At 38.6% G+C, this 134,202-nt stretch overlaps 4 protein-coding genes and 1 pseudogene across 12 annotated transcripts; 2 read left to right on the plus strand and 3 right to left on the minus strand.

The window, feature by feature from the left end:
- Positions 1-206: 206 nt before the first annotated feature.
- Positions 207-20,142, minus strand: FAM221A (family with sequence similarity 221 member A). 3 transcript variants are annotated; one of them, XM_054564607.1, is made up of 7 exons: positions 20,078-20,142; positions 17,521-17,694; positions 13,607-13,797; positions 11,032-11,238; positions 6,186-6,293; positions 3,873-3,955; positions 207-337 (listed from the first exon to the last, which is right to left on the minus strand). In XM_054564607.1, the coding sequence occupies exons 1-7, from the start codon at positions 20,140-20,142 to the stop codon at positions 269-271; spliced, it is 897 nt and encodes a 298-aa protein (XP_054420582.1). In that variant the 3' UTR covers positions 207-268. The 3 variants fall into 3 exon arrangements, with proteins under 3 accessions (XP_054420582.1, XP_054420584.1, XP_054420583.1); XM_054564609.1 differs by lacking the exon at positions 17,521-17,694; XM_054564608.1 differs by lacking the exon at positions 6,186-6,293.
- LOC129063495 (60S ribosomal protein L35a-like) lies at positions 15,171-15,599 on the plus strand. Its single transcript, XM_054564610.1, has one exon. It carries the CDS (start codon positions 15,201-15,203, stop codon positions 15,531-15,533), a length of 333 nt encoding a protein of 110 aa, XP_054420585.1. The 5' UTR covers positions 15,171-15,200; the 3' UTR covers positions 15,534-15,599.
- Positions 20,143-21,340: 1,198 nt separating the features above from the next.
- On the minus strand, positions 21,341-22,766 carry LOC129062890 (ATP synthase subunit alpha, mitochondrial-like; annotated as a pseudogene).
- A 10,033-nt stretch (positions 22,767-32,799) lies between these two features.
- Positions 32,800-59,924, minus strand: CCDC126 (coiled-coil domain containing 126). The gene is made up of 3 exons (XM_054564591.1): positions 59,731-59,924; positions 45,245-45,641; positions 32,800-34,553 (listed from the first exon to the last, which is right to left on the minus strand). The coding sequence occupies exons 2-3, from the start codon at positions 45,480-45,482 to the stop codon at positions 34,369-34,371; spliced, it is 423 nt and encodes a 140-aa protein (XP_054420566.1). The 5' UTR covers positions 45,483-45,641; positions 59,731-59,924; the 3' UTR covers positions 32,800-34,368.
- Positions 59,925-86,069: 26,145 nt separating this feature from the next.
- On the plus strand, positions 86,070-106,646 carry TRA2A (transformer 2 alpha homolog). Of its 7 annotated transcripts, XM_054564370.1 has the most exons (10): positions 86,176-86,279; positions 86,797-86,886; positions 95,252-95,563; positions 95,844-95,977; positions 98,756-98,855; positions 100,519-100,707; positions 103,304-103,419; positions 104,778-104,903; positions 105,546-105,613; positions 105,768-106,646. In XM_054564370.1, exons 5-10 carry the CDS (start codon positions 98,823-98,825, stop codon positions 105,776-105,778), a joined length of 543 nt encoding a protein of 180 aa, XP_054420345.1. In that variant the 5' UTR covers positions 86,176-86,279; positions 86,797-86,886; positions 95,252-95,563; positions 95,844-95,977; positions 98,756-98,822; the 3' UTR covers positions 105,779-106,646. The 7 variants fall into 7 exon arrangements, with proteins under 7 accessions (XP_054420342.1, XP_054420344.1, XP_054420339.1 ...); XM_054564367.1 differs by lacking the exon at positions 86,797-86,886 and having other exon boundaries at positions 86,070-86,279; XM_054564369.1 differs by lacking the exon at positions 86,797-86,886 and having other exon boundaries at positions 86,070-86,279; positions 95,252-95,552.
- Positions 106,647-134,202: the final 27,556 nt, after the last annotated feature.

The following is a 134,202-nucleotide window of genomic DNA, read 5'->3' on the forward strand; positions in this document are numbered from 1 at the left end:
ATTATGATAGACCAAAGATATTTACTATACTTTTGACTAATATGGAAATAACCTCATTTGTTAGGAGAGATAAAAAAGTACATACAAAATAGTACATCATGAATTTTGATAAAATATAAGGTATATCACACTTAAAGAAACACCCAAAGAGACATTTTTGTACACTAAAAGAAGTAAATAATTTGAGAGAAAATAAATGTCAGTATTATATTTAAATAAACACAAAAAAGATATATTTGGATGATGGTTTTTGTTTCCCCAATAGTCTTCATGAAGGTTTTGTGTTTGATGGCAACGGTGCTTTTCCTTTATGCTTAGCAGCCTTTTCCATTTTTATCTGTAAATTTAAAATATATGTTGATATAACAATCTGTAAAATGGTCTAAAGAAAAAAGGTTGCGCATACCTCATCTGAATTCATGTTTTATTTACCACAGCCACTTCACAGTTGTTTAGCAGTTGTTAAGCTGGTAAATAGTAAAGCCAAAATCTGATAGTTGAAGGGACCAAATTGCATTTTTAAAATATGGTTTGAATTCAACTTTACAGAAGCATTTTAATAAAAATAACATATGATGAACATTTCTTTGGAGAAAGTGAATAAAAGTAATTTTAACTCCCACTAAAAACAGTTTTTTTAAGCTGAAACGCCTAACCTTACATCAGCCTAAGCACTAACACTTGCAGGGTAACAGAACACACCTAAACCAGCTGGATTACCCCTGGAATGTAACTACAGTAAGGGCAGTTCCTATAATTCTGGTTTCCATAGTTACCTCCCTGAAGTCTGTCCTCCACTGTAACTGCAGCAAAGAAAGTTGCAGACCCTAAGCAGCAGCCTTCTGATCTTTTAGAAACACATAGCCCTTTCCATGGAGGGGGCTGGCAGGGTGGAGAGACATACAAACGGAAAGCCCACCCGCCTCGTCCTCACTGCTGCCCACACTCACACACCAGTCCCCAAGGCAGCACTACTGCCTTACCCCGCAAGAGAAGGGCACAGAAACTGTGGGGCATGGAAGGCGGGGCAGGGCCTCCTCCCCTCTAAGGTGACAGGAATCAATATCAAGAAACCAGCAGGGACCTGGCAAAAACACTCTACCCAATCTCATCAAATTATAAACGACTTTCTAATAATAAAATTGGATGACTCTCATCTCTGTCTCATTCCCATCTTTTCTTCTCTCTCCTCTTTGAATTGATTGAGAACCTCATTTAGAAAGTATACACTTGCCCTGGCTGGTGTGCCTCAGTGGACTGAGTGCTGGCCTGCGAACCAAAGGTTCACTGGTTCAATTCCTGGGCAGAGCACATGCCTGGGTTGCGGGCCAGGTCCCCGGGAGGGCGCGTGCGAGAGGCAATCACACATTGATGTTTCTCTCCCTCTCTTTCTCCCTCCCTTCCCCCTTATCTAAAAATAAATAAATAAAATATTTAAAGAGAAAAGAAATCATACACTCATATCACTCTTGCATATTGTATCAGTCAACAGGTCATCTGAGGGACCCCAAAGTACACCCTATTCAAAGGCAAGGGTTATAGGCGTTGGAGTCAGAGAGAAGAGTATTTGAGCCCTACCTCTATCATTTTCTACCTATTTGAGGCAAGTTACTTAACCAACAGTTTTACCATTTGTATTAAAAAAAAAGCCATAATAACAGGCACATCTCAAAGTTGTTCTGAAGGTGTAAAAAAGATCATGTATATAAAGATTAACATACTCAATAAGCACTAAACAAAATGTTACTCTCCTTTCCCCTCTCACTTAGGACCAAGTGTTAAATTTATAGCAACACAAAAAAGGGCAAAGATGCTAAACAAACAAAAGTAAAGGAAGTGTTTGCACATTTGAAATACAGGCACACCTTGTTTTATTGCACTTCACAGATGTTGTGTTTTTTACAAAATGAGGGCAAGACCTCTGCCAGCAAAGAGATTACTTCTCACTTTATTGCAATACTCACTTTATTGTGGTGGTCTGGAAAACCAAACCCGCAATTATCTCTCTCCCGGGTGTGTATGAACAAGCCTAACGTTACTTTGTAAAGGCTCTGAGCCCATCCGATTGCATTTCCTGACCAACCCTCTCCCCTCCGGGGTGCATGTCTTGGTTTTGGGAAGTAACAGAAAGAGCACTAACAATGTGTACTAACATGTCAGCTCAGAAGTTGTTTAGGTTTGAGCTTCTTATTTTTTATACTCTCTTAATCACACAGACTAGAGAGTTTATAAGCTGTACCACATAAATCCATAAATCATACAAGGCAGAGCATTATAAATGACATCTCATAAATCCACAAATTCTCGGCCTAGTTATAACAAGCAGTCTGGGTGGGCCAGGAGTATCCTATACACCAGTCACAATAAGAACTCCTTCCATTATCTTCCCACAAGCAAATTCCACTGGCATGCTTTCAACGCAGCCAACACTACCTGCGCTTCTAGAGGAGGGAAGGCAGTTCTAGAACCCTGTCCCTCATAAGCTCATAAGGAAAAACTAAAATTGAGCTGCGACCGTGTGTGCTCCAAGAACAGATTATTGATTTGATTACAAGTTTATCCTTAACGATGCTGCAAGAGCAGCCCTTTCTGTTCTCACTCTGACCATTTCACCTTCCTCCCGGAGATCCCACTACCATCTCTTTGCCTTAGACCAGAGCTTTCCAAAACAACATTCTACACTGCCCAGTAAGGCAGCCACTACCCACATGGGCCTACTGAGCCCCCGAAACGTGGCAAGCATGACTGAGGAAATAAATTTTAATTTCTTTAACTTAGACTTACAGAGTCATGGCTACAACCTATCACTGCAGAAAGCTGTTTTCTGGCTCTGCCTTAAATCATATGAGGACTCTCCCCTCCACTTTAAAATTCTTCATCACAAAAACCAAGCTAATCTCTGTCCCCTACTCACTTCCTTTGCTCTCAGATGGTGAATTAATTTAATGGTCTCCTTTTTCCACACCTTCAGTGACTGAGCAAGCTCTTGTCTAAGAGTTGTAGAGGATATGACAAAAAGTGACAGGAGTCTTTTCTTTCAAGGAACTTACGACCTAGTTGGAGAGATAACAAATGCCCATGACTATAAAATAATCCTAAAGAGAGCACTCTGGGGAATGTGCCATATGGCTGGAAAACATCCCCCACACCTCATTAAGCCAACATCCTTTCATCCAGCTATAAACAAAAACAAAACTCTGAAACAAGAGCACTGCCTGAGACATATCAAATGTGTAAGTAAATTAACATGCATGAAAGGAATCTCAATTTTATCTATTTTTTCCATAAATATTTATTGAAAACCTATTATGTACAAGGCACTATACTTAGTTCTGGTGAAAATACAAAGAAGAATAAAATACTACACTTATCCCTAAGGAGTCACAGTGTGGTGGAAAACTGATAAACATTATCATTACTGAAATCTGGGAACACTTCAGTACTGTAGTTGTTGAGACCTAGAAAATGTTAAAATACGTTTATGATTAGTGTTCCATTACCCGAAGTCTACTGAGTAATTTTAACTTTGATATGAATATACCTAGAAGTTTCTAAGAAAAACTACTATGAATATATTATGAATTCAAGATATGCATAATTTACAAATCTGCTGATGGTTATCACTGACCATTTTATTTGTATATTTAGTCAATCTTAATGACCTCCATAAATTAACCAGTGTACCATCATATTATTCATTAGTCCTGTTTCTCTCTGAATAGCTATAAATAAGCCCTAAGGTCTAACACCAGCTATAAGTAAAAACTTCATAAATTATTTTTCATGACAACCCACAATCAATATATAATCATTCTATAGTGTCTTTGTTACAAGTAAATGCTTAGTGTAAGCAGATTTCTCCACAGACTCACCCTTTCCTGGTACCGTCTTTCAAAGAAAGCCATATCGTCCTCCTCAGGTCTCCTCAAAGAAGAAACTTGACTACTTGTACCTACTAATAAAGGGGAAAATAATAATTCTAACTAATATATTTCTATAATTATAAATTTTCCTGAAAAACAAAATGAAAGAAAACTTTCCTCCTACCTCGTGATACTTTTTTTATTTTTCAAACCTGAAATGGTCTCAGTGGAGAACTTATCCTACCATCTAATTCTTTTTTAGAAAGCAGCACATCATAAGACAAAAGCAATTTTCATTGGCAAACATTCTGCAAATATTCAACTGGTTCATACTAAATAACACAATATGGCTATTTCATATAAGAGCACTTAGCTTTGTTTAATTACATTTTATATTTTATAGCTAACCTAGAAATGCATGTACCACTGTAACAGATAATATAATCACAGGAGTAATTATAGAAGTGCTACGGTCTGAATGTTTGTCCCCCCAACAAAGCTTTCACATGTTGAAATCCTAATGCCCAATATGACAGTCTTAGGATGTGGGGCCTTCGGGGATGGAGCCCTGACGAGTGGAATTAGTGTTACTATAAAGGAGACCCCGCAGGGATCCCTCCACCCTCCCACCATTTGGAGACACAATGAGATGGGGCCAGCTGTAATCAGAAAGAGGGCCTTCACTAGAACACAGCCCTGCTGGCACCTTGATCTTGGATTCCTCCGCTTCCAGGACTGTCAGAAATAAATTTCTGTTTATAATCCACTCAGCCTGTGGCATTTTGTTATAGCCACCTGAACGGACTGAGACAGTCTGTGTAGGCAACCATAATGTTGATTCTACCTGCTTTGAAATTTTTCAAAGCTAAAATAATTTTAACCACTTTCCATGGTATTCACTTTTTAAAACTAATCAAGTACTAGTTTACATGCTGAAAGAAATTTTAAATTGCCCCAGAAGGAAAATCTGGTTTTAGTTCTGGGTACACCAAGAGCCTAGTTCCATGGAAAAGTTCACCTATATTTCAGGTGAAAGGCTTGGTTGGGTCCCTTTGTAACCTGAACACCTGTTCTCATTTTTTATACACATGGATTTACCCTCAAACAGCCACAGAAAAATCACACAACTCTGTCAACTCTCTAACAAAAGCCTTGTTGAGAGAAATAAGAAAAATTGTTTAGAACATGTGCTATCTATCCATTCATCTGAAAACCCAGCGTTGTTCCCTGGATCATGTTGGACAGATCATCTGCGCAAAGCCTCTTGCAAAATCACCTTCACTGACTTGCATTTTAATGGAAAAAATTCATTATCTGGCAAATGGTATACTACTACTTTTATCAAAGGTGACTATTAGAAATGAGCTGCATTTGCTGAAATAAAGTTTCTAAAGACTTTGGGCCACTGCATCACTGAGGGTCACTATATAGGCATCTTTAAAACCCAGCACTTGTTTTTTGTGAGAAAAAAAAATAGGAAAAAGGACTCATGGACACGGACAAAGTGTGGTGACTGCAGGGCTGGGGAGTTTCTTCCTCTCTAACAATGACCAGTATTAAACTGATCACATCTTCCTTTGTGTCCTGGCTGCCACTACACTCTGTCAAAGCTTAAGCTTAATGCAGCAATTACAGCAGCCCTGGATGTGGACGCAGTTGTGTCCATTCCCTTGGCCTTGCTCTTCTGTCTCTATTTCACCACACTTCACTGTGTGGTTTTTGTCCGTGGCAGCCTTAAAATCTCTTGGGAAGAAAGCAGGGTACGTGAAAAGACTGTACGGAAATACCAATAAGTCAAAGAAAATTCTCATTTTAAAGTATTTTTAAATATTAAATATCTAATAAATCATACAAATTCCTTCTTCAATGTTTTTAGTCCTGCTTTCAGTAAAGGAAATAAAATAGTAGTGCTTAAAATGAATTCTATTCATTTTAAAGTTGTAATTAATAAATGATAAAACCTTGCTAACCTATAATTATTACTGGATTACATACGTCCTCTTTGAAAGAACCTAAATGATCAAGGCAATTAGTCCATTAAACGGCCCTCTTATTCACACAGCAAAGCAATAACGTACTAAAATAAGGTTTTAAAACTTCAAATTATTGCATTATCTGAATCCTCATAATTCTCAGACTTAGCAATTTTTCCCAATAAAAAAATAAAGTTTCTTGCTATTTCTCAGTGCCTGGCCAATAAAAAAATACTTGTAAAATGATCATCAAATTGTGGTAATACTGGAAAAAAAGAGAGCCACCAATGAATCAATCAATATTCTTATTTCCTACATTCAAACATGTTTCTCCATTTAATTTCATTACCATCTGTTCGTGTTTCTGGAGAAGAACTAGATGATGCTTGAAGTGCTTTTAGAAATGGGTGGTCCATGGCCGTACCCGGAGAGTCTAAAAATTCAGCTGAAGGTGCGCCTGGTAACAAAATACATGAAGAATGAAAATTAAATCTCATTTGTTAGGAGGCAAAGAATTTATTTCAAATGTGAAATAAAGTAGAACTTCATCAAAATCATTATAAAAGTCCCTTCTATAAAAAGGAAATTTTTATTTATATTTTTACCAGCTATATAAAGTGAGGGCAAATGGGTAAAAATATTTTTGTATTTCTCAGAGACCTTTTTCATGGAAAAAGAATATATACTGCACAAATGTAATTGTGTCAGCAAAGAGTACAGAACATTAACATAGTTATAAAACACTATCGAAAGCAAGACATTTCTGATAAAGAACCTCTAGTTTAAGAGGGCAGAATAAGAGTATTTTTACTCTATTCCTCACTGGGAAAACAACTAAAAACAAAGTATGAAAAATAAAGAAACCTCCTTCAATGAAATGAAGAAACATCCACAACTACACACTACAAAGACCAACTGCTAAATATGACTTATGAACCAAAAAGAAGGAAGCGCAAAGAAAATTTATTTATAAGTGCTCTATCTTCTTCACAAACCCCCACCTCCCCCACATCCTGCAGGTGGAGGGAAAGAAAAGAAACTCTCAGTCCCATTGGGTTTTAAAAGTTCATCCTTTCTTATTACATAAACATTGTGAGGCAATTGCTCCGCCTTTCAGATCCCTGCCGCCTCGGCCCCCACCCCATGCGGCCGTGGGAACAGAGGAGGGGAGCTCCGGTCCAGCCAGGGCCTCGTGCGGTCCTTGGTTCTGTGCGCACCACCAAGCTGAAGCACTCAGGGCTCGCCTAAGCAGGAAGTTAGTCTCCCGGCGTGCCAGGGCCTGGCAGCCACACTTAACTCTCACTGGAAGCACAGACCCCTCGATGCCTGCTGCTTCCTCTACTGAATCCCCAGGGCTCAAGGGACCCACCTCTCGCTCTGCTCTGGGGTCACCCTTGCCCCTCGTTATGACAGACACCATGGCAAGCCCAGTGCCTCAGAGCTCAGTTAAGAGCTGGGGATTCAGGACTCCTTCAGCAAGGCAAAGGAGCCAAATTCCAGCAGGGGCCACATCTGTCCAGGACACCAAGTGGCTGACAGAGCAGGCGTCCGTCTACCTCAGGCTCCCCATAGCTGAGGTCAAGGCAAAAATATCTTATGTTCCCTCTCCTCACTCTTACCTGTCTTCCCCTGCACCTTTCCTCAAGGGCCAAAGTGGGTAGGTTTTCTTTCCTTACATTATCAAGATTCTTAAGTGATAAAATACTAGAAGTCACAAAAGGCAAAGATGTCAGCTACAACCACTATTATTTAGCATTGTTCTGAAAGTACAAGCCATTTTAGTTAGTCAAGAGTAAGAAGAGTCATAAATATTGGAAAGGAAAAGGCAAAAATATCATTATTTGCAAAGTCAACTAAACATTTTAAACCCTAAGATTAAGTATAGTAATAATAAAGTACAGTTTTATGCTGCTAGTAACAAAAGCAGCATAAAACACTTGTTTTTTATAAACAAACAATAATCAGTTAGAGAATATACAGGAAGTATAAGAGCCCATGTATGACACCTATAAAAAGATAAAATACCTATAAACAAAATTAAGAATTGTGCTGGACTTTTATGAAGATAACTTCAGAATTCTACTTAGCCACACAGGAGACAAATAATTGAAGAGACTCAACATTTTAAAATATCAATTCTTCCAACACTATTTAATGTGATATCAACTAATATAATAGAACGATTTTGTAATAATACAATGTTTTTAAAAATGATGCCAGAGTTCTAAAATAATTAAAAGATAAGAATAGGTCAGGAAAATTCTGAAATAACACTGCAAAGTCATAAATGTCAATTCGTTATAAAGTTGTAGTAATGAAAACAGTATGGCACTTGCACAGAAATAGACAACAATGAGGCAGACTAAGGCACGCAGAACAACCTGGGTTGAGCCCAATCCTACCATTTACTAGCTGAATAACACAGAACAAGATGTTTTACTTCCCTGCTGAGTTTCCTCATCTGTAATAGCACCCAACTCAGAGTTGCTGTGAGGATTAAATGAGGTAACAGATAGGTAACAGATGAGACTCTCATCTCACTAATAACCAGGAAATCGAATGGAAACAATAACATTTTCACATATGAAACTGGCAGAAATTAAGTTTAATGATATCAATGATCAGCATAAATGTGAGGAAATAGGCAAACTAAAACATTACTACAGGAAGAATAAACAAGGAAAGCATTTTTGAAGGGCAATTTGACAGAAATTCCACCTCTTCATCAACATCTTTATCATTCATTATTGTTTGCCACTGGTAATTGGGTTTTCTGTAACCATTGCATGTACCTAATAGAATCATGCCCCCATAAATATTGAAAAAGGATTTATTTATGGAATTTAACAACCTACTTATAAAATTAGAAGAGAAGCACAAATATATCAATGCAATCTTGGGGGAAAAAAACACAAACAGGAGAAATACCAAATATCAAAACATACTATGAAGAATAACAAAAATAGGTAATATTGGCACAGGACAGAAAAATCAGCCAACGGAACAAAACAGAAAGTGTGACAGAATATGACAAAGTTTCAAATTATTTGGGAAAGATAACTTGTCATCAATTTGGACAAAAACTGAAGTTAAACGACACCTCATACTTTCACAAAAAATAAATTCCAGATGTCTGAAAAACCTAAACATAAAAACAAAGTAATTAAATATTAAAGTAAAATGAAAAACATGTTTATAAAATTGGAGCAGAGAAGTCCTGCCCCCAAAATTTAGAAACTATTAAAAAAAAATACTAAAAGACAAATGACAGATTGGAAAAGTATACCCACAAAATAAATAACAAAGGATTAGTACACAGACTATGTAAGACTTTTTATAAATCAATGAGAAAAGATAAAAACAAAAATGAACAAAGTATATGAACAAACAACTCACAGAAAATAAAGTGGCCAATACATACAAGAAGACTCTCATCTCACTAATAACCAGGAAATCGAATGGAAACAATAACATTTTCACATATGAAACTGGCAGAAATTAAGTTTAATGATATCAATGATCAGCATAAATGTGAAGAAATAGGCAAACTAAAACATTACTACAGGAAGAATAAACAAGGAAAGCATTTTTGAAGGGCAATTTGACAGAAAATATCAAAATTTCAGCCCTGGTTGGTGTTGCTCAGTGGACTGAGTGCCACCCTATAAACCAAAAGGTCATTGGTTTGATTCCTGGTCAGGGCACATGCCTGGGTTGCAGGCCAGGTCCCCATCTGGGGGCGTGCGAGAGGCAGCTGATCAATGTTTCTCTCCCTGTCTTTCTTCCTCCCTTCCCCTCTCTCTAAAAATAAATAAATAAAATCCTTTCTAAAAATAAAAAATAAAAATAAAATTTCACATATGCACATATTTCAACCCCAAAACTCTACTCCTCTATATCTACCTTAGAGTCAAATTCATTTGATATACAAGGAAGCAAGTTCAAGGATATTTTTGGCAGAATTGTTTATAAAGGGGGAAAAAATGATAACAATCTAAATGCCAGGAACAAGGAAACAGTCTAGATAAACTGATCTATCTGTAGTGTGGAATACTATGCAGCAGTTAAAAAGAATTAGGTAACTTTGACTGGGTGGCTCGGCTGGTTGGGCATCATCCCAGAGTGCAAGGTCACGGCTGGGATTCCCAGTCAGGGCACGGGCCTGGGTTGCGGGCCAATCCCCGGCTGGGGCACATGCAAGAGGCAACCTGTTTGTGTTTCTCTCACACATAAATGTTTCTTTCCCTTTCTCCTTCCCTTCCCCTCTCTCTAAAAATTAACAAATAAAATCTTTCTGCTTAATTTTTATGAAAGAATTAAGTAGACTAGTATATCCTGACATAATAGACTTTTTAAAAAAATAACAATTATAAAGCATTAAATTTTTTCTAAGTTAAAAAAAGTAAACTGTAAAAATGTATGCTAAAAAGAAAAATTTGTATCAATTAATGACAACAAACTACTCTCTGGGAAAGAATCTAGGGTAAAGACAAATGTTCAAAGGGGGCTTGTACTTCATTTCTATGGTTTGAATCTTTTATAATGAGAAAATATTCATTTATATTTATGTAATTTTTGAAATGAAAAAATTAAAATACATGCTTGTCAAAAAAGCCCACACACAAAAGTATTTAAATAGAAACCATATCCTTCTCGCCAATCCCACTCAATTCAGAATACGGTTACCTTCAATGAATTGAGGTATGTCCAATTAAACTTTCCCTGTATTGCTTAAAGCTTTTATATATGCAAGCAGATTTGTATGCACATACACGTGTACATATATGCAAGCATGTATTATTGGTGTGATTGCATGTATACATGTGTGTGCATATTAACACATGGGCATAAACCTGTGTGTCCAAAATGAGATGGTTATAGTGGCAAAAATAGCACACAATAGGATAATATCAAATAAAGGACATATTATTCAGGTACTACAACTAATGCGGTTATGGGCCGGGATTTGTGTACAAGTACTGGGGAAAGGATCGATCTCTTTTGTGATTTCTAGATTTTCTGTAATGACCACCTGTTGTTTAGTGTCAAACCTTTTTTAAAAAAATAAAAATCAAATAAGAGAATGTTTTCTGGAAAAAAAAAGAATATAAAGTGCCAAACAAACATAAGGCTTCACTATTGTTAACACACATAAAAACAACATGACAAGCTCACATTTCTGTATCACCACTTACCAATCCCACTGTCATCTAACCGCATGTAGCCTTCTGCCAGGGAGCTGAAGCCAGTTAATCCTCCCATTGCTGCATAAGGAACATCTCGTCCCACTGGTTTTCCTTGAGCCAGTCTTTCTTCCTTAGTTTCCACTACTGTGTCGTGGGTATATGCAGGCTGACCACAAGCACAAGTGAAGCAACTATGGAATCCTGAACACTTGGAACCTGAATCAAGGCATAAAGGCAGTTAAATGTTTTTAAATACAGGTACTAAGCTGTCGATCCTAACAGTGCTCAACATGGCCAAAATCACCTAAATCTGGATTCCTCATGTACTCTCCTTAACCCCTGTAACTGTTACCTCCAGACCTCAAACTCTCTCCTGGACACTGCTCTGATTTCTAAAAGACTCTAAAGCAGTAATGAATAGTAGCAGGAAAAAAAATATTGGAAAAACCAATAAGGACTGTCCTGGACAGTATGGCTTAGTTGGTTGAGCACCAGCCCCTAAATCAAAAGGTCACGGGTCTGATTCCTGTTCAGGGCACATGCCTGGTTTGCAGGTTTGGTCCTAGTGGGGGAGAGTGCAAGAAGCGACTGATGTTTCGCTCTCACATAGATGTTTCTCTCCCTCTCTCTGTTCCTCCCTTCCTCTCTCTCTAAAATCAATAAATTTAAATAATATTTTTTTTAAAGCCAATAAGGACTAAAAGAAGGTGGGCTGAGTACTGGAGAGCCAGGAAATGCAGGCTCTCTCTCGAATAGTAAGTTAAAAGCAGGTGGGGTGGGGACAACCAGGGGCCAGGACCAGGTGAAAGATAATGTGGGAACCTCTCTATGGATCAATTCCCCATAAAAGCCATATTGGGAGGCCAACCTGTAGACAAAGAAAGGATGCAACAGAATACTGTTTAACAATAAAAAGGAAAGAAGTACTGATACACGCTACAACACAGATGAATCATAAAAACATTATGCTAAAGATTACCATCACAACAGACCACATATTCTGTGAGTCCCTTTGTATGCAATGTCTAGAATAGACAAATCCTCAGAGACAGAAAGTAGATTATTGGTTGCATAGGGTTGAGGTCAGGGGGCGAGAGGAATAAGAAATGACTGCTAATGGGTATGAAGTTTCTTTTTGGGGTGAAAAACATGTTCTAAAATGTATTGTGGTGATGGTTGCACAACTCTGTGAATATATTAAAAATTATTAAATTATAGCCTTGAAATGAGTGAGTTGTATGGTATGCGAATTATATCTTAGTAAAATTGTTAGATTAAAAAAAAAAACACCTTACTGATAGGAAGGCCAGATACACCATTAATAAAATCTTCACACACTCATACTTCTGACAAATATGTATGGGAATTGAGGCATGAAATAAGTCTTATCCAACTACTTCCATACTTAGCCAATGAAATACATTTATTTCTACCACTGTCATTAAAAATGCTTTATAATGTATTTCATCATAAGATTTCAATTCAAGCTACTGCAAAACAACTGGAATAACTATCTCCTGAAAATAAATACTGGATTAATAGCCTCTTTCAAAAGTTGGTTTTTTTTTATTGAATTTTATTGAATTTTTACAGGGTTTTTATGACCAAGTGAAAAGGCATATGAGATGGGGACTGGGATTTGGGTCTAGGTATTGAGATAAGGCCACTATCGCATACAAAGTGTGAAAATTATCATGCTACATTTCGCCTTCCTTATCAACCTACAAGCATGTTTTAAGCCAGCGATTTTCAACCAGCATGCTAGGCACACTAGTGTACCATAAAAATTTTTAAAACATGCAATACCTGAGTATTTAGTCAGGGACACCAAGCTCTTTTCCTTTGGATTAGCAAATAAAAAAATGACAACAGCCAGCACAACAATAGCCATCCAGTCTGAATAAAGCAAAATTATACCTATTCTTTGTGATCAGAAAGAATTTTAGTAATTAGGTTATGTGTGCCATGAGATGAAAAAGTTTGAAAATCTCTGTTTTAAGCAAGAACATAATACCCTACCAGCAAATTCTATTTTTTTTTCCTACTTATAAAATCCTTTTTAAAACCCTATAAAAGGCCCTCGCCAGTGTGGCTCAGTTGGTTGGAGCATCATCCGTAACCAAAAGGCTGCGGGTTCGATTGCGGGGTCATCCCCTGCCCAGTCCAGACACCACTGGAGGCCGTCAATCAATGCTTCTCTCTTGCATCGATGTTTCTTTCTCTCCCTTCCTCCCTCCAAAAGCAATGAAAAAAAATGTCCTCAGGTGAGGATTTTAAAAAAAAATTGTAAAAGAATTTACTGGATAAAACTCCCATTATTCAAAAATTTGAATCAAATCACTTCTAGTAATTATTTAAAATCTACTTCACTGATTTAAATTACATAAGATTAGGGTTTATGACTGCAAAGCATACAAGTAACTTGGAATTTTACCACAAAAATAAAATTTTAGAGTAGCTACCCACCAAATTCTTCTGTTTCATATTGACTCTATAGCTGAATAAAACTCGCACAAAGACACAAGAACAATTTAATAAACAAATACAAACATGCTGTTGGTGTGACTGTAACAATGTAACTCACAGGCGTTGCACGCAAAGCCAGGCGCGGCGCTGTGCTGATCCGCAAAGTGCTTGCACCTGCAGCGCACGGGCTGCGCACCGTTGAGCGGGACGTAACTGTAAGCCCCGCACGGGCAGCCCCTCACTCGGCACGGCAGGCTAATGGGGCGCTGCGGTGGGACTGCTTCAAAGTCAGTTTTATGTTGTTTATACCTAGAAAAAAGTCAATAAAAGGAAAGACAGAAAAACACAATACAGGTAATGCCAGAAATTAATATTCCTATTCTGTTAAATGCAGAATGATTCCTTTTATTTTATTTTTGTTTCGTTGTTCTTGTTAGTAAGGTGGAAATAAACTCCTCTACCTGCAGCATTTCTGGCAGCTATGTTGCTTTGGTCAGAGAAAATCTTTACTCTTAGGTTTTTATTTTTAGTTATCGCAGCAATATACAAAGAAATATCATATGGTCCTGTTAAAACACATACCACTACAGATTCTTTAATATGGAAACACATATAAGAGTACGAAATAAATTCTTCATAAAAATTCTTTTTATTAAGGTGCATTACTTAAATTTATTTCTACAGATTTGCTATTTAAGACTGAAACCAGTTCAATAAACATATATTAATGTAAATTATTTTAATATAATTTAATTTTTAACTTTTACCTTCAAAATAAATTATCAACATTTTCAAAAGCCAACGCTCTCTGTTAAAACACTAAGTAATTTTCTTAAACTACTCCTGTCTCATAAGATGATTCTCACTAAAATACTATTAAATTTATTATTCTCAATATTAAATCTCAAAAATAAAAGTTAAAATAACAAGATATCATTTTTCACTTAGTAAAGAGAGCCAAAGCTTTTTTTAACTATACACAATTCACAATGCAGCCTAGAGTGTTACAAAAGAACCAATCCCATTTAGTGTTGCAAGAAAACTTAAATAGATCCACCCATCCTTTAAACCAGACAGTTCACTTTTTAAAATATACCCCAAGAAAAGAATTCCATGTAGAGAGCTTTGTGCATAAAGATAGTATTAGCAACAGTACGTATTATAACTATATACATATAACCACACACACACACACACACACACCATACTCATAACAAGGGAGTGGTTAAATAAATTGCAAGGCAACGGTTTTTAAACTTTTTATCAGTGAAACCCGTTTTTCAAATAATATCTTTTACAGAACCATAATATAAAATATAAAATGGATAAAAGCAGAGTTGGCTGAAGCAAGGGAAAGAGCCGGAATTGGAGCCTGCCCTTTCCCTAACCTGCCCCTCCAGCTCGTACACCCCCAGGACACTCTCACACCTCCGGGGACACACAATGAACTAACTTGAATATAAGGCAGTATTAAAAATCTTGCTTGTTGTTCTTGCTGCTGAATTTTGGAGGTAAACAACTGCAGTGGGTTCCAGCGCATATGTCGGCGAGGCACTGCTGTGGCACGGAGGCTGAGCTAGGCATTGACTGCTGTGAATTCCAGCAGCAGGGAGGACAGGATGGAGGAGATGTAGAACTGATGGTATTGGTCCCCTGACGTCCCAAGAACGGGTGCTCGCCCTGCTGGGAACAGGACTTCTACAACGACAAGTATGTCTGGAAGGCTGTGGTCCAAGGTCATTTTTGCTGGCTATAAATGGGGTCTCCGGAACCAGAGGGAACACACAGCTCTTTTTAAAATTGAAGGTGTTTATGCTCGAGATGAAACTGAATTCTATCTGGGCAAGAGATGTGCCTATGTGTGCAAAGCAAAGAACAAGACAGTGACTCCTGGTGGTAAACCAAACAAAACCAGAGTCATCTGGGGAAAGGTAACTCGTGCTCATGGCAACAGTGGCATGGTCCGTGCTAAATTCCGAAGCAATCTTCGTGCTAAGGCCATTGGACACAGAATCCGTGTAATGCTGTACCCCTCAAGGATTTAAACTTAACTGAAAAGCAAGTAACAGCCCTGACTGGTGTGGCTCAGTTGGGTTGGGGCACATGGTTGGGTTGCAGGTTGATTTAGTCCCTGGTCAAGAAGCAAACGGGAGCCAACTGGTGAATGTTTCTCTCACACATCAGTGGTTCTCATCCTCTTTCCCCCTCCCTTCCCTCTCTAAAATAAGTAAATAAAATCTATTTTAAAGAGTAAAAAAAAAAAAAAATCTTGCTTGTGATTAATATGTAACAATGTGGAAACACACTTCTGTGATCCTGCCATGAAAAACTGGTTCAATATTTATATGCATACATAATTAACTAAACTAACTTTGTAAATTAAAAATTACATGAATATAGTATAATGTATTAACAGCAGCTGGCTTTGGATGGTGAGTCTTCCTTCTACTTTTCTATATATTCCTCATTTTCCTAATAACCATGTTTCATTTTTATAACAGGGGGGAAAAGACTGTGTTGACAAGAGAGCTCACTTGTTGAACCGTACTAAAGAACTCTTTCATCAAAGTTGAGTTGGGTCCATTTTAAAGGTTAATTCCATGTTGTATAAGCATAAATAAAAAAGAGACGGGGCACTAAATTTGTACAAGAATAATAATTGAAACTAACATGAATTGGTAACATGAATGAATTCTGAAAGACATCCATAGTGCTTTTAGGTGGAGTCACTAAATAAATTTCAAGTCAATCTATATAAAACATTACTCATCGTATCCTAGCAACTGCCTAACAACCTTTAGCAAACTGCAAGTCTGTAAATAACAACTACATAGAATGTCTCATAAAAGAGTGCCAAAAACTATCAGAGGAGGGTGGTTCTCCTTCATGGTTGTTCTGGAATAGAAAGTTGAAGTTGTTACCTACAGGTTCAGTGACTTTTCCATGAAGAGCTTTGTCCTTTTGAGCTTTACAACGGTGCCCAGTGACAGTGGTAAAATTTAAAGTAGAACACAGCAAACGCTGCCAAATGCAAATCTCAGGTACAGGCAATAGGCAACAAGGATCGGGACCTCCTCCTGGCCAGGTAGCTCAGTTGGTTAGAGCAGCAGTCCCCAACCTTTGGGGCACCAGGGACTGGTTTCGTGGAAGGCAATTTCTCCACAGGCCGGGGTGGGGAGGGAATGGTTTCAGGATGATTGAAATGCATTACATTGGAGCTCACCTCCTGCGGTGGGGCCCAGTTCCTTACAGGCCGGGGCCAGTACCAGTCCATGGCCCAGAGGTTGGGGACCTCTGGGTTAGAGCATGAACCCAATATGCCAAAGTTGTGGGTTCGATCCTCGGTCAGGGCACACAGAAGAATCAACCAGTGAATACTAAGTAAGTGAAAGAACAAATTGATGTTTCTCACTCTCTATCTATCTACCTCATTGTCTCTCTCTCAAATCAATAAATTTTTTAAAGAATGAAAGAAAAGGATTGGGGCTTCATATATTGCCTTTGCTCCATGTGCTTTTCTTGGAAATGGATCATGTGTAATAAAAACCTCTGTGCTTAGTATTTTTGTTTTTTTTTTGAACAGTATTAACACATTTCTTGAAGTATAAAGCAATATTAGAAAATTTGAGGAGAAATGCTTCTTTTTGCACATTTAGGACCTGGTCAGCTCAAGCAGGTCTGCAGTCTGACGACCCACCCTTGCCCACCTTGTCCAGTGGTGGGAGAGGCAAACTGTGCTCCCATCCTAACCGAGAGACCCCTGGCAAAGCCACAGGGGCACCAATACCGTTTTTACCAATGGGAAGAGAAGAGATACTTAAGGTAATGGACTGTAACGAGTTACAATAGGGTATAATAGAATGTTTTACTTATAGCAAAAAAAATTTTAAATAATTTCTAGTGTAAAATATAAATGCCTATTTTAACTGTTTCTTGATTATCACAAGTAATGTTATTTATAGAAGGAAAATATGTTCTGCTACAGTTTTATGTTTTCTGATCATCAGAAAACCTAGCAATAAAATATCTTACCTGTGTGTACAAAAGCACAGTGTCTCTGGGCCCACGAGTTTACAATCTATTCCAGTTGGTGATCGCCAGCTCACAAACAATCTGTTCTGTAAGCGCATAGGTAAAACTTTTCTTTTGTATTCTTCATATTCTTCAGGAGTAAAAAGTTTCCCTCCATCATCCTCACCCACAATTCTACAACAAAGAAATGCTTCTCTTAAGCCTTGATTATTTATTTTCCAGGTTAAAAATATTATACTCTAAAATTAAACTATACTTGTATAGTCAAAGGCTGCTATGGCTCTAAATTTTTACTTTAGGTTTATGTTAATAGCGTAATTACACACAATGGTAATAAAACTTTTGCTTCCCATATAAAAGAGGATTATAAATAAGAAAGTAAATGAATTCATAAAATCGGACTTTACTGATCTAGGTTTACCACAAGGAGAATTGCCACATACTCACCTCAGTTTCTCTGATTCTGAAGCAAACATGCTCATTCTTCACATTAAAAGCGGGAGCCTAAACTGCTAAAAATTCTAACATTTTCCTCTTTTAAAAACAGTAACACCCCCCGCAAAACAATAGTATCCAAAAAATCAATGCAGAAGACAATATGACTAATGTCCATACCTGACCTTAAACCCTGGCCAGGATTTTAATGCGAGACCCACAAACACCCTTGGACCTGCACAAGCTTAAACCCACACCTGTTGCCGAGTAATGAGGTGCATCATTGTTCAACTCCAGAAGTAAGACCTCCAAATTTTATGAGAAAAAATAAGCCACCAAAATTTCTTAAGAAATTGAGAGGTGGCCTCCCTGAAGGAAAAGGTATCACAATTAAAAGTATTTGTTCAAAATTGAAGAAATTTCTCCTCGAATATATATACCTTTCAAAAGTCATGAACAGTGTTGTTTGCAGAATGCTGCATACTTTATTGTGCAATCTATACCTTTTTCCATACTTTCAAGCCTTTAGCTGAGGTAGATAAATAAAACCAATTCGGGAGCTATGAAACCATCACAACCTTCTTCCTTAAATAATTTAGATACACAATAGTAAAAAAAAAAAAAAAATAGTGGGGGGGCATTTTATTCTGAGATCATTTTTGAGCCATTTCACTTTGTTATAACTACCAAGAAGTGTATCAACAGGTACTGAAAAGATCTTAAAATCAATTCAAGTTTTTAAAGAGATCATTCATATCTAGATTCTAACCCAGTGCAGCTGAAACTTTATTGTATTTACACAGTCCTCAAGTGATCTAGTCCAAATGTGGATTCAAGATTGATGGTCTAGTGTGGGCCTGAGAGTTTGCATTTCTAACAAGCTCCCAGGTGGTGCTACACAGCTGGTCCATCATTGTTACACTTGCACTAGCAGGCTCTAACTTTTCAAAGGAATTGTTCCAGGTTATTCATGTTTGCAAAAATAATTTTCCACCAGGCCCTAACGTTTTCTGACCAAGTAAGAGACAACTGGAGGACCACAATCCATACGTCTAAACACCTAAATACCTAAGTTATCAGTCAACGCCAGGACCCAGCAACTTGGTCCCAGTGTTTAAAAGCCCTGGAGACGGGGAGGCTAAAGGAGCCAGCTCTGCCCCTGGGTGAGGGCTGGGTGGAACCCATTCTGAGCACAGGACTCCTGGGTTACCTGGACCCACCTGAACCCAGGATGAGCCCTGACCTATCAAGCTATTCAGATTCATTTTTCTGGCTCAGAATTCCCATTTCTAGGCGTTACTCAACTACACCAGGAAACAGAGGGAGGACAGCCAGACAGAAAACACGTTTCCCCAAACACCCCTGAGTGTTTTTAGGCAGCCACCTTTATGCAGAGAGGCCCCTCTCGCTCAGGTTTCCCAGAGGGAACTGATTATGTTGCTTCCCACTTATAACACACACTTTGTCTCCCCAACAGTGCATCCTCCGGCCTGTTTCTCTCCAGTAATTCCCACTCACCCGGTTTCCCAACTGTCAAAAACCTTTTTTGGGAGACCGCAAAAAGAACCCGTCGTCGCAGAAGCACCAGACTTGGTCAGGGCCAAAGGGGCGACTGCGTTTCTAGTTTCGGGAGAGGACTAGTTCCAGAACCACCCAAACTCCATCAGTCGGCGTCTTTCTCCCAAAACCAGCACCTTGGGACAGAGATCACGCCTGGAAGTTTACGACTCACCCTACCGCTACACTAACATGCAAAGTTAACGTCTGCTCACTTTTATAGGCCCCGAGTATTCCATGTGTAATTCTTAAATGGCCGTTTAGGAAAAACAGTGGGACCTTTGCATAAATCTAGAGTTTATAATCCTTCTTGGAAGAGGCCGGAGCGGGAGACCTTATAAACAGTCTCGGAAGAGATTTATGAGTTAGGTATTGCGTATCATTACAATATTTAGTTCCAGAAAGACGAAACTCGAAATCAATGGAAGCCTCCCCGAACAGCTTGGGAACGGATTCCAGGGACCCAGCCGGCGAGCGCCCGGCCGCTGCCTGCATCCTGTCGCTCCCCTAGCAACGCGGAATGGCCCGCCCCGGGCGACCGCGCTCCCCGGAGCTTCCGCCTCACCTCCGGTACTCCAGGTAGTCGTCCACTGCCGCCGCGCCGCCGGGAGGCAACGTCAGCCGCTCCATGGCCCGCAGGGAAGCGAAAGGCTTCGGCGCGGCGCGCTCTGAGCCCGCAGTGCCGTGGGAGGACTCGGCCGCAGACAGATCGGCCCCGCCCCGCCAGGCCGCGCCCCCTCCCGCCCGCCTTCCGATTGGCCGGCCCGAAGACCGCGTTGACGGAGGCAGGGCGCGCGCGCTACCCACACCCCGACCGCCCACGCGGGCGCGAGACACCCACTGTCTGCAAGCAGAGTCCCACATCCCAAGGGATGGTACTCACCGCCTTCCACAAACCTTGCCCATCTCTCTCCCTAGGTTAGCACGTCTCTGGAAAGTGGCGTGCACAAGGGAATGCAGTTCCTTGCATATAATGGACGCAGAGAACGTGGCTTATTACACAATGAAGGAATCAGGCTGTCACTGCCTGAACAATTTAAGCATTGCTAAGAGCGAGACAGTCTGACGCTATGTAACTCATGAAGTAATGCGATAATATGAAGTCTATCACATCACCTAGAGCAGTCTTGTCAAAAGTGTGAAACAAGTCCTGACTGATACCGCTCTGTGGGTTGGGCGTAGTCCCACAAAGCGGCAGGTCGCTGGTCCCATTCCCGGTCAGGGCACTGGCCGATACTTCCCTCCCTCTTTCTTCCTCCCTTCCCCTCTCTCTAGAAATAAACAAATAAAACCTTTTTTCAAAAATTTGAAATAGAATTTAAGTCTTTAGATCTAACTTTTAGAGTACAGGAAATGCGGAGGATGGAGAAGAAACTAATTTGTAAACACCGCAAGGATGCAATTGAGACGTTCTGCAGGATTACTGACCCGGTTCCTCTGGAAGTAAATGGTACAAAGAAAGGGGAAATGGAGCCCTCCTCCCGGTGAAAAGACATCTTAGAGGTTGTGAGGGCCAAATTCAATACGTGGACCTTGATTGGACTGCAGTTAGAAAAGATAATGATAAAAAGTTTTTGTTGGGTTTTTTTTTTTTTTAGTCAATCAGGGAAATTTTAATAGCTTATATTGAAAAATAAGAAATATTTTACTTTTAGAGGTAAAAATGGCTTCGTGGTTAAGTAAAAATTTCTTGTCTTTTAAAGCATAATGGAGTAGTTAGGATAAAATATCATTCATTTAAGATTTACGTTTAAATACTCCAGCAAAAAAATAAAAAAATGAAATAGAAATGGCTTCAGTTTATCAAGCTGCCTCCTTTTACACCATCTTAGATGAGAGCTACTTCTTCAATAACCCTAAGAGAACATTGTCCTTCCTTCAGCGACTCAGATGCACACCACAACTGAAGAGCTGTTGAGTGGCAGCATGAAGGTAGACACCTAAACTGGGCAAAAGTGGCAACCTCAGGATAAGGAGCCAATTCCAGCTTCGTGGCACCTGCCATCTGCTTTGTGGCCTTGGTTTGGGCAGCAGATCTGTCACAAAACAGACACAAACCAACGTTAATGGTAGGGCAGATACCTTTGCAGAACAATTCTGTTTCCAAGATTTGTCTATCAGTGTTGGAAATGACATTTGTTGGAATGCAAGCAGACACATCACCAGCCTGTTTCTAGAACGGGTAAGGCAGTCAAGGAGCCACCATCAAAAGTGTCATTCTTTCGGCTGTTTTCTCCAGCAGATAAAGAGTGTGAGTAGCACACTTCACAAGGATGGGCCTCGCAAGCTGCAGAAGGGTCTGCGGAGAGGCAGACATCTGATGAGGAGCCTGTTTGGATAACTTGTCACAGAAGAACAAGACACATTTGCCATTATCCCTAAAATATTTTTCCACAGAACAACCAGAATGAGGAGTCAAGTACCACAGTGGGACAGCTGCTGAAATCACAATGGTGCACTTTGTAGCATATGCATCTGGAAGTCTCTTCACCAACTGGGCAACAGTGGGTCTCTTCTGACCAGTAGCAATGTAGATATGATATAGCTGCTTCTTTTTATCAGATCTGCCATTGAAACATTTCTTGTTAATGATTTTGCCAATTATTGACATTCTGCCCATCTGTCGGTCACCAATAATCAGCTCATGCTGACCACAACCAATCAGCACCCAAGTTACCCACAGTTTAATGCAAGTCTGCATTGATTCCTGCACAGAGATTAGAGGGATGATCCCAAGGGCTTTCGGGACAACTTGTCTATGGGTCTTGCAACCAACTGGACCATTTCCATCAACGACATCACCAAGGGTCTCTACTACACAACCTGATTGCTTCTAGCCAGCTAGTAGGTCCACAGTGGCTCCTGCCCTCTTCACAGTATCTTCTTCCTTAATTTATCATTTCCAAATACAACAATATTATCAGGGTCCAAGTTCAGAGACATATCCTTTAAGCCTGAAGAAAAGTCTACCATTTCTTCTGCTCAAACAATTCTCAACTCTTGTACCCAAGAAATACCATCACCAATACTTGAGACACACCCAGATTCTTCAAGGTCATCAGAGGGACTAGCTCCAAGAATATGCTCTTCAAGAACAGAGAACATACTGGCAGTGCCAGTCTCTGAAGGCAAGGGTTAGGGGCATGGAAGTTTGTTGTGGCCATGAAGGAAGGTCCCAAAACATTTTTGGAGACTAGCCCAGCCTGGCAAAGGAGAGTGCAGCCACAGTCCCAGGCCATGTGCACAGACAGCATCTTTGCATTCTCCTTCGGTGGCTCTTCTATAGCCTCTGGACTGACTCCCAAGCAAATATTAACAAAAGACATTACACTACTATTTCAAGATAGTGTATTAGTATTATGAGATAATTACATTAGTATCAGACATAATATGCTTTTAAGAAAAAATGTACTTTTTAAGAAATATACTTTTAAGAAAAAAGTCATTATGGATAAAGCGAGTCACAACATAAGGACAAAAAGAAAAATTCACTAGAAAGATAAAGCAATTTTTATGTATTTTTTTATTTTTATTATGAAATTTTCAAACATACAAAAGTTTTAAAAAATGATACACCTATAAGTCACTTCTTAGACCATTATTAACATTTTGTCATATCAGCTTTATTGATTTACCGATCTATATTTTATTTTTTATTATTGTGGTTAAGCTGTTTCAAAGTATCACACATTATAACATTTCATGCCAAAATACACATCTAAAAAATAATAAATAAGGACATTCTCCTATCTAAATAAAACAGTATTATTCCCCCAACAAAATAAAAATAGCTCCCTAATTTCATCTCCTACTGATTCTACAGTTAAATTTACCCATGCCTTCAAAATGTTCTATGAGCACAGTAGGGTGATTGCTTAAAAGGAGTAAACTATTATGACTCTTCATTACTCATCACCTAACCTAAGCATGAGGGAATGTGGGGACATCCAATCAAAACTTTCACAGTGAGAATGTGAAATAGCACAACCACTTTGGGAGCAAAAGTGTATTCCTTAATAAACTTAACATATGACCCAGTAATTTCACTCCTAGCTATCTATCTCAAAGAAATGAAAACTTATATTCACAAAAGACTTCTACAAGAATGTTCATAGTAGCCTTATTCATAACAGCCACAAACTAGATACAGCCCAGATGTTCATCAATAAGAGAACAGATATACAAACTCTGTTACATTCATATAATCAAACATGACTCAGTAATAAATTACCGAAATTTTGTTAACTTCAACTTTAAAAATCTAGAATATTTTGAAACAATCAACTTCAAAATAATATTGATTTTCTATATTAAATACATTATTTTTTGCATAGAAATAACTAAGATGAAATGTTTGATATCTTCCTATTTAGATTATTTCCATCACAATACATTCAGATGTGCATATGAAAATAAACAAAAAGATTTTCTCACCATCCCAGAGAGCTAGGGGAAGAGTACAGAGAACCTAAGCAAAACATGCAGAATCATTCATTTATTCATTTTAAACCACTATACTTGAAACATACATTGGTGTTTCACATAGTATTTCACCCCCTAGAATGTGTTATTTTCCAGAAAATTTCTCAGTTTCTTATACAAACAGAGACCTAATATTTCCTGTGTTTAAATGTGTCTTAATTCTAGGAGTTACTAACGTTTTTGTTCTTAAGCTAAAATGGAAATTATACATTAAATTAAAATAATAAATGACTCTGTCAACTCATTTAATAAATATTTACTATGCTCCAGCTACTAAGCTGGGTGCTGGGGTCCACAGTTTCTGAATATATAGAAAAGGCTCTTACTGTAGAATGGGTAGTGAGGGAAGGTCTCTGTAGACCTGGCATTTCAGTTGAGGCTTAAAGAATGAGAAGAAGCCACTCATGCCAAGAGCTAGAAGAACAGCATTCCAGACAGAGAGAAGAGCATGGATGAATGACTGAATGCATCAAATGCAGACCACAAGTGATACGGGATTCCAGAGAAAAGGGCAATCCCCTAAGGCTGGGATTGGAAATTTGGAATTGTCTACTAAGTAGGTAAAACTGGGAAAGCACATTGGAAAAAACGATCAGCCTCAAGCTAAAGAGAGGGAGAGACATTCCAGGCAAGGAAACAAAAAGAACAAATCTGGATTACAGTGGTTCCCCCTTATCCATGGGGATATGTTTCAAGACCCTCATCAGATGCCTGAAACCACACATAGTGCCAAACCCTATATACACTGTTTTTTCCTATACATACATACCTATGATAAGTTTCATTTATAAGTTAGGCACAGTAAGAGATTAAGAACAGCCCTTGACAGGTGTGGCTCAGTTGGTTGGGCATCATCCTGCAAAGCAAAAGGTCACCAATTCGATTCCTGGTCAGGGCACCCTGCCTGGGTTGCGTGCGGGTTTGGTCCTGATCAGGGCAAACAAGAGAAGCAACCGAATTGATGTTTCTCTCACATCGATGTTTCTCTCCCTCTCTTTCCCTCTCTCTAAAAATAAATAAATAAAATCTTTTTTAAAAAACGCAAGCACCTTCAAAAAGAGATTAACAATAAAACTAATAATAAAATAGGACAATTATAACAATGTATTGTAATAAAAATTATGTAAGTATGATGTCTCTTAAAATAGTTTATTAACTGTTTTTCACTTAATGAAAGCACTTTTCAGCTTCTCTTTGGCGTATCCAAATTGCCAGCATCACTACTCTCATGCTTCGGGACTGTCGCTAAGTAAAATAAGGGTGCATTGAACACAAGCACTGCGATACAATGACAGCCAATCTGATAACATAGATGACTACTAAGTGACTAAGGGGTAGGGAACGAATACAGAGCAGACACCTGGGCAATGGGATGGTTCACATCCCTAAAGAGGTGGAGGAAACAGTGAGAGATTTCATCACACTCAGAATAGCATGTAACTTAAAATTTATCGTTTATTAAATTGCTTATTTCTGAAATTTTCCATTTACTATTTAAGGACCAAAGTTGACTGTGAGTAACAAACTGTGGAAAGTGAAACCATAATTAGGGTATAAATAGGTCAGGCAAAGCTTGACAATAGAAAATAATAGGATTGCTTCATAGTTGTGACCAGCTCTGGGCTTGGCTTCATCTGTTTGGAATTTCAACAGGGCATTCTAAGGTGACAAAGGGCCCCAGCCGTGACTAGATGAGGACACTTTGGCGCACACTCGTACCTTATCACCAGCAAGAAATACTAGGTTATTTTGGTTTTGCAGGGGCAAAGGATTATACTTCCCATCTGGCCTTCTGGTTTGTGAAGAAACCTGTTGTCCCCACTTGGCATCAGTACATGTAAGTGTAAATTCCATGAAAATGTATGTGATGGAAGGAAATAGCTTAAGTCTTCCTGCAGTAAAAGCAAGAACCAAGCTCATGATTTTACTAGTAAAATCACCTGAATCTTACTCAACAACATGAAAAATTTCTCCTCTTTAGAATTGGCTTTCATTTCCTTTTTACCCTTGAAAAACCTAATCTTCCTAGAAACAGAAGGCAGAGAAGCCACTTCTGCAGCTGAGGCTGTATGTCAGAAAAGCCATTGGTTTTAATCAGAGAAAAAGCTCTCTCCCTTCTGATGGTAACCATGGTTATTTAGCACTGTATTTAAACCCAATAACATTTCTAACAAATGATATTTAGGAAAGAAGATAAAAAGAATTGAACCATATAGAGAAGCAGGAAGTGATTTTTACTTAAAATCCTCACGATTCATACCACTTTCTCTGCGTATGAATCCAAGTGTCACTTATTTCCACAGGCAGAAAATGACAGAAACCTGTCTGGGGGAAAAACAACAAACTATGTAACATAGCAAACACCCCATCCCCCGCCCACTTCTGCTTGCTTTTGTGCTCTCCTCTACGGGTGTTTTTGCCTGGGAGAAGAGAAGGGCGTTTGCAGCTAAAAGGAGCTCTTACAGTTCCCAATGAGCCCTGTTTATATTCTTTTACATTTTTAAATACATCAGGCTCAGGCGCATACCAAAGAAACAGCTACCCTTTTATTATATGAGCAAGTAATGACAGTGCTCAAAACAAGGGTTTCCATGTCATTTTTTACCTCATTTCTCCACGGACAGGTGAATTCCAGTCTGAGGGCCAGTGCATGGGCCCTGTGCGGTGGGCAGAGGCCATCCCAGACAAAGTAGAAACGTGGACCCAGAACTCCTGCAATTTAAAATGCTCTCAAAGCAATAGTCAAGCTTTGGAGAAATGGCTGGAGGTTTCTACAGCTTTGCCAGTTAGTATTTTAGAAGACTCAGGGAAACAGTCTTAAATCAGACACAGTCAAATTGCTAATAAGAAAATCTCAGGCTTCCTGAAAACATCATCAAATGATCCATTTGTAAAACCTGAAGAGATTATAAGCAACGAAATAATAGGCCAGGAGTGTGATCTTGCGTCCCATTCTGTCTAGTCTCTAGGAAGGCGAAAGTCATAGAAATATTCTGGTCCCTGAAAGTCCCTAACCTCAACCTTGCAAATAAAATCTTAGTACTAGATCTTGTGGTGGCAGAGAACTGCCACAGATGAGTTGATAGTGCCTTGAATCCCATACTGGGTAAAAAAAATGGCCTTGAGGGTAGACTGAAAAGATTCTGTTCACCCTAAAGAATACACACTCAGTTGGTCCCTAACTTCCCTTTCTTCCAAGATTGAATGTGGCAGGCACTGTTGTGGCAGGTTCATTCCTAAGCTCTCAAACACCACAGCCTGGTGCTTCCAGCTCCCCAGGAACTGGTTCATCTCCCTTCACCCCCAACCCCAGCCATCCTGGGCCATCAGCCCAGGTGAGTGGGCTACCACCAATACCTGGGAGCCAAATGCATAACATGATATCTTTGCAGGCTCTACGCACACTGCTGACTCAGGCCTTTGAGGAAAGAGAGAGGCGTGGACAGAGAAGCATCTCTCTTGGAGCAAATGAATCGCTAGGTCCCAGGAACAAATGATGGGAGGAAAAGGAAATGCTTCAATTTACTTAAGCCAAGGATCAGCAGAACAGCGGGCAAGACATGGTGGTCAAGAGCACAGACTCTGGAAGCAGACCCTCTCCTACCTGGCAGAGGTCTCCTTTCTGTGCCGTCCTGCTTCAGCCATTATTCAAGTCTTTCAGACTTCCAGTTCAAATTTGAAGAAAAAAGTAAAGGGGATTTTTTCCCCTCTATTTCAAACAAATGAAAATGAAAAACAAATAAGCAAACAAAAAAACACACATTTATATCAAAATTAAACATAACATGATGTTACGTGTAAATTCCCAAACACTGGTGGTTCAAAATGCTTCTTTTCCTTAAGCCCTGATATTAAATCTACCATATCACCCCCACCCACCTAAAAAGACTCCTCAGAACCATGGTGTGTTTCTTTGTCTGAAAAATTGGTGGATATTTTTTAAAAGTGTGTGTGTGGATGAATTAAGCACCTAAGAAAGTTCAACGGAAAATAATGGTTTATTCAAATGAACAATGCTGCTAATCAACACTTAAAAGCAATGCGAAGAGAAAGACAAATACCATACGATCTCACTTATATGTGGAATCCAGTGAACCAAATAAACCAACGAACAAAAAAGCAGCACAGGCATGGACACGTGGAACAGACTGACGGATCTCAGAAGGGAGGACGGTGGAGGGGACTGGATAAACGATGAAGAGGTTAGCCAAAGAACATATGCATAGCCCAAGGGCGCAGTGAGCGGTGAAGGCCATGGGGCAAGCGGGGCGGGGGCCTGCGGGGAGCTGGACAAAGGAGGGGGGAGGAAATGGGGGACATCCATAATAGTGTCAAAAAAACCCTAAAAAATTAAAATAGAACTACTAAATAAATAAATAAATAAAGTAAATAAATAAAAGCAATGTGAAGTCACACTTTGAACCGCTAGCCTCACTGGAGGTCTGAAACTCATTCTGAAAAAAATTGTTTAAAAAATACTGGCATTGGTAAATTCTAAAAAACACTAATTTTAAAAACCCTTTATGGCTTAACCTCCTTACTTAAATACACACTATTACTGATTCATTTTAAGCCAAAGCTATAAATTGACAAACTTGATCTGATTAAGCACACATCTGACCACTGGCCATTCCTCTTCCAGCTCTCTAACCCAATTACGGGTTACCCACTGCACATTTTACTCCCAGTCTTTTCACGACTCTGCAAAATGCTTCTGGCCTGATGCTCATGACGTAAAACAAAGTCTGAGGATGATCACCTATTTCATATTTCCTGTCTTGAATGGGAGGGTAGGAACCATGAAGATATCTGGGAATGACAATTAGAAATGGAGAAATGTGAAGTCTGAAGCTGCTGATGCAAAAATATATTCGGTATGCCCTAGGAAGACAAAGTCAATATGGCAGAAGAAAATTAGGAAGGATGAAGTTAATATGAGGTTACAAGGCAACCAGGAGCAAATTAGGGCTTTTGTAGCCACAGTGAGAATGCTGAATTTTAAGTGGAAATGAGAAGGTAATGGAGTCAACAAGGGAAATGAGATTCATATTTACATACTAAAATGTCAACTGCAGTTATCCCTGGGTAGAAAAATTTTGCATTTTCCCTCCACTTTTTGCTTTTCTGTATTTATTCTCATTTTCATATTCATTTCTTTCTCTCTTTCTCTAGCTCTCTCAAAAGATGAACCCTATCATTCCCCCAACCAAAGGTTGTTAAGAATCATTTAGGATTTCTAGTATTTAAAAAATGGTTTCAGTTAACTCCTTTGTTTCGTTTTGTCTCCTTCATTACATGTTCCACTTTCAGGAAGACACTTCTCTAAACAAGGGAAAATGATGTAGCTATATTAAGACTATTCAGCTCAAAGTGGTTAAAAACAGAACATTGATTACAATTAAACCTAAGGTGAAAGTCAGGATTCTTATGTAAGATGTTAAAATTTCAGGCTTTTGAAACATAATTAAATGAGATGAGAGACTTCTGGTCAAGATGGCGGCATAAAAAAAAGAAAGACTCATGGACATGGACAACAGTACAGTGATTGCTGGGGGGAGGGCAGTATAAGCGGATTAAATGGTAATGGTAAGAAAAATACAATAAATATTAATCAAATTTTTTTAAAAATTTTTTACAGAGATTGTGGCATAGGTAAACACCACTCACCTCCTCATACAACTACAGCAAAATTACAGCTTAATTATAAAAAAACTATTACTCAGAACCATCAAAAATCAACTTGAATGGAAGTCTGACAACTACAGAATTAAAGAAATCACATCCATCCAGACCAGGAGGAGGGGCAGAGATGCGGAACAGGCTGGTATCACATCCATATGTGGTGAATAAAACATCGGGAGGGATCTCTCAGGAGCAAGGAGTCCCAGCCCCATACCAGGCCCCTCACCCCAGGGTTCCAGTGCCAAGAAGATAAGTCCCCATAACTTCTGGTTGCAAAAACCAGCAGGAATTGAGTCAGTGGAAGAAACTTCTAGAGTCCCAAGCAGTTTCTCTTGAAGAACCCATACATGGACTTACCCAGACTCACTCCAAGCTCCAGCACCAAGGAAGCAGCTTGAAAAGCACCATAAATGAGGAACTGCAGTGCCTAGCATCAAGGCAAGAGCTTGGGGACAGCTCTCTCCCAGAAAGAAAGTCGGGCAGAGGCCATTGTCCCTTTGCTGAATGCTCTCCCGAAAAGCCCGGAGGCTAGTGCCATATCTGAGACTCCATCAACCTGGCTAGCACTATTTGCCCAGCCCTGGAGATCCCCCGAGGCTCCATCCCACCCAACTTACAGCTGTTCACAGTGGCTTTTCCCTATGAATGGCTGGTCTTGGCTCATGCTTCACAACTTCCTAAATCCTTTCAAACAAGCAACAGCCAGGGTGAATGAGCCCCCAGCTCCCATATTTCTTCCTAAGTGGGCACAGGCACAGTACTAGCAACAGCCAGCCTGGATTCACAGCATAGTTTAGCCTGGGAATCTCCAAGCCCAGCGTACGTATCAGCCATCTCAGATTGCTTTATAAGTCAAGCCAAGGTGGCCCTGGGCAAAACACAGGTAGGGGCTGACCTGGGCCTACACCACCTGGGAAACCCCAGGTTTTGTGCACCCAGTGGACAGCTATAGATCACATCAGAGCACCACGACCCTACCCCTGCACAGCTGACCCTCCATGGAGGTTGGAGGTTGGTGGTCAGTGGTCACAGCCAGAATCTGCAGCTGACTGGACTAGGTAAATCCCTCCCATTGACATGCCAACAGCAACCAAAGCTCAACTACAAGAGGAGGGTATACTCAGCCCACACAAAGGGCACACCTCAGCTACCCAGCTTGGGTGGTACGGGACGCTGTACAACTGGACCCTACAGGACACCTACTACATTAGGCCACGCCACCAAGACACAGTCACAGCAGCTCTAATACATAGAAACAAACACAGGGAGACTGCCAAGATGAGAGGACAACAAAACATGGTCCAAATGAAAGAACAGGTCAAAACTCAAGAAAAAGAACTAAACAAAACGAGATAAGCAATCTATCAAATGCAAAGTTCAAAAAACTGGTTATAAGGATGCTCGCAGAATGTAGTAAGGACTTCAAAAGCATAAAAAAGATCCAGTCAGAAACAAAGGATACACTCATTGAAATAAAGAACAATTTACAGGGAAACAACAGCAGAGTGAATGAAGCCGAGAATCAAATCAACAATCTAGGACATAAGGAAGCAGAAAACCACCAATCAGAACTAGAAGAAAAAAGGATCCATAAACACAAGGATAGTGTAAGCAGCCTCTGGGACAACTTCAAGCATTCCAACATTCCCATCACAGGGGTGCCAAAAGGAACAGAGGAAAAGCAAGAAATTAGAAATCTATTTGAAAAACTAATGAAAGAAAACTTCCCTACTTTGGTGAAGGAAATATACATCCAAGTCCAGAAAGCACAGAGTCCCAAACAAGATGGATGCAAAGAGGCCCACTCCAAGACACATGATTAAAATGTGAAAAATTAAAGATAAAGAAAGAATCTTACAAGCAGCAAGAGAAAAGAAGTTAGTTCTTTACAGGGGAATTCCCACAAGACTGTCAGCTGATTTCTCAAAAGAAACTTTGCAGGCCAGAAGGGACTGGCAAGAAATATTCAAAGTCATGAAAAACAGGGACCTACAGCCAAGATTGCTCTATGCAGCCAAGCTATCATTTAGAATCAAAGGGCACATAAAGAGCTTCCCAGCCAAGAAAAAAACTAAAGGAGTTCATCATCATCAAACCATTATTACACGAAATATCATAGGGACTTATTTAAGAAAAAGGAGATCAAAACTGTGAACAATAAAATGGCAATAAATACATATCTATCAACAATTGAATCTGAAAAACAAACTAAGCAAACAAGAACAGAGACAGAACCATGGATTCAGAGTGTTTTGATGGTTGCCAGATGGGAGGTGCATGTGGGGGAACGGGTGAAGAGGTGAGAGGGTTAAGAAGTACAAATAGGTAGTCACAGAATTGCCATGGGGATGTAAAGTACAGTCTAGGGAATGGAGCAGCCAAAGAACTTACATGCAAGATCCACTGACATGAACAATGGTGTGGGGATCACCTGAGGGTGTGGGGGGTGCTCAGTGGAGGGGGACAAAGAGGGGAAAACTGGGACAACTGTAATAGCATAATCAATAAAATATAATTTTGAAAAATGTATGAGATGAGTCAGAATCTCTAAATTCAAAATAAGGAAGAACTATGGTATCATTAAAAAGGCAGGCTTGAGCCTCTATGACCTACTTAACCAAGTCAAGATCCTAAGTGTCTCCTGAAAGACAAGTGAGACCCAAGTGACCATTAACTATGTGAAATAATGTTTGCATTACCTCCAAAGTAAATCCAATGATATTCGGAAATAAATTTGAAAGTGTTTAGTATGTTTAGTAATGTCTTATGTGCCAATATCTCAATTAACTAAGATTAACTGAGATATAAATACTAAGGCATGACTTACAAAAACTCAACAATAAATTTCAACTTAAGGGTATAAAACCTAGGAAATGACCTTTCATCACAATCCTCAGACTTGATCCCATCAATCCCTGGACTCAGTCTCTCCTACCTGAACAAGACAACCTTCCATTTTTCTTGTTTGGAAAAGTTATCTGGAGTTGATGGAACAAAATCCAAAATTTTCTAAGATTCTTTTTAATCATTAACCATTTATTAAATGCACAACCACTATAAAGAAAAAAACTTATAACATTTTGTAAGTACAAATAATATATTTTATTTCATCCCTGAAAACAACAACAAAATAACAAACATGTTCACATCTAATAAGACTGAACAATTATTCCAAACTTTACCTGGCAATGGTATATAATTAATTTCTTCACATAAAGGTCGAGTACAGAGAAAGTTTGGAGAACTACCTTTCATGATAGAGTATTTTCTCATACTTATTTTAATAAAACATAATAATTATTGCTACTATGTGTGGTAGCACATTATAATAATGAACAATCTCCAAAACTAAATTCAATATAGTCTAAATCTAGAAGCTAGCTGCACTTAAGCAGTTATTATAGACAATAAATACTATGAAATATAGGACACCACATGGTAATTAAATTTGCTACAAGGGAAATTTAAATAAAGGTGTCCTTTGCTCTATATTAGAATTAAGTTTAGGATCTCTTGTGCTATATACATCAACTGTTTTCCTAAAAAGATAGTCAATCTTATCCTTTAAATTATATCTTAAATGTTCTTATTTCTAAGTAGCCATTACATAAAACAAACATCTAATGTATCTGTTATACAAACCCAAAATTTCATAAAGCAGGATACTCTTACATAATGCAATGCCAACATTTCCCAAGCAGTTTAATGCAGTGCAAACACCTCTGCACATCTATACATCTGGCTGAAGTCCTTAAGAGCCCCAGTTTCACAAATACCTCTGTCTCCCTTCCCCTGACAACATAAAGACAAAAATCATCCAAATATGGGGAAAATGTGCTTTCCTGACATTGAAAGGGTTAAACTTTTTAACATTCATGTCTGTGAAAAAAATCATGAATTAATACTCATTTTTAATTTCATCATAAAAATATCTTATAGTCTTCAGATTACATGTAAGAAAGTCTTACTTATGAGACTAGGGGTTACTATTTTAATGATATTTAATTGTCCCAATGTTTAGAATAGGTTACAGACAGTGGCTACTACCCATTTCAAGATTATACTCTTATAAATGTAATTTTTAAAAATATACAATAATTAACCTCCAGTTATCCTGAAGGATAGTGCAAATGAAGACATTCTTTGGGTCATGATTTCAAAACATTATTTTCAATGATACCTTCTTTCTCTGCTCATAATCTGTGTAACAAAATATAGTACTGGAAGTAAACACACTTTCTAACAGTATTAGTCTAACAGTTATATACATTAAGAACAAATAACCGAACGAGTCAACAACAATATTCTTCACTTGTCTGAAAAACATGTTATATATTTAAATAAATATTTTATAGAATGGACCCACGTCTTTCAGTGTTTTTATTTCAGCTCGATCTCAAACACAAAAGATTTATACAAAGATCACCTACCTGCATACCACATCAACCATGTTACCAAATTCCCTTTAAGGATATAGTACAGCATGGGAGAGACTTGCCTGAAAGCAAACTAGTAACTTTTAAAATTTATGTACAGAATTAAGAGTTCCATGAATCCAGCACATTCCTTGAAAATGTGGAGAGCTGTGATTGTAAAGCATTACTCTATCCTAGCCAGCATTTTACTGTAAAAGCTTCTCTGCCCTAGGATATAATCCATGGTGGGTGCAGCAGCACAGGGTGATCTCCAATGCTATCTAATGCTGCCTGACGCATTAATCCTTTTGTTCGTGGTCACTGGCACCAGATTCCCACTAGTACCATTAGTAGTGTTGGTTGCGGAACCGTTCACAACAATATAGTCGACTTTGTTCTCTAGTTTCACCAACCGTTGTAAAATATCATCCAAAAGGACAGCAATTGTTCTTTTTAGATCCGCTGGGGGAAAATAAAATCAAAATAAACCATATTAAATATTGACAGAGCACTTAATATTTGTGTTTTCATAGTTCGAGGGGAAAAGTGAACAATGATTGAGTATTCTGAAAGAAAATATACTAGGAGAGAAAGCACTCACACCACAAATATAAAAGGCCTAATCATTTTAATCAACAGCATCACATACAGAGCTTCTTAAAGAAATTTTGGAGTTATAAAATATAAACACTCACACTTTTCTAGTGCAGTAAAACAGATTTGGAGTCTGGTTCAAAAATTAGTACCCTGTAAGGAACCCATTTACCTTGAATTTCTTAAGCAATTTGTAAAGATGACTGTGAACTAAGCAGGTAAGGTAAAAAGGTAGCTGAGCTAAGTAAAAAATTCAATGAAATGCAGAAACAAGAAACCTGGAATCATGAAATGTGGGGGAGCTTATCATACAGTCTGAAACGTAGGGGAGCTTAGGATAAAGGGCAGAGACCAGGAACCTGATTAATACAGCAGAGATAGCAGCAGTAGCTCTGACTTAAATTTCTTCCAGAAATGATGGGGAAGGCTAGATCTTCTAATCTCTTTGGCAGGTTAAGGGGTTTCGGTAGAACTGTCAAGAAAAAAATTATGACCATTTTCCTCCTTGAAATTCTCTTTTCTCAGGTTTCCCAAAGGCACTCAGCACACATTATGTACTTGATCAGTTACAACTAGTATTGTTTTTTGTTGTTGATCCTGGACCAAAAAAAAGCAGCTCAAGCCCTAATCTGTGACCAGGGTAAAAATTATCTACCAACAACTGGTAAGTTTACTGATGGTACTCTTATTAACATATCACAAAAAGCACTAGCAAAAGAAAAACTAAACTGGACTTCATCCAAATTTAAAACTTTGGGACATCAAAGGACTATGCAGCAATCGAAAAGACAGCCTACATAATGGGGGAAAAAGTCACATGTTTGCAAATCGCACACTGACAAGGACTTATTATCAGGAACACACAAAGAACTTCCAAACTCAACAACAAAAAGATAAACAACCTAATATTTTAAATGGGAAAAAGGCTTGAATTGAGACTTCTCCTAAGATATGCAAATAGATAATAAGCACATGAAAAGACGTCCAACATCACAATGAGATACCATTTCACATCTACTAGGATGGCTATAATCAAAGAAAGAAAAAATAAACAAAATTGGGACACATACATTGTTAGTGGGAATATGAAATGCTACAGCTTCTGTGGAAAAGCCTGGCAGTTCCTCAAAACACTAGACATAAAGTTACCACATGACGTAGCAGTTCCAATCCTAGGTATATACCCCCAAAAATGGAAGGCAGAGACTTTTAAATAGATACTTGTATAACAGTGTTCATTTCAGAATTATGCGCTATAACACTATAGCCAAAAGGTGGAAACAACCCAAGTGCCCATCAATAAATGAAGAGGTCAAGAAAATGTGTATATAGGCAATAGATGCTGCCCAAGCGAGAGAATATTATTTAGCCATAAAGAAAAATCATGTTCTGATACATACTACAACATGGATGAACCTTAAAGACATTATGCCAAGTGAAATAAGCCAGGCAAAGGACAAATATTGTATAATTCCATCTATATGGACTGTCTAGATAAATACTATATTTTGCTATGTATAATGCACTCCTGTGCATAACGCGCACCCATGTTTTTGGACCAAACTTTCAGGAAAAAAATCTTTCATTTTAATTTTTTAATTCAATTATTTCTTTATGTATATTTAGAAACAAACCCAATTATATCATTCCAGGGTATTATTTTGCATGCAGATTATATTATTGCTTCCTAGAGTTACACTTTTAACATATAAGCATAAATAAAAGAATAAAAAACATTCTTATAGATACAGAATTAGTACTATGCGTGTGTAACACACATCCTTATTTTTCCTAATGGGCAAAAAAGTGCTCATTATACACAGCAAAATACAGTGCATACACAGAAAGTCAGGTAGAGGTTACCAAGGACAGGGGAAGGGGAAATGGTGAGTTTTGCTTAATGGTCATAGTTTCTTGTTTGAAGTGATGCACATTTTCAAAACTTAGTAGTGATGGTTGTACTATGAATATAACTAATGACACTAAACTGTACACTTAAAAATGGCGAAAACAGCAAATTTTGTGTTTTATATATATATATTTTGTTTTGTTTTGTTTTTCTTACCAAAATGTGAATATTTTATATGTATCCTACCACTAGGTTAAAAAGAAAAAGAGAGAGCTAGAAAAAGGGGTAGAGACCGTTGTAGTGGTAGGTGGGGGTAGAAAGTGGTTAGAAAATGCTTATTACAAAATAAAACAAAAAGCCCTAACCGGTGTAGCTCAGTTGGTTGGCACTGCCCCAGAGAGCAAAGCGTTGCTGGTTCCATTCCCGGCTGGGGCGCTGGCCTGGGCTGTAAGCCCCCATCCCTGGTCAGGGCGTGTGTGCCAGGGGCAACCAATCAATGCTGCCCTCACACACTGATGTTTCTTTCTCTCCCTCTCTTTTCCCCTCCTTTTCCCTCTCTCTAAAAATAAATGAAATCTTTTTTAAAATAAAAATAGAACAAAAAATATACAATGAAGTGAGGGGGAAACTTCATTTGGACAAAGTGGAGCCAGGGAAGAATGAGACTTTCCAGGCAGCGTGTCTGTCTTCTGGCATCAATCATCACGAGCATTGATACATTCCAGGTTAGTGGGATGTAAAAGAAAAAAAAGGTACAAGAAAAATCCTTTAACAAAGAGTATTTAGAAATGAAAAGTCTTGATATATACAACTTCTTTCAAATTGTATCCCCCCACAACATATATATTTGCATAGAGAAAGATAATAACAAAATATAAGAAAATTTTTTAGCACATGGTGAGTCTACATGAAAGACATATAATGTTTACCCTACAATTATCCCTCATTTTTTGTAGATTGAAAAGTTTCAAAATAAAAGCCTGGGAGAGGAGATATTGTTTATTAAGACCTTCCAATCAAGAGTTATAACAGTATCTGGTAAATAGGAAAGAATTAAATATTTTTTAAGGCCTTCAACAACAAGACCAAAAGATAACCACACAGACCAGCTTTCCCCTGGCAGACACCTCCGGTAGCATATTTGAAGAGGCAGCAGTAATCTAGGCCAGAGAAGGCAAACAAGAAAAGACTAGGGGTAGGGGGCTCACCAGCTTTTTAAAATAGAACGAGGCTAAAACCCTGGGAAGTTGGACACCAAGCTGATGTGTGACATGAATTTTAAAGGCACAGTCTAATCATGGATTAGAGTTGGATTAGGAATAGCAATTAAAGGAAAACTTGGGATTAATGAGAAACAACTATATGATAACTTTACTTGAACAATATTCTAAATTATCATTAAATATCCCCTTTCACATTTTCTAAAATCATTATTTTAATAAAATGTTACAAAATACCTGAAGGGCTTAGCCAAAGAACATACACGTATACCCTATGGACACAGACAACAGGGTGGGGATGTGAGAGGGAAGGGGGAGCAGAGGCGGAGAGGAGGGAGGCACAGGAGGGGAACATGGGGACAGCTGCGGTAGTGTCAACAATAAAAATTAAAATATATATATTATAAAGTACCAAGAAATTTTTATCTCCTTCACTCTGTGCTATAAAATCAGTTAATGGAAAAACCAGAACATACTAATGTTTCCTGAACTTGGGATTCTTTTAAATATATCAAACTCCCCTTTTCTCTAGATTCATAATACAATTTTATGTGAACATTTCATGTGACTGTATATTTATAAAAGTTTATGTTTATAATCATATGGGAGTCCACAGTACTTCCCCATAAAGTCCTATCACTAAAGGAGCTAGCAATAAGAAATCTTGGGTCGGCTTTAGCTCAAGCGGTTACTTCATCATGGCAGTCACCAATAAGAAATCTTTCCCTACCATGGGCCCCTGTGTTCAGAACCCCTAAAAGCAACTTAGAAGTGGACGGACACCATATCATATCAATCCTGCTTCACCACACAGTAGACATGCAGCAAATGTTTGAAAAGAACATCTGCTGAATGTCTGATTCATGTGTTTGGTAGGTTGGGATTGACATGAGGATCAGATTTAGAAAATAAGTCCTTTAAGGTTGCTCTATTTCTGTTTTAAGCTTCCTATTCTGAGAGAAGAAATCAAACAGTTTAAAAAAAAGAAAAGTGATAAAAATCACAAAGGCACATAAGAACATAGTATCTGAAAGATACTATCAGAACAGTACCAAGCCCAAGTATTTCACAGTACACAATTATTTCCTGGTACACAAAAACCAAAAGGAGGACATAACACTTTTAAATATACTAAAGATAGCCTAAGAAACACAGGAAGAAAGCAGTGCTGTTACCAGAGTCCAAGTCCAAGGATACCTAGTGGAAAACTCAGTCTGGCAGAAGCTAGCACTACAAAGGCAGTAACGCCTGAGGCAGAGAAAGAGGAAAATACCCTAGCCTTTTCCTTCCTCCTACTTTCCAAACCTGGGCCAGGGCCTCCCACTGGCTGAACCCAGGCAGAAGCTAGCTGATGTGAGAACCTGCAATATGCCCTGGCTGTATGGCTCAGTGGATTCAGCGCTGGTCTGAGAACCAAAAGATCACTGGTTCAATTCTCACTCACAGCACATGCCTGGGTTGTGGGCCAAGTCCCCAGTAAGGGGTGCATGAGAGGCAACCACACATCAGTGTTTCCCTCTTTCTCCCTCCTTTCCCCTCTCTAAAAATAATAAAATCTTTAAAAAAAAAAAACAAACCCTGCAAAGTGCCATTTACTATAGTTACTCACCTCCTGGAATCACTATCCCTTGAAATACAGAACAGAACAGAGAAAGGGAAGGAATAAAGTGAGGGCAATCAGGCATAGGACCGGCACAAATGAAGGAAGTAGATTTCTGAATTCAATTGTTAGCAAAGAATCTCTCTAGTGATAAAAATCCAGACAAAAATAGGTCCCAGGTAACACAAGCATTAACCAAACATTGCCCTGTTGTAGGAGGCTGTGGAAAAAAAAACATGTGAAAATACTCTTTTAAACAGTAGCTTTCTGCTAAAGAAATCAGTGAGCATGTTCTAAATTATTTAGGGTTTCGGTATAAATCAAAATTAGCATCTGTAATATGAAGCTAACATTATAGTGTCAACATGTTTTGAAATCCTCTAGCCAATTTCTATTGATTTATCTCCTACTTATATCTCAACAGGTTTGGTTGTTTGTATTCTTAATGTGAGCTGCCTCAAATCTGTGGTATAGAAGGACAGGCAGATACTCTAAGGATAACCACGTGTGTACACAAAAAGGGAACAAAATTGTAGTAAAATGCAAAATGCCTTCTCTGGCCTAGATTACTGCTGTCTCTTCAAATATGCTACCGGAGGTGTCTGCCAGGGGAAAGCCGGTCTGTGGTTATCTTTTGGTCTTGTTGTTGAAGGCCTTAAAAAATATTTTAATTCTTTCCTATTTACCAGATACTGTTACAACTCTTGATTGGAAGGTCTTAATAAACAAATGCAAAATTGTAGTAAAATGCAAATGCACTGTGTAAATCCAAAACTTTTCCTTATTATTTTTCAAATTCAAATTGATATTTTGCCACCACTAACATCAGCTTAATAGTACAAAAAAGAAAACTTAGAAGTCACCTTCTGATTATCGAAGTGAATTATCCACAGTAAAGCTTTATGCTTCCTTAAAAATGAATTTATCTATCAGAGCAAAACAGCATTGTTAGTTAAAAGTGGTTTTAAAAACCTCATAAACTCTATAATTAAATGTACATTGTTTACTTTTACATTTTTAATAGGACTACCTTCTTCCATTAAGAGCTGAATAAATTATGTTATTCAACAAATATTTTATTACCTCCCTACTTAAGACTGCAAGGTACATTGTTTAGATCTCATAAGTGGATCAATATGTTCCCATCAAACTTTAATACAAATTAAATGCCTAGCAACAGACGTACTTTCTGAAGCTGGCACAGCAGAAAACCGAGGGAGCAGTGAAAGTTCCCGCAGTAAGCACTGAGGCTACCCCTCCCCTCCGGCCTTTTCCTCTCAGTCAGATCCCGGAACGCGTGAGAGCGCTACACTCCTCCCCTGGGGAATCTGACCAGCTCAGGAGGAAAAACCTAAATGCACTGAGGTATTAGAGATACCCCCAAAGAAAAAGACACTGAAGTTGTATTATAAAGAACTGGCCTTTAAGAATTGGCCTTTATCACAGATTCCTGGGAGGTAGCCTCTCAATACTTGGAATTTCCTCAGTGATAAGAGCCTCTTTGTTATTCATAGTGGGCCCCTGGGACCACACCTGATAGTTTATTTTTTAAATTATATTTTATTATGCTATTACAGTGGTCCTGATTTTTCCCCGTCTGCCCCCCTCCACCCAGCACCCCCCACAACCCTCAGGCAGTCCCCCCACCGTTGTTCATGTCCATGGGTCACACGTATAAATTCTCTGGCTCCTCCATTTCCGATGCTGTATTCTACATCCCCATCGCTATGCACCTGATAGTTTATATTAATAAGGTGTCTCAGGGTGAGGGTTCCTAGGTAGTGTGTCCTAATGAGATGATGCAGGATGAGGCCTATCGATGCCAGAAAGACCAACCAAGTGATTAGAGGATTAGGGCTTTTCAGTGTTGGGGAAAAGGCTGGAAATGGAGTTCAACTACGTGTCCAATAATTCAATCAATCATGTGAAACCCAATAAAAACTCTGGGCATGAAAGTTCAGGTGAACTTCCCTGGTTTCCAATATTCTTAATATTTTTATGTATTGATGTTCCAGATTCTATGGGGAGGAGAGAGCAGAAATTTTACATTTGGAACGTTCTCAGACCTTCCCTATGCATCTCTCCCTTTGGCTGGTTCTGGTTTTCTCTGCTATAATAAAACTGAAAGTATAGTGTTTCCAGTGAGTTCTGTGAGGCAATCCAGTGAATTATCAAATATGAAAGGGTAGTAGGAAGCCTCGAATTTTTAGCTAGCTAGTCAAAAGTGAAGGTGACCTGAGGACACCCAAATTTGTGACTGTGTCTCAAGTGAGAGTAGTATTGTGAGGGATTATGCCCTTAACCTGGGAAATGTGGCCTTACTCCAGGGAGCTGCTATCAGAAGTCACTGCAAAATATTAAGACTGCTCCCAAGAGAATGTCCCAGTCAGATCACCCTGCAGTGTCACCACCAAACAACGCAGCACTTCCTATGAAGCTTTTATTGTCTCACTCTTTAAAAAAAACCTCCAAAGGCTAAGGTTCACCCCCCACATACATTTGGAAGGAACACAGGAGAAAAGCTATCATTGATAACCTTAGAGAAATAACAAAAAAAAAGCTCTTAGAAATTAAAAATGAGACAAAATGAAAAACTCCATAAAGAGTTGAAGAAATATCTCAAAAAAAAAGCAAAAAGACAAAGGTACTGGAAACCAGGAGAGTAAATAAAGGAAAATTACAGGACTAGTTCAGAAGGTCCAAATGCTGAGTACCAGAATTCCAAAAAGAATGAACACAATGGGAAGGAAGAAATCAAATAAATAATTTAGAAAAAATAACCCAGAATCGAAAGACACAACTTTCAAGATTCAAAGTACCCACTGAGATCCCAGGACAGGTATGAAAGGAATCCATACCTGGGCACAGCACAGAGAAATTTCAGAACAGTATGGGACAATATTACAAGCTTCCAAAAAAATAAAGTAACAGGGCACAGCCAGGGCCCCCCTAAAGGGTATTTGTAACAGGTCCAGAAAATGGGATGTCCAAGAAAAAAATATATTCTCCTTACCCCAGAGCAGGCCACCATGGGGGACAGGAGTCTTGAGCAGGGCCATTAAGAGTCATTTTGCATGTCAGTAACAGGATAGCTTCACTCCTCATATGCAAAGAGGGTGATTTTGCATATCACCAAGGCTAATCAGGAAGGTTTTAAAAAAACAATACAGAATGTAACTGGGAGAGGGAAGAGGATAGACAGGGGCCTGTGGGAGAGACAATGGGACACAGACTCTGGGGAACAGTGTGAAGACCACACGGAAAGAAAGAGGGGAGAAAGGACTCTTTTTAGTGGGCCATGAGAAGGTGCCACACAGTTATGGATTAAGAGCTGGAGATCGCGGCCACCCAGCGGATGGTGCTGAGAATCGCGAGAGGCCTGCCTAGCCGAGCGCCGGACTTCGGTTCTTTTTCCTTCTGAAGGACGGTACCCCTGACTGGCCTGACTGGGCAAAGGGATGGGGAAGGCAGGACTGTGTGCGTCCTGGTGTTTGTTTTAAGGGGATTTTGAGATTAAAGTGCGACATTTAGCAATTAATCAAACCTGTATAACTTTTGAATAAAGAGTTCCTTTCCTTTTCACCCAACTGCTATTCAGAGCCGTAACTCCAAGGGCGGCAGGCAAAGGACCTATGGGCAAAGGACCAACAACGGAGGGACCCCGGGGAAGGGGGGGGTCGTTTTTTCGGTAATAGGATCTGAGCACCCCACCCCCACCACGGGCCCATTTGTTCGGTAACAGTAAGTCATGTGTCAAGGGTGAAGAATCAAAAAAAATACCATTAGATTCTCAAATAGAACACAGGAAGCTAAGAAGGAAAGAAAAAAAAGGACAAAGCCTTTAAAATCCAAAGGAAAACTATTTCCAAACCAGGATTCTATACTCAAACTTCCAATTAAGCATGAGGGTGAGGGGGAAGGGATACTTTCCAGATATGCAAAGGCTCAAAACTTTGGCCTCACTTCTACCTTTCCAAGGAAAGTACCAGAGAATCTGTTCCCCTAAAATAGGGTGTAACCAATAAAGAAAAACCCACAGGATTCTAGGAAAGAGGAGATCCACCACGAGAGAGGTAAAAGGAACTAAAAGTAATGGGAAAGCTGATGGTGGAATGAGATAGTAAAGCAATTCACAACTATAAGCCTAAAGAGGAAACCAGTCCAGATCAGCGCAGATCAAAACTTGAGAAAGACTTCAAGATAAGAGAAAGTGATAAAATGCTTAATGTGTCTGAATATACTGGAGGAAATTTAAATAACTATGGGGGAGTTGGGGTAGAAAACTAGATAAACCAAAATCAATGCTTATTAATTTTAGAGGGGATAATCAAGTAGTACAGGAAAGGAAAAGTAATCATAATGTACTACATGGTTCAGTAATGAATGCCATTAACACAGCCATATTAATACAAACACTGAGTATTGTTCTAACCAAAATTATGATGGGGAAATAGCAGAACAAGAAGGACGTGTGTGTGTGTGTGTGTGTGTGTGTGTGTGTGTGTGTCAGAGAGAGAGAGAGAGAGAGAGAGAAATCTGCCTGGGCTAGGTAGGATGCAATTCTGGGTAAGAAAAAAAACTGAACCCTTATCTTGCATAGTAGGAAGTTAACAAATAACATCTATAATTGAAAAATCAAGAAGTAGTTCATAGAGCATGCTATTTAGGGGTTAGAGGTAATCGCCAAAAAGTCATATTAAATAATTAAAAATGGCAGGCCCTGAAAAATGGGAAATTTTAGAACTGCTGGGGGCTGGAAGAACTTTTTATTACAAGAATAATTAACACATTTTGATTCTTTAAATACATACAGGTATAACTTTAAAAAAACACTGAGCCCTGACTGGTGTGGTTCACTGGGTTGGGTGTCATCTCACAAATCAAAAGGTCGATGGTTCAATTCCTGGCGAGGGCACATGCCTGGGTTGCTGGCCAAGTCCCCAGCTGGGGGTGCATGAGAGGAAACCAATTGCTGTTTCTCTCTAGCACAGCAATGTTTCTCTCCCTCTTTTTCCCCCTCTCTAAAAATAACTAAATAAAATCTTTAAAAAATTTTTTAAAAACACTGAAATAGAGAACACAAAGTGTTCAATCTCCTGTCTCTCTTTTTTTAAGTATTAAAAGCAAGAAATAACTGGCATGCATAAAGGACCTAAAACACAGCTTGAAACTGGGATGTGAAAGGGAGAATGCTAATAAGCAAATTACAGCAAATGCTGCCTTGCAGGAGTTAACAAATGTTACAGCAAATGCTGCCTTGTAGGAGTTAACAGATGTTATACAATCGATGGTCTGTACTGGAATAATTGAGAAAATATAAATATGACCTAAGTATGATGATTGTGTTGTGATTATGTAGAAAAAGATCATTTTTAAGACATACATATGGAGCCCCAGCCAGTGTGGCTCAGTTGGTTGGGCGTCATCCCACAAACCAAAAGGTCACCGGTTCGATTCCCAGTCAGGGCACATGCCTGGGCTGCAGGTTTGGTCACTGGTTGGGGTGCATATGGAAGGAAACGAATTGATATTTCTCTCTCACTTGATGTTTCTGTCCCTCTCTTTCTCTCCCACTTCCCCCCTTCCTAAAATAAAAATTAAAAATTAAAAAAAAAGGTATACATAAGGAAATACCAAGCAATGAAATGTCACTATGTCTACAATTTAAATATTCTTCAAATATTAGACAAAATATTGCAAAATGTTAATAATTGTTAAAATGGATATTTATATTATTTCAATTTTTAGTATACTTGAATTTTTCATAAGTCAAAAAAAAATTACCTTGTAAAGACCTGAGCATGAAGTAAATAATTAGATTTCCATGACTATCTTTAAAAGGGGACAGACTAAAGAGAGGAAAATTAAAAATATTCTATAGTTATCTTACCATATCCTGCCATCGAAGCTCCATTCTCGACATCCATTGTGTTCTTATTTTCCTCTGCTAGAGCTTTAACATACCTTTTGCTTAAATCTAGTATTTGTTCACGTAATTTGACACTGCTTTGATGTCTTGGTTGTTGAAAAGTATAGTGGAGTAACATCAATCCCCAAATAAGTCCAAATATAAGCAACAGCAAACTCAATTTCTGGGACATATTTTTTCTTGAGATTGTAAAAATCATTTCTCATGAAGCTTCAGACTCAGCCAAAAAGTGGCAACTAGAGACAAGCCACCAAACAGTCAAGATTTTTGAAGGAAAAAAAATAATTTCCTCCTCCTCCTCCACTAATATGGTATATTCTTCATCTTCAGCAAGGTTGCCTCCAACTCTCAATTAACTCTGTAAAATAGAGAACAAAAAAGGCCATTAGTCATAACCTATCTCAGTAACAGATTAGACAATGACAGATTTAAGGAGAGATTCTACAAACAGTTTTGATTTGGATTTATATCAACTTCTCTGCCATCTTTCTCTACCACTCAGCAAACTTTCACAAGTTTTATCAGTTTCATATACATAGCTCTTCAAAATTTTAAAACAGAAATGTCAATTTTTGGAAAATACCTTAAAAAAATGCCACCATAATCACAAAATTCTTTGAATGACTTCTTGTCACTTGCAACTAAAATTATGAATATATGATTTATAAAAGATCTCATCTATTCATACAGGTTACCAATATAAATGTCTAAAAGCTATTACTCCTCTTTTAAAAAAAAAATAGTAGATGCCAAAATGAAAGTTAGAAATGAGGAGAAGTAAAAGCAATTGAAAAATCAAAATGCCTGACTGAAAAAAAACCTACATATAAGTAAGTGGGTCAATATTTGAAAATGTCACTAGAAAATATTAGTAATAGCAATGAGATAATCAATGAGAAAATATTAGTAATAGCAAGAAGCATCCAAGCTAAGATTAAAAATAAGTTATAATTTCTAAGTTTATACCAGACATAATGTCAAGTATTAAAACAGTTTTGTGTTAAAACAGGTTAGAAAATTGTTTTATGATTTCAAATTTACAATTCTAAATTTTAAATGATACAAGTATATACTTTTATGATTTAAGGAAAAATGAAAAGTTATACTTCAATTTTTTTAAAAAGAGAAAGGTGATGACAATCACTGCATCTAGAAAGACATGAAGAGCAAGAATATGTATGAATCACCAGTGTCCAGTGAAGAAAACTCTTCAAGGGGTGGGGAAAGAATGAAGATGGTAAAGGGGTTCAAATACATAGTGACATAAGGAAATCAGACTCAGGGTGGTGAGCATACAATGCATATACAGATGATGTATTACAGAATTGTACACTTGCAATTAATAAAATGTTACTAACCAATGTTACCCCAATAAACTTACTTTTTTTAAAAAACAGACTTCCAGTCAAGATGGAGGTGTAGGTAAACATGGCTCGCCTCCTTGCACCACCACAGCAAAAATTACAACTAAACTACAAAACAGCTATCACCCAGAACTGTCAGAAAATTGAGCTGTATGGAAGTCCGACAACCAGGGAATTAAAGAAGTCTCATTCATCCAGATAGGTAGGAGGGGCAGACCCACACTCACATGTGATGGATAAAAACTGGGAGGGGTATCTCAGGAGCCAGGGATCCCAGCCCCACACCAGACCACAGAGCCCAGGATTACAGTGCCAGGAGGATTAGTCCCCATAACTTCCGGCTGTAAAAACCAGTGGGGTTTGGGGAAACAGAAGAAACAGCAGGATTCTCAGGGGTCTCCTCTAAAGGGCCTGCAATGGACTTACACTTACTCCCTCTGGGCTCCAGCACCACGGCAGCAGCTAGAAGGGCACCCGTGGCACATGGGGAGGAACTGAGTGTCTAGCACCAGGGCAAATGCCAGCGGACAGCTTCCTCCCAGACAACTCCAGAGGCCAGGCAATGGCATTGTCCCCTCTCTGAGGCCTCCCTCACACAGAGTCACAGAGTCGTAACATCATATCTGAGACTCCCTCATCAACCCGGTTCACACAGGTTGCCCTGCCCTGGTAATTACCTAAGGCTCCACCCCATCCAACTTACCAATGTGCTTTTCTACAATAGGCCACACTACTAAGACAGTCAAAGCAGTTCTACCTAATACACAGAAACAAACACGGGGGGCTGCCAGAATGAGGAAACAAAATAATATGGCCCAAATGAAAGAACAGATCAAAACTCCAGAAAAAAGAACTCAACAAAATGGAGATTAGAAATCTTTCAGTTGCAGAGTTTGGTTATTAGGGCTGCTCAAGGAACTCACTGGGTTCTTCAACAGCATAAAAAAGATCCAGTCAGAAATGATGGATTCACTAATTGAAATAAAGAACAATTTACAGGGAAACAACAGTGAAGTGGATGAAGCCAAGAATCAAATCAATGATTTGGAGCATAAGAAAGAGAAAACGCACCAAACAGAACAAGAAGACAAAAGAATCCAAAAAGGATAGGCTAAGGAGCCTCTGGGACAACTTCGAAGGTACAAACTTCTGAATCATAGGGGTGCTGGAATGGGAAGCGAAAGAGCAAGAAATTTAAAACTTATTTGAAAAAATAATGAAAGAAAACTTCCCTAACTTGGCAAATGAAATAGATATAGATATAAAAGTCCAGGAAGCACAGAGAGTCCCAAACAAGATGAACTCAAAGAGACCCACTCCAGGGCACATCATCATTATAATGCCAAAGGTTAAAGATAAAGAGAGAATCTTAAAAGCAGCAAGAGAAAAGCTGAGAGTTACCTACAAAGGAATTCACATAAAATTATCAGCTAATTTCTCAAAAGAAAGTTTGCAGGTTAGGACGACTGGCAAGAAGCATTCAAAGTGATGAAGAGCAAGGACCTACAACTACAGAACCAGAAAAGGAGAATTGAGAGTATAGACTCCTAGGTATTCTGGCAAATGAAGATTTAAATGACAGTCTAGAAAGTACATATCCAAGGCCAAAAAGGAAGAGACTCAAAACCAGAGGCAAAGAGGGAAGTATTGTTAAATAACAGCAACAACCATTACTATAATCACTTTGTTTCAGATTCTGTCCTAAGCCCCTTATATGAATTAAACTAATTTAATCTTCACAACATCCCATACTAATAATATTCTCATTTAACAGGTAAGAAAACTAAGGTAAAGAGAAGTTAAAGAACTTACCCAAAGTCGTACAACTGGACAGTGGTAGAGATCGTATTCAAAGCTCAGGCTCTTCACCTCCTCCCCTGAAACCACGCCCCCCACACACACACAAAAGTTCTTAATTTATTAATCCTTTCAATGTAAAACATGCACAATCACCACAGATGGAGTCACTGAAGAATCTTTATCCCACCTCCCTTTTTATTTTTTTGGCCAGCACCAACACTGGCCTTTGCATTCCCCCAACTTTCTTCATTCTATTCTAGTGTTCCTTTCTGTTTTCTTGAAGTTGTCTTCTCATACATGCAGTGTCTTGCAAGTCTATGTTTGAATTAATTTTTCTTTGCAAGGAATCATAAATCATGCCAAAGCCAGCTGTCCTGCCACAACAAAATGGGATCTGAAGCCAAACACAAAGATGACATCTGGTGTGGTCTCATACACTTCGGCTGGTTTTTCCTGAATTTCTGTCTTAGGTGCTGGTGCCTTCCCAGGATGCGGGACATCAATGACCCTCCATTTCCACTTTAGTAGTCTGTTCGGCGTGAACTGCCTAGTCCAGATCGTTACTGTGTCATTCATCATGGTGGCTGATCTTCAAGCAATCAGGGAAAGTAAAGGCCACTAGACCTCTTTTATAGCAATAAAACGACTAGAGACAATTTCTGAGATGTTCTAATGTCCTAAACTAAATTACAGCAGGCCAAGGGTGGGAGGAAGTGACAAGGGAGGTTAATCATTTATCAGCAGAAAGGCGGTTTGGGGCAGGGGTGTTGTACAAGACAACAAAAGAAGGCTCGCATTGCTGAAAACTCTGAATCAACTTCCAAGCAAGCTATCTCAGTTCCTACCTGAAAGGAATACAGGTCCACCAGATGCTACCACATCCTCATGAACATTCCAGACTGGACTTGGCCCACTTAGGCAGTCCAGAAGCATCAAAGACTACTTCCTTAAGGACTATCCCTGAACTTTCTCTCGTTCACCTCCCCCACCCCTTATCTATAGCAAATGTATATTCTTTCAAAATAACTTACATCTTTTTTCTCCAAACCCATTGTATAAAACAGCCCCATCAACTCCAGGACAGTGGACATGTTTGTCTTCTCCATCTAGCCCTGCCTCTGGTGGTTTAGGTTGCATGTCCCAGGACCTGGTCTTTTTTCTGGCTAGCATATGCCCCAATAAACGCTTTCTTTCAGGACAACATTTAGTCTCAAAGGTTTTTGTTGAACAAAAACAGCAGCAGAAACTGCAGTAGTGAACAAAGACTGAGTTCTTATGTGCCTGATTCTGAAGTAAAGATTTCACAAGATATATCATTTAATATTTGCAATGACCGCATAAGGAAGTTGTTATTCTCACTTTAAAGATGATCAAATAAAAGTTTAAAGAGGTTAACATGCCTAAGAATTGTATCCAGGCCAACAGACTTTGTAAAGGCACAGGAACTCCATTTCTTTAACATGAGCCTTCCTCCTTTCTGTCCGTCCACTCCCTTCCTTAATCACTAAGTCCCTAGGCCATCAGATTCTGGTCAGCATCAAACTGTCCTAAGAACAAAGCCTCAGGCCTGTTGAACACAGAAACAGAGTTTGGTCAAGCTAAAAATAGCACCTTGACTTCAGCTGTGTTTCAGCCCTATGCCCACGAAATCAGAATGACCCAATGGGTCATGCCCTCCCAAAACCAGACAGGCTATGGATAACGACAAGACCTGATACAATGATCAGCTACTCCCCACCGTGGCCCCAGTGAATCAGCAGAACCCATGACCCCAACTTCTTTAGCCATCATTATTAATGGTTCTTTCCCCTGGAAGCCATTGGGTCTTTTTGGCTTACCTGCAACTCCAGGCTTTGCAACATTTCTTCAACTAATAAACCTCTATTCTGTTTGCTGTGAACTCCTATTCACATTTAATTGGGCTTTGATGAGCAAAGGTGAACTGCCTGGATCCCTTTTAGTCTGGTAACAACTCCATGCCTCAGCTTTGGCAAGAAGTACAAGTCCAAAAGTTCAGCGTATTTACGTCCATTCAGTGTGTCTCCCTTGCTCTAAAAAGGGTACTTCAATCCAGCCCTATCAGAACTCATAGGTTTTATAAAACTCCACAAGTGATAAATCCCAAGACTCTAACGGCATTAGACAGAGAACAGGAGGTTCGTGGAGGGGTAAGGGATGCTTGAGTAGACGGAAACAGTGTAACATAGGGAGCCTAATCTATGGAACATAAGGTCCTCCCAGGTAAGTACAAGCTTAAGAATGAAAAGCAGCTCACCACCATGAACTTTGCTTAAAGGGTGAGTGGCAGTACCAACACCAGACACAGAATAAAAACAGACTGGTAGTGAATAAGGAAGAAACATAGCCAAAGAAGATATGTCCCCAAAGTAATATATCCCAGGGAACAAGGAGACCTAGTTTAAACCCAGTACTCCCTAAAGATCTAAGCTGCAAAGATTAAATAAAGAGTCTCTTATTGCTCTATACTGGCTGTATATACTGGCTTGACTGTACCATCAGATTCAGAAAGAGCCCTTCCTAGCCTTGACTATACGGAATGCATCAGCTCACCACTGCCCTCAACACTATTAAAGCAGCCCATTCCAGAGAAAAGACAACTTTTTATAGGGACCAACTACTAGAGTAAGAAATGTAGATGTTTTGTGGCTTGCTTGTATTTGTACATGTTTTTCTATAGTGATAGGAAGTAAAATATTTTTTAAAGATTTTTATTTATTTATTTTTAGAGAAAGGGGAAGGGAGAGAGAGAGGGAGAAAAACACTGATGTGTGAATGTAAGAGAAACACTGATCGGCTGCCTCCTGCACACCCCTGACCAAGGGCCTGGCCCACAAACCAGGCATGTGCCCTGACCAGGAATTGAACTGGTGACCTTTCAGTTCACAGGCCAGTGCTCAGTCCACTGAGCCACAACAGCCAGGGCCGAAGTAAAACATTTAGTATGAAAAGGGTTTGTCTTTGGGGATAGCAAAGAGGTGAGAAATTGGGAGTAGTTAATCCCACTCTACACTAGGAAACTAGGACACCAAAGAATAAAGTGTGTGGGGGCGCTACCAAGAAGAAAGGATACCCTGGAGCCTTCTCCAAATTAAAGAGATTTCCAGGAGCCAGTTAATGTCTCACAGAAGTCTGAGCAGGACTAAGGTCCATGAGGATTACTACCAAGGGTTCATTTAAGCAAACAATTCCAAGCAAGCTCAGCAGAGATGACTAAGATTCCTACAAAGACAAAATTCAGCCTTTGGTCTCATCTGAGGGACTGCTTCATTTTAAAGTCACCTAGAGAGTTTTTTGAAAATTACCAATGCCGGGTCACATGCCATATCAATTAAATTAGAATGTCTGGAGGTGGGAGTCAGTCATCACTATTTTTTGAAGAGCCCCATGTTATCCCAATGTGCAGCAAAGTTTGGGAACCACTGTTTAAATCTCAAATTTCTTCATGAAGCATCAATGATAGCTACAGGTAGGGCCACTGAAGTCAAATTTACAAGTCTGTTCATCAGGTACGACGTGTAAGATTCCTACCTGGACCTACCTACAATGACCTTGAAGGGGGAAGGATAAGGGGAGAGATAACAGGTGACCTATGCTGGGACCCAAGCCATTCCACCCATGTAGGTGTCAGGGCGGGAGGTGGAGTGAAGAGAAGGCAAAGAACGTCCACTGATACCACTTTAGTCTCTAAGGGCATTATGAATACACTGTCCTGTTCTCTGAGAAGCATTTCTGTGATTTCATATGGGAAAAAAAGGAGACAAGAAACTGTAAATTCTTTAGCAACTAAAGGTAATTTACATTGGTATTTTTTAAAAGAAGTAATTCTAAGACTAAACCTTTAGAAAAGAAAGGGTTCAATGTCTTATTTTCATGCAATGTTCAAGGTTGCAAATGACAGAGGACTTAATACTTTGAATCTCCCCAATTGTCCTTTATGTTTCAAGTACTGGTCCAGCTCCTGGAAGGCCACTTACGTCAGGATGGAGACAATAATTAGAAACTTGTAGTAAAAGGCCTATAATGTAGCTGAAGACTTACGGCTACCATCTAGCACAGAATTTATTAGAGCCCTTCCTCCACCAAAATAGTCTGCAATCTAACCACTTTTTAATCCTAACTTCTAAGCCACTGTATTGTCTACTGATCACTTAAAAAAATACAACTTCAAATCTGTTGTAAGTAATAACTGGAAAGTTTTTAAAAGCAAAAAATAAAATCATTTTTGTTATTAAATCTTCATCATTATTATTAATTTTGATCTAAATAAATTCCTGAATATTTTTAGGATTCCCAGGGAAAAGTTCTCACCCAGCTGCAGAATTTACAAAAGGAGTTACAGTCCATGTGGCCCAAAAGTAGAAGAATTACAAAGAGACACACTTAAAATCAAGTACCTTGGAGGGTCCTAGAGCTAAAGAAGGGTAAGAGTGTGGTCCAAGTACCATCTCCTCAAGGATTCCTGCAGCTGCTTCCTAAGTGGTTTCCCAAATTTCTCTCCAACCCCACTACAAGCCATTGTCCTCACTGCAGCTAAAATGTTTTTTCAAAAACAAAAGTCATGGTTTGAACAGTTATAATTTGAACATTTCTCTGAAGGAGACATGTAAATGACCAGTAAACACATGAAATTATCATTAGGGAAATACAAATTAAAACCATAATGAAACACCACTTCACATTCGTTCAGATGACTATGAAGGGCAGCAGAATATGTCACCCCAAAATACGCCACTTTGGAATAAAAATCATTTTGAGCTGAGGATAATGATAAACAGCAGATGAAGGACGGGCTCCCTGCCCACCTCCCTTTTCTCTAAAAGACCTGAATTTGCTGACAGAAAGGTGAAAACATTCTTATCACAGGAGACTAGGAGGAGTCTATACCAACACACCTAACCAAAACAATCTTTATTTTCCACTGGTTTCCCTCTTATATTTACCTTCCCACAACTTACTCTCTTGAGGAATTCAAACTCCTTTTCCTTTGTCTTGTCACATCTCCACAATTCTTTGCCTAAATGGTAAATAAGGTCTCTGGCTTAACTGCTTAAGAGTTTTCACTTTTCTGATGCTCTGTATTTGCATATGAAATAAACCTTTTTCTTCAGTTAACCTGTCTTTTGTCAGTTTAATTTGCAGATTCCTGACTGAACCTAAGAAGGTAGGGGTAAAAGATTTTTTCTTACAGCTTTTGGGGGTTCAGAAGGAGTCACTCCAAGATATGCCTCTATAGTATACAAGGTCTTTCTGGAAAAGAGTCCAAGCACTGTTAATATGAGAATGGTTTGCTCAACATCCATGTAACCTGACAGCCAAGGAGAGTGGACTGGAATGCACATGCGTAAACAATGATGACTTCACTGTACTAGTCAGTGGGGGTGGTAGCAGCCACTGAGTGAGCATGTGCACTGTGTGGCCATCACATTCAAAATGACTGAATGGGCAGGGCAACGAATCTGCATCCAATTCTGCATTAAGCTTAAACACTCCTCTGCGGAAACTATTCATATGATTCAGAAGGTCACAGCTATGAGCAACTGGTGATTGGCAGCTTCATCACGACAATGCGCCTGCTCATGCATCACATCTCCTGCTGGGATTTTTGGCGAAATATTTTGTACTAACGATTTTGAGCTAAGGGCAATTTTAGCTTCAGGCTCAAGAGAAACTTCTGCGCCTCCCTTTAACTACCTAGGAAAACTTGAATTAGGGGCCTTACCCAGAATAAGAGGTTAACTATAAAGCAGAACAAACTTCTATTTACTAAGTACCTGCTCTTATTATCATCCTGCAATGACCACTAAAGCCCCCAAAGCACCTTCCCTCCTCCCCAGCTCAGGTATCTATACACCCATGTTCCACTCTAAACCTCACCTGTGTATGGGGTTTCTGGCTCTCTCCTGTATATAGGATTCCCTTTCAGATTTATAGGCTAAATTTGCTTATTTTTCTCTTGCAAATTTGTCTCATGTCTATTTGATTAGACCAGCCAGAAGAACCCTGAAGGTAAAGGAAAGTTTGTTCTTCACCCACAAGCCATTATCAAAAAAACATGTGTCAGTATGGGCATGGAAAAACTGCAACTCTAGTGCCCTGCTGGTAGAAATGTACAATGGCGCAGCCCCTGTGAAAAACATACGGCAGTTCCTCTAAATTAACCACAGAATTATCATATGATCCAACAATTCTATTTCTGGGTATAACCACAAAGGAATTGAAAGCAGGGCCTCAAAAGAGATAATTGTACACCCATGGTCATTGCAGCATTATTCTTAAGAGCCAAAGGTGAAAACAACCCAAGTGTCCATCAACAGATGAACAGATAAACAAAATGTGCTATATACACGTAATGGGTTAATATTCAGCCTTCAATGGAATATAATTCTGACACAAGCTACAACATGGATGAATCTTAAAGACATTATACTAAGTTAAATTAAATAAGCCAGAAACAAAAGGACAAAAATTGTATGATTGCACGTACATAGGTGATAGAGCAGGCAGTGAGACAGACATGAACAGAGCAAGAACCATATCACAGGCCAGGTACCAAAGGTAACCAGGGCTGAATACCCCAGGTGCTTAGCAACAGATACCTGTAAGATGGGACTTTGCCCCCAGGATGACATTTCCTCCCCTAGCATATTGCTGTTGGGAAGTTATAGACCCCCTGACCTTTCACATCATTGGTCACATGGTTCAGACCCTCCCCTGGCTTATCACTTAGTCAGGTAGAAGACCCCCTCCTTAGTGGAGGGACAAGGGGGCTACAGTGACTCCCATACAAGCCTCTGCAAGTGCACTCCCTTAAGCATTAAGCCTTCAGGACAATGAGGTTCTGATCGTAAGAGATAACCTTAGGAACAAAGCCTTGGGTCTGTTGACCAGAGAAAAGGAGTTTTGGTCAAACTAGAGAGAACATCTAGGCCTCAGCTGTGTTTCAACTCCAGGCCTAGAAAAGCAGCAAAACCAGAGATGTCACGATCAGCTGCAATAACCGAAGGCTGCCTGCCCTGGTGCTGGGCAAGAGTAGAGAGACCGTGACCCTAAAATGACACACTTGGGGAGCTGATGAATATTCTGTTGAGATGCTCCCCTCAAATTCCTGCCTTTAAAAATCTGTAGGGCAAAAAAAATAAAAATAAAAATAAATCTGTAAGGCGAAAAAATAAAAATAAAAATAAATCTGTAAGGTGAGAAATTCCGCCAGAACCCCTGCCCTCTCTCCCTCTCTCTCCCCTACCCCCGCGTCACTCTCCCTCTCACGCTCACTCAGCCAAAGGTACAAGAATCACTGCCTACTCGTCTCCTAAGGCATTTACAGCTGGAAAGGCAGCTATCTATTAGAAAAAGGATACAGTATGTTCACCAGAGCTCAAGAGGTTCAGAGAATTCTCTCCGAAAGACTCAGAAACAAGTCCTCCACAGATCTGACTTTGGAATGTAATTTCAGGGGAAAGGGCCCATTCCTAAAATACTTCTCTATATAATACTGCCTAAGGCCAATATCTGAGCGGAAAAAATCAACATAGGACACAGCCATTCACTCCTAATTATGTTTAAGATTTAAAATGTGAATTGTCTTGAGAGGAACTACACTTAAATTCCAGCTGAGATACAGAAATATCATATCTAAAGATATTCGATCATTTTTAGATGGCATATTTGGGGCAGGGAAGAGAAGACTACAGCACTCAAGAGTACAACGACAGAAAAAAATAGGTAAAGCAAGTCAGGGTTAAGAAACAGAAAATGTTAAGGCAAAAGGGAAACAATCACTTTGCCATACTAAAATTTGAATCTAAAATATATCATGCAGTGCCAGCCCTGGCTGGTGTGGCTCAGTGGGCTGAGTGGCAGCCCGCAAACCGAGAGGTGGCAGGTCTGATTCCCTATCAGGGTGCAGAGCGCAGGCCTGGGTTGCAGGCTGGTTCTGGCTGGGGATGTGCAAGAGGCAACCAATCCACGTGTCTCTTGCACATCGATGTTTCTCCCTCTCGTTCTCCCTCCCTTCTCCTCTAAAACTAAATAATAAAATCTTTTAAAAAAATAATAAAATGAAATATATCATGCAGTACTAGATATTTCAGTCACTGCCTCAGCCAACGGTCTTTTTGTGCGTTCCCTTCTACAGCTAACTAGCACTGGGCTCCTTCGCCTGAGGCCTTGGACAAGAAGACGCCCTTAAGAAAACCAGGATGTCAACGAAGGGCAAAAAGGGAAAGAACTCACAAAAAGAAACAATGAAGTTGGATTAGGGGATTGACAAAGCAGAGTTATAAAGAAGCAGGTATAATAGGTAAACAGAGGCTCTGAGTAAACGAAAAAAGATACAGCAGGGAAGAAGGGAACTAAGCATGTCAGCAATGCAGAGGAAGCATATGCAGCTCACAAAGAAAAACATGAACTGGTCAGTAGAGATTCTTGTTTGTGGCACCTTTCTAGCTCTTTCACAGGCATCTCCTTCCTCAAGGTGGAAATATACATTAAGACACAAATAAATGACTCAACAGGTTTACGTCCATTTTTTCCCACATTCAAAAGAATGTCTAAAAAGTCCTTATCATTGAAAGTCTGAGGTAGAAGAGTCCTTGGAATCAGACCAATTCACTATTTTAGAGTGGAGGAAATTGAGAACCACAAAGGAACCTAACGTCACACAGGTAGTGACAGAGCCGGGCCAACAACCAAGGTCTCCTGTTTCTGTAGTCATTACCCACTGTCCTACACTGTACTAAATAACACCAACATAGACACCTTTTTTTCAAAACAAGCATTTTTGCCACACGTTTTTAAATGAATCAGAAATCTTCATGTGTATATGCCATCTCCCGCAGTTTAAGTAAGTTTTCCACTTATTTATTCTCTGGCTCTCTGTTACTCTTATGAAATACATTCATTAGAGTTCTCCTTTTCTTCTGAAAAAATTTTAAATACATCTGTACCTAAAAACATTACACAAAAAATTCCTCAGGCCCCATTGGTTTTTCCCCACTATAATTGTTCATTCAAACACAGCATCACTCAGGACGTGTTATTTTACATACTGCACAGTAGTGTTTGAATTCAAAATAGTACAAAATAGTCATTTTAGGTGAAAAAAAAAATTTCAGCTTAGGACCATAAAGAGTTTTTTGAAGAAAAACTCATCACCCATGTCAGTGAAATTCAGGAGAAAACAGTGCAAGAACAATTGAAACTAAAGAGGAGCTGAAGTGAAATGTTTTAAGTCATTTCCTTGCAAAATTTATTACAATACATTCAACAACATATCCTGAAAACAAAAATTACAACTTGGAAACACAAATCCCAAAGGGAGGAAATTACTAAGCAGTGGGAAAGAGTGGAAAGAGGCAGAAAAAAGTTAATTCGTGGTTGAAAAGGTGGTGAAGCCCTAGGTCAGGACAGCAGCACACCTGGGTGCTTACTCTGCCAAAACACCTCAGCGCCTGTAGGGATCCCGCAAGGACAAAGCCCGGGGAGGGAGGTGAGCAAGTCCTGCAGAGTCATCAGTTTCCTAAGAACATCTTAAAACAGCAGAAATTAAGAAGACAGCACGCTTCTAAAAATTCTTTGCTTAGGTTTAAAGTGAACAAGGCATAAAGTGAAGAACACACAACCTATGGTGATAATTAAAGAAAAACACAAAACTCACAAATCCAGAGGCTATTTCAGTGTAGCTAATGAAAGTATTACATGCAAAAGATTTGTTGTCGAATAAAGAATTAGTGGCAATGTAAGCATACTACTTATTATTCTAACAATTTAAGGGTGTATATCTTATTTCCATTTGATTGATGAGAAAACTCAGGTTTACAGACTTCAGTTAACTGAGGTCACAAAGCCAGGCAGTGACGACCAGGACTGGAACCTAGGCTATCTCAGCCACACTTAACACGGCCTGCAAGAGTATTAGCCATCTGAGTTCATACTTACCAGTCACCCAGGAGCTGAGTTTTGAAGAGGGAGTAAAAAGGGAGCATCTGACTTTCTCTCAAAGTTGTGGACAAAAAAGGGGCTACATACTAAACCTGCCAAGCTCTGGGGAGGCCTCCATGGCAGGCCTTACGAACTCAGAGACCTAAAGTGATCACATAGAATGGTCTGAAATGAAAACTTCCTAACAAAAAGTGAGTCGTGACGGGCAGTCCTGTCTTAGGTTGGTATCTTCCCTGGCAAAGGGCCTTACCTTAATGGAGCCTGTCTACTGTCTTTTTGCATCTACAATAACAGACCTTTGAAATGTCAGGATAACTTCCTTTTTCCAGGCCCCTCCGGACATAACCGCTGCACCAGAGCACAGACCACAGAACTTCTCACTGTTGTTATTGTGTTAACTGTTAACTACCCTATGCCCACCGACATAAAATAAATTCTGTGTCTGCCCTGGCCGGGTAGCTCATCTGGCTGGAGCATCATCCCAATACACCAAGGTTGATGGTTCAATCCTTGGTCAGGGAATATGCAAGAATCAAGCAATGAATGCATAAAAAAGTGGAACAACTCATGTTTCTTTCTTCCTCCCTCTCTTAAAAAAAAATCAATAAATTTTAAAAAATATATTTTAAAGAAGCATGAAGTATATGTCTATCCCTTTTACTTTGTATCCAACCTTAAGAGATTTCCCCTCTGCTTTCTCCCACCTTCCTAACCTAACACCGATGAATTTCACGTAACCCCCTCACGTCCTCCCCTATGATTCTGATGTATAAAATAAGTGGTAAAACTGCCATTTCCTGGAGCATTTTCTCAATCAGTTGAGATTTTGCTTCCCCACAATTATCGTCAGTTTGGCTCAAATAAACTTACAAAAATTCTTACAGATTCGGACGTTTCTCACCTCCTCAAAGTAGAACAGAGCTGAGCTGTCAAAAACAGAGAAGGAAGCGAGAGCGGCTGCCGCGCAGCCCCAGCACTCCATCCCTGCAGCTCAGGTCCCTCGGTCCCGCGCCGGCGGCCCCAGGACCCAGCCCGCCTGCTCTAATCACGCAGCCAGGGCCACACTCAGTTCGCTCAGTTCTCCGCCCGGAGCCCAATGGCCCGGCGGTCAGACCCAGAGGGGCAGGGACAAAGAGCCGCCTGACCGGCTGGTCCCGAAGTCGGGTCTCTGCGGACGCCCAGCGGCAGCAGCCCGGGTGCGGCGGCGGGGCGGGGCGCAGCGGAGGAGGGATGGCCGCTGGCCGGAGGGGTTCCGCGAGCGCCTCGGGTGGGCAGGCTGGGACGTCCCCAGCCCCCGCTTCCCTCCTACCTCGTCCCCATTACCTTGTCTGTGGGGTTCTCGCCAAGGGGCTCTAGGGCGGCGCAGCGAAAGCCGATTAGAGGGCGTCAGCTGCGTCCCGCGCCGGCTAAGCAGCCTGTCGGCTGGGATGGAGAAAGGACAAGACTGGGAATCAGAGACGAGGTCGGTTTCCAGCTGGTGGAGATTCTACTCTTCTCGCCGCTCACACTCCGCTTCCGCTCCGCCTCCCAGCTCGGCCCGGCCCTTCCCCCACTTCGGAGACGACTCGGCCGCAGCGCGTGGCATTGTAGGAGTTGTAGTCCACAATGCGGAAGAGGCGGCACGTGCTTCAAGCCCGCCGGCACCTATTTCAGGTCGGGACCACGCCGTTGCGCGGCAACCAGAAGGGCGGCCCGCTTCTTCTTCCGGATTGGAAGAGGAGTTTTACCAGAGGGTGCTCTGTCTGCCTTATTGGCTGCCAGCGCTGAAAGAGGAGTGTGGGCGTCCTACTCTGCTCCTGACCCTCCAGCAGGGAACCAGCGATTCCAAAGCTGTTGGCTGGAGGCAAAAGGACTTAGTGATTAAAAGTGTGCTAGAGGCAAGAATGTCCGTTATTGGCCCTGAATGTCCTAAGCCAGTGGAGTATGGCAAGAAAAGCAAGAGGTGGACTAGGAAAAATCAAAATTGTTATTCTTCACAGATGATATAATTATGTACGTTGCAAATATGAAACAATCTACAAAGCGTTCAATTACATAATTTAACAAGGTTAATCATTTTTTTAAATCAACTGTTTCTATATTCCAGGAAAAAAAGATTCCAGTTTTTACAAGATACCACTTAAAATAGCCTAAAACAAATATCAAATACCTAGGAATAAATCAAAGATATGCAAGACCTATATGAAGAAGAAAATATTTTTCAAATCATTGAAAAGAATTGAACAAATAAGAGATAACAGGTTCACGGATCGGAAGATTCAATACTGAAAGATGCCAAGTCTCCCCAAATTTATCTGTAGATCCAGTGCAATTCCAGATAAAATCTCAATAGTTTTGAGTATGTGTGATAGAAAAATTTAACAAGCCAATTTAAAATGGTATGGAAGAGCAGACAACAATTCATGAGGAAGAAGAGCAAAAAGAAAGTGGAAGAGGAGGATTAGGAGCAAGAGGAGTAGGAAGAGTTGTGCCACCAGATCTCAAACTTTATTATAAAGCCCTAATAATTAAGGAAGTGTGTTATTAAATCAAGGATAGACAAATATACCAATAGAACACAATAAAGAGTCCCCAAAACCTCACCCATACATGGAAATTTGATTTATGTTGTCGTGGCGATGATGCAGAGCAATGCCAGGTGCTCAAACACAGGAGTAGGGAACAGACTTTTAAATGAATCCAAAAAGCAGTATATAGTAGAAACATTGATAAAATATGGCAACATTAAATTTAAGACTTAGTTTTATCAAAGGACACCATTAAAAGAGTGAAAAAGCAAGCCTCAGAGTTGAATAAGAAATTTACAGCATTATGTTGTATACCATAAACTTATACAGAGCTCCATGTCAATTATATCTCAATAAAATTAAAAAATAATGTACAGCATGTATTACTAAGAAAAATCTTGTATCCAGAATATATAAAGAACTACAAATGTAAGAAAAAGATTTGAACAGGCACATCACTAAGGAAGAAATCCAAATAACCAGTAAGCCTGTGAAAAAGTATCAACCTTATATGTAAACTGATAAATTAAAATGATAATAAGAATATCACGCCCAGCAGAATGGCTAAAATGAAAAAGACTGACAATTACAAGCGCTTACTAAGAGTGGCGCAATGGAAATTTTCACTTTACTATAGGAAGAGTAAATTAATAAAGCATTTTGGAAAATTGTTTGGTCTTATCTACTAAAGTTGAACACAGGCCAATAGACAATCTAGTGTGTGATTTCCAGGTATATGCCCTAAAAAGGTCATGCTCATGTGCACCCCGATGTATGCACAAGAATGTAAACAGGAGTACTGTTACAGCCAAAAATCATAAACAACCCAATGTATTCTATCAACAACTGTCTAAATTGTAATATAGTTGTATAATGGAATATAACAAAATGAACTAACTACCTGACAATATAGATGAATCTTAAAAATATCATGTTTATTCCATTTTTATAAAGTTCAAAAACATGAATAGAGAATGCATACTTAGGTGTTAAAACAAGCAAGGAAATAGTTACCATAGAACAGAGATTAAAGGCACTTCTAAGAAACGTAGGGGGGTGAGACAGAAGGGTCAGCAGGTTGGAATTTTACAAAGCTTTGTTTCTTGACTCGGATAGTGGTTACACTATTATCGACTCTACAATAATCCATTGGACTGTGTATTTATTGTTTATACATTTTTCCATGTATGTGTTATATTTTCCAATTTAAAAATAAAAGAGCATAACTCAGATTGCATTCTTTCAATTCTAGGCCCTACAGTTGTATGACCTTAGACAAGCTCCATAACTTCTCCAAGCTTCAGTTTCCCCATTTATAAAAAGGCAGAAATAAGGGTAACTATGCCATAAAATGTCATGAGAAATAAAACAGTGTATAATGCACATCGCAAAGTGCTTGGCACAGGGCAAGCCCTCAGGAAATATTGGTTGTTATCACTTTGACCGCATTAAAACATCAAAGACACTAAGGCAAGTAAAATCATGAGATAGTCCCATGTAGTAGCGGTCAGGGGACAGAAGATAAATACATGAACAGACACAGCAGAATGTGATTATCTGCCAAATGGAGAGAAAAAAACACTTCTATCAGAATGGGGAAAATCTGCATGGTAACAGCACAAAGGAAAAGAGACAATACAGGTCACATGCACAAAACATGAGAAAATCCGGGTGCAGGTTACCTGCACTATCTAACACGGTAGGCACTAACCACATGTGGCTTTTGATAACTTGTAGTGTGGTTAGTATGAATTGAGCTGTACTGTAACATGCACACCAAGTTTTGAAGATTTAGTATAAAAGCAAATCTAAACTATTTCTAATAGTTTTAAAATAATGATTATATGTTAACATGATAATAATTTGATACATTTGGTTAAATAAAATACATTATTAAAATGAATTTACTTTTTCTTAATTGCATACGTGGCTTGCATTATATCCCTATTGGACAATGCTCCTATAGAAATACATGGGGGAAAAAAGGTAGGACACAGCAAGGGCCCTAACTGCCAAACTGAGGAACTTTTACTTAATTCGAGTAGCTACACAAATTTCTAAGATGAGGAGATGGTTATGTATTTGTCTATGAGACTCTTTCATTATCTAGTATTTATTTATGTTAAACCAATCTCACATATTAGATCACAAACACTTTACTATCCACGGTTTCCACAGACTGGCAGAAGACAGTAACCCTCCTGCTGACACCATACACAAATCTCTGGACACCATATATGTTAATAAATGCTGTTTGACTCCAATAGAGTTTAGCAATATATTCCACTGCACTTTACAACTTAGAACTCATTTTCTTAGATGTAGTGGGATGTATTGCCATACTCCTCCCACGTATCTGTCAAAGACATACCTGGAATCAAAAGAATGTAATCAGCTGCTCAAATAAATTTAATCAGAGTTGAAACTATTCCTTCCTAGAACCAAAGATAAAAACCACAGCCAACTAACACCAGGCCCCAGATAGGAAAATGCCTCGTCAGCTACGTAATAGGGGAGAAAGCAGTCACTAAAAGACGAGGCTGGTGAGAGCACGCTAAGAAAAAGGTCATTCTAGAGGTGAATCATGTTTGTCTCTGAGGAAAAATGTTAGAAACTGGATGGGAGAAGAAATTGGAATAAGAGTACCTACTTCTATTCTTATTTGTGGGACAGAACATGACACTGCTCAGGCCTGAAGTACTGCTCAGATTTGCTGAGACCATGAAAAGAACCCTGGACTAAACTTGTGGGGAAATGATGACTCTTTCCCCTGGGGAGAGGTGGCTCTTTCCTGAGAGTTTAAAATGAGAAGAACAGAAGGAGGGAGAGACAGGTCAGAAAAGGAGGGAGCCTCCGTGCAGGCCGCCATTGTTGGGAAGGCCCAAAACTCAAAGCGGCCTCCATCGGACTTTGAGGGGTGCATTCATGTTATCGGAATCTTTGTTCCTCCTACATCTTGACATGTTTCTGTGATTTGCCTGACCCTTCACAGGCAGTTCTATTTTTCCACATTTCAAAGGTTGCGTCTGGGGGAGTCTGACAGGTTAGAGGGGCGGAGGGTCCTGACCTGCCCCTCTTCTTTGGGATTTGGGAATGTAAGAGGAGCCTGCTGACCACAGGAAAAGCTCCTCATCAATAGTGTAATAAGGAGTTTGAGCCAAGCGAGGCGTTTTAATTCTGGGCCTTCCTCATAGAAGGCAGATATTATTCATTTAAACTTCCAGACACAAATTGCAAAAAGACAAAGATGAACATTCAAATTGTCAAGATCATAATGACCATTGTATTTCCTAGCAGACTTAATTAAGGTCATGCTCATGTGCACTCAGTGACATGGATTGTAACCCAACATAAGGTGCAAACGTTTCTTTTTGGCTAACTTGCCAAACCACAAAAATTACCTACATTTTGTTCATTATTTTAAACTCAGAATAATTGCTGCATGTAAACTAAATGAAATGATAAATGCTATCACATTCAAAACTCACCAATATACATTTTTTTCCATGGAAGCAGCTAGATTAAAAAATTAAAACCTCCCAATATTCTAAATTAGATAACATTGGTTCAATTTTTAACACCTGTATTTTATAAATCCCAAGGATTCAACCAGTTTCTTTGGCTATGTCTTATTTTACCCATTTGTTAAAAGGTGTATAGGTATCTTTTCATTTATTCTTTCTCAAATAGATTATGAGATCTAGTCAATCAAGGTGTATGATGCTGAGGATTAAGAAAAAAAATGTTATATAGTATAGAGTTGTATTAATATTTGGGTCTAGGCATTACACAACTTTATTGTATTTAATTCTTACAGTCCCAAGAGCTTTGTCTGTCTTGTTCCACTAACATATCCTTTAAAAGTCATACATTCCAATACATTCCCCACTCACAGTACACTTCAGATCAATCCGTTAGCAGAACAGATAGATGCAGCCTTAAAACTCTAATCCCTGTCGGATCCATCCATTCCCACCTACAGCCTGTCAGCCATCTCTCTTAGATTCCACAAAAGTGAGAGGGAGGGTGTGAAGAGAAAGACAGGCGGCCTTTACCTACACTCTCTCATTCCCTGCCTCTCTGCTCCTCTGGCTGATGGTAAGAGAGCACACACACTCTCAGTTACCATACGAATAGCTATACCCATTCAGTCACTTCATTACAAGTATTTGTGGGGCACCAGCTGCCCACCTTTGTACCTAGTGCCTCGGAAAACACATGGCGAGCACAGGTTTAATGATTTTACCAGAAAGTCGGGAAAAGAAGTGTAATAAGGAAACTAATTAAAGAGAAATATAGATATTACTAAATATGATGCTGGTGATTATTACAGAAATTCAAGGTGATACAATGTTTATCATGTACTTATCTCAGACCAGTTGGTGGATAAGTAAAGTTCAATCGTAAAAGGACATGGTTAAGTTTGGAACTCTATTCTTCTGTTATCATAATTGTTGGGAACTCAGAATCAAAATATTCTATACAATGTATAGAAGCTATAGGATCTGTGGGGGGAAAAAACACAGTGGCTGATATTTGTACAATTTAGAAAGCATTTTTGCTCTGTGGAAAAATCAAGCAAGAAAGTAGATGGCGAGTGGCAAGAGAAATGAGAACTATTTCATACAGGGTGGGGAAAAAGTAGGCCTTCACCGCTTCGTGTGGAAAATAATGAAATAATTAATAAATACTAATACAAGAATAAATTCTGTTTCTCATACTCACAAGTGTGAACCTACTTTTGCCCCACCCTGTACAGGCTGTTCAGGGAAGGTCTATCTGAGATGAGTTTCATGAGACATCTCTGTATCCCTATAATAAATTTGCTCTGCCTGAAGTCAACTTGATTGAAGGTATTGGTAGGATTTCTTGATCGCAGGCAACAAAAAGTGGCCCATTATCTTACGAAGAAAAAAATGAGGAAATATGTCAGGGGTTCAATGAATCGCTAAGAGGCCCGTAGAACCCATCTGAGAAGATGGACAGGAACTGAGGCATCATTGAAGTATCCAGTGGTCCCACACTTGTCTTTTAAAAGGATAGTCTGGCCAGAATACCTTCCCTGCTGCTACAGGACACTGCTAGCCCCTGCAGGTATATTTAATGAATCCTAACCATCTCTTCATCTTTGCAACATTTGCTCCCGACTTACAGCTGCAGGTGGGAGAGGCTAAAAGGTCAAGCTGAAGGCCACGAGCCAGTGCTCCAGCTGCAAAGGGTGAAGGAGGAAGGAACTCCCTTCTGGGACAGCCAAGGATGGGAAAACAGCACAATCTTCCCAAAACCGGCCACCTCATAAGAGTTTTCCCAAGTAGGAAGGCCTTGGATACTCAACTACCAAAAAAGGACAAAATTCTACTATAGTTTCTTTTTCTTGCAATTAAATAAGCCCTACCATAGCCCCCAGAGGAAGGCTGTAACCTAGGACCAAGTCTCAACATAGAATGCAAAATAATGTCTGTCTTAGGATATTTAATAAGCATGGACTGGGCACAAAGCCAGGGTGCTACAAACTCAAATGTGAGAGGGGAAACATATTCTTGACTTAATGATCCTTAGGGTCTATGTAGGGAGACAAAATATGCAAAAGAGAAATTTCAAACAAAGATAACATATGCATGGCCCAACAAAAAGTGGCACTGCGAATGGGAAACAGTTCAAAGTAGAGCCGCTCTTGGACTGGACAGCCTGCATTTGAATCCTGCCTCCGTCCCTTAACTAGGGGCAAAACCCCAGGAACATTCATTTCTCTGCACTGCAATTCCCTCCTTTGTAAAAATGTGGATAATAAATGTGTCTACCTTGTCAAATTCCAGTGAAGATCAAACTCACATAAAGCGCTTCATGCTATGCCTGGCCAATACATAGTCAGCACTAATCCAGGTTAGCTAAATTAATAGCTACTGTATTTCCTCAGTATCAGTTGATGCTACCTCTTATCAAATACATTATTTTATGAATTACCATGAAAGGAAATGACTTCTAATTAAACCCTGATACACTGTTTTCTGTAACTTAGAGTTTTTCTGCAGTCTCGTCCTCTATGCCAGCAAGAATGTCAATGGTAAAGCACTGCTTGAAAGAGTGCTCCCAGTTCTCTCTGGGATTCTCTACCAAGCTACTGACATCCAGTCTGGAAGTCATTCTGAACATTAATTACATTCAACACATGTGATGCCAATATTGCATATAACTCAGTTGACATACGACAATTTGAACAGATATGACCATATTTATAAATAACTACGTCTACATCGTAACTGCCACCTGGATGATGGTGACTGAAGACAAATCCTGACTTCAGAGACATTAACATGTGGGAAAATATGAGTCTTACCATTTATTAAATTATTTTAATTTATAAAATTCAAACAGACTCAGGAGAAGACAGGAATTTGTTCAGGAGCTCGTTCTACGGTTTTATGAACCAAAAGGACAAAAAGCAATAGCTTTGACAGATGTTTGCAATGAAGCATCTTTGTTGCTGTAAACTTGTAGAAAACTGTTAAAATTGTTACTATAGTGAATACTAAAAAGAAAGTATTTTCAGAACCGCCAGGCCAAACTGATGTGCAGAGAAGTTTTCTCAACATCCAAGAACTGTAAGATTAAAAGGGAACCTTAAAAGACTTTAATCTATCAATTCTGTATCATTTCTGACATCTAAAGGCCATCTAGCCTTCAAAAAAAAAAAATTCTTGCAGTGATGGTAAACTCACAATTTTCAAAGGAAGTTTGTCTCACCTTAGAAAAACTCTGCTTCAAGTTCTTTCATTAAAAAAATAAAAACTTACATCCTTGCCATCCATGTCTTAGCCTGAATCCTATCTTTAAAGACCATACATAATCAATACATACATAAAGACTCTCAAACATAATCATTTTCCATTCCACCATATGCGCCACCCCACTGCTGTGTCTTCTCTTTTCCAAGGTCCATCAGTTCTGAGAGTCAACAATTTGAGCTGAGCTCAGCTGTATGATTCTTCTGCTGGTCTTCTCCGGATTAATTTATACAGTCGCTACCATCTGGCAGCTGAACTGTGGTGCTGGGCAGTCTAAGACAGTCTCACTCACATGTCTAGTGGTTGTCCTTACCTTCACCTTCAGATTTCTTGTTCCCAAGAGACTACTCTACCAAAAGTGTTAGGACAAGAAGAAAGAGAGCACAGAAGCCGAAAGGTCTTTTAAAACCTAGCTAAGAACTCCCAGAAGGACAGTTCTGCCATATCCTATTGGCCAAAACAAGAAACAGGCCAGCTCAGATTAAAGGAGATAGATAAGCAGCCTCCTAGTTGGGAGGAGCAGCAGTCACAATGTCAAGGGCTGTGCATACCAGGAAGTGCTTAGCATTTTCCTTGCATTATCTCATTTCCCTCAATAACATATGGAGTCAGCATTATTATCATATCTTATTAGATATGAATATGGATGATACACTGAACAGGCAGGACTAAGTTATAACTGGGAAACAATTGTCTTTCCTTTCTCCACTTTCCATCAAACTAGTTCTGTAAGGATGAAAGCTAAGCTAAGGCAAGTCCTCAGACTTTCTGGTCACTATTAAATAATAAAAATCTGCTTTTTAGGTTTCTGAAACAGTCTTTGTTCAGAAATTAAAATGTCTAGTCCCATGTAATAGGTTGATTTCAACTTCTCATTTTGCAATCATCATAGTACTAAGTGATTCAGGCAAGAATCCTCACTGGATGCTAAATATAGCTGACAAAAGTTTGATGATGAAAAGATTTATATTGTCTTGAAATATCTCCTTTCAAAATAAAGTTATGAATGAGAAAATCGTAACTTTATGGCATAGAAATCTGGCCAGCACCTCCTTATCCAAATGATCAAAGCTAACAGGAACTACAATGGAACAAACTGACACTGTGTACCTTTCGATGTAATGTACTAAGAAGAACACAGCATTGGTTATGAAATATTGCTGGTAAAATTGCAAAATTACAACCTAATCATGAGAAAACATCCAAGGAACTCAAACTGAGAGATGCTCTACAAAATACATGGTCTGTAATCTTAAAAGCATCAAGGTCATAAAGGACAAAAAAAAAAAAAAAAGGACTGAAGAACTGTCCAGATTAAAGGAGAATAAAGACACATGAAACTAAATGTAATGCATGTGCGGGACTCCCCTGCGGGGTCAGGCCCTTCCAGGAAACTGACAGCCCAGTTTCCGCTAAACATCGTCTTCTACATCCCAGCCTTCCCCTCAGGACAGATGTGTGTCAAATGGGGGAAATAAGCGCTTAACCACCTCCTCTTCGGTTTCTGATTTGGTGATTTTAGCCATCACCCAACACTTTGGAATAACTGATAATTTGGGGATAGTGGATAATTTGGGGGAGACTCACTCAAAACAGGGACAAGAAGAGTCCTATTTTAACATTACATTACATGAGAAAACTAAGGCTTTAAAAGTAACTTGTCCTCAGTCAGAGATAATAAAAAGGAGAATTGGGATTCAAAAACTAGTGTCTTAAATTTATGCTTACAAATTTCACCTTGGTAAACTAGCCTGTTGTTCAGGGCTGGTCGTAACTATTTAGGTCCTGATTAGGTCATTTAAGGAATTTGCTCTACTTCTTAATAATTATTTATCCAGCACTAATTGTGATGTGCCTTCCATACATTGTCTCAGTTTACTTTTAATAACTGTATCATGTAGGTATTATGTGACCATGCATAAGTTACTTAGCCTGTATGTGCCTCTGTTTTCTCACATAAAAAAAATGAAGAGAATAGTAATACTTACCTCATAGGATTGTTATCAATATTAAAAGAGCTAATATTTATTAAATACTTAGAACAATTTCTAGCACATGGCAGGTGCCAAGGAGGGGTAAACGTATGTCAAATGAATGTGTATTACTGAAAAACATATCTGGTATTGTTTCTTTATTTCTCTCAATGTTATTTTTTGACCCATGTCATGATATGTAAATCTAACTGCACGCCACATTTTACTTGTCCATTCCCTTTACGGGGCCACCCTTAACATTTGTGGGGCCTGAGGCAAGAGACCAAGGAAGCCTACATAGCAAAAGTCTAAATATTTTAAAAGTCATAAGTGAAGATAACACACTCTAAAATTAAATAGTCTTTCTCCTTGACAATATAATACAGAAACATATCTGTAAAACTCTGATTTTTATATCACTTAAATTGACAAAACACCCAAGAGGACTAAATTTAAATCCCTTTGCCCATGTCTGAGTGGTTATTCTGCTGATGGACCTGGGACATCTGAATGAGTAATACCATTGTAATTTAAAAATTGGATAGGTATTCCAAAAATTTATTTTTCTTGCCTTCATTTCAGCAAAATCATTATAATAATCAAAATGCCCCCCTATTTTGTCTTCTACTGGCAGCCATGCCAAATTATACAAACCTTCTTGAGTGGTTCTAATTCTCATGCAGTTTTTTATTAATTTGGAGAAATTTCTCTCATCTGAGGCCATACGTAAATTTAAAAAATGAACAGTAAATTTTTAAACTTTTATATTAAGGTATAATTTGTATACAGTAAAGTGAACAAATCTTAAGTGTATAATTCAGTATCTTTTTACATGTTCACTCCCATGTACCTACCACCCAGACCAAGAAACAAGTCAGCTCCTCAGAAGGCTCCCCCTTTCAAGGCTGTACTCCCCAAAGTAACATCTTACCTCTATCGTCATACACCATAATAATGAAATGATACCATCATGTTCAAACATTGTAATGCATATGCTATTGACTTATAACAAAAAATATGTAAATATTTTTATTTTATTATACAAATACTTTTTTCAATTATACTGTCATCTTCATCATCTCTTATAATAACATAGATCCCTAGAACATTGCTGAAGTTCTTTAAAATTTTTCAACATTGTGACATTACAAAGAAACTGGAAGGAGGTTAATCAATTTGTTCAAAGGTCTCTTTAATTGAGATTAGATCTTAACCTGTCATTGCCAGAAAACCATGTCGTTTAGAAATCAGTTTGATGATTATTTGTTAATGAATCTTCTTATTTATGAAATTTACATAAAACCCTTTGTTTCTTTGCTCTAATTTCTTATAGCTTATTTGAATGGCATCTTTGTTAAATATCTTTTTATTTAGAAAAACTATTTTCTCTAATATTAAAAAACATTATTTTCAAAAGTGAAGCTTAGCTATATAAGAATTTTTTGTAAAGCATTTGCTAACATTAGTAATAACAATGAACAGTTTACACTAAACAACTATAGCTGGTGCAACCTCAAAATAAGTTTTCTTTTTCTGCAAAGATCACAAATTCCTCTTTTTTGAAAACTTTTATTGTTTTAACTTTTCTAATGCATCTTGTATCTTTTCTAAGTTAAAGCCAATTACTTTGACAAAATTTAGGAAGCATTTTCCTCATGTGTTCAAGAGAGATTTTGTATATGCTTCATCAACATGTTCACGCCCTGGCCAGGTAGCTCAGTTGGTTACAGCATTGTCCAGATACTCCAAGTTTGTTGGTACGATTCCTGGTCGAGGCACATGCAAGAATCAGCCAACGAATGCACAAATAAGTGGAACAACAAATTGATGTTTCGCTCTCTTTCTCAAATCAATAGATTTAAAAAAAAATTTTAAGATGTTCAATGTTTGGGCAGATCCAGAGTGTTGTTCGTAATGTTTGATTTGTTCCAAAGAATATCATTACTATTGGCATGATAAAGACCAACAAATCTGAAAAAAATTCATATATCATCTCATGAATATTTCTGGATTTTGGGCTAAATTACAGCATGTGCACTTTATTTCTGCAATACCTTTATCACAGCATTTATCATGCATGGTGGGGGGCATAGACACAGATATACACCTCTACTGCCACGTGCTGCACCTGTAACATAGAATTTACTAGTAGAGTATACACAGTCCCCTAACCTCTTACTGCCTTATGACTTAAGCCTGGCATTGATGTTTTCAATGCAACTTGGGCGAAGTCTCTGGGGCCTGCCTGAGGCAATGAACTAGACATGCCACAAACAGCACCCAGAGAAAAAGGAGTCTATGTCCTTTCCCTGTGTTACATACATATCAATTGAATGAATAGAGGGTAGGAAAGATCTAGTTTCTTTAAACAAAAATATATCAAGAGGTCTCAGGCATAGGAGGAACACAGAGACAGAGAGGTCTTCCACAGACGGCCTTGGGAATAGCCTTGAGGAATCTCTGCTGGTCAGGAACACTGGCATCAGCCAGCAGCCCAGCTATCCCTCTGCAGACAGGCTCAGGCCACTGAGCCAGCCGGCTCTCCGCTGAGCTACCAAATGAGGGGGAAAAAATGTGCCTCCAGAGGCACCTTGATCTGTTTCTTAGCGGACTTGCGTTCAGGAATCTTCTGAATCAATACTTAATATTGAAAAATGTTTCCTCAGTTCTTCACTTAAGCCAAAAGCCTGTACATTTTTACAGCAGGGGTAATACCAATAAAACATTCCTTAATTTTCTACTTTGTTCTCTTCTAATAGTTCAAATCTGTGCCTGTATGTTTGTATATAATTTTTCAACATGACTTTGTACAATCCACTTGAAGTTGATAATGTAATTATTTGTTTTTATTTTATGAGATTTCTTATTTTACTAACCATTAAATTAATAATCTTACATTGAATATTCCATCCTAGATAGTGATTATTATTTATCTGGCTTAAATGTTTAGCCATTCTAGCTTCAACTCGAAAAGTCATTTATTCTAAATCTAGAAATATTTAACTGTTTTCTGTAAATGTTGTGCTGTTAAAATAACATTACCTTAAGAGTATTACAATAACGTCCTGTATCAGTGTTTACTTGTGTCAGTGAATGCTGTCATTGTTTGCTGTTTAGTCAGCATATTTTGTTTCCAGTTCCAGTAATAGCATGTGTGTTTTTCTGTGCGCCAGTAACATTTCTGTTCTTTTAATCAGGAATCTAAATATTTCCAGCCACAAATACCTTCATTGGCCAAAGCTGACCTTGAAAACTGGTTGTGAACTATGTAACAGTTTAACAAACGACTTAGCCTTTAAACTTAAAATATAAAATTCAATTTCTATAGTTTTTATTTAATTCCATTGAAAAGCCTCTTGGTATAAAATGAATTACTAAAGTTTCTGCTAAGTGAAAATAGAAATGAGTAATTACAGTTATGCATTTGAAACAGAAGATTGTAATAGTCACTGTCCAGGATCATTGCTCAATAAACACTGAATAGCCTCACAGCTTTTCTTGCTCATTCAACCTGCTGCTTTCATGTACGATTCTCTATTAATTTTAAGTGTTTTGATCACTTATTAAATCTTCATTAGTAAAGGTTGTGAAATTGCAGAGACTTCATTTGACCTGTTCAAGCTAGAAATCTGAAAAGAATAATTTTGTTACTGGTTTCATGCTATCAATTAGTAATTAAATCTCCATTAAATAAACAACTTGTAATCTCCTATTCAAGAATCTTATGTAGGTCATTCTCAACAATAGACTGTTTGCTTTCATTGTTTCCAATTTTTAAAAATGTAAACAGCCCTGACTAGTATGGCTCAGTGGGTCAGGCTTTGTCCCTCAGACCGAAAGGTCACATCCCTGAGTTTCCATCCAGGTTCCTGGTTGGGGGTGTTTGAGAGGCAACCCATTGATGTTTCTCTCACACATAGATTTTTCTCCCCCTCTCTTTTCCCTCCCTCTAAAAATAAATAAATAAAATCTTTTTTTACTGTAAACAGATTGCCTCTTTTGAAGACTTTCTATTTATTTCCTTTTCAGCTTTTTTTTTTTTGAGCTCCACTTTTGTATTTTCTATCTCTTTGATGCCCTTGACTTGTATTCTCAGTGATCCGAATTAAAAAATAATCTGTAATATATTCAGAATTTACACAACTTAAATACATTCTTTTAAAAGTAAATTAAAATACACATACAATAAAACTTAAATTGAAATTTCATATACAATTTCAAAGTCTTCTAAATTATTTAAGATCTGTATTATATTAAAATGCGACAGATAAATGACAATAAATGGATATCAGATTATTCAGTCAAAACCGTTTAAATAAAGCTGAATTTTAAATTTAGTTTTCTGAAAGTTTAACTCAATCTTTTAACATATTTTTATTAAAATACGACTATTCAGAATGCTAGCATTCAATGTTCATTTAGTTGCCAATGTAACAAATCAGTTTTCCATTTTAAACATGTTATACCTAAACCACACATATACACATTCAGTAATATGAATTGTTCATTATTGCAACTGTCCTCAACTGCTATATTTTTCATCTGATGCAAATTCAGTGCACTGTTAAGAGTACTGCACACTGGAATACTAAGAGAGAAGCAAGGAAATGGATACTCAGCACCATTGAGAAAGGACACTTTATTATGCAAGAATCTATTGCATTTGTAGCATCTGAGAGGAAGAATTTGTCAAGTGATTAATTTACTCCCTTACCTAAGCATTTTTGCCACTCAAGTGCTCCGTGTCCTCTAAAACCAAGTCCATCTCCAAGGTTGGCAGCAGAACGACTTGCAGACTTTCACAACAGCCTAATTCAGTGCCTCTTTTTTAAGGACATAGGACAAGATATGTGGATACATTTCCCTGGAGCCTGAATAGCATTAGTCACAACAGAGGATAAGTAGGGTGACCAGTGAAGCTGTACCAGCCCTAAGCATCAAGTTAGTGACCAAGTTGTCCATGCGTACTTTAAGAAATGTCCTTTTTGTGCCTTTGTGATATGCAAAGATTTCTAAAGTCAAGGGTCCAGAGCAGAAGCTCCTCTTGCTTAGGTCTAAGGTGCTGCCCACGTGTTGCATCCTCTTCTTTGCTACAAATAAAACCATGATAAATGGTCTCATTTCTAGCTCCTTAAGGATCAATGAAGAATTTCCCTGAGATACATACTCAAGAATCAAATTGTTGGGTTATAAAGTATAAAGCATTCTTAATTTCACTATTGCGCTCTGGAACAGCTATACTACTAGTTTAAATTCCCTTCTATAATATATAAAGATTTTCTCTATTTTTCCATGCAAATATATCATTTTTCAATATCAAAATGCTATCACCGTTTACCTATTGTTTCACAGTTTGAACTTTTCATTTGTCTAGTTTGATATTGATCCATTGGCTGGATTCTTCAGGCAAAATTGCCTAACTAGTAACCACTTGATTGTACTAGCACCTGAGCCATATTTCTGCATCTTTCATTCAATTAATGTATTTGTTTATCCAGGTCACAGACCTCAGTAAACTACTAGGAACTGTTCCTAGCACTGGGGGACCCAAAGATATACGATACATAATCCCCTTTGCTCAAGGACCTATGAATCTGGAAGATAAAATGAAAACCTAGGTGAAACTAAGAATGATTTATACTTTATAACCCAACAATTTGACTCATGGGTATGTATCCCAGAGAAACTCTTCATTGATCCTTATAAAGCAATTATACATCATTTATACAATGGAATACTACTCAGCCACAAAAAAGAAGAAAGTTTTGCCCTTTGCAACAGCATAGATGGACCTGGAGAACATTATGCTAAATGAAATAAGCCAGTCAGAGAAAGACAAACACCATATGATTCCACTCATATGTGGAACCTAATGAACAAACTGAGCTCACAAGCAAAATAGAGACAGACTCATAGATAGAGAGCAAGCTGACAGCTCTAAGGGGAGGGGTTGTGGGTTAGGAGGTGGAGGAATTGTGCAAAAAGGAAAAAGGACTATTGGACATGGACAACAGAGTGGTGATTGTGGGGGTACGGAGAGGGTATATAAGGGGGATAAATGGTAATGGAAAAATATAATAAAAATAATACTGGAAAAAAGAATGAGGATGAGAAAAATAAAGTTCATATCAAGAGTTTTTTAAAAAAAAAAAAACCTATTTCAAATCCAAAGCCTTGCAGAAGTCAAGATTTACTGTCTTTTTCTTTCTTTCTTTTCTTTCTCTTTTTCTTTCTTTTCTTCCTTCCTTCCTTCTTTTCTTCTCTCCTTTCTTTTCTTTCTTCCTTTCTTCCTTTCTTTCTTTCTTACAAATTCTTTATCCTGTCTGAAGAAAGAATTTAAGTTAACCTGAAAATACATGTCCCTAGTAAACTCTCACTTCTAATTATGTGTTTACTTTGTAAGAACACATAAATGATACTTTGAAGAACCGTTTCTTGAATCCTGCCCGGATCAAGATTAGGTCTGTGTACTCCATCACCTCCTTTTGGAAAATCGCTACTGCATATTTGCCAATATCTGATCTTGATTTCATGCTCCTTGATTTTCAAATAACATCTCTTCAACTACTCAAATTGGGCTGTCTGAATATGTAGCCTAGATGATCAAAAATGATCCAGATGTCTGCACAACTTAGATACTTAACATTTTTCACCCATCTTGTGCCCCAGTTTCTTCTAATCCACTTTTGTTTTACCTTTTTCGGTGTGGAGACTATTCTCCATAACACAGAAGATAGACTCAAAGAGTTCTGCTTATTCCATCACTTGTTCACATTACAGTCAGCCCCACGCATCAGACCTAACTCTTCATCTTTTTGCTCTAAATATGATTTATAAAGCTCTTATACTTGTCCCTGGTAGCTTTGCAATTCTCAACTCATTTGGGGCTTTGGTGTTCTTGATATCATTTTTTACAGGTTTTTGACACACTCTCTTTTCATCCTTAGACATATTTCCTTATTTCTACCATTGGTACCTTTTGTATTAAAATCTGAAAGAATCAGAAAATACCTCATACTATTACACTGGCTTCTTCAAACACATCTCTGTTTCCTTCTTCATTGAAGTCATATAAAATTATGTAATCAGAATGGAATAATTGAGAGTCACCCAATCCTCTTGATCATAGTATATCTAGCGCAGTATAGGGGGAATAAACATTAAATGAATGAAAATCTTATTCCATGGATTTATACTTGTCTTTTCTTTGAACTTTTTATAATATTAATTTTTTGCAACTTCCAAGGTATAGTTGGACATTCCTTTTGCTATAAAAGTCTATGACTTAGGTAGGGTCACTTTTTCCCTGCATTACTATCACTTTTACTTCAGTTAATTACAGTTTTTAAAGCATGTGCATCTTTCTATGTTTGTAATTAGTGACGATATTAACTCAGTGGTGCTATGGAAGCTGCTCAGAAAAACACTTTTGGCCCTGACACCCCTCACACCTACATGCAATAATTTTCTTTCTCATGGTGAGCAGAACTAACAGGCAGTGCCAACTGCTTTGAGGAAAGACCTGTGCCCCTTTCAAACTGTGAAGGTGCTATTCCTTATTGGGAGATAATTAGAAGCATCTTTTAATCCCCTGCTTACATGCCCTTGCATTAGAAATTCTATTTGCTTTTGTTCTCTATATAGTATCCTGTGAAAATACATTGAGAGAATCCATTTTCTGTATATCCCAAAATAGATGAAGAAAGTTGTGATTAGATGTTGCCATAAACTCATAATTTCTATCCTTGAAAAGGTCATAAAAGGAGGACAAATCCCTCTCCCTGCTTCCCTCCACATTTGCTGAGGGGAGCTCAGCTGTCCCCATAGGTGCCTGTGCTGTGGACTGTGGGCAAAACTCATGGGGAACCGCTTGCAGCCAGGCCTGAGCCTAGAGCCGGGGAGACAGTGGAAGAGTCCTGCCGAAGCAGGAGCCTGAGCACTTGGCGGTAACGTCTGGATATTGCTACGCTGTTCATTTGCTCAGGAATTAAAGGGACATGAGCCCTGTTAATCAGTCTTTGTTGCTTCCATCTGTTAGTCTCCATCCCATTGCAACCAAAAGAGGGTGTGTTCTGGACCAAAAGGGCAGGCAAACCAAATGTGGCCAGTCCTTGAAACTCGGTTATGAAAGAGTAAGGCAAGTTATAGTTACTGTTGTTCCAAAACTGCCTTTTTTTCCATTTGTATATAAATGTGATGTTTTAGATGGGACATAGCCTTATTTTGACACCATATATAAATCTTGCCATTAAAAATCTGTGCTGTATATTGTATGATCACACTTTATATGAAATGCCCAGCATAGGCAACTTCATAGGAAAAAAAAGTAGATTAGTAGTTGTTAGCGGATATAGGGAAGGGAGAATGGGGAGTGATCATTTAATGGGTATGGAGTCTATTTTAGGGGTGATACAAATATACTGGAATTGGAGAGTAATAATGGCTTCACAATAGTTTAAACATAATGAAATTCACTGAATTGTACACTTTAAAATAGTTTAAATGGTGATTTTTATGTTATGTGAATTTTATCTCAAAAATTTTAATCTGTTTTGTTCTGCTCCAAAATTTAAAATTTAGTATTGTTAAATCTCAGGGAAAATATAAAGCAACAACCTTATATAAAGCTGCAGAAGACTGATGTTGATAAAAGATGAGTTGACCACAAGGTGCAGAAAAAAAGAGGGAAATGTGTATGTTTGGGACAACTACCTGCATTTACAGGTGACTGCGGGGGGCAGGGTAGGGGTGAGGGGAAGGAATCCCTGATGGTGTTTCTAGCATGATTGTTCTGCCACCTGGTGGCTTTGAGTCACCAAACCAGGTAGAGGCTCACTTTTAAGACAGTCATTTCTTGTCTATTCTTCCCTCTAAGCTTGCCCCCTTCTGGTTGTAAAGGATAAGCAAAATGAATTACTTGATAAGATTGGAAAACCCAAATGAGTCATTGTATTAAGATCTCCCAAGCTCCCCGATAGCTGAGAAACATGTTAACTCAGAGAAGTGGCAGAGGCAGAATTTCAGGCACATCCCATTCATTCCAGCAAACAAGTATGTAATACCAGATGGTGTTAGACTTTGGGTATATTTCCTGAGCCAAGCCACACACCCAAGAGTTAGGAGAATTGGCTGATTTTCACAAGATTTCATTGCATTAATGGCAACTCCCACCCATGGTTGGGCTCGCATGGCACTAGGCCACGCCTTTAGGAGGAGAAGGAGTCTCCTTTTCCCTGACCCCTGTGTTTGTGGGTGGCATCACGTCTCTGAGCCCTACCCAATACAGTACGGGCACCCTAACTCAGAAAGTCCTGGCTCCTTATAAAGGCAAGTGCAGCTGGGGCTGTGGTCCCTGTCATTGCATCCTTTGCTGCTGCCACTCCTCATCCTCCGACTCTATGGGATATTGTGTGTCTGACCCCTATGCGGTAGCACAAGATCTAATGGCCTGATATAAGTGGCCTGAACACCTGAGTGCCAGCCCCATCTGAAACACCTGAGGAAGATAAAGAGCTAAATGTAAAACGCCCACAGCAGCAGCCCCACTGCTCAGCCAGGCATACCAAGCTGCCAAAGTGCTGCTTCTACACTCTCAGGGCTGCAGGGGGTCAGCCCCAATGACCCGGCTGCCCTTGTGCTAGTGGAAGGTGGCTCTAAGCCTGCGGAGTTCTACTGGGACACCTTGGAAAAAGAAACGGCCAGGGACATCCACTGGAAAGCCTTCCAGCAGCAACTCATAAGGTCAAATGGGAGGGGCATATACTAGACATTTAGAAACTGAAAGATGAAAATGTATGTGTCTGGAGATCAAAAATATTTTAAAAGACCTTGTACTGCAGGGGCGGGGGCGGGGGCGGGGGCGGGGGGAGAAAAAGGGGCCAAGTGACTGCTGAGAGTGCTTAATATTGGCTCTGAGCGTCTTACTCACAGAAAAGTACAAACAGGTGGTATTTCCGAAGGCCCTAACCGCATAATCTTTTAAAAGACAATCCCCCACCCCACCCCGCCAAGAGCCTGAGGGCAAAATCCTTGAGACTCAGGGAGCCTGAACCCTCCCATTCTATTCAGGAGGTCCCGGAGGGAATAAACACAGTGGGGGGCCAGGGAAGAAACACTCACCAGACTCCCAGATTTTACGGTCCCCAGGCCCGCCCTGGGTGCCAGCCCCAGCACCCATTTCACGTCCTGTTCCTTAATCTCCGTGGCAATTCCGTCAGGGACCCACTGGTGGAACTGTGCCGATCTCAGAGGGAGGAAAAAGGGCCCTCCACCTGGTGGACGCCAGTCACATTAGGAAAGGAAATCCAAACAGAAAACCTAGTATGTACACACTCACAGCAGACGAAGGCCAGACCCCTTTCTCACCTTAGGGGAAGAAGGTAATGATCTCTTGTTCCAAAGCAAGTACACTCAACTATTAAGGCCTGCAAGCCGGTCGAAAGCAAATGCTCTCTTTTGTTGTGGTTAGTATTCCTACTGTGCACAGCCTGGTTAATAGCGTTGCTAAGTAGACCCCTCGACCTAACCCTGCCTCAGGTGCGCTGGAGCAAAATCATCCAGGTACACACCTGCACAGCAGGATGGCTGAGTGCGAGGTGCTGGCAGGCCCTGCGGGAAGGGCTGCAGCCAACCTGCCACCAGGTGTGTATTCCAACCCAGCACTCACTTCCTCTGCATTAAATGCTACTAGTGGTAGTGATGCTTAAATGAGCCACCCCCTTTTTATCCCATGTCTCAAACTTTGTACCAGTCAGAATGGCCTTTCCAATATAGCCGACTCCTGTTCATCTGACTTCCAGATGTGTGCCTAATGAATTCACTAGTTTTAACGGGATGATCTCTGGCTCCTAAAGCTGCTATCCACAAAACGCCCCCACAATTAGCCTACCAGTGTGCCCTGAATCTATGTAAGTTGTGGATGGAGTCTCCACAAAGCTCAGTAAATGGATATCGCACGCTCTTTTGCAAGGCGCTCCCCTGAGGACCCAGTGGAGCTCACTGAGATCTGCTCAACTAGCAGTAGAGCCCACCCTTGTAGGTCCATCTCGAGCCAGGCCTCTACATCTATACTCAGAACTTACCGCCAGCCAGCCACCTCTACCCTTCATGGATCTCCACCGGGGAAAGCCACACTTCCCCGGCTGGCCACCACCCCCAAGCACACCAGCACCTCAGATGACATGGCCCCAACTCGAGAGCTCGCCATTGGAGATGACTGTATCTCAGATGGTGATGCTACTACATCCATGAGAAAGATGAGGAAGACAGTGTGCACCCAACCTCACTGGACACTGAAGCCGGACATGGGGACTTCCCCTCCCAGATGACCTCCATACCAGGCAGGAAATGAATGTGGCGATTGTTAACCTCAGGGCTGAATTGCAAAAATGCCACCAGTTCACCGACCCTGAAAATCCCATAGCATACTATTTTTCTGAAATAGCTAACTGCTTCTGTCAAAACTAAACTGTGAGTAAGACCCCCTGCCAGCGTTAAACATCATTTTATCTGCATGGCAAGCCAAACAACGTATTCTAACCTCACTAGCCACAATAAAGCAGTTCTTTGCAACACCCCTAGCATGACCTACTTAAGACTCACAGTTAGGGACCTCTTGCTGCTGTGTTCACTGCTCACTGTACTAGATTACAGTTTTTGTTTCCCACCCAAAGCACCCATGACAGACCCTACTCCTCCAGTTATTCCCACCACGACTGTCGGTACCTGCTGTCCACACCAGAAATCGCCACCTCCACTCCTCCCTACATCTCACCCAAAGCCCTTCCCCCTTGTCTGCCATGACACCAGGGCCCCTCACCATGACCAAGTGGGCCAGATCTGACATGACTGTATGCATACAAACCTCCAGGAAAGGATTTGTTACCACACAGGGTCAGACCTAAAGCTCCCTGTCACTACCTATCCAACGGTTCTTCCTAGTGATCAGCACCTTGTGCTAATTTCCTCCAAAACACCATGAGCCTCATTTAGGCTAAACCAAACCGTTAACTTAGACCCCAAACAGCGCACCCTGTGGGTAAGCTTCAAAAAATTAACTCCCACAGTGGTACTTTCAAAAGGCTACCAACTCTGCTGGAACATAAAAGGTTGGACCTCACCATGTATACGTACTCCCTGCCCCGTAACGATACCCCAAGCCTCATTCAAATTCTGTTGTGGATCTGACTCAAGGAGCCAGAAGGCCACATGGCCCTGCCCAGTCTGCAAGCTATCCAGGGTGATGACCCCTATTACTGCTACCGTCACCTTCAATATTCCAACCACCTATACCCTCCCTCCAGGCACCTGTCCACTAGAAACGTCCTGCTCTTATGCCAAAAGAGCCATTCTTATCTCTATTCTGTCCCCTGGCTATCACCTCTGACACAGCGGGCATAGGAACAGGTACTCCTGCCCTAGGCCAACAAGCTCAGATGTTAAAAGCCACACAGCAATTATCAATCACCCTAATAAATCACATGTAAACACTACAGCATGCTTCAAGTCTGATGCAGCAATAGCATATGACTCAGTAACACAAACAGTGGTGGATAATCGACTGACATAAGATTTCCTACTGGCTGAACAGGGTAGAATCTGTTCTTTACAGAGCACTTCTTGCTGCACGTACATTAACACTCAAAACAGGCACAGGCCGTCCTCCTTGATAACAAGATATGTCAAGATTTACAGGTCGTGCATTACACATCTAAAATGTTTCAACAAATTCCCATACTCCTCGAGGTCCCTTACTTTTTCTTATGGCTCTTACCACCCACCTACGAACGATGGCCAAGAACTAGATCTCAAACAGTGTTTATTCATCAAAGCCTTCATTATTATTGCCTTGGTTAAATGTGCTTTACAGTAGCTACAGAAAGCAACATCTATGTCCTTTAAGATTCCTGCTACACAAGTGATTGCTATTCCTGATCCTGAGCTATCACGGGATGGATTGCTGGGAGTTTAGCTAAGCTACTCCGTGGTACTGCTCCTCGGCATCCATTTGGTTTGGCCAAGTGACCTGCTTTAAATGGACACTAGTTCCTCATGCAGACGCATGCCCTATATAACAGTCCGGAGTCAAAAGCAAATGTAAATTCCTGATAGGACTCCTCCAACAGCCTTTGTGATATACAGTTTCCTCTGACTCCCAGGCCCTTATCCCTTGTCCTCTCACATGAAACACCTGCCCCCGCCCCCCCCCCCCCCCCCCCGCCCAGCTTACCAAAACCCTCCCCTTAACTTGCCCTCTCCTTGACTCCCCAGAATAGGCCTGCACCTTTCCCTCCCCCCTCTTCTTCCCACCAGGTGTGTGACTTTTGCCTTTCTCTCTCCTTGGCTCCAAGGGCCCTTTTGCCTCTGTAACTTGTTTCTTGAGCCTATGCAGCTCAGCTGGCTCACGTCTACTACCTCTGTCACTTTCTAAATAAACTCTCTCTTATAATTTGGAAAAAAAAAAAAAACCAAAAAAACAAAGAACTCTGCTCTTTAGTTTGAATTGACCAGTTCAGCCTTAGCCTGGGAACCCCAAAGCACTCTACCCTTGGACACTCAAAAAGGAGTGTGCCCAAGGTCCTGTCGCTCTCTCTGCATGCACCCTCCCTTGACCTCTTTCTGTGGCCCCTGAGGAGTCATACTATGTACTCTCTCCAGGTCCTGTAAGCATTAAACTTCTCTATCTCAGTTTCTCTTGTGGTCTTTTATAGAACTTTAGGGCACCCTGGGGCTCAACTTAACAAACGTTGATTTAACAAAACCATAACAAAACCTGTGCACAGCAAAGGAAACCAACAAAAGGCACTCTATACAATGGGAGAAAACATTTGCAAACCATGTATCTGATAAGGGATTAATATCCAAAATATACAGGGGTCCCCCCTTATCTATGATTTCACTTTCTGAAGTTTGTTACCTGCAGTCAACCATAGCCCAAAAATATTAAGTGGAAAATTCCAGAAATAAACAGTTCCCAAGTTCCAAATTGCTTGACAATTTGAGTGTTATGATGAAACCTGGTGTCGCCCTGCTCCATCCCTCCGGGGACCTGCATCATCCCTCTGACCAGTGGATCCACGCTGTACCTGCCCATTAGTTGCTTGGTAGCTGCTTCAGTTATCAGATCCACTATCATGGTCACATAGTGCTCGTGTTCAAGTAACCTTTATTTTACCATATAACTTTTACGGCAGTACATGGTTATAATTTTTCCATTTCATTATTAGCTATTGTTCTTAGTTTTTTACTGTGCCTAATTTATAAAACAAATTTTATCAGAGGTACATATAGAAAAAAATATATATATATAAAGGATTCGGCCCTGGCAGATGTGGCATAGTGGACTGAGTGTCCGCCTGTGAACCAAAGAGTTGCACGTTCCATTCCCATCCTGGGGCACATGCCTGGGTTGTGGGCCAGGTTCCCAGTAGGGGCCCGCGAGATGCAAGCACACATTGATTGATGTTTCTCTCCCTCTCTTCCTCCCTTCCCCTCTCTAAAAAAATAAATAAAATCTTTTTTTTTTTTAAACAGGGTTCAGTACTATCCATGGTTTCAGGCTCCATGGGGGATCTTGGAATATACCCACTGCAGATAAAGGAGGACTACTGTACAAGAAGCTGAAGTAAGACTCTGGCTCCGTAGCTCAGTTGGTTAAATCATCTCTGGATGTGCCATGGTTATGGGCTCCATCCTGGGTCAAGGCACACAGAGGAATCAATCAAGTAATGCATAAATAAGTGAAACAACAAATTCATGTTTTTTTAATCTCTCTCTCCCACCCTCTCTCTAAATTAATAATTTTTTTAAAAATATTACGAGAGTCATGAGTGAGCAAGCACGGGGCTGTTAGGAAGCAGGAGTGAAGCACTGCCTAAATCAAAGGAACTTGTTTCTCCGAGCACTTTTGGCAGTAATTCTGGCAGTGAAGTTGGCAAAAAGAGGAAAAAGCAGTTACTTCAGAAAAACCTGTAAAGATGCAAAAACTGGTGAAACTCAAGAGCTCTGTCATCTTCTAAGCAGAGCAGCAGCAGCAGAGATGATAACATATTTCAGATTGGGAAAATGAGGTATGTCAGCCTTCCCGACTTTAAAGAAAAAGTCCTTATTGATATTAGAGAATATTGGATGGATCCAGAAGGTGAAATGAAACCAGGAAGAAAAGGTATTTCTTTAAATCCCGAGCAACGGAGCCAGCTGAAAGAACAGAATTCTGACATTGATGATGCAGTAAGAAAACTGTAAAATCATAGCCATATAAAACTTGCACTAGTCTAGTTGTTTTAACCTGTCTTTTTACATTGGCTTTTGTTTTCTAAACTTTCTTCCCCAAGCTATTGTATATTTTGATTTCAGAACAATTTGTAAGAATGGTTTTTTTTTTTAATGTGCCTCATTAAAAACTGAGTGAAGCTCATTGTCAACTTCATTAAGGAGGATCGCTTTGTGCCCACCATCTAGTGTAAAATAAAATCATGTAATAAAAAGTATTACGAGGGAAATATTTTTATAAGGACATTAATCCTAAAAATCACAAAATACAAATAAAGCTCAGTCACCTAAGAAATTATTACCATGATTGGGAATCAAGTAAATGAACTTGGGAGGTCTTGGCTATGAAGCTATAAGGAAGTACCTATATCAAAAAAAGAGCAGTGGGGAGCCAAGCATTTCTAAAAAATAAAATTGCCACAGTGGTCTCTGGGAGGGGGGACTGGAGGCAGAGAGGAGTGAGGCAATGAACTATGCCTTCTAATTACAATCCCATCTGCACAGGTATTACTTCGATAGCACTCAAAGCACAAAATTTTAAGAAAAGTAATAGTGCTGAAAATACCCCAAAATAAAAGTCTATTAATTATTACATATGCTCTCAGTTTTCCCTGTTATCGGAATTCACTTGGAAAATATATAAAGGGGCTAAGATTTAAAAAAAAAAAAAGCTTATCTGATGACTGAAAATCTTCAAAATGACTGACGCATTAAAAAAAGATTGAGTTTGATCCCCACTGTTGTGGCTCAGTGAATTAGATGCCAGCATGCGAATGAGGACAGGCGCAGGGGCGGGGCGGTTAGATCCGAGCACAGGCTTGGGTAGAGGCCGGCTGCCGCGGGGGCGGGGAGGCGGTGGGCGCGTGAGCGGCAACCACACAAGGTATTTTTCTTCCTCTCTTTCTCCCTCCCTTTCCCTCTCTCTAAAAATAAATAAATAAAATCTTTTTAAAAAATTAAGTTTCGAGGTCAACGCTGGGAATCAGGTTCTGAGCCCCGAAATTCGGAGCACAAGCTACCCAGTTCGCTAGGCTGGGACGGCAACAAAGACTCGCCGGAGGAGGTGGGCTAGTGACGTCACAGAGACGCCCCGCCCCCTTACGCTGCGCACTAGGGTGGCCAGAAGGTTTCAGGCGGCGCGGGCGCCATCTTGCAGGAGCCTGCGGCCGAGTGGGAGTCGAGTGGAGCGGCTATAGTTGCCGACTCTTTTCTTCTCCCCACGGTCCGTGCGCGGGTTGATTAGGCCATCGGCCCTCAAGGAGTCTAGTCTCTTATTTAGTTCTGGGGAGCGCCTGGCCGACATGAGTGATGTAGAGGAGAACAACTTCGAGGGCAGAGTGAGTACAAAGCCGCGGGAGCCGTCTTCGGCGGCGGCCCGATGCTCGGGGTTTCACCGGGGAGAGCGCGGTGGGGCAGGGTTGCGGGGAGCCGTGCGGGGTCCGCGGGGAGCAGCCTCTGGAGCCATCGCGGTTGTTCCCTCACATCCCAAGATGGCTTCTGGGTTCCACTCCTGCCCCAAATACCACGGGTAACCCTTCTCCCCCATTTTTGGAGACTGATGCCTGGACTCCTGGGTCCGATTTCCCCCTGCAGTGCGCCCTCCCTTCTCGCCACCCCTGAGGCTTCCTTATCTCTGTTGCGAGGTGTGGGTCCCCGTCGCGGTGAGGCGGGAGGAGGCGGCAGGGAATTCCCCTCCGGCCGGATAGTGGTAGGTGCTTCCTGCGGTGGCATTTCTAGCGACCTCGAGCATCGTGGAGGGTCTCGGGGTCGAAAGTGCGCGGGGCTGTCGTCCGGGCGGGGAGAAGCTGGCGTGGGACTAGCTGCGGCCTGTGTCTCCTTGGCTCTCTATTGCAGTGAGCGGCCGCGTCTCTGTTGGAACCGGCGGCGTTGCGTCTATAAAGGCGAAAGCCTTGAGGTTGAAGGTGGGACGAGCCTAATGAAGTGGTTAGTCAACGACCGCAACGACCCTTAAGCGTACTTAAGACGAGAGCTGTGAGGGGAAAACTACGCAAGGAGCCCTTTCCCCTAATGTCCCTTCTGCTTCCATTTCAAAATGAATGTGGAAATGCTATAACGCCTTATTTTTCTGATTCCTTGATGTTGGGTTATTTTTTTCCCCCCCTCTTCATTATTATCCTCAACTTCTAATACTTTTCTTCTTGTAGCCTTTCATCTAAAAACTGATCACTCCTTTACAGGTTTCTACGGTAAAAAAAAAAAAAGAAAGAAAGAAAAAGAAAAGGGGTGGGGGAATCTTCTGTCTTAAATCTTACATAACTGAACATATTCATGGCTCAGTATTTTAAAAATAGCTAGTCGGTTTATACTGTGTTCTAACTCAAAACTGTAGCTAAGAATTACAGGCCCTCTCTCATTTCTCTTCTCAACCAACAAAGAGGGCTCAAAGGTTTTGATTATTTTGGGTCGATGAATATAAGCCCCTGATAGGTTATCCTGAACTTAAATACACTAGAACATTTATCAGTGTTGGAGTTATTTCCGAAGTTATCCTCGTAGTGGAAATAGGCGGGAGTGAGTGTGAAACCCCGAAAACAACCCCCGGAAAAGTTGGTCCGTCTGCTGTGTTGGTATTCTAGTCACTAGGAAACGCATGAAAAACACTTGAGGGGTGTGCTGGATGGAATGCATTTTGCCTGTTTCAGAGGCTCAGCGTAAACACCTGGACCCAGACGGTGAAATCAAGAGGTCGATTTAGGCTTTGTTCTTCTTGAGAGATTTAAATGGATGATAAACAAAAAGGCTACTTTTAATGGATTTTTTAAAAATCTGGATTTTAAGATTCGATTTTTAAAAATATAAACTAGAGCATAGATACAAATTAGTGGTTGAACTTGCTCAGTTTTTTAGGATGGGGTATTGCTTGTCCAACAAAACTGTTTAAACTCATGTAATATTTGGTCGTGGCTATAAGCTGCTTGTTTTGAAATATTTGGTAGTTATGGGAAGAAATCCTGCTGCCCATTACTCTTCATTTAACTTTAGGATAAAAAATCATTTTTGTTAATGTTTGTTTTAATTTGATTTGTGGGGAAATGAAATGGACTTACTATTTTGGACCTTGTTTCCCTTGTTTTTATTTTTCAATTAGTCATCAAATCAAGGAATGGAGCAAGTTTAAGATACTTGTCACTTTACCCAGATAATATATAATAATATAAGATTTCACCCAATTTTAAGCTAGAATGTACATAGGTGTTGATTTATTTTTAATACAAAAAGGGTTTTTACCTCCCCCCTTAATTGTGTTTATAATCATAGAAAATACTTTTTCACAGGTGACACCAAAAGTGTGTTTTAGTGTGAATGAACTCGAATGAATACATCCTTGCTCGTGTGTGTGTTTGTAGGTTGAGGAAGTTATTTTATTTTTAATTGGTTAAAGAATTAGGAATGCCAGAAGCTTTTCTGGAGGTTTTACTTTTTCTTTAAATTTTTTCTTAAAACTATTCACTAGCACTTTTGGTTTTTAAAGTGAAGTGATTTTTTTTAATCTGCTAACCACAAACCAGCAGTTTATTTTTTTATAGAATACAATTGTTGTGTTTTTATCTTTGTGTCTAAATTTAGAAAGGCTCCAAAAAAAGGATTTGAAGGTATTTAAGTAGTTATACTTCTAAATTTTTAACTATAATTAGAGAAATCTGACAGGTCAGTATTCAGATTCGTTTGTTTTATCTACAGAATAAACACATTTAAACCCCATCTTACTGAAAATCAGATTTTTAAAATTAGAGGGCAACTTTCTAGAGACTACAGAACACATTAAAGAAACAGGGCTAATAATAAGACTTTGGACTTTTCGGAATCCACGCTCACCCCAAAAAAACTCTTGACATACTTTCTAATTTACTTTTCACACTAATTTTTCAAAAGCTTATTACCATTTTAGAAATTAAAAACTGAGGCCCAGAAGACCATGCAACCAGGAATCTGAGATGTACAAGTCCCAGTCATTTGCCCATTGCATACAACACTATGTTGTATATATTTTGATTTATTTTTTTAGAAAGTGCACTATACTTCATTGTCTCTGAGCCATTAATGGATTTTGCTAAACCCAGTTTACAGGAGCTTAATTTTCCATTATAGATTAATGTCTCTTCCATTTTAAAGGATTGCAGAGTAAAAGAACTTTAGGAAAGAAAATATAGTTGACTCAATTTAGTTATAAGTAACTCTAACTAAGACTTAACCAACCAAAATTCCCTTCTGTCTGAGGTCAAACTGTTGAGCATCTATGGCCTTTTTACTAAAAAAGCCAGATGTTCTTCAGGGAAAAAGAACTTGAAATCTTATTTGAGGTGACTGACAACTCAAATCTGGGTAGAGTGAGTATAATCAGGTGCTGTGATAGAATTAATAAGGGATTCAGAAAATGGAGCTGAGCAATTCTGTGAGCTCAGGAGAGGGAAAGCTTTACCTAGTATGTGAAACTTTGGATTTTATGATGAGGGAAATGAATATTGATTGTATGGGTGTGAAAATGAGTAGGTTGCTAGAATAGTGAGAGGTGATAGATTTGACTAAATACGCAGTCAGATAATGGAGGGTTATGTAGATAATTGTAGATTTATGAATGTGCTGTAAGGAGCCATCTATGGATTCTTAATTCTAGGAGTGGCATAATGAAAGGGGTTTTAGCAAAGAACAGAGACATGGGTACAGGAAGAGCAGCAGAGCACAGTTGAAATATTTAAGGGAGGAAATGTGTGAAAAACCTGGTCTAAACAGGACATCAGTGGCATGTCAAGAATGAATGAGGCATTTTTAAGGGCTCTGGGAGAATAATAATTCCTTTAAAATAAATAGATTCATTAAAGCAATTTGCTTGGGACATGTATATCAAGTTAACAAATATTTTAAGTGAAAATATCTTTTGGAGCTTGGAGTTAGATTGGTACTTGAACTATGACTCTATGTGTCATCCTCATAAAAAGAATGAGTTGTTTGCTTCCCATAGCTTCAGCTAAAATCAGGGCTTCGATGTGAAAAAATGTTAGTGTCCTTTAGAGAAATTAAGGGGGATTGAAATTAAGCTTTTCTTATCATTTCACTTATTTTATTCCCCTCCTCCCTTGGTTATTTTAATGAAACTTAGAAAAAGATTGAGTCCAATTTTGTGCTCATAGAGTGGGGCCCAGTGTTTTTAATAGAGGTTATTGATTCTTTATTGTGTGGAATTCTTATAATTCCACAATTGTCTATGCTTCAAATACAGTTTAAGAGGAAAAATGCTATTCATTCTTGCCCCCTTATTTAGAACTTATTCCTACTTTTTCAAGAGACTCATAGAATTCCCCTTAATATATATGATTGTTGACTGGATGATAAAAATGAAGAGCAAAACAAAAATTAATAAAAATTCATCTGTACCAATTTGGAATTAAAATTTATATGTTGATATTTTGTTGAACAACAGAAATAGGTTTATTGAATTCCTATTTTACAGGTAAAAATGTTACCACTTTAGCTTTTTTAAAAAACAATTCAGCTTCTTCAATTTAATTTCCCTCTGTCATCACATCAATATATTATAAAAGGATAAGGCTTCCTTTCATAAAGTAGGAGTTGTACAATATTAAACTTGAAACAATCTTATTTGTCTTGGGTTTAATTTATCTTCCTAAAGATAAGTACTGTCATTATCCAATTTTAATGCTTTTTTTTTTAGTACTCCCATCATTTAAACAAAGAATTTGTAAAGTTCAGGAAACATTTTAATACTCAAGTTTTTATACTTGATATTCTTTCACTGAAGGGTACTAATTTGCTCAATACAGGTAGAAGGTAGGGTTTTTAAAAGGAGCAATGCTACTAATTGTACAGTGCATAACTAATTTTACAGATTTGTCATTGCTGCTGATGATTTGTACCATTTCTAGAAGAGAATAAAACAGTCGGGATCTGAAAGAATATCGAGATTTAAATATTTCAGATTAAGCTCCATTAAAAAATACAAATAAACATTATGGACTTAATTTTGTAAATGAACTAACATTACTTACCTAGGGTATAACAAGTGTGAAATGGCTATAATAATCAGCATAATAGTTTACTAGAACTTACCAGACAGTGTGGAAACTGTAGTGTCAGTGGGTGCTTTGGCATCAAACAACTAAACCTGGAACCTTTGTAATTAAAACTGATACTTTTTCATATGTCCTAACAGATTTAGCATGACAGAAGTGGAGGTGAGAAAATAATAAAGAGCAGGTGGGGAAAAGAATCAGTAATGTCTGTAAAAGAAAATTGAGGGGAATAATGAAAATAAACGTGGTTCCCCTCCCTCCTTTAGGTTACTGCCACGTACAGTTATGTATAGGCCTTATTGTCTCATGGTTTTCACAAAGGTATGAGTGACTAGGCCTAACCCATCTGAGGTAGAGGAAAAGTTAGGATTTTTCCTTGAAATTAAGGCCCTGTATTCTTACTCAAGATTCATAACTATTTCATGATATTAGAAGATGAGAACATAAGTAGAGTGTTCTGTGACAGGTTCTTATTTTAGTAGTTTGCTTTTAATTGCTATTTACTGGCTTTTATTATGCCTAAACCATATTAGTTCTTATAAACTTGTTTTCTATACTTTACCTTTGAAATTGTCACTTATACACTAGCTTTTTGGATATAACAATTGATCGTGGCATATAAGCTGGCAGGCTTATGAGCCACATTTAAAATCTGTATAAAATAAATTTTACAGGTGATTTCACATTTGTGACATGAATTTGATTATATATGTATAAATGCCGATTTTTGTTAAGTGTTCCCAAAATTTTATTCCAAACATAACAGGGTATAGACACATAATAGTGTTAGAATATCTCTCAGCCTTTGCAGATATAAAAACCACTTTAACCTCACTCAGATTGCATCATACAGGTATGGCCTTAAAGGGAAATCATTTAAAAATAGCTGATATTAGGAACAAGTGGTATTTTCTTTTTTAAGAAATGCTCTAATAGCAGTTGGGGATTAACAGTTGAGACTGGGAGTATTTTCTGTTACAAGCCTGCAAGTTTGTGAAAGCAGCAGCCTAGCATACTCAAGACAAACAAGGCAGAACTGCTATTTCTCTGGACTGAACTTAAAGAATTGAATGAACACAGGTTTATTATACATCCTAAAAAGTGAAGTTCTTAGTACAATGAATAATGTTACTTGGGTGAATTAAGTTCCGCCCAACCCTGACACAATTTACCTAAATGCACTAGTGTATTTCTGTGGCAATAGATATCTAATTTCATAAAGTAGTGGGAAAATGTATTTTGAGGAAGTTTGTTTTAAAAAGCTTATGTTCTATTCATATAGACTTGAATTTGTGTAAACTTGGCACTAATACTTGGCATAGAATTTGCCTTGCTATATAATAGGATGGGTTATAGCATAGCATTTATATTGGTTTATGTGTTTATTTTAATGGGCTTTTAACTACTAAGCATATATAGTTGGAATTTTTTCCCACCTATAATACACTCACTTCAAGAAAAAGTGCAGTTATTGCTTACTATAGTAGTTGTTGGTATTCTGCAACAACATGCATATATTGAATAACCCTTTTTCCGGATTCAAAGAATAGTATGTGATTGCTGGGGTTATTTTCAGTGTGTAAAATACAGTTGTATTTTAACAGAAAACAAAGATTCTTAGACTACTTTATTGAATACCCTTAACTTTCTTAATATTTTTTTAGTTTTGACTGTGTCCTTCAGCTACCATCAGAGGTACCTTGATGGTAAAGCATAAATAAAAGAATAAAAGAACAAACATTATTTAAGAAGGTTGTACAGCCAGAACCTTTTGCCTGGCTTTTGGTTTATAGTGGTTACGGTAGAATGGAAGCCTGTTTAAGATTTATATTAAAATTTGTGATATGATATGGTTACAAGTCAAAGGTAGAAAAGGATAATCTAGCATTCGTCCATAAAGGCTTATTGTAGCCTGGTTTCTAATGCACACTACAGTGAAAGTGACATTTATTTGATACCAACTTTTGAGAAATAAGTTGCTTAAAAATGATAAATATTAATATCATATTTCTGTGTGTGAAGACTGTTTAACTACTTCTTACGACAGGCCTTTTTTGGTGTAATAGGAAAAAATTCTGAAGACTTAAAGGGTTATTTTATGCTTCGTTTTTTTTTCTAATTTTTATTTTTTAGTTTACCTTTTTTTGTTTTTTCTTTGTAGTTTATTCTTTAGGTTAAGTTTACTGATGGTTGATTTATCTTTTTAATCTTGCATCTCTAAATTGTTCTGGGAGTTTAAACTGATAGTGACAACTTTGAAAGTAGACATTAAAGAATTTAAGAGGACTGTTTCTTAACCTTGAATTATTCCATGAAGAAATTTATGCAGATTTAGGGTCCCTGATCAAAAAGTAGTAAGTTGAAGAGCATGCAACAGAGGACATTAGGTTTTTGTAACACCTTGGATAATTAAAAAACAAGCCTTCTTTTAAAATATGCTAGTGTCTTTTGAAAAGATACTGTTGTGTCTTAAAGCTTTGTTAAAAAATAAAGGGAAAATAGCATTTTTCCAGTAATTCACTATATTTAAAATTTAAAATGTTATTGATTACCTTGTTTACATTAGCTTCCAAGAAAAAGGCAATATTCAGTACTACTGAATAATTTTCAACTATTAGTCATGCTTATAAAAGATTTGAAATTCACATGTACACATATATTTGGACCATTAAACATTTAAGAATAAATTTGGGATTTTACTACTATAAGATTTGATTTCTGTCCTAATAAAATTAAAGGACTTACAGTGTCACAGAGCACAATGCCTTCTGATATGTATGTATAATAAGAGCTATGGTGATGTTCATAGACAGTATTCCATCTGTTCTTACCCACGTAGTTAGTGAACCAGCCTATGAGACTGCAATTACAAGCACATTAGCTGTACCCTTTTTTAAAAAGTACTGAATGCTGCTTTTACAGTTTTTCAGTGAATGAAAGTGCCTAAATTGCTGTTACTGTTCCAAGCATCTGTCCAGAGTGTGGGAGATGTAGTGAAGGACTTACATAGATGGCTAAATGGGAAAGGTTAATATCGAACAGGAAAGGTATATATTTCAGTTGTGTTTTCATCAGAAAAAATAAATATGCTTAGCATCAGTACAGTTCTTGACATTAAACTAAATGTAAAGGGAAAGTTTTAAGAAAGTTGTATGGTAGGTAGCCTTATGGTATAAATGAAAATTGGTGTGAAATTGGGATAATATTTGTACTAATAATCAAGGCTTAAGAGAACAGAGAAACCAAACTGCCCATTCTACTTTGGTCATAAGTGCCTCATGTATCTATCAATTTTAAAAACAGGCTTTTAATCAGTTGAAATTATTTCATTTAGAAAGTTTTTTATATACATATATTCAACTTTTTCCAAAGCCATTCAGTTTACAGGTGTAGGATATAGTCACTAAAGGGAGTACAAATATATGTAACTGCATAAATCTGCAAAAACTTTGTACAAAAAGAGGTGGGATCCAAAATAAAGACCATGGTATTAATTTTGTAATAATTTTTTTGTGCATTATGATACTTCATGAATAATACAGAATTTAAAAGTGGCACAGTTGCAAAAATACATATATTAGGAATTTACAAGCTGGGGGAAAATTTAAGAATTTTATGCGCTCTTTTCCCCTTACTTTTTTCAGAATGCTTGCCTTACTTTAGACTATATCTTCCTGGTTAAGTCAGAGTGAACAAAGATAGTGGTCAAACAAAATTGGGAGGTGTTAGTAATTGTAATAATTTTTTCTTCTACTTTGAACCTCAGTGTGTGTCCTGTAATGTTTGAGTTTTGATAGGTATATACAAATATTTCAGGCTAGGCTGCTTTGCTTTAATTATATTTTGCTATCTTGGCATGGCTTAGTGAAAGCTTATTTTAAGATCACTAAGAATCTTCAGGTTATAAATTAGTGAAAATGTAAAACATAGGCGGGGGGGTTACAGTTCAAGTTAGATTTATGCTTGAATTAAGTATTTATATTAAAATTGTTCACATTTTAGGAACTAGGATGAAACATGAAAGGGGAGGAGGGTGAAGAATATGGTAAAAACATTTAGAAAAATTAGTGAATTATCTTTAATTTTTAGAAATTAGACTTTTGAACAATTTTAAAGATTATAAAATTGTTTTTTTAAATAAACTAGTTATTTGCACTTTACCTGCTGGCTTTTCCATTTGGTAGATAACATTCTGAACTCCAGCAGAGTTTTATAATCCCCACGTGCTTAAATATACTAAATGTTCTTTTTCCATTAAGGTTAATGTTCGTGAAGAAATTGAAGAGTTTTTTCCAAGAATGTGGAAGATAAATCAAGATAAAAGAAGGCTAATGAAAAGTATTAAAGATCAGAAAATTAAAATTGAATGGGGGAAAAAATTGAACAGAAGATTGGTCAGATAGAAGCACTTGAATATTTTTTTAAGGCTATTTTGAATTGTTTGAATTGGGGAAGAATACACGAAGTATGAAAAATGAAAAACTCAATGAAGAATGAAGAGAAGTAGAAAGCAAGAGTGAAGTAGAATTAAAAGAATCTGGAAGAATGAATGGGTCCTAGGTTAAGTAAATGTATGGTTTATGTTCCAGTGTCTGTATGATCAAGTTGTAGATGAATTTGCATGATTACTTAGTTAATAGAGAATTGGTGATCTGGTTCAAGTAGGGAATTTTTGAGGACAGTTAGCAGTATTAACAATGGGTTATTAATGAGCTGAAATTTTTTCTGGAGGGTGTTGCCTAACCATTTGTTTTCCAGGAGCAATCAATATAAATAATTACGGTACTTTAAATGTTAGGTGTTAGGCATCTACATGACCAGTGCCATTTGTAATACTGTCTTCTTTGTTAGGAGTCTCGCTCTCAGTCAAAATCTCCAACGGGAACTCCTGCTCGTGTAAAATCGGAGAGCAGGTCAGGATCTCGTAGTCCATCAAGGGTTTCCAAACATTCTGAATCTCATTCTCGGTCAAGATCAAAATCCAGGTATGTGCGTTTAAAATAATACTTAAAATGCGTTCCTTGGATTTGTCAGGGCAAAGTGGTTTTTGCCAAATCTCATTTTTGTAGCATTTTGTATAGACATTTCACCAAAGATTGAAAATCGACGTTTTCTCAAACTACATATGTAGTTTACATACAGATTTTAGAAATGAATAATTCTAGATAAAGATGTAGATGAGGTAGAATTATCTCTAAGCACAATCTATCAGATACTAACTGGCTGTTAAAACAAATTAAATGTCACTTGATTTAAATGTGCTTGTTATTTGATCATTTGTGTTTGATTTTACTTCAATAATATTTGCACAACAAAAAAGGTAGTTTTCTACGTTGGAGACTTGGCATGTAATTTAGTGCAGAGAAAGTTGATGTATGTATGTATGTATATATGTTCTATTGGTTATCAAAATGATGTGAGATGCTTTTTCACAATTCACATTCCAGCTACATTCTTTACCTGAATATTCTGATTTAGGTCCAGGGTGGAACTCTGGTCAGATGTAATTGGGGGAGTGGGGAGAGGATTCCTGGGTGAGAGAGCCCCTGCCACTACCCGCTCAACAAATGCTCTAGTAGCCACTGTAGGGTTCACTATATCAGATGTCCCAGGTGTGCTGGGTGAGGGCAAACAGTTAGTTTGATAAGTCCTTTTAATCTTTTGGTTAGAGAGAATTTATGTTTTTGAATAGGGTCGTCTTTCAGGGAGGCATGAGACAGAAGAATTAGTGAAAAGACTACTTTCACTGAGATCTACAGCTATGTCTTTTTCTCTATTGTATCCATCCCAGTCCTTGATTTACTAACCACTCTAATTAAATCTACATATGCAGAATAGCACTGAATGGAATTTGGGTATAGAAACAGAAATGAATGTGTTTTCATTTAAAGTCCTTAGCATTTGTTGACCTCAACCTAGAATTCTTTTCCCTCAGATATTCTCTTATCACTTGATTCACTTCTCTGCTCCTGTATCATCTGAAAAATTAAATAACAGAAACTTTTTATCCCTTAAATTGAGGCTCTACGTTAGTGCTGAGGAAAATGGGAGATACTCTGTTCGGTATTCTTGCACAAACACGTTTTCTTAATACATACATAGCACATCCCACCCCTTAATGATTAATTTCTTTTAGATAGTAGGCTACTTATTTTATTTCGTTCCTACTTAGAAGCTTTTGTTGCCCTGGCTGATGTGGCCTAGTGGGTTGAGCACAGGCCTGTGAACTGAAAGGTCACTGATTCCATTCCTGGTCAGGGAACATGGCTGGGTTGCAGGCCAGGTCCCCAGTTGGCAGAGTGTGAGAGGCAACCAATCAGTGTTTCTCTCACACATGGCTGTTTCACTCCCTCTCTTTCTTCCTCTCTTCCCCCTCTCTCTAGAAAAAAATAAACATCTTTTTAAAAAAAGAAAACTTTGTTTGCTTCTTTCAGTAAATGTATACTCTTGGCTTGATACTCAAGCTTTTATACAGTGTTGTCTCGATCCTTTCCTAATCTTCACTCTCATTAATTCCTTGTAGATTGTACTGTTCTGCAGTTTTATGATCATGTGTCCATGTCGAGGAACCTTTGCTCTTGCGATTCCTAGGACACCTTCCCCCATTTATCTTGTAAAGTCTGTTAAGTGTCCTGGTCTTATTGTTAGCCTTCTTTGTTTTGAATAGTCTTCCTTCTTTAGTTTTAGTCCTACACCCACATGCTCTCTTTTTAAACTTTCTGGCCCTTGGTATTTATAACATTTATTGAATGCCTTATAGGAGTTATTTTGTATGACTATCATCACTAGTGGTCTGGGTGTTTAGTTAAGGAGGGGTCATATGAATAGTAGAAATTGTTTCATTAATAGGGAAAGAAAGAGGACTATGAGATTGACTGGAAATACTCACACAGGAAATGAACTAGGAATCAGTAGTGGAGAGATGGGTGAGATGCTGTAAAAGCTTGATGAAAACTATTAGATGAGAAGGGCATTTGGGTTGGTGAATGAATGTAGTAGGTGCTAGATTGCAGCAGACTAAAGATGGGAAAGGAAATGATACTTAACAGTGAAGGGAATACAGCGTTCTTTTGGAGGTGATGATAAGTGATTAACGAAATGATTGTAATGTTTTGTCTTTTTTATGGTAAAATACACATAAAAATCTTAACCATTTTAAAATGTATAGCTCAGTGGTATTACCTACATTCACACTGTTGTGCAACCATCACTATTATCCATCCTCATAACTCTTCATCTCTTGTAAAACTGAAACTATACCCATTAAACAAAGATTTGCCATTTTCCCCTTCTCCCATCCCCTGGCAACGACCATTTCACTTGGCCTTCATGATTTTGACTGCTAAGTACCTTATGTAAGTGGAATCATACAGCATTTGTTTCCTTGTGACTGACTTATTTCATTTACCGTAGTGCCCTCAAGTTTCATCTGTTGAATGCTGCAGAATTTCCTTCTTAGTGGTAGTTGGGTTTTGATTTTGTTTTTTAAAGGAAGTAGGGCCTTAACGTGCTTGTAAGGTAAGGCAAAAAGTGGATGTAGGAGAGACAGACTGAGAACAAGGAGACTAATGATTAAGGGAACAAGAGGAAAACTACCGTTTCCACAGAAAGGAGCTGAGAATAAGCAAGGATTATATGAATAGGTCCTTGGCATTAGCCATTTGTTTCAGTGTTGCCTAAATTTTTTTCTCTCTAAGGTCAAGGTCGAGGAGGCATTCTCATAGGCGTTACACTCGATCCAGATCCCATTCTCACTCTCACAGGAGGCGATCTCGAAGCAGGTCCTATACACCAGAATACCGACGTCGAAGGAGCCGAAGTCATTCTCCAATGTCTAACCGGAGAAGACATACAGGCAGCAGGGTATGTGGTTTTTAAAAGTTAATGAAAACTTTGTATTTCTTTCGTGTTTAGTCCTATGGCATAGTATGTTGCTTTATGAGAACCAGGCCATTGTTTAAAAAGTAGTACTCAAGAATCATCCTTGAGGGTGTGGACATTACTTAATATACATTTAAGTATATTTCCTTTTCTTGACTTTGAGTAGTTAAAAGATATGAACTTTGGGGAGAAATGATATGTTCCAAGAATTAAAATGAAAGGCATAAACTGAGTTGAGAATATTGAGGTAAAAGGTTCTATGACGGTTGTGGGGGTGGACAGCAAGTAAACACTGTAGAAATGGCTAGTATTCATAGTATGAGCACTGTGCAGAGTTCTTCAATATGTTTAATACTCTGCACGTGTGTGAGGCAAGTTACTGTGTTATGGGTAAAGAAATGGAGTCTTTTCTTTTCCTAAATATTTTATTTGTTTTTAGAGGGGGGGTGGGAGGGAGAAAGGGAGAGAAATACTAATCTGTGGCCTCTGACACGCCCCCAACTGGTGACCTGGCCTGAAACCTAGGCATGTGACCTGACTGGGAATTGAACTGCGACCTTTCGGTTTGCAGGATGATACTCAGTCCACTGAGCCACACCCATCAGGGCAGCAAAATTGAATCTTGAATGTGTGGCATTGAAGTTTATTTTTGGTAACTGTCGGGAGCCTAGGTTTCAGTCAGACTCTCGACCCTAATGTTCCTGTGTTTAATTACTATGCTGCACTTCTCCCATGTTATACTGCGTCATTTAACTCCGGTGGAATCTGCTAAGGAATGAAAATGGGGGCAGGGGGTTCTTAGCAGCAGTTGCAGGTGAAGTCAGAGTAAGTACACATCTATAAAGGATGTAAAACATTTGCATAAACTAGAAATATGGCATTAAACTAAGGATGTAATCTTAGTATATTCTGGAAATTGTTGGGCTAGAAGGTAGGATTGGTCTCGCCCCACTCCCCAACAAGGCCTTCTTTCTTCCTTTGTTCATTTCATTTCTTTTTAGAGAATGGGGAAGTTGGGGAGAGAAAGAGCAAGGCTGACCTATATAGCTCAGTATAGGCATCATCCTACAAAACAAAAGGTCACCACTTCGTTTCCGGTCAGGGCACAAGCCCGGGTTGGGGGCCAGATCCCCTGTTCGGGGGTGTGCAAGAGGCAACCAGAGAATGTTTCTCACCCACATTGAGGTTTCCCTCCTTTCCACTCTCTCTAAAAATAAATAAAATCTTTAAAACAAGACTCAATTTCCTTATAAATAAATAAAGTTTTGTTTATTATAAATTAATGAGAGAGAAGTAGGGAGAGAAACATCAGTGTGAGAGAGAACCATCAGTTGGACCTGGAATTGAACTCTTGACCTCTTGCTTTGAGAGATGACACCCAACCAACATAGCCGCACTGGCTAGGGCATTGAAAATAGGCTTGTTTTTATTCAGGCTACAACCTGAAGTATATTCCAAAGAAATATATTTTGACCTGTAAGACATAACTCATCTGTATTTCCCCCTCTTAAATTATTTCCAAGTCTCTTGAAACAATATGGTCTTTGGGTATTGGGTGAGGTGTTTTAAGCAAAGTATTTCTGTGTTTTAATATTCATTTTAATTTGGAGGTTAAAATTAAATGACATCCTTTTTTATCCTGCAGGCAAATCCAGACCCCAACACTTGCCTTGGAGTGTTTGGCCTCAGTTTGTACACAACAGAAAGAGATCTTCGTGAAGTATTTTCTCGATATGGACCATTGAGTGGTGTCAATGTGGTTTATGATCAGCGAACTGGACGATCACGAGGATTTGCTTTTGTATATTTTGAGAGAATAGATGACTCAAAGGAGGTAGTTTTGTTTTTATAGTTGTGATTTTGAACATTTTCTGATATGCATGGTTATAGTATTGAGTTGCTATTAAAAGTTGATTAATAGACTCCCAGTTCCATAAACATTATGTCCTCTCTCATTCTTTTTGTTTGTTTGTTTGTTTGTTTTTTAAACTTTTTTTTTTTTAATTTTACTGATTTATTTTTAGACAGAGGGGAAGGGAGAGAGAAAGAGGGAGAGAAATATCAAAGTGTAGTTGCCCCTCGCGGGCCCCCTACTGGGGGCCTCAGCAACCCAGGCATGTGCCCTGACTGGGAATCCAACCAGGGACCTTTTGGTTGGAAGGCCGGCACTTAGTCCACTAAGTCACAGCAGCCAGGGCCCTCTTTCATTCTTGACCTGATTCAAACTCTGCATCTTAGTGTTAAAATTAGAATGGCCAGTTTCACATTCCAGCTAATACTTTATGATATAGGCATATTCTTATCGAAATCTGGCCTTGTAAAGTGAGATGTATATGTTTGAGTTAATGGAAAAAGTGAAGTGTGCGTTTCTTTTGAATAAGCTTTACCTATACCCCAAGCAGGTGATTCTGTTGACTTTTTAGAATTTACAGTGTTTTAAGTTTAATCTGTTTAATTTTAATGTCTAATTAGCTCCCCATGTATACATACAAAACTTTGTTTTTTCTACTCTTAATATTCATCTATCATTCTGTTCTATTACTGAAAAACAATATATGAAGTAGTGCTGTTAAATTTTTGGTGCCATTCTTTTATTTACTGATTGGCTGAATTTAGGGAGGGAGCCAGGGAAACATCAATTTGTTCTACGTAAACATTCATTGGTTGATTCTTTTACGTGCCCTGCCCGGGGATCCAGCCCACAGCATTGGTGTGTGTGGGATGACGCTCTAACCATCTGAGCCGCTGCGTGGGGGCCTGTTTGGTGCCATTCTTAGTTTGTCAACAGAAGGGTCTGAAATGGTGCTATTCAATGTAATAAGTATTGGATTGTAAAGGAACCAGTAGGCTTGCTTTCTCAATGCTAAAAGTTAAGTTATTGAATTAGAAAACACCACTCTAAGGAATTTGAAGCTCATTGTTAAGGTTTTATCAAACCTTAATAAATGACAAGTACTAGCATTTATTGTACCATTTTACTTGTGACAGTAGTTGGATATGTATTATTGCTGTATGCATCACCTGTGCTTCATTGCAACATAAGCAATCATAATAAATGTTAGCATGTCTTTTAAAAATAATAGAGGCTATTGGCATGTAGTAGATAGACACTGGGGATGATATTAAGCGTCCTATGGTGCGCAGGATAGCCACCCACAGCGGAGAACTAGCAGTCCCAAAATGTTGACAATACTGAGGTTGAAACCTAGATAAGTCTGTAATACTGCAGGTTGTAAGTCTTTTATGCAATAGCCATTCTAATGTTTTGCCAGTATTAACTTACTTACTTACTTTATTTATTTATGCTCGCCCCCCCTTATCTCCCTTATCTACAGGGGATATGTTCCAAGACCCCTAGTTGATCCCTAAACTGTGAACAGTACCATATTTTTCACTTAAAAGAAGCACTTTTTACAGCTTTTCTTTGGCATGTCTGAATTTCCAGCATTGCTGTTCTAGTGCTTTGGGGCCACATAGGGGTGACTTGAACACAGGTACTGAGATACTGTGACAGTAGAGACAACTGGGACTTCTGTGATGTGACCAGTGGAGGTGGGGAGAAATAGCTCATACAGTGTGGGTATGCTGGACCCGGATGACTTACGTCCTGGGAGGGGCAGCGCACAAATTAAAACTCATGAATTATTTATTTCTGGAATTTTCCATTTTGTCTCCTGGTTGGACAACTGAAACTGCAAGGGAGAGGTACAGGGCTACTATATTTGTCTCTTGCTTATTCCTGTTCTCAATTAAGGGGTAAAGTTATAAATTTAGGAATACCAAGATCTGACTTGAAGTGAACGTTGAAAAGTGTGAGCAGTATCACAATTTTTGTCCTATCTCTTGATTCTTCTTCCCCCAGGTTTATTTCTGGGTAAAATAAAATGAAAATAGCAACTTTACTTAGTTCCAAAGAACTTCATGCAAATTCGTTAAAGTAGTTGAATTATTACTGCATTTAGTGGTATTAGTGTCAAAAGTCAATGTGATAGGCAATGCAAAATGCAGGTTAAAGATAGGCGCACTTATTGACAGGCATAGAGGTTACTTTATATTTGCAGTCCACTGGGTGGCGGTGTGTTCCTGAGGGCTGGCTTCACTAGTTTAGACTTGACAGTTGAATTGCAGTTTCTGCTTTGAGTTGCCCGGACCGAAATTAGTTACTGCAGCCTCCGTTATCCAGGCTCACCTGAGTCCTTTAGTTCCTTCTCCATGGCTCTGGCTGTCCCCAGTCATTAAGCATAGGCCTGCATGTGTCCATATGTACATTAGAATGCTCAATGCAATTGACATGCATATACAAGGATTAATTTGTAAAAATCTACCTCCTGTTGTTTGAAGAAAACTGTTTCGAGAATTTTAATTCATTACAGTTTTGGTAATGTCTCCTGGGTGAACTACGCATGACTTTCTGTGCTGCTTCTTTAAAGGCTATGGAAAGGGCAAATGGAATGGAGCTGGATGGTAGAAGAATTCGTGTGGATTATTCTATCACCAAGAGAGCACATACACCTACACCAGGCATCTACATGGGCAGACCAACTCAGTAAGATTTCGAGTTTCCTAAGCTAAACTGCTGTAACCAGAAGCCTATCAGAAATGTCTACAGAATTTGGATTAGTCAAAAGATAAAATTTTTTGTATAATTGAAATGGAAATGTATTTAATTTGTATACATTCTTTGAATCATTTATTTCTTCACTTCTTTATGTATACAGTTGACCCTTGAACAATATGGGGATTAGGGGCCCCAACTCCTGTGTAGTCAAAAGTCCATGTAAAGCTTTTGACCCCAAAACTCAGTTTTTCCTTAGTATACCACCAGGAACTAGTTCTAAGACCCCCACAAATACCAAAATTTGTGGATCTTAAGTTCCCTATGTAAAATGGCATAGACTCTATGACCCTCTGCATTCACAGACTCCCAAACATTGATTGAAAACAGTACAGGTATATATTGGGGTGGGAGGGCAGATATATAGATTAAGAGACCCAATACAGCCCTGGCCGGTGTGGCTCACTTGATTGGAGTGTCTCTGTAAGCTAATAGGCAGCGGTTCAATTTCCAGTCAGGACACATAGCTACATGCAGGCTCTGTCCTGGTCAGGGCACATGTGAGAGGCAACCAGACAGTGTTTCCTCTTCTCCCTCTCCCTTCCCTCCCCTCTCCCCCTATCTCTCCCTCTTTTCTCCTCTCTCTGAAATTGGTGAGCATGTCTTGGGTGAGGATTAAAAAATAATAAACCCATATAGTTCAAGGGTCAACTGCATTTATGTACGTAAATTATCAGCATGGGGATAAATGAAAACTATTGAAGTGCATTGCCGGTTCTTGATACTACACAAATAGAAAAATCACTATATAGTAGAAAAAAAATTTTTTTAAGAAAGTATTTCTTTGTATTTTTATGTGACCTGGGAAGCTTCTGTGTATAGGGAAGGGTTTTACTGATACTAGCATTTGTTTAAGAAAAAAAACAAACAGCTTTCATATTATGTATAACACAAATGGGGCCTTTTAAAATTCTTGATGTTTTTAAATTGCTTTGAATTAGTCTTCATGACACACATCTTAGCATTTTGGTATTGTTTCCCAGCACAGTTCATTTCACCTTGTTGAGAATGTCCTGCTGACTTAGGTATGCATTAATAGGAGAGCAGTTTATAGTTAGGAGAATTCTGTGAAATCTTTTTTGGTTATTTATGTAATGACTAAGAAGTCAAAGGAAAACACCATTGGTGGTAGCAAACTTAAGACATGGATGTAATTGGCATATAAGGGTTATTTTTTCTCCCATATCTCACTTTCTTCCTCCATTTTATTTTACTTAAGTACTCTTTTGTATTAAATGATACTAGAAAATAATCATTCACATTGATGTAAAATTTTTACTTTTTTGTAGTAGTGGCGGTGGTGGAGGCGGAGGCGGTGGTGGAGGCGGAGGAGGTGGCAGACGTCGAGATTCCTACTATGATAGAGGATATGAGCGTGGTTATGACAGATACGAGGACTATGACTACCGGTACAGGTAATGTTCTAACTTGTGGTTTCTGTTCTAAATTAGCTGGTGGTAGAAATATTTGGCACTTTGCATTTATGTTTGATATGTATTAATAAAAATATTGAAAGGATTTTTATATGATGCTGTCTTTAAAAAGTAGGAAAAAATGATTTTCTCAAGACTGAGGACAGAGGTTAATTATCTATACTTGGCCAATATTTTTTTGTGCCACATACTTACCATTTTAGTATCATTGGCACACAGAGAACTTAATAGTTACCGTCTTGGGTTCGTTTTTGTTTTTGTTTTTTTAAACATTGGGGAAAGTACAGTCTTTTTATTTATTTTCAATTTTTTAAAAAGATTTCATTTATCTATCTTTAGAGACAGGAGAAAGGAGGGCAAGAGAGGGAGGAAAAACATCACTGTGTGTGAGATACATCCATCTGTTGCCTCTCAAACGCCCTCAACTGGGGACCTGGCCTGCAACACAGGCATGTGCCCTGACTGGGAATTGAACCAGTGACTCTTTGGTTCATAGGCCGGCATTCATTCCGCTGAGCCACACCACAGGGAGGGTTTATTACTTTGAATGATGGGGAATTTTTATTTTCATCTGCCTCAGTGGCTTGATTATGAGTGTGCTAAGTAATTTTTTGTTTCCTACAGAAGAAGATCACCTTCTCCTTACTATAGTCGCTACAGATCACGATCAAGATCTCGTTCCTACAGCCCAAGTACGTAGTCTTGTGTTTTTCAGCATTAAGAACCTCATTTCTAACTAATGGTTGACTTTAGGATATTAGGATACATGGTAAGTGTTAATAGTTGGAAACATAATAGGCAAATCAAACTCTAATTGTAACTTTTTATTTTTTTTTTCTCTTTCAGGACGCTACTGATAAAGAGAATGGTTGCAATTAAGGATATCTTTTTCTCTTTCTCTTTTGTTGTTTAATTCTGGATTTCCCTAAGCTTCTAACCCTTCCTACTTCTTAAAAAGAACCCTTAAAAAATCTTTGGTTTCTTTAGCATCTACACTTTGTCAATTGTATTGCTGTTTTCCACCCCTTTTATTATACTCTTAAAGATGTGATTGTTGTCATTTTGAGTAGTTAAACATCTTGAGTAAAAAAGGAACCCCTAGTGTTACGCTTTGTAAATGATTTTTTTTTTAAGGTTGCTTTTATAGAAAATTAATTCCAGGCTAATCAAAAGAAGAAAGAAGTGATCTTTTTAAAGCTTCTTTTGTGTTAGATACTATATTAGACATTGTATTAGAAATCTGCATTTAAAACAAACTCCTTTTTCAATTTACTTTTGGGGAAGGTAGTAACACACAAAGTAGTTCAGTCATGTCAAGTTTGTCTGGGGTGGCATGGAGCAGTCAAATAGTTGAGTGTAGAAAGTTTGAAGCTGTAAGAGAAAACGCTTGGTCATTTCTTTTGAGATACGGAAAATTTGAACCTTAAAAATTACATCGTTTCTTTAGAGATGGAAAGCTTGTGTACTTCTATAAAACATGTATTTAAAATACATTTGTTAAAATTTAACAAACTTAAAGTGTGATTTTTGTGTTGAATTTATTGAAGTTTAAGTATTCCTTTAATCAGTGAAGGACAGCCCTTATTATTTATTACTTAGAGCAGTTGTATACTTTGCTGTTAGAAATTTTGGTATTGGGACATTGGTTAAGCAGGCTATTGTATAGCATAGAATCCTTAGTGGGTTATGTATGAGGGAAAGTAGTCTCCTTTCAAATAAAAGTTAATTTCTTTGAAAATGGAACTGTCTCTTTATTGTGTTGCAATGGGAAAATATAACTGGATTGATTTGGGAACTATTCCTTTGTTTTTCCTAACTTTTTTTTTTGCTTATACCTAAATGTAACCCTTGTCTCTTATTCAGCCTTTAAAAACCTTTGTTTTATTCACGGGTTTTTTTTTTGACCAGGTTGTAAATATTGAGAGTATTCCTTATCAAGCACGATGCTGAAGGAAAGATAAAATGGTTCATGTCTTCAAAAAGCCCACATTCTAGTAGGAAACACACTTAGACTATACTGTAATATTAAGGGGGGGGCGTGTTTTAGCCAAGAGATGGCTGATGTTTTAGGTGGCCTTGGTGAGAAGGTATAGGAGCATGAGCTCCTTTGTTTTCTCCCTTAAAGCAGATATAAAATTAGATTATTATGATCTGTGTAATAGGGGATCTATGGGATTGAAGTACGTCAGACATCCTAATTGAAAAGCTGACTTTTTTAAATGTCTTTTTAAAAAAATCACCAATAAAGGCTAATGAAAGAAAAAAGCAGTTGTTGGTCCCTGGAGGGCTTTTGTTCTTAAGCCGTGCTATTAAAAAAATAGGATTCATTGCCCTAAAGAGAATATTAACCTGTTGCTATGGGGATACTTTAAAATTTAAGCAGTATATCAACAGAAAGTGGAAATAGCCACAATTTGGAAGAAAATAACCTTATGAAGAGATCATAAACATAATGTGTTAACGTACACATCTGTGGAAAGAGAACAGGAAAGTAAGTGGGGAATTCAAGTTTAAATAGGGCATTCTTTGAAGTTTTCCCTGAGTAGATGAAATTAGAGTAAAATCTGAAGAATGAAAGGAAAGGGAGCCTTGTAGATATCGGGAAGAAGACTGTGAGGTGTAAGGAATAGCAAGTGTAATGGCCTTATGAGGCAGAATAATACCTGGAATGTTGGAGAAGACAACGGTGATAAACATTAAGAGCTGGGCTTTGCTGGGGAGGGGAGGAGGTTGGGAGGTGTGGTTTCATCAGTGGAGGCAAGTCTTATAGAAAGCAACTGCTCTCAGAAGTGGGCGTGTGGGTATAATGTCGCGGAGCGATGGATATAAGGCTTAAAGACTAGATGTGCTACATTGCATGGATGTGCAACATAGAAATAAAAGGTATTTCGGGGCTTTTCTGTTACCTATGTTAAAGTGGAAAAAATTTTTTCAACTGATTAAAGATAAAAACTTATTTCTAACTCCTTGCAATAATGGTTCTTTTTTGGGTTATGGAGCCCTTAAAAATCTGGAAAAAACATTCAATCTGTCTTCCTAGAAAAAGTGCACCTATAAAACAATTTGTACAGATATTTGGGTTTTTAATTATTTTTTTGCATAGAATAAAATCTGTAAGAACATGCACCAGTTTTCTAATAGTGAGTTACTATTAGAAAATCGAATTAGTTACCTTGTGAGGTAGTCTGGAGAGGAACTTGGAGAAAATAGAACAATTTTACATACAAATTCAGGAACATTATGCATACCTCTGAGGAAAAAACCTGTTACGGACATTATCCATGGATTCAAGAAATACAATTTTTCCTGGCTGCCTGGTTTTTAGGATGTCACTTAGAACATTTGAATTTCCTAGCACCTTGAAACTATGAAGAATAAATACATGTTGCTTCATTGTGGCGTTAAAAGTCTTATTTGTAATGTAAAATAAAGGTTTATTCAAAACATGCATACCCTGATGCCAAACTTAATTCTTTAGGTTGTGAATTTCCTTTTTCCCACCTAATGAGTTTGGAATTGAGTGGATTAAATTGTCAAAATCAGTGCATTTTTGTATTATGCAAAATGAAATGGTTAAGGTAAGAAACACCATCAATGGGGACTAAGGAATATAGAAAACAAGAAAGGCCCAAGTAACTTTCAAGAAAGCAAGTAACACATAAATGGAATACCAGGTTTTGTTAATTTCAAGTTCCCACTAACAATTTATGAAAAGGAGATCTTTTCTTGAAGCCAAAGGTGTTCGGATTTTACTAAAGGAATATAAGCTAGGCTCTTGAGTTACACCACAAAATTACTTCAAAATGTAAGTGAGGTTAACAGTTCTCAAAACAATATGGCGAAATAAAACTAATGGAACTGGGATGGGGGGGACCACATGGTAGTACAAAGAAATAACATACATAGTCTGGCATTCTGTTTGACTAATTCTGCCCGACACTTAACTTTGGTAATTGACCCCAAGAAGGCTAACCAATAGGGACACCCTGCATGGTGTTCAGAGGTTAAAAAGAAAATGGTTGCTTAACTCTGAAACCAGTCGAACCCTCACCCTGATACTGTGATGTGAGTCTAGGCAGGTATCTCTGATGGTAATTTAATCCAGGAATAGACTTTCATGGCAGAATTTTAAGACTTCTACAAATACTGCATTTTGTGTGTGTGTAAATTTGAGAGGCTTCTCCATACAGGAAATGTAATATATTTTAATAATGAGTTGGGGATAATGTTGAAAAAATTGACCAAAACTCGAGAGAGAGAGAGAGAGAGGGCCTAAATAGACTGCTCCCCTCAGAGATGAGCATTAACACATGGGTAATTGAAGGCCCAAAGTTTTAGGACAGTATGGCTCTCAGCACTTTAATTTAGAAAAAGTACTAAAGAGAATGGGGAGTTAGCATGTAATTTGTAGAGTTTAAGTTGGAGAAGATGAAAAAATGGGATGGTAATGGTTGCACAATGAATGTACTTCTGTTACAGATCTGTGCACTTAAAAATGGTAAATTTTATGTCTGGCACACACAAAGCAAAAAAAAGTTCCCTAAAATGAAGATCCACACATAATCTAACAGTACTATTTCTCACTTGTGTTCTGTGGTTTGAACCTTGCAAAGTGGCTACTAGGTAACCAATGAGGTAATTGCTCGCTTTGTGAAGGCTGCATCACTGGTTCCTGGAACAGACCCTGGTATGGAGTAAATGAATATCCAATTAACACTTGTCTAAATGGATGAATGAGGACAGTAACATGGGGAAATGATTGGTAGAGCCCATCACCTTAAAGTCCCAATCAGAAAGTTCCATGAAGTTAAAGAGTTGAAGTATAAAAGGAATATGACAGAAGTCTAGGCTGAAAATACATTCAATCATGATGACCCTGAAAAAAGAAAAGGAAAAAGGATGAAGAATCACTTTTAAATCTGTTAAGGAAGAGAAATGGCAATTTAATATAATTATAAAAGTATTGGTGCTTAAGTCACCTTGTAAATTCATTTGTATGGAACAGATCCTTAATACCAGGTAAATGTTGTATTTGATATTTATAAAATCAAGTGCAGAAAAATCAAATAGGAATGTTTTTTTAAATGAGACATGAATTTTCAAGTACTGAACATTAAAAATTTTCACTAACCTCTTTGTAAAGGTATACATGTATTTATAATTGAACTTTTAATACAGTTACAATTTTTATATTGTTTTTATGCTCTGCTTTCTCAGGGTTATTTGTGGTTTACATTTCTCGAAGTACCATAAACTTAATAAGTGCAAGAATCAAATGAAGAAACTAGAAACATTTGTAGTCTGGTATACATGGATTTGCAGTCCATTTATGTGCATTACTGAGTGGGAACATCAAATACTACAAAAACTCCAATCCATACCCCAAATGTATATATACATGTAATGGAGTTCCAATTAGAATGCTATACTACATCCATCAAGGTGTTGTCTTAAACTCCAGCAAATATTCAGACTTCGGAAATTACATTTAAGTCCACGTTTAGCATCATACTCACTTAGAAAAATACAAGATGGGAAGCAGCATGCAGCACCCGGCATTCCTCAGGAGTCCTTGGAGCAGTGCACACAGCAGTGCTAAGTAGGTACAAGGAGATGTAATCCTCATTGCGGAAGTGCAGGAGTCACCTGGCATAAGATTATGCATCGGTACCCAATGTCTCTCCTAACAGCTCCATAAGCATAGCTTCCAAAGTTCACAGAAGGCGTAGCTAGTTACGTCACTGCAGTTGGAGCCTTCAAGGTATGGTGCCCCATCAGGTAGTTTCTTCTAGTCGTGAGGCAATTCAGCAAGTCATTTTTACCACAAGCAAATGTGGAATTGGCATACTGTCATTATCAGGGTGCCAGAGAAACAAATTTAAAGAAAGGTCAAATTCTCATGCAGAAGGGGAAAGCGTTTTGATGACCAGTTAGAATAACCCCTACAAGATGGAGGGTTTGGGGAATGAAGGACATTCCAAAGAGCGTAGAAGAATGTACATTGGAATGCGTAAGACAGGAAGAGTTCGGAATAGATCAAGCACACATGAACGTTTATATGATAAAGATGACATTTCATTTTGGTAGAAAAGGCAGATCAAAAGATGGTAAAATTAACTATTTAGAAGAAAATAAGTTTATCCCTGGCTGGTGTGGCCCAGTGGATTGAGTGCTGTCCTGCGAAGCTGAAGCTCACTTTTTCAATTCCCAATCAGGGCACATGCCTGGGTTGGGGCTAGATACCCAGCTGGGAGCTTGGGAGAGGCAACCACCTATGTATCTCTCACACATTGATGTTTCCCTCTCTCTCCCTTCCCCCTCTCTAAAAATAAATAAATCAGCCTTATTGGGATACCGTTTACATAAAATTCAGCTTACCTTTTTTTTTAAAAAGATTATTTATTCTTAGAAGGGAAGGGAGGGGGAGAGGAAGAGAGAAATCAATGTGTAGTTGCCTCTCGCACATTCCCCACCAGGGACCCAGCCTGCAACCCAGGCATGTGCCCTGACCTTCTGGTTCACAGGCCGGCACTCAATCCACTGAGCCACACCAGCCAGGGCTAAATTTACCGGTTTTAAATGTACCATATAATTTTTGATTAAATGTATACAGTCAGGGTTTACATTTATTTTAATCCAGCAGTTTCAAAGAGCAGAAAACTTCGTATGTTATGCTTAGTACTTCTTTAGTACTTAACACATTAGAGAGTTAATTATGTGAATTGACTTTCCAGACAGACTGAATTGATGTGAAAAAGAATGTTAAATTTGATTTTAAGTAGAAGTTAATTAAGTCCTTGGTAAACCAAGGGTTACTCCACTTTTAGGTGACAGAGACATATCATGAGAAAACAAAGTGCTAACCAAAATTGTATTTAGTGAAACACTATCATTCTGTGGCCTTTAGTCTGTAGAGATTTAGTAAAGGTCCTACAATTTCCACAGTAAAACACAATTAGACTTAATTTTAAGGTGTTTGAAGACTGTTAAAAGTTGTTTATTTGATTAAAAGCAGTAAGCTAACACATTTTAAAACTTACTTTGAGTTGAAATAAAGGGCTTTCTGAGAAAAAGTCAATTGATGAGAAAATTCAATTAAACAGATCATTCTAACAGATTACCAAAACTTTACTGAATCTTCATAGAAAAGGACCTAAATTTTAAAAATCACATTGTATTGATTATGCTATTACAGTTGTCCCAATTTTTCCCCTTTGTCCCCTTCCACCCAGGACACCCCATTCCCTCAAACAATCCCCCCACCATTATTCATGTCCATGGGTCATGCGTATGTTATTTGGCCACCCCATTTCCTATACTGTATTTTACATCCCCCGACTGTTCAGTAACTACCTATGTATGTAAGGGACTTCTACCTAAGAAGTCCCCTACCTATGTAAGGGGACTTCTTAGTCCCCTTACCCCTTCACCCATTCCCCAACACCACTCCCCCAACTGGCAACAATCAAAACGCTCTCCATATCCATGATTCTGCCTCTGTTCCTCTTGTTTGTTTTTTAGACTCAATTCTTGATAAATACGTATTTATTGTCATTTTATTGTTCGTAGTTTTGGTCTTTTTCTTAAATAAGTCCCTTTAACAATTCATATAATAATGGTTTGGTGGCCCTGACTGGTGTGGCTAAGTGGACTGAGTGACAATCTGTGAACAAAAGCGTCAGTGGTTTGATTGCCAGTCAGCACGTGCCTGGGTTGTGAGCCAGGTCCCCAGGAGGGGGCGCACGAGAGGCAACCACATACTGATGATTCTTTCCCTCTCCTCCCTCCTTTCCCCTCTCTAAAAATAAAATATTTTTTTAAAAAAAATAATGGTTTAGTAATAATAAAATCCTTTATTTATTATTATTATTTTTTGGTCTGGGAAGCTCTTTATCTGCCTTTCCAATCTAAATAATAGCTTCACTGTGTAGAGAGCATTCTTGCCTGTAGGTCTTTGCTTTACATGACTTTGAATATTTTTTGCCAATCCCTTCCAGCCTGCAAAGTTTCTTTTGAGAAATCAACTGAGTGTCTTATGGGAACTCCCCTGTAGGTAACTGCTTTTCTCTTGCTTCTAAGATTCCCTCTATCTTCAACCTTTGGCATTTTAATTATGATGTGTCTTGGAATGGGCCTCTTTGCATCATCTTGTTTGGGACTCTCTGTGCTTCCTGGATTTGCACATTTATTTCCTTCACCAAATGAGGGAAGTTTTCATTCACTATTTTTTCAAATAAATTTACAATTTCTTGCTCTTCTCTGCTCCTTCTGGCACCCCTGTGGTGGGAATGTTGGAACGCTTGATGTTGTCCCAATGGCTGCTTACACTATCCTTGTTTTTTGGATTCTTTTTCTTCTTCTTGTTCTGATGGGTTGTTTTATTCTTCCAAATCATTGATTTGATTCTTGGCTTCGTTCACCCTACTGTTGTCTCCATGTAATTGTTCTTTATCTCAATTAGTGTATCCTTGATTTCTGACTGGATATTTTTTATGCTGTTGAGGTCCTCACTAAGTTCCTTGAGCATCCTTATAACAAGTGTTTTGAACTCTGCATCTGATAGATGCTTATCTCCAATTTCGTTTAGCTCCTTTTCTGGAGTTTTGATCTGTTGTTTCATTTGGGCCATGTTTCTTTGTCCGCTGATTTTGGCAGCCTCCCTGTATATTTGTCTCCCTGTATATTATATTTGTTTGTTTCTGTATATTAGGTAGAGCTGCTATGACTCTCTGTCTTGGTAGCATGGGCTAAGCTAATGTAGTAGGTGTCCTGGACCCTACAGGGTCCAGTGGCACAGCCTCCCCTATCACCCAAGCTGGTACTCAAGTTGTGCCCTTTGTGTGAGCTGAGTGCACTCCCCTCTTGTAGTTGAAACTTGGTTGCTTTTGGCAGATCAATGGGAAGGATTTATCCAGACCAGTCAGATGCAAGGACTGGCTGTGACCACTGACACCAACCCCTGTCCTTGGTGGAGGATCAGCTGTGCAGGGGCAGAGTGGTGGTGCCTTGACGTGATCTGTAGCTGTCTCCTCGGTGCATAGACCCTGGGTGCAGGCCAAGGTCAACCCTCACCTGCATTTTGCCTGGGATCACCCTGCCTGAGTTGTAAAACAATCTGAAATGGCTGCTACTTGAGCTGAGTTTAGAGATTCCCAGGAAAGCCAAGCTGTGAATCTAGGCTGGCTGCTGCTAGCATTATGCCTGGGACCACTTAGCAAGAGGTATGGGAGCTGGAGGCTCACAGACCCTGGCTTTTTTGCTTGTTTGAAAGCATTTAGGAAGTTTTGAAGCATGAGCCAAGACCAGCCATTTATATGGAAAAGCTACTGTTAACAGCTATAAGTTGGGTGGGATGGAGTCTCAGGGGATCTCCAGGGCTGGGCAAACAGTGTTAAGCCAGGTTGATGGAGTCTCAGATATCGTACCAGCCTGTGGGTTCTGTGGCTCTGTGGGGGAGGGTTCAGAAAAGGGACAATGCCTCTGATTGTCTTTCTTTCTGGGAGAAAGCTGTCCCTCGGCTGTTGCCTTGATGCCAGACACTTCCATTCCTCCTGCGTGCCACTGGCACCTCTCAAGCTGCTACCCTGGTGCTGGAGCTCAGAGGGAGTGAGTCTGAGTAAGTCCATGTATGGGTTCTTCAAGAGGAACTGCATGGAACTCCAGTAGTTTCTTCCACTGACTCAATCCCTGCGGGTTTTTGCAGCCAGAAGTTGTGGGAACTTCTCTTCCTGGCACTGGAACCCTGGGCTGAGGGGGGCTGGTGTGGGGCTGGGACTCCTCGCTCTCAAGACGTCCCTCCTGAATATTTATCCACCGCAAGTGGATAGACCAGCCTTTTCTATGTCTCTGCTCCTCCCACCAGTCTGGATGGATGTGGTTTCTTTAATTCCATAGTTTTCAGGCTGCCATCAAACTCAATTTCTGACAGTTCTGAGTGATGATTGTTCTATAATTTAGTAATTTTGACGTGGCTGTGTGAGGAGGCAAGCCATGTTTACCTATGTCACCTTTTTGACTAGAAGTTGAAATAGACCTAAACTTGAGTTAAATTTACACTGATACCATATAGCACTTCAAACCCGAATTGGACATTTAGATTTAGAGTTGTATGTGTGAGAAGAAAGCCTAAGTAAATTTTACTTATTTATATATTCATTTATTTATGAGAGAAAGAGAAACATTGATTTGTTGTTAAGTAAATTTCTTTATAATCTCAGTGTGAGAAAATCCTTTTAAATTATGACTCAAAAATCCAGTTACAATAAAAGAGATTGATAAGTTCAATAGCATAGAAATAAAAACTGTATGGCAACCTCCATAAACAAATTTTGAAGAGAAATGATAAACTGAAGAATGTTTTGTAAACACATCACAAAGGATGAATATACGTATATATGATACAGACACCAAACCATACAAACTTAAAAATGAAGGAAAGATGGAGGCAAAGGAAGAGAGACCTCTTTTTACAGGTGAATGCCAGTTAATAAATTAGAGCAAGAATGAGAAAGTTTTTTACAGGCGGATGCCAGTAAATAAATGTACAAATGAGAGACAATAATCTTTCTGCAGCTCTCACCATGATAATAGATTCAGACAAAAATAATCAATGGATTCTAATATCTTCGGGTGCATGATTGCGGGAGAAAAGGATATTTGTTTGGACTCAAAGCATCATGCCACAGATTACTTAATAATTATAAAAATAGGACAACTCCTTTACAAGGGAGGATCTGGCAGTCACATAGTCCAATTTAGCATCGCCAGGAGTGGAACAACCCAACATGTACCCCCGTGAATCTTTGTTGTAATACAATATATGGTGTACAACTTTGCTTATGAGTATTGTTGCCAAAAGTGTTTAACCTGAATTTAATTTGAAGGAAATAATGTAAAAAATTCAGAATGTGAGAAATTCTGCAATCCAAACAGCCTGAAGGGCTGGGGTCAGGTGGAGTGGTGTAGTTTAAGAGTCCGTACAAAGGCACCGCCCCCATCAGCTATGCTTAAACCTTGACTGCATCCTGGATCCAGCAAAACAAAACATCAGCAAAAGGTATTTGGGTTAACTGGATAAATTTATATACATATAAATACACACACATATTAGATATGTCATCTAACTTATACGACTGCATGAATAAGCGTTCATTTTCTTAACTGCAAATTGCATTATGATTTTCTGGCAGAATCATTCTCAGAAGGTGCAGGCTGAAGCGGGTGATGTGTCATGATGAGCGCAGCCTTCTTCAAGCTTGTAGTTCAAACAAAGAAATACATATATACACACACACACACAGAGACAAGCCAAAAAATCACATGGATTCATTGCACTATTCTTTCAAGTTTTTTGTAAGCATAGACTTACTTAAGTAAAAATTAAAATGTCCAAAACCTATGTTGAAAAATGAGACCTCTGTGACTAAAAACTGGGGGGAAATAATCTTACCTTTAAAAGTGAGAATAATCCCAGTTTTCGGCACCGAAAATAATAAAATAATAAAATGAAGAGGAGATGAGTGGCTCAATTCCTCCAAGAACATTTTTACGATACACGTGGTATGAATTACTGCTCCTGGGCTTGCTAGAAAGTGAAATTTCACTTCGCTAAATACAATGCAAGTAGGTTTAGGATGTTTCTCAGCTAATTAATCCTTTGGAAAACAAACTATGGTCTCACATTGAAAGGGGGGGAAAAAGCTACTGTAGTAGCATAATGTGTACTATATAAACAGAAAAGCTAAAAAATTTTTTTAAAGATCACACATGAGATAAAACCATAATCTCATAGGCAAGGCTACATCGACCTTAGAACTGTATCTCATTACTTAATACTCTGTTTTCAAGGTATGAGTTTAATTAGTTTTGATTTCTTGACTCTTAATGGTTTCAGCCTATATACCTATAAAAGTGAGTATTAAAATTTTGACAAAAATTCATCTTTAGTCCTGGCTGGGTAGCTCAGTTGGTTAGAGCATAATCCCAATAAGCCAAGACTGTGAGTTCAATTTCTGGTCAGGATACATACAAGAATCATCCAGCCCTGACTAGTGTGGCTCAGTTGGTTGGAGTGTCCTCCCTTAACTGAAAGGTTGTGGGTTCAATTCCAGTCACAGCACATGCCTATGTTGTGGGTTCCATCGTAGTCCAGGTATTCATGGTTCTAGATTCTAGGCACTTAGGGGAGGCAACCAACCCATGTTTTTCTTTTGCACCACTGTTTCTCTCTCTCTCTCTCTCTCTCTCTCTCTCTCTCTGGTCTTTTGCACCACTGTTTCTCTCTCTCTCTCTCTCTCTCTCTCTCTCTGGTCTTTTGCACCACTGTTTCTCTCTCTCTCTCTCTCTCTCTCTCACACACACACACACACACACACGAAAATAAATAAATAAATAAGATATGTCCTCAGGTGAGGAAACAACAAAAACAAGAACTAACCAATGAATGCATAAGTGGAACAACAAACTGATGTTTCTCTCTCTCTCCATTCCCCTTCCTCTTTCTCTCAAATCAATCAATAAAAAGAAAAAGAATTCATGTTTAATTTTACAAGTAGTAGAATCAGAAGAGTAAATCAAACCCAAGTTTCCATGAAATATGTTTACACCTTCCAACCCAAACTATGTTTTCTCCCTCTCTCCTTAAGAGAGATGCTTGACAGGGCTTCCTCTTGGGTTGATGAAAATGTTCTGGATCTAGACTGTGGTAATGGTCACACAACATGGAAAATGCAATAAATGCCAATGAACTGTACCTTTTAGTATGGTCAAAATGGTGAATTAAAAAAAAAAATGAAGCTAGAATATCAAAAGATCAGTACTGGGGACAAAAGTCCACTCACCCTTTCTCTCATCTTTATTTACAAGGGAGCTATTTTAAAAAACACATTTTGCCATAATTATAACTCTCCAAATGGAAATGTATTGTCCTATAACATATTCTGAATTTCTTACCAGTAGAATCATCCTAATTATGATATCTATCTCCCTGTTGGCCGTAACATAAGTTTCTCCAGACAATATTTAAATACTAAATGGTAAAACCAAGCTGTAAAGGAAGTCATCCTTAGATAGCAGTTTCCTGTTTCAGAAGAATCAGTAAAATTTTAGAGCTGGAAAGGGTTTTAAAGACCACTTAGTCCAGCTCACTCACTTTCAAATTAGGGAGCAGCCGGATAAAAAATATAAGGCTAAACTTCTGTGTGACATCATTTAGGTGGACCCAATTTGTTTAATCATTAGTAGGTTAAGAGTATCCTATGGGAATATGACAGTGGACTGTTGTTATTCCCGTGTACCACTCTAACTCACTGGTTAACAATTACCTAATTTCCCCCGTCCACTTGCCCAAGAATACAAAGAGTGCAAAACAAGCTTCAGTCTAGATAAGGATGAAGAGGAAAAACGAGGGGCCCTACTCTGAGCAAGTAACCACTACTCAGGAAAGAGATTGCGAAGTTATTGTATATAGTTGCATTTAAACAATAGCCTGATATCTAGCTCCAAAAAAGCCTGAAATCTCCCCACCCTGGGTGATACTCACAAGTTACTGAAACAAGACAGAAAACAGAACTTGTACTTTCACAAAATTATATTAAATCCATGCCTGGATGTTGAATATTGCTCCAAAAACAATGAAAGAAAGAGAGAAGTCTGGGAAAAGGCAACAAGTGATCAAAGGCATCCATCAGTGAGTGTCTTAAGAGACGAGCCCGAGAGAATCAGGACACTATTACCTAGAAAGTCACAAGAAGAGGATACGTGGTGGAGGTGCAAAAACTGCTGAAAGAAACGGGTGGGATGAGCAGGAACTTGCTCATCAGATCCTGGTGTTTAGAAGCAGAAAACATGCTTTCAAATCTTGAGAAAGGTGGTGGGGGAAAAGGTCTTTGGGGGTAAGCAGTGACCCGCAAAGTCCAGGTTTGTGCCCTGACCAGGGATCGAGCCCGCCACCTTTTGGTGTATGGGACAGCACTCCAACCAACTGAGCTACCTGGCCAAGGCATGGAATTGTTTTTTTGAAGGCACTTTGATATTTTCATTTCATTTAGATACATTCAAGAAGGGTTTGGATAACTTTTAAATGAGCCATTAAAGAAAGTTAAGGGCATTTTGGGTACATCACTGACAATTTTAAGAATTGTATGAATGACATTTATTTGCTGCTTCTTAATGGGGTAGAGGGCAAGAAACATACCTTATGCATCAATCTTTATCCTCCATGATACCCTGTACCTTTAGGGACACAAATATTTGTTGACTGAATAAGTATACACTTCACCAAATCATTTTTTTGTTGACACTTATTAAAGAGAGAATTGTAGATTTGAACAAATCCAGTTCAAATTATGTCCAATACATAAGTCTTTATAGAAAAATGTACCTGCTATATTAATCATTTGCAGAATCTAGTGCTTATATAAATCATTTTTGTTAGCTAACCATGCAGTGAAATCTTATGACATTATACTACTACATTTTGGACAATGCTAACTATTTGATATTACCCATAATGAAATAAGAAATGTAAAAATTAAGGATTCCATAAAAATTAAAACATATATTTCATCGTCTAAAAATTATAGCTATCTTAAAGTGGAATGAGTTTATTATAACCTTCTAGGATCTTATTTGCTAATTTATACAAGGTTCTCAGCAACTCTACTTTTTAACCAGAGAATTATTGTTTCAGGAGTTTAGATCACAGACTGGCTCTTTTTCTGGACAATTTTGTCATTTCTTCTCTTCAAATACGACTATATCATAGGACTACATCATCAAAACCTTATGCTTACTCAATATATTTTGACAAATATGACAAAAATCATTCATAGTAAACCTCAAAAAAGTTTCCTGTGAATTTAATTCTGCTCTGTTATTTTTTAGACATTAATCCATGTATGAAGTGATAAAAGTTTATGATGTTCTCTGTCTGACAGGATTGTACTGGTAACAAATTATGATCAAAGATTTTTCACTATGTTTTCAAAATTGAAAATTATATAAAAAGAAAATTTTAGAGCTTCGATGTATTTTGGTTCAGAGGAATTAGTTTATATTCTCATTCCCAAAGTAGCTAGTTTTGTTTTGTTTTTTTAATTTAAAACAAGGTCACCACATGCCTTTTAGAGGGTGAGGTGGAGTATGTATTTGCACAAAAATCCAGCATTTGTATGGTCAACAACTTTAATGGACGACTTTTCTCATAGAAGGCTGGATGTTAGAAGGTACCATACATTCATTCAACAAATATTTTTCGAGTATATATTATGTGCCAGACACAATCTTAGGTATTGGAAAATTAGCAGGAGGCAACATAGACCAAAAAAACACCCAACAAAACCTTGCACTCATGGAGTTTACTTACATAAAAATAAATCAGATCTTACTAATCAGTTTACACTCTAAAAGAGACTATAAGTGTAAAAAAACCCACTTTTAAAATGATAAATGTCTTGCAATACACAGACAAAGTGCTACGTCAAATTCACACTTTAGAATTCTGGCATCAGCGGAAGGGAGATTATTTCTTTTCTTTTTAATTGTTTTACTGTGTTTTGTGCATCCCCATTGAACTCCCTAATACCCCTGGCAGTCACCACACTGTGGGGCTCGTCCAGGAGCCCTGGGGGTGTCACTTCTGGTTTCAAGGATCAGGAAAGCCTTCCTGGAAAGTAATGCCTCAGTGGAGACCAGCCCGCAAGCATAGCCTAAACTATGAAGACTGTATTGATACCTAATTATTTTACATTAAATTCATTATATTACAAAACAAAGAAAACATGAGGTAAGTTTAAAATATACAGTGCACAGCGTTATGGACTCAGAAGGTTTTCAACATGAAAAACCATAAGGGCTCAGGAATTAAAAGGAAAAATAAGGCAGAATGGGATTGCCTTCCTTGTTTTTAAACAATTAGTTTCAGTTTTAGATCCCGATGACTTTTCTCACTAACAATATTAAATACATTTAAAATTTTGCAGTGGAATAACAGTTTTATGAAATAAAAATCTCTTATCCTATGTTTGCATTATCAGTAACTCTAAAGTCACAGGATTAGGTGAAAAGGCTTTTATTTTTATAAACCTTGGAGCTATGAACTAAATACACCAAATAATCTTTTCTGTTAGGTTATCACTGAGAATCTTCATTAACTTTCATAATATAAAATTTGAGTTAACGAAATATTCTTACAATTTGCCTAGACTCTGAAAATTTTAGTCTCTGCAAAAATTTGAAATATCATAGGTGAAAGCACCAGCCAAATCTTTTTCAATAAATTCCACTGAGCAGCGTTCTTCTGCTTTACCATGTATTATTTTCAATAAGTGAGAAATAAGAAATGGTTCCTAAATCCCTCAGTTTGCTCCATCAAGCTTCCCTCTCCTTCATTCTCTGAGAATAAATTAAACAGATAAAATGTATAGGGATACTCATAATCCAGAGAATTAAAGTCTGAGTCCTATAACTGTGCTTATTTCAAATATTGAAAATAAAGATTTATCTGCAGGATCTTTTTTTTCTCTTAGAGCCCTGTTATTCTCATTATTTTTTGCTAGTTTTGCAAGTGCACCACTGTTAAAGCTATTTTGCAAGAAGGAGCAACTATGCAGAAGTTCTTTAACTCCCTGAAAAATTTCCTCTTAATTGTTGCTCAAATGGATGTGTCATCTCTAGAAGAAAAAAGCCAAAGCCAGAGACAGTCACTGAGGTACACATGCAAATTTTATGTGTCATTTTTCTAAGTAACTCTTACAGAATATCTCAAGAAATATTCTTGAGATATATCATAGGAATAGAAGTAAACATAGATATTTAAACCGAGCACTTTAAATCCTTTAATTCCAATATATATGGTCTAAATCTGATGATATTTTATTTACCGTTAGTTTAGTCTAGAATATCTTCCAGTGGGTCTCAAGATCTCCAGTTTTTGTTCTAACCATCTATAATTTGTTTCTATAAAATTAAAATATCCAAATTGATCCACTCTCCAGAAATCCAAAGGAAGCAGTTAGCTAATTTCAAGGGCAAATATAATTATTAACAAATATTCTCACTGACTGATCATCTAGTAATTTAACATTTGACTTAATCAGTTTTTAAGCTTTGACATTTTTGTTTTTCTTTTTAATTCTTTTACCCTTAAATTCTGTATTATGGTAACAATTTCTTACCTAAGTTCCTATGAAACACGAGGATATGGTTTAATAGATTTCCTTATTTTGCTTAAATCAGAAAATAAATGTGAAAAGAGATAAATTCTGTGTAACTTTCAGTCAGGACGTTGGCTTGTGTTAGTGGTTGGCATCAGTAAGGGTTTCCTTTAGGATAGATTTTCATTTTTATTCTGCTTTCCCCACCAACTGTTGCTTAGCTGTGGAATTTAAATAAACTTTTTTTCCTCTGATACTGGGTGTAGGAACACAAAATATCCTTCCCTGCATTATTTTCCAAAGTCAAGCAGTAACCACTTCCCTCCTTGCATTTCATAGAACTTTCTGAAGTGGGACAATAATTTCATCGATATTCCCAGTCCTAGTCCTTTTTCTGAAAACTAAATTCCAAAAATATTTGTAGCAAGCCTACTCAGTGTTTTGTTGTTGTCACAAACATAAAGGGGGTATAAATAGTTTAACTTGCTTTACAGCTGTGGAAACAAACGTCAAGGAGGTGAAAAAAAAAAGAAAAAAACACTGACCCAGGGTCACAGCAGGGTTAGCTACATGCATTGAAAACAGAAGCCATTGTGGCGTCCACCATTTATGAAGATCAACAGATTTACAGGTACATGAGGTATTTAAGTGCAGCTTTTAATTCAAAGGCACAGCCAAGGACTTTGAGCTCTTAGAACAGGATGTGGTTCGTGTATCTTGTTAGGGGTGGGAAGCCAGTAGGATTTATGACCAGTGACCACCACCCCGTACTGGTGGAGCAAATAGCAGCTGATGGCAGGGTGAGCTTCTGCTAGTTGTTCCCCCACAGCCAGGAGATGGGAGAGAGGGAGTTTCAGCTGCACCATGGGAAGATATACATGCATGTGTGTATGACTGTGTGTGAATGTGTTTGTGTACACACATATTACATGTATATGCAAATAATACATAATGCACCGCCCCCCCACCCCCTCTGAAATTTCATTTAAGCAAAAAGAAAATAAAATTTAAACCCACTGATAAACTATTGTTAATCTGAAGGAAATCTGGACATATTACTTCTAAAGTTTGACACGAGGAGGACTTTCTTAGCTTACTGCTAGGGGTGAGTTGTTCCTGGAGGTTCTGACGCACCTGGGCCATGAATCAAGCTTTTGAGAGTCCACAAGCAAAATCACAGGCTCTTCTTTCCTTCCAGCCTTTTGCATTGAATTGATTTTACCTATTTGGGATAGTTTCATGATCCTGAGTAAAGTTACTGAGGTAAAAAATTTTTCCAAGTTCTCCTCTATCCTCAAGGGTTTTTTTGTTTTTGTTTTTGGGTTTTTGTTTTTGTTTTTGTTTTTTTTTTTGCCTTTAGCTTTTAACGGCACACAGAACCTTTGGTCAGGATAAATGTAGGTTTTTGTTTGTTTCTTCAAGATTCATGTTGGATCTGGGCAAAACTTACCTTGGGTCTGTTTTCTTATAACCAAAAATAGAAAAAAGTATTTCTTACTACCTCTCGCTTAGGACCGTATGTGGTTTCATTCAGGGATAAACATCTCATTCCTGCCACTGAACTAACAGGGTGTCTACCTGCACTGACTGTCCTTGCCCTCAGTTTTCTCAACTGTGAAATGGGAACCTAGTTAGATCCATAATAATCCTTCCAGCCCTCAAATTATAGAATCATCTTATAATGAAACAGCTTCAACTGAAAGGCACACAAAAGAAAACCTACTCTGTACAATTCCCTAATTAAACACACAAAAACCCCAAACTTCTTTATCCAAAGTATCCAAAAATTGGGAATATTTGTAAAAAGGGGTATCTTCCCACTTTGAGCCTTTTAGTAGGAGGCTTCCTCGCCAATAGACACGGCCTCAATCCCTTTCTCTTTCCATTATATAAAAAGTGCTAAGTTTTTACATTTCCAAAGTCAAAATCTTAGCTACCAAAATTACATTTTAGACAAGCTATAACTTACTATTTACTCTAGTAAATCTAGATATCTTCCGGTTCACACAGCCTTTTCCTGTTGCAAGAGGTTTAAACACTTTAACTTCCCATTACACTACAGAGGCTGCCTTCTTTGCATACACTCTAGCCTGGGTTTTCTAAAACAATAATTTATTTGTACATTTATACTAATATATCCATAACAGAATTCAAAATCCAGAATCTATAACTTTATTTTTATTACATTGCCTAATCACTTTGATAATGCTAAGGTGGCAATTTGTTTGAATTGTAGTGCTTTGAAAATAAATTTGTTTGAATATCCAACCCCGAATTCTCCAATATCTTTAAATTACCTATAGGATTACTTTTTTTTTTTTTAAATCACCAAACCTGTTTTATGCGCTTATAAATGCCATTAACTCTGTTGGCTTTTAATAAGTTATATTCCAAGTTTTCATGGAAAATTAGAAGAAAAAGGACATTTAATCCACAAATAATAAGTTTTAACAAAATAACTAATTGTCTTCATCTTAAGTTTCATGTTCCGATTTTACTGCAAGGAAACATGAAAAAATCTTTAAAAAAGCAAACTTTTAAAAAATATCACATGTAAAGTTACATTAAAAGAAACTACAAACTATCGAAGAAACTTTTCCCATGATAATTAGTAATCTCTACATACTAACAATACATTCAAGTTTGAATTGTTACAGACTTTAAACAATAAAAATATAAGCTTGATCACTAGATTAGGTGTGGGAAGGTACTTTAATTTTTAGCTTAATTAAGAGTTCCATAAACATGCTGATTTTGATCATTTTCTTGCTTGTACATCTTCCTGTAATATATTTATTTCTATTAGCTTTCACATTTGAGAGTAATTCAGTTTATTACTATATTAGTAGAACATAGGTAGAGAAGGAAAGATGTAAGAGGAAAGATGTTTATTGTAAGAAAAACAAAATGTTTATTTAAAAAGCAATGGTTATTCTTTATCTACACAAAGTTCAAAGTGTTAAAATATTTGGTTATCCTAATGTAACATGACATTTTGTAATGAAATAATTTAGGGGTATTTAATAACCAAGGAAAGATAATTTCTTACAAGAATAGTAATAGGAGGAGCTATCATTGATTGCAACAACATTCTTCATTAATAGCCACTAAAACCTTCATTGGTGGTCAGACCTGAAGTAATGTTACATTTTAGTCTGTTTCCCTCACCCTCCATAAATATAGAAAAGGCAGTAAATAACAGGACCCAGTTGTCACTTAAAATCTGTATTTCTTTACTAGATTTAGATTTCAAATCACATCGTTGTTTTCACAACAGCGTGGACCATATCTTTGTTTTGTTGTTTGTTTTTTTTAAAGTAGGGACATTTTTGTCAAATAATGCTATTTATTTTGATTAAAATAAAGTATGCACATTTGGATAATGTGCACAAATAGAAGTGGTAGAACAATCCAGCAGAAAGGATGTGCAAATAACTTCATACTTTGTAAATAAATTTAACATTTTCAAAATACGTGATCATATTATCCTATAAGTTTTAAAATTGATTAAATGTATGTTTGTTTTGTTACTGATTTTTTAATTGTATGTGTATAATAAAAGTTTTTTAAAAATTTTATTTATTGATTTTGGAGAGAAAGGAAGGATGAGGGGCGGGGTGGGGGGCGGGGAGAGACATTGATTTGTTGTTGCACTTATTTATGTATTCATTGGTTGCTTCTTATAGGTGCCCTGACCTGGGATCCAACCAAAACCTTGGCATATGCATGGAGCGATGCTCTAACCAACTGAGCTACCCGGACAGGGCTATAATATAAGTTTTTAAAAATAGAAAGCAAGGCACAGAAAAATGTAAAAATAAAAAGATATTTTGTATTATTTAAATTCTAATGTTGATGTGTCAATAGCATCCTAATTTCAGTTCAGTCTGTATTGTGACTCTTCTCTTGCCCTCTCTGAACGCATCATAGGGAAGTATTCTGACGGTTAGGAAAAAAACTTAATAAAATAGTGCTTATCTTACTTGTTTTAACTTGTAACCTCAGAATTTGAACACAAGTTCTATCTTGCTTGACTCCTTCACAAATCTCCACAGAGGGCTTCTCAGCAGAAACATGTAGATATATTCTCATTTCCAGTTGTACACACTGACTGCATTCCATACCAGAAAAAATTGCCCTCAGCTGGAAGATTTGTTGTTGTTGAAGGAAGGGTAATGTTACCTTTAACCCTACTTCCTATTTCCCTGGATTAAAACATTCACTCAACTTTTTTTGTTGTTTATTAATATTTAAAACAAAATTCAACTTAATTTGCTTTTAAAAGTCACGTTATTGGCTCTGGATTAAAATAAAATTTGGTTGCCAGGTATAAGCTCCTATATATAGTGTACTACATAACAATTTTAGATTTTTTTTAGTTTATTTTTTATTTGGGATTTTACAGATAGCCATTCATTGAAATCAAAACAAAAAATGACATTTGAATCTTGGTAGGTAAAGAAATATATGAGCAAAGAAACTACCATAAGAGATATGATAATCAAATCAAGGAGCAAATATCTAGGCAATTTTCAACAAACGAAAACAAAAGATGGTGACATCATTCTGTATTTAATTGTCCTAGAACAAAATGTTAACAATGTAACAAAGCTCTGTCTGGGTAGCTCAGTTGGTTAGAGCAACATCCCGATATGCCAAGGTTGTGGGTTCAATCCCCAGTCAGGGCACATGTAAGACTCAACCAATGAATGCATAAATAAGTGAAACAACAAATAGATGTCCCTGTCTCTCTCTCTCAAATTAATAGAAAAAAAAAACCCCTAATATAACAGAAACCATATCTATTTCTGATGTAACAAAATTGATATTGTTTCTTGATTTTTATGCCCTACTGTTAGTGTCCTTTTTATAAATCAGATTTTTAATAGCTGGATTTGAATTAGAATTGATTAGAATTAGAATGAGGGACCATACAGTTATATTAGCTTAATAGAAAATATTCAATAGCCATGTTCCATGCTTGCTTGTATCAAATTTTGCACATTTAAAAAAATCTTTACTAATTTTACAGAGTAAGATTCAGTTACCTTTAAATTTTTCTCCAACTTTTGTAAAGTGCTAGGGAAAATAGTTTTAGAGAGTAAGATATAGTTTCCAAAGAAAAATAACTTAAAAATTGAAAAAATACTTCAATGACTGGTACAAGACACCTCCAAAATCAAAATTAAATAAGGGGGGATAAAATAGGCTCAATTATTGATATTCAATTAAACCTCAGTTCAAACAAAATTTTGCCCTTGAGAAGGCACTAGTATTGTCAGTTTAAAAATAATTGATCAGTAAATTTAAGTCACTTAAAGAAAGCAACAAAAATACTACCAGCTTTACTCATTTTAAGCAATCTACTACAAAAAAGTAAATATTTCAACATGAATTTCAGGGCAAATCTTTATAGTGTCAATCTTTATTCAAGATTTCAGATTAGGTTTTGTTTTTCTCTGCTATATCTTATGTCCTCAGATTCTTATGAACTTAAGCTGAGATGGTTTGAAATAATTTAAAAAATCTGCCTCCCCAGCCTGCTTTCATCTTTAAAGCTGGGATTATCATGGTAGAGAAGCTGAGGACCAAAATGTAAACTGAACTGAAGAAGGAATGATTTTTAATGAGTCAAAGTGGAAATGGTAATGATCTGCCATTGTTCTTTCAAATAAGGAATTTACAAATATACCTTGAATCTAAGAATTAACTTATTAAATCTAAGAATTAACTTTCCCTTTATAGACAGCAAGAGGAATTCATCAGTTTTTCTCTAAAATCACAGGAGTTACTTTGTATATGAGTGTTTTGGAATGGGATCTGGAAAAGTAATGGCCAGGAAAACAAAGCATCCAAATATGAAAACAGTAACCTAAGATGTGTCTTTTAAATGTAGATGTTAGAAAATGCTGTAAACTAGCTATCACCTCAGCATGTGCTTTCCTTTCTGATTATTTTAGTGAGGAGAGTAGGTTCTTTCCAGTGGGATTTCATATTTGGATTACTGTCCCATTTTACTCCATTAGTTAATACATTCTCTCTCTACCACCTGCCCTCCACCATTAGCAAGGAAACCTGCAGGATAAATGAGTTGCAGCCAAGAAACAAGTTTAAATACCCTCCTCTTCTTAGGCTCCCTAGTCCCCTCCCCCACAAGCAAATGCCTGTCTCCTTTGTTTTCTATGGCTGGTCTGCAAATACTTATGTACAAACCAATTACTAAAGACTCTTTTCACTAAAGGTCTCATCTCTCCACACTTCTAGAAGAACAGTAATATTAAACAAATATTTTAAAGTTTCACCTAAGTGAAATAAAAGATATAATTGCAATAAATTGCTTATACATTTCAGCTAAATTAAAGTTCTCATTTCTGATTCACTACTTGAAAATTAAAAAGATCAACTTCTCCCAACAAGAACAAAGTTTTCTTAAGGAAAAATATCGATGATATAAATCTTTGAATTTGTTTGAAGAATGTTTGAAGATATTTCAGGCTTTAGAGTTTTGGCTTGTCTAGATTAATTTTGGAGCTTTTTTGCAATTGAAATTTTCTCTACACTAAAAAAATTCTTTAATATTTTCTAATGTACCATTTTCAGAATATGAAAATTACAGAATATATAAATCCCAACCTGGAATCATTTTACAAATAATCAGATCTCATTTTAGATTTCTTAGGTATTAAAGGGTTACCTAAATTATTAACCATAATCTTCAGCATTTACACTATAAATTTGTCTCTAAGCTTTAGTTTGTTTAACTCAAAATAAACCATTTGTAAGTTACTCTATTTCTGAGAAATTTTATATAAGAACTTCAAAAATACATATCTATTAACCATATTAGTGAAATGTGGTTGAATTATATAAAAAGTAAACAAAATGTTTGTATTTTAAAAGTTTTTCTTTACTAATTGCCAGTTTTTGAATTTTTGTTTTAAAAAGCTGCTAAAAGAACTTTGTTTTGGTATTTTTGTACATGGAAATTTATATTACTTCAATTAGTTGTTTTTTAAAGACTAAAAGGAAAGAGTACAGAAACTAAATAAAGAATAGTTTTTTCCAAAAGAGCTTAAGAGAATGATGTAACATCATTACTAGCTAAGAGTTAACAATATAGAAAAAAAATTGAACTCGCTGTTTTAAACCAATTCTCTCCAAGTTTTTAATATTTGCTGAGGAATTATCGTTTAGCTGTTTTTTAAAACATATCAAGCATTTTATCAACTTAAAAAATGAACAATTAAATTATCTGTAAATAGATTAAGTTACATTTCTAACTGGTACATTTCCTTTTCCTTAAAAAAATGAAAGAATTGGAAAGTGTGTTATAAAATTAGATATACAAAACAAATTTATACTTCCCTCTTTTCTGTCACGGTCAGAGTTCTGATCTTTAATTTATTTTTGAGAAGACCAATAGCAACTTTTGTACATAATTACAAACGTAGCAAAGACACCACTGCCTAGAATATACCACTGTAGCTGTTAGCTTTTCCAGTTATTCATTTTAAATATGATCATTCGTTTATTTTGTGCTTTCCCAAGCCAAACTCATTTATTTTTTTCTCAGTATCTCCACCAAATGTAAAATCAGAACGTTTAGCTACAGAAATCGCTAATCCTTCTTGGTCGGTCTCAGCTTCTTCGGTCTTAGGTCAGCTTCAACGAAAACGCTGGTCTCGGCAGAGTTGATTTCAACCGGAATTTTTCGTTCGCTTTTTTTTTGAAGGGGTTGTTTGATTTTGCTTAAAACAACCCTGTGGACCACAAAGTTAGAAGGGGAGGGGGCAGAATGAGTCAGTTCCCTAGCAGCTCAGAAAAATCCAGGCATCTAGAGACGTGTTTTGTTGTTTCAACTAAATAAAAAGAAGCATGTACTCTAAGATGTAGGACAAGATGTGACTCCAGCTGCTGAGCACTGCACAAACCCACGACCTCCGGGTGTTGGGCGTTGGGGGAAGGGAGAGGACTCTGCGGGCACCACGCGGTCAGCCCAAGGGGCGGGCCCCACCGCACACGCAGAACTATTTTCGACTCTTCCTTAGTTACCTCCCCCTTTCCTCCTTGGGGGTTGGCGCTGGGGGCTCACAGTTAAAGGGCTGGAAAAATGAGAACACGGAGAGGGAAGCCCAACCTCACCAATGAGAGGAAGCAAAGGGTTATTTTCGCGCCACAAAAGATGGAAATCTAGGGGCGGCTCGGGGGCCAATGAATGGAGACCAGCAAACGGCTCCGGCGGAGGCAGCCTACGGTGATAGGCTCTTCCCGTCAACCAATCGGGTGAGAGGAGAAACCCCCGCCCCCTCCCCAGCCAGGGGCGGTGTCTCTCCACGCGGGTTGCTCAACTTGGTCTCGGCAAGTCGGCCCAGCACCGCGCGAAACCCCGCCCCGGGGCCGCGTTTGCGCGCCCTGGGCGCCCCTCTCGCCGCGTCGCGCCGCCCCGCCCTGACCGTGGCAGCGGCGCGGGGTTCAGCAAGGGCTCCTGGCGTGCTTTCTTCGTGGGTACCAAGCATCCCGCAGCGCCAGGGAGGCCCTCGCACACTCATAACAGGCCGGAAGTGTGGGAGGGTCGCCAATCTCATGCTGTCTGGTTCGCCCTGGCAGCCCGCGGGCGGGCGCAGGGGGACCTCAGGTGGGGTCGTGCCGCAAGGGGGGACGAGAGGGGCTCCCCGGGTCCTCACGTCTAACTCGTACACGCTGCTGTGCGCGGTGAGACAGAAGCCAACGCGAAGCCAGAAGGTGCCTGTCCCAGTGCAGAGCCAGGGCGGTGCAGTGGTCGAGGGCCTCCGAGACTAGCCGGCGGCCGACGAAGGATCTTCCAGTGTGAGCTGCAAGGATCCCGCCCCTCTTTCTCCGGGAAGGGGAAAAGGAAACAACCCCATCTTTTCATCTCCCGGGGCACCATTTTTTATTTTAAACCAAAATAACTGAAGGCAGATTCCGAAGAGAGGGCAGAGCCAGGTTACTACTTATCACGCATCTGGTTTCAGCAGATCAGAGACCAGGAGCACTAGTTGCAGGAGCCAGCGTATGTTTAAAAAAAAAAAACCTAAAACAGAAAACCCAACAACAACAAAAAACCTCCTAGGAGGCCCAGGCGACGCGGCGGCGGGCATTGCGAGCCCACCCTCGTTAAGGACTTCGGCTCTCGGCTGGGCTCCGAGGCAGCGAGAATCGTCTACCTGCTCAGCCTTCGCTCATTACCTGTGGACACAGCCACGGTAACCGACCTTCTAAACATAATTTTTCTGCTTTAATATTACAGTGACCAATAAGAAACATTTTTATTGCACTCAGGTCAGCAGATGAGGATGTGCAGCTGTCCAAAGAGTAAACAGGCTGCAGTTGGAAAGACTCAGCTGGTCAGAGAACATACAATGGATGGGAGTCCTTCGTGGAATTATTAAAAAGGAGCTACAACTACTTTAGGAAGATTTGGAGTAGCCCATATACATAGTTAAATTCTTGTGTGAGACTCAGCGAAAGACTGGAAGTTAGACTGACTTTATATTCATTCTTGAAAATCCATCAGATATTTTTGCATTTGAAATGCTAATAAAATACAATTACCCATACTCTTTTTACTCAGCCATTAAATACATACTTATCCCTCAGTGCCTGGAAGATTCGAAGTAGACTGTGTCCACCTCCCTTTTTGATGTCTGAGCTTGTATAACTCGTGTATGTTTTTAAGGTCCTAGATGGAGTATCCAGTTTGTTACAATAATACACAGATTAAGTTCACAAGAGTCCCAGGAACATATTTCATCAAAACAGCACATACTGTTTTAAGTTCCAGCTGTTAGATTTGTTTGATAGTGACAGACAAGCATGAGCTAATATTTATGGAAAATAAACAATTTTTCCAATGCTTTGGAAGTAGATATTTCCTTAGGTCTCAGTTTTAAGACGACCAAATACAGTCAGAAATCCAAAAGGCATCATTCAATTGACTAAAAATATGCTGAACATATAAAGTTTGTTCTTAATGAGAAATTACTAAAAGTTAAATGACCAACAGGCTAGTTTATAATATTTAAATAAATATTTAGTAAAGCAAACAGTAAATAAAAAGCATATTTTTTCAAATAGCTTGATCACATGCAACAGGTTCATGAAGAATTCACAATTTTTGATATTTACATTTTTAATACTACAGAACTCATAAAGGAAGAACACCTATTTTTTTCTTTCTTAAAACCAAGGTTCTCTTATTAAAAACACGAAAAGGAAAAATAGGTGAACTCTTTTGAAAAGTTAAACCTACTGTTTGGGGGAAAAAAATGTTAAACTCAGCCATAAACATAAAATTTTAACCACCAAAATGGTTTTTTAAGCTACAGCACGTAACACAGTTCTGAAAACATGTTTGTCTGCTCTATCATAAAGTAAAAACATTTTACTAACATGTAAATGAAAATACTGTGAAAGTGAGGTTTACATTTAAAAATTCTGGGTTTGCTTGGCAGGGGGAAATAAACCTGTTAGAAAGAACAGTTGCATTTAAAATGGATGATCTGTTATCTTCTGGTTCCTTAACAGAAAATTATAAAATAGTTTATTTTAAAAGAAAAAAATGTAACTACTCATTATGCAATGATTCCCACATACTTAAAAAAAAACTGCTATTCATCTTTAAATTGGAAAATACACTTTTACATGCCTTATACGGTTTGACAAGGGAAACTATCAATTGCCATAATTGCTTAAGATGTTTCAGTGTAAATCACAGTATTTTCTCTACTACATAGTGCATTTTTCTACCAGGAAGAGTATCAAGCCATTAAAGAGGTTTGTGTTTATTTCCATGCTATACAGAATTTCATTCACTTGTTTAAGCATTTTTTATCTTTTCCATGGACTACATGTTAAAAATATACAAGTGTCTGGTGCAAATGAAGCCTGTGAATGGAGTACACAATCATTAAACGACCCTGGGAGATTTCCATCAGAACCCCAGCCCAGCGTTCATTTCCGTGTTCCTCGTCTCCGGTTCACATTTTGTTGGCCCAGGAAAGCTCCACAGCGCCCAGACCCTCCCCCAACACCCACCATTGTACTCGTTACACACAAGGGAAATTCTTAATGGTTCTCATGGCCAAATGCAGGCAGAAAGAGACTCGAAGAATTTTCAAGTGCGAGTACCACCTAAGGGTAACGTAGAGCGATCTTCCTGTTTTTGAGTCCCAAGTTCAACAAACTAAAATTATTTAAATGAAAGTACCAGCCTACCCACTCTTCTTCCTCCTCTGGAAACTACAGGAAGAAATGGTTTCCGTTTAAATACCGACTTTTCCCACTCTGTCCTCTCTCCTCGGGCCTCGGAGGCCCCGGGACGCCCCCGTCCCCACCCCAGAAACCTCTGCCACTGCGCTCCCCTCCCCCACCGGTGGCCAAGCCCGCCCCCGGCCTCATTTATCCCAGAGCCTTTTCTGAATCGCGCAACCAATGGCAAACGCGAAGTCGAGAGCCACCGCGAGCACAGGCGGAGGAGGTGTCGCCCAGACACCCGCCCAGGACGCCGCGAGCGCCCCTCCCCCACCGCCCAGGCTTGGGGCCGCCCCACTTCCCCGGTGCCCCGGCCGGTGAAGGGTGCAGGGGTGGGGCGCGTCCGCCCGCCTCTCCCGCCCCTGCCCACCCCACTCCCTCGCGGCGTTTCCGCCCCTGCCGGCGCTGGAAACGTGCTCGCGGCTTTGCCGAGGTTACACTTCTAATGTCACCCAAGCCGCAAGGCGAGTGGGATGGTGACTCTTTGGTTTTGTTAATGATCTATTTTAAGAAATCGAATATTTAAAACTCCGGCCCCAGAACTGAGGGATTGCCTAGTTCGTACCCCCATCCCATCTCATTAAAAAAAAAAAAAAAAATCCATAGCCCTCCCCTCCTCGTCCCCTCCCCCTCAGGATCCGCCCCGACCAGATAACCCTTTCCAAACTCGGCGGCGCCGCTCGGCTCCCGCAGCCGCGCTTCCCTCCGCGCTCCGGCGGCGGCCCTTCGGCATTTCCCCTCTTCCTTCCCTTCTCAGGGTCCCTCGCCCCGTCTCCTCGCCCCTCCCCCGCTTCCTCCGCTCGCTCGCTCTCCACCCCGCCCCCCCCAACCCCACTCTAATTGAGGCGCTGGGATTC

This window comes from Pteronotus mesoamericanus, unplaced genomic scaffold (assembly GCF_021234165.1).
Source record: "Pteronotus mesoamericanus isolate MK-2021 breed Mesoamerican mustached bat unplaced genomic scaffold, CSHL_Meso_final scaffold_85, whole genome shotgun sequence".
NCBI classification, from domain to species: domain Eukaryota; kingdom Metazoa; phylum Chordata; class Mammalia; order Chiroptera; family Mormoopidae; genus Pteronotus; species Pteronotus mesoamericanus.

Coding starts and splice junctions, on each gene's coding strand:
- LOC129063495 (XM_054564610.1), top strand. CDS start 15,201: ATGTCTGGAAGGCTGTGGTCCAAGGTCATTTTTGCTGGCTATAAATGG.
- FAM221A (XM_054564607.1), bottom strand. CDS start 20,142: ATGGAGCGGCTGACGTTGCCTCCCGGCGGCGCGGCGGCAGTGGACGAC. Junction 17,695..20,077: donor GACTACCTGGAGTACCGGAG/GTGAGGCGGAAG, acceptor TCTTTGTTGTAG/AATTGTGGGTGAGGATGATG. Junction 338..3,872: donor AAAGACGGTACCAGGAAAGG/GTGAGTCTGTGG, acceptor TTAAATTTACAG/ATAAAAATGGAAAAGGCTGC.
- CCDC126 (XM_054564591.1), bottom strand. CDS start 45,482: ATGATTTTTACAATCTCAAGAAAAAATATGTCCCAGAAATTGAGTTTG. Junction 34,554..45,244: donor AGCTTCGATGGCAGGATATG/GTAAGATAACTA, acceptor ATTTTCCCCCAG/CGGATCTAAAAAGAACAATT.
- TRA2A (XM_054564364.1), top strand. CDS start 86,244: ATGAGTGATGTAGAGGAGAACAACTTCGAGGGCAGA. Junction 103,420..104,777: donor TACATGGGCAGACCAACTCA/GTAAGATTTCGA, acceptor ACTTTTTTGTAG/TAGTGGCGGTGGTGGAGGCG. Junction 104,904..105,545: donor GACTATGACTACCGGTACAG/GTAATGTTCTAA, acceptor TGTTTCCTACAG/AAGAAGATCACCTTCTCCTT.